At 40.1% G+C, this 122,927-nt stretch overlaps 1 long non-coding RNA gene across 1 annotated transcript; it reads right to left on the bottom strand.

The window, feature by feature from the left end:
* Positions 1–14,790: 14,790 nt before the first annotated feature.
* Positions 14,791–102,585, bottom strand: LOC135273849 (uncharacterized). Its single transcript, XR_010341632.1, has 3 exons — positions 102,359–102,585; positions 16,807–16,919; positions 14,791–14,847 (listed from the first exon to the last, which is right to left on the bottom strand). It is a non-coding gene; the product is annotated as an uncharacterized LOC135273849 (long non-coding RNA).
* Positions 102,586–122,927: the final 20,342 nt, after the last annotated feature.

A 122,927-nucleotide genomic window follows, 5' to 3' on the forward strand; every position in this document is an offset into this window, starting at 1 on the left:
CAGCAAACAGTTATACATTATAAGGCCTCTGTAACATGAAAAGGAAGGGAAAATAGTCAATCTAAAGTACTAAGTACTTAAATTAATAAGCTGGATTGGAAGCAATCTTTCCATTATAAATTTCCTTTCATACATATCAATCCCACTGAGATGATACCTTTGTAACATCAGGCAAAAATCAATTGTTAATATTCTAAAGATGGACAAACCACAGATTAAGTACCCAAATAATAGTGTTTCCAATCACCAATTAACTAAGTAGATTAACTAAGTACCTAAATAATCGTGTCTCCAATCACCATTTAACTAAGTAGAATGATGTTAACTATATCTATTAAGACCTACTAATTGAGAGAAAAAGGGAAGAGTTGATGACTTGGAGAAGACAGAAGCATTACTCTGCCTGATTCACAAAGGTCAGAATCCCCTGGCCGCTGTTACGGGAACCCAGCCACCAACAGTCACAAAGAAAATGGCAGCAGCACACTGAGTATCCAAAGGGCCTCTTTACTGAGGCTGAATGGCTGTTGTGGGCTTAGTCCAACATGATGATATAGGATCAGAACCTACCAGTTCAGTCAACATGCAATTAAAGCTCCCCATGAAGGAGGCCCAGGGCAGCCCATTGGTTTGGGGCAGCAGGCGCAGAGAAGCAAAGCCTGTTTTAATTAAGAAAATTAAGTTTAATTAATTAATTAAGTCACTCCTCTTTAAATTCTCAAAAAATGAAGATGAACAAGATTCCAAAACCAATGTATGTGAAAGCACCAGTAACAAGAATGAAATGGGAATGAATATGTGCTTTCCTACAAATGAAACCTGTTTGATGGTGTAAGGAAAATGGAAGTGCTATGGTCAAGAACAGGCTGAGGCAGACACCCAGTCCAGCACGACTCAGCGAGTTTGGAGTGCAGGCACACAACTCTGCATGTTATGTAACCACACCACGTGATGCACATTAAGTAACCACTTATGTGCACTCATGCTTGACTTGGAGCCACTATTGTCTATAAAAGGTATAATTACCCTGCTAACAGTGTACCCATGGCTTGCCCCCAGGCTTGTGGCCATGGCTTGCTTGTGCCCACGGCTCCCTTGCACCCAGAGAGACAATAAAGCCATGCTGAAACTCCCTACGATTCCTCGGGTGGTCTTTCAGCTGTCTGCCATTCATTCACTAACTCTCCTCCGACCTCAGTTAGAACCTGACAGATGGTCAGCAGCTGTAGCCAGATTTCAAAGAGGTTATCATGATTCACAGCTAGGCCTCTCAGACTTGAAATTATATTACAGTCATGTCAAAACATATCCTTTCTTCTCTGGGGCCTTTAGGGTCTTAATATAAACACAAAGTTTAGCTTTTCTATTCTGAAGCCTTAATTTACCTCCTACCTGTTCAGATTCTCCATCTTTTCTGACATTGTCAGGAGCTGTTAAATCAGGCCACATGACCCCTTCACTCAAGACAAGGCATTGCCATGTCCATATGACACGGTAGTGGATGCAGTGTCTCAGGGCTAGAGCTCATTTGGAGGTGCTCCAGCACACTTACTCATCTGATGCTCAAGCTCTGTACAAAAAAGTTCAGATTTTCAGCATAAGCCCTGGAACATAAAGACTATGATATGGTTTGGCTGTGTCCCCACCCAAATTTCAAATTGTAGCTCTCATAATTTCCATGTGTCATGGGAGGGACCCAGTAGGAGGTAACTGAATCATGGGAGCGGCTATCTCCCATGCTGTTCTTGTGATAGTGAATAAATCTCATGAGATCTGATAGTTTATAAAGGGGAGAAGGAGGCACCAGCCAGTGCTTCACCACACACTGCTCTGAGATTCAGTGGTGAGCCATGCTCACAAAAAGAGAACAACAGAAATGTGTTTTTGGTTAGGCAGAAAGGAGGAGATGAGATGGGACTGAAATAGAAGCATTACTGTAGCTCCATAGTCAAGATGACCATGACAGAGAGAATCCTACCTAACTTGGGAAGCAATCCTCCAGAATGTATATGTTTCATACATATTTATACACACACATTATATGCATGCACACGTTTTAAAAACAAATGAGTGTAAACATACTCAGTTAATTCTTTTAAATTTGTCTTCCCTCTTTCATGCAGATCGACCCTCTATTCAATTACATGGTTATCTTTTAAATTTGCACTCCCAAACCTCTCAGAAGGCAGTTATAGTGCTGTTGTCTTCCTGAAACTTCACTGAATTTCCCAGTACAAGACACGCGGAGACAGAGTCTGTAGGTCTAATTTGGCCTTTAACATTTCCATGCACCTCACATTCAACAAGACCCAATGTACATGTAACACAGGGGCTACAGCGGCCTGGGGCCAGCAATGTTTCTTTTTGGCTTCACAAACTTTATAAAAATGAAGTTTTTAAAGAAGAGCTAAGGGAAATTATTCCTTAAAAATGTAGAAAGTGAGAACAGAAGTGCTACAATGTCCAAGGGCACTCACTGACCAGGGCTGAGGTCCAGATTCTTGTTAGAGGAAAGCCTTCCACATACAGGACATAGGCACAATCTAACTCAGTGGTTCCCAAATGCATCTTAGGGCCCTTTTACAGGCTCACAAATTATCACAGACCCTAAAGAGCTTTTGTTTATGTGAGTTATTTCTATCAATGTTTACCATACTAGTGGTCGAACCCAAGAAAGTTCTGGAACATGAAAACACAGGCACACATTCCAGAAATGATGTCACTGCATTTCACAGTCTCTTGAAACAACCGCAGTGTACAGTCAAGAGAGAAAGTGTCAAAAAGGTAAATCATATCTTACTATTATAAAAATGGCTTTTATCTTGCAGGCAGACACCTTGAAAGGGTCTAAGGGTGCCCCTCCCCAAGGGTCCCCAAACCATAGTTTGAGAACCACTGGTCTAGTTCAAACCTATACACACTGGCAGTTGTCTTTGAACATATAAATGAAGAAATAGCACAATACGGAGTAAGAGGATGTAATGTCCATTTTTAAATATTGAGCCACTGAGTCAAAGGATGGCATCTTTTTCCAGAGCATTTCTCTACTCACTACTGCCTCCAGACCATTAATATATTAAAATGATCCTTCCTGGTAATAATGTGCCAAGCAGAATGACCCTACGTCAAAATCTCTGTTTTGACCAAACACTCTCCGTTTTCTATCTGCTCACTAAATATCTTCATCCATTTGCACCTCAAATGCAAAACAGCTAAAAGTACTTATTTTTTAAATGCTTGGTTTCTTTTCTGGTTGTTAATGAAATACACAAATATTGCAGGAAAGTTGAAAATACCAAAAAGCATTTTTTTAAAAAGAAACAAATGTGTCCTATGTTTCCACCCTCTTAAGAAAACCATGGTCGGAGGAGATCCAAGATGGCCGCTTAGGAGGAACTCGGGAATGCAGCTCCGAGAGAAAGCACAGAGGGTGAGTGGACGCCGTATTTCCAGACTGATTTTTACTGCCCACAGAACAGGAGATTCACACGCAGAGAAGCCACACGGGTCACCAGCGCCGCTGGCGCCGCTGGCTTGAACGGCGCAGCCGCTGGGCCGGCACCCTGAGGCAACGGCTCACTGTATAAAGTGAGAGAGTCTGAGTCCCCTATAAGCCAGCAAGGGGAGCTGAAACGGGGAGCCAGGCCAGCGCCACGAATCTCAGAGCCGCGGCTTTAGCCAACGCAGCGGCTCCGGAGGCAGATCGGATGAGACGGTGTCCCCTCTTACCCAGCAAGAAGACCTGAAACACAACTGAAACCGGGACGGTCCAGCTCTGTGGAGGAGGGGCGTTCTCCATAGGCACCCTGCTGTTCTGTACCAAGGCAATCCGCCACTACAGAGACTCCGTCACTACAGGGGCGGGCCAACATAGCGGAAGCAGTTCTAACTACACCCAGAAGTTCACACGGAAGCTGGGTGGAGCCCACAGCAGCTTAGCGAAGCCTCTGCAACCTGAGTGTGACTAGGCTGCCACCTTGTGGGCAGGGAAAACAGCAACCGCACAGGGGAACATCAGAAAACAGTAACTCCCTGGGACAGAACACCTCGGGGGAAGAGCAGGGGGTTTATGAGTTCTGCCACAGCAGACTTAAAATTACCAAAATCAGAAAGACAACAACTACAAAGTCAGCAGGTGGAAAAATCCACAAAGATGGGAAGAAACCAGCGCAAAAAGGATGAAAACACCCAAAACCAGAACACTTCTCCTCCTACAAGGGATCACAACTCCCCACCAGCAAGGGAACAAGACTGGACGGAGAATGAGTGTGATGAAATGACAGAATCAGCTTTCAGAAAGTGGATAATAAGAAACTTCCGTGAGCTAAAAGAACATGTTCTAACCCAATGCAAAGAAACTAAGAACCTTGAAAAAAGACTTGACGAAATGCTAACAAGAATGGACAACTTAGAGAGGAATATGAGCGAATTGATGGAGCTGAAAAACACAACACGAGAACTTCGTGAAGCATGCACAAGTTTCAACAGCCGAATTGACCAAGCAGAAGAAAGGATATCAGAGGTCGAAGATCAACTCAATGAAATAAAACGAGAAGGCAAGATTAGAGAAAACAGGGTAAAAAGGAATGAACAAAGTCAACAAGAAATATGGGACTATGTGAAAAGACCTAATCTACGTTTGATAGGTGTACCTGAATGTGACGAAGAGAATGCATCCAAGCTGGAAAATACTCTTCAGGATATTATCCAGGAAAACTTCCCCAACCTAACAAGGCAGGCCGAGATTCAAGTCCAGGAAATACAGAGAACACCACAAAGATACTCCTCTAGAAGAGCAACCCCAAGACACATAATCATCAGATTCACCAGGGTTGAAATGAAGGAGAAAATACTAAGGGCAGCCAGAGAGAAAGGTCGGGTTACCCACAAAGGGAAGCCCATCAGACTCACTGCAGATCTCTCAGCAGAAACCCTACAGGCCAGAAGAGAGTGGGGGCCGATATTCAACATCCTTAAGGAAAAGAACTTTCAACCCAGAATTTCGTATCCAGCCAAACTAAGCTTCATAAGTGAAGGAAAAATAAAATCCTTTGTGAACAAGCAAGAACTCAGAGAGTTCATCACCACCAGACCAGCTCTACAAGAGCTCCTGAAGGAGGCACTACACATAGAAAAGAACAACCAGTACCAGCCACTCCAAAAACACACGAAAAGGTAAAGAGCATCAACACAATGAAGAATCTGCATCAACCAAAGGGCAAAACAGCCACCTAGCACCAAAATGACAGGATTGAATTCACACATAACAATATTAACCCTAAATGTAAAAGGACTAAATGCCCCAATCAAAAGACACAGACTGGCAAATTGGATAAAAAGCCAAAACCCATCAGTGTGCTGTATCCAGGAAACCCATCTCGCATGCAAGGATACACAAAGGCTCAAAATAAAGGGATGGAGGAAGATTTACCAAGCAAATGGAGAGCAAAAAAAAGCAGGAGTTGCAATTCTCATCTCTGATAAAATAGACTTTAAAGCAACAAAGATCAAAAGAGACAAAGAAGGACATTACATAATGGTAAAAGGATCAATGCAGCAAGAAGAGCTAACGATCCTAAATATATATGCACCTAATACAGGAGCACCCAGATACATAAGGCAAGTTCTTAAAGACTTACAAAGAGACTTAGACTCCCACACAATAATAGTGGGAGACTTCAACACACCACTGTCAATATTAGACAGATCAACGAGACAGAAAATTAACAAGGATATCCAGGACTTGAACTCAGACCTGGAACAAGCAAACCTAATAGACATTTACAGAACTCTCCACCCCAAATCCACAGAATATACATTCTTCTCAGCACCACATCACACCTACTCTAAAATTGACCACATAATTGGAAGTAAATCACTCCTCAGCAAATGCAAAAGAACGGAAACCATAACAAACAGTCTCTCAGACCACAGTGCAATCAAGTTAGAACTCAGAATTCAGAAACCAACCCAGAACCGCACAGCCTCATGGAAAATGAACAACTTTCTCCTGAATGTTGACTGGATAAACAATGAAATGAAGGCAGAAATAAAGACGTTCTTCGAAACCAACGAGAATGAAGACACCACATACCAGAATCTCTGGGACACATTTAAAGCAGTCTCTAGAGGAAAATATATAGCAATAAGTGCCCACATGAGAAGAAAGGAGAGATCTAAAATTGACACCCTATCGTCAAAATTGAAAGAGCTAGAGGAGCAAGATCAAAAAAACTCAAAACCTAGCAGAAGACAAGAAATAACTAAGATCAAAGCAGAATTGAAGGAGATAGAGACACGAAAAACCCTTCAAAAAATCAATAAATCCAGGAGCTGGTTTTTTGAAAAGATCAACAAAATAGACAGACCACTAGCCAGACTAATAAAAAAGAAAAGAGAGAATAACCAAATAGATGCAATAAAAAATGACAAAGGCGATATCACCACAGATTCCACAGAAATTCAAACCATCATCAGAGATTATTACAAACAACTCTATGCACATAAATTAGAAAACCTGGAGGAAATGGATAAATTCCTGGACAGCTGCCTCCTGCCAAGCCTAAACCAGGAAGAAGTCGAAACCCTGAATAGACCAATAACAAGGTCTGAAGTCGAGGCAGCAATTAAGAGCCTACCACCCAAAAAAAGCCCAGGCCCAGATGGGTTCACAGCCGAATTCTACCAGACATACAAAGAGGAACTGATACCATTCCTACTGAAACTATTCCAAATAATCCAAAAAGAGGGAATCCTTCCCAAATCATTTTATGAGACCAACATCATCCTAATACCAAAACCTGGCAGAGACTCAACAAGAAAAGAAAACTACAGGCCAATATCCATGATGAACATAGATGCAAAAATCTTCAATAAAATAATGGCAAGCCGATTACAACAGCACATCAAAAAGCTTATCCACCATGATCAAGTAGGATTCATCCCGGGGATGCAAGGCTGGTTCAATATACGCAAGTCTATAAATGTAATTCACCACATAAACAGAACCAAAGACAAAAACCACATGATTATCTCAATTGATGCAGAGAAGGCCTTCGACAAAATTCAACAGCCCTTTATGCTAAAAACCCTCAATAAACTAGGTATCGATGGAACGTATCTCAAAATAATAAAAGCTATTTACGACAAACCGACAGCCAATATCATACTGAACGGGCAAAAACTGGAAGCATTCCCTTTGAAATCTGGCACTAGACAAGGATGCCCTCTCTCACCACTCCTATTCAATATAGTACTGGAAGTTCTAGCCAGAGCAATCAGGCAAGAAAAAGAAATAAAGGGTATTCAATTAGGAAAGGAGGAAGTCAAATTGTCTCTATTTGCAGACGACATGATTGTATATCTAGAAGACCCCCTCATCTCAGCCCAAAAGCTCCTGAAACTGATAAGCAACTTCAGCAAAGTCTCAGGATACAAAATCAATGTGCAAAAATCACAAGCGTTCCTATACACCAATAACAGACTTAAAGAGAGCCAAATCAAGAACGAACTGCCATTCACAATCGCTACAAAGAGAATAAAATACCTAGGAATACAACTAACAAGGAATGTAAAGGACCTCTTCAAGGAGAACTACAAATCACTGCTCAACGAAATAAGAGAGGACACAAACAGATGGAGAAACATTCCATGTTCATGGTTAGGAAGAATTAATATCGTGAAAATGGCCATACTGCCCAAAGTAATATACAGATTCAATGCTATCCCCATCAAGCTACCAATGACCTTCTTCACAGAACTGGAAAAAACCACCTTAAACTTCATATGGAACCAAAAGAGAGCCCGCATAGCCAAGTCAATTCTAAGCAAAAAGAACAAAGCAGGAGGCATCACACTACCAGACATCAAACTCTACTACAAGGCTACAGTAATCAAAACAGCATGGTACTGGTACCAAAACAGAGATATAGACCAATGGAACAGAACAGAGGCATCGGAGGCAACACAACATATCTACAACCACCTGATCTTTGACAAACCTGATAAAAACAAGCAATGGGGAAAGGATTCCCTGTTCAATAAGTGGTGTTGGGAAAACTGGCTAGCCATATGCAGAAAGCAGAAAATGGACCCCTTCCTGACACCTTACACTAAAATTGACTCCAGATGGATTAAAGACTTAAACATAAGACCTAACACCATAAAAACACTAGAAGGAAACCTAGGCAAAACCATTCAGGACATAGGCGTAGGCAAGGACTTCATGACCAAAACACCAAAAGCATTGGCAACAAAAGCCAAAATAGACAAATGGGACCTAATCAAACTCCACAGCTTCTGCACAGCAAAAGAAACAGTCAATAGAGTGAATCGGCAACCAACAGAATGGGAAAAAATTTTTGCAGCCTACCCATCTGACAAAGGGCTGATATCCAGAATTTACAACGAGCTAAAAAAGATTTACAAGAAAAAAACAAACAAGCCCATTCAAAAGTGGGCGAAGGACATGAACAGATACTTTACAAAAGAAGACATACATGAGGCCAACAAGCATATGAAAAAATGCTCATCATCACTGGCCATTAGAGAAATGCAAATCAAAACTACATTGAGATACCATCTCACACCAGTTAGAATGGCAATCATTAAAAAATCTGGAGACAACAGATGCTGGAGAGGATGTGGAGAAATAGGAACACTTTTACACTGTTGGTGGGAGTGTAAATTAGTTCAACCATTGTGGAAAACAGTGTGGCGATTCCTCAAGGACCTAGAAATAGAAATTCCATTTGACCCAGCAATCCCATTACTGGGCATATATCCAAAGGATTATAAATCGTTCTACTATAAGGACACATGCACACGAATGTTCATTGCAGCACAGTTTACAATAGCAAAGACCTGGAACCAACCCAAATGCCCATCGATGATAGACTGGACAGGAAAAATGTGGCACATATACACCATGGAATATTATGCAGCCATTAAAAACGAGGAGTTCGCGTCCTTTGTAGGGACATGGATGAACCTGGAACACCTCATTCTCAGCAAACTGACACAAGAACACAAAATCAAACACCACATGTTCTCACTCATAGGCGGGTGTTGAACAAGGAGAACACATGGACACAGGGAGGGGAGCACTATACATGGGGGTCTGTTGTGGGGGAGTGGGGGGGACAGCGGGGGGGTGGGGAATTGGGGAGGGATAGCATGGGGAGAAATGCCAGATATGGGTGAAGGGGAGGAAGGCAGCAAATCACACTGCCACGTATGCACCTAAGCAACAACCTTGCATGTTTTTCACATGTACCCCAAAACCTAAAATGCAATAAAAAAAAAAAAAAAAAAAAAAAAAAAAGAAAACCATGGTCAACATTCTGGGCAATAGCCTTCTGGTCTTTTTATCATACACATATATATATATATATATATATATATATACTTTAGGTTCTGGAGTACATGTGCAGATCATGCAGGATTGTTGCATAGGTGCATACATAACCAGGTGGTTTGCTGCCTCTATTCCCCCTTCATCTATATCCGGCATTTCTCCCCATGTTATCCCTCCCCACCTTCCCCACCCCCTGCTGTCCCTCCCCTAGCCCCCCTGCAACTGCCCCCAGTATGTGATGCTCCTCTCCCTAAGTCCACGTGTTCTCATTGTTCAACACTCACCTATGAGTGAGAACATGTATCACACATATATTTAAAATACAGTGAAGTTCATATTTCAAAGATAATTCAGCATATTTTATTTAAAAATATTGCTTTTAGTATGAAAGAAATGCATATTGCTAAAGAAAATCTAAAACATACAAGCAAAATAAAGATAATGTTCACAATATGTTGATGTGTATAAGCAATCTTTATTCTGTGTACATACTGTACCTTTTTTTAAAAATGAAATAATGATCAAACTGCACATACTGTTACATAACTTGTCTTCTTCGCGAATTATTTAGAACATCTTTTTATGTCACTAAGTATTCCTCAACCTCTTTTTGGCATTTTTATTGTATGGTTGTACCATGGTTATTACCTTCAAAAAATACTATTTTAAGAATACTATGATGAATATCTTAGCCAAACTTTTACACACATCCATGGCAGTTCACTTTAAGGTAATGTTTTAGAAATGGAAATTCTGGGTCAAAATATGTGTCAATTTTTTTAGGCATTGATACACATTATTTAAGTCCCCTTAAGAAAGGTGTTCTTTCACTACCTGTTTATGAGAAAGCCTGATGTTTTCCATTCTCAACTTCGCTGGGTAAATGTTACAAACCTTCATCAATTATATACGTGAAAAATACTATTTCAACATTTTAATATGCATTTCTTTGATTACTGTTGAGGTTGAACATTTTTCTTCTATTTTATTGATCATATTTCTTTCTTTGTTTTGCCTATTTTCTTAGTGTAATTATCTTTATCTTATTTTTTTTTTGAAAAATTGTTATTTATTTGGCAAAAAAGCTTCTGAATTTAATAAAGAAATGGCAATAACTGTTACATACAGTAATTCAAAATCTCTTCACTAAGCACCAAACAGGATAGTTCTCAATCTTTTAATCAAGAAACTCTTTGAAAGAATACCTAAAACCTAATCAGTCTATTTAGGTTTTTAATCAAGAAATATAAAGCTGCCAATCAGAGTTTCTAATTACCATGAGATGATCAGGTTAACAACCTTGAGGTCATAGCATATGAGCTTTTCAAAGCTTTGTTTAATCTATACATCTTAACTGAGGGGATCTGTTGGTGTCAGGCTGGTAATCACAGATGCATTTGCCAGATACCATATATATACACAACAAAAAGATAAAGACTATATGGTCCCTATATATGTTAGGGGAATAATGTCTAATTCTCATTAGCATCATTGAATTAGCGTAGGTAAAAATCCACAATTGTGAGGGGCAGAGAGACTGATACAAAGCTCTAACCCACCAGGGAGAACCTAGCAAGGGCAGCAGAAGAGATCAAAGTCCCATGCCTTAAGGATGCAACAGAACAGGTGCTGGGAGGCTTCAGGGACCAGGCACACGAGTGGATGTCAGTGCATGTGGGAAGGGGCCCTCAAGGCTGAAGAAAATAAAATGAGACAAGGCACAGAGCCACAGGAGTACTGCCAGTCAGAAGATAGGGAAGCATTTGTTCTGGGTAAAGAGATGTGATCTAATAAGAGACTATAAAACTCAGAAAACCTAACCACCGAGAGGCAGAAACAACGCTGGTCTCCATTTCTTAACAGCAACTCAACAGCGAATCCAAGGTTGCCTGCAAAACTAACAAGAGAGCAAAATATCCTTCCAAAGGCAGAGGCGCCACATGCTCTTTGTGGAGGCTCAGTAGCCACTGATCACCCTGCATCCCCTCCACCCTCACCATGACACTCTAGTCCCTTGGAGTCAAATCCACTGGCAACAACCTTCCTTAACGGAAAATGTTTCCCCTCCCAAAATGTAAAACAAAAATGATACATGCAAAAAAAATTCAAAACAGAAATAGACAATCACAGCAAGGTTTAGCCTCTCATAGCTCACCTATACCCCCACTGTCAGACTACTGAAAACAGTGTCTGCCCATTAAACGGATTCATTACTGCAAAATGTAATAAATGTTAGCGTATCACTGTTCCCACTACATCCCTCCTTATCAATGAAAAAGTAAACACCACATAAAATATAAACATACCCCAAACAGAGGTCAGCACCAACCTAAGGATCCTACTGTAAGATTCTTTATCTTATTAATCTACTTTAATTTGTGAGAACTCTTAATAACTATTTCTCATATATGGGTAAATACTGTCCCAGCTTGTCTTTTGCCTTTTAGAATAGTTCAGAGTGTCTTTTGATTGAAAGAAGTTCTGAGGTGTTACACAGTTAAGTACATTCTATTCCTTAATAATTTCTGACACTAAAAATTAAAAGACTTTCTTTATTCTAAGATCATTTAATTTTTAGTTGTATTTTCTTTCATGTCACTAGTTTAAACCTTGCAATAGCTCTTCAAACTCTGCCACAAGGAGGACCTGGCCAATGCCTTCAGAAAAATGACTGCTGAGGCTTATTATAAATATAGATTGGACATTTGGTGAAACAAACCATTGAGGGTGTCCTGTAAAGGAGAAGAGAGAGATCTTTTATGTTTATTATTCACCAATTCCTTACACTATCTCCAGTAAATCTGTTAACTTGCTCTTTGAGTATAAAAGTTTAAAATGAAAAAAGTGTTCACGTTAGGTTTATATTAAAATATTAAACTGGTGGGTGTGATGACTCTTCTTACCTTTGCCAGAAACAGCAGCTGTCTTATATAGAAAAGACCTTTGTTATATTCACTGATATGTTTCTTGCAAGCACAGTGCATGCACATAGCATGCACTTGACAAATATGGGTTGGAGTTGATGTTTCACCAACTAGAGCTATGTATATGCCAGGTTTGGGGTGAGAGAGGCAGGGATAATAAAGTCTGGACTTCATAGCTTCGTATGAAGAAGGCGTAATGTAAGAAAAACTCCAAATGAAGGTAGAAACTACATTTCAGTTTTACTTTTTAGTTGACTGTAGAGATAATGATCTACGTGTAAATGTGAAACTGCCTCAAGCCTGGCACAGTAGGATGTGATGCTGAATACTGGAAAATATTCAGAGAAAAAAAAATTCTGTTGGGCAGATCATTAAGCAAAACAGTAGCATCCACCCACTAAAAGAGATAAGAGGCACTACCCTACTTCATCTGACGCTTTGGCATCTGTCCAAAGCAATAAAAATCAGATCCAGCTTGATTTGAAAATAACAAGGAAGAAACAGTTCTCAAGAAGATCCTTTTTCACAATGGGGGAAGTGAGAGGGTCATTTTGTATAATAATGGAAAAATCAATTATTTTTCAATCAGATGGACTGTCCTCAGAAATTTAAATCACAGAACAGCATGTGACAAGCCTTCATAAAAAACAATGACCACAAGGGAGAGAGTAAAGGATCATAATCCCAAGGTTGCTACGAAGAAGGAAAGATCTTTCAAGAGGAGAATGACACTTTTCCTGCTAGTGTGTTTTCTGTGAATGTACACAGCGGTATGCAATGAATGTACATCATCCTGCACAATTCACCTCTACGGAATCCTGTTCAACTGGCTTCCCGTTTGGCTATGGCTTTTAAGTAACACACTGAAATCCTTTCTCTGTAGCATGATAACGCAGCAGTAACGCAGAAAAACCCTAAAGATTGATTCTTCTTACTGGCAAAAATTAACAATATATTATATGTAATATATATTTATATATATTAGCAAGAAAATAAGAAAGTAGAAATACTTTTGACAGAATTTAAAAGTTAAATTCTGGCCAGGTGTGGTGGTTCACATGTGTAATCCCAGCATTTTGGGAAGTTGAGGCAGGAGGACTGTTTGAGTCCAGGAGTTCCAGACCAGCCTGGGTAACATGGCAAAACCCCATCTCTACAAAAAATACAAAAATTAGCCAAAAATGGTGGCACACACCTGTAGTCCCAGCTACTCACAAGGCTGAGGTGGGAGGATCGCTTGAGTCCAGGAGGTTGAGGCTGCAGTGAGCCCTGATAGTGCCACTGCACTCCAGCCTGGGTGACAGAGAAAGATCCTCTCTCTCTTTCTTTCTCAAAAAATAAGTTAAATTCTAATATGAAGTTTTTGAGATTGGAAAGTCAGCTCTTGCAAAAAGCTGTGAAGAATGTATGAACATTGGAAAGACGGTCTTCAAGTCTGCATGAGGGTTTGGGAGAATGAATACTCTGGGAAAATATGTGCCCCACAATTTCTTTAATATGTAAGGTTCAGAATGTAAAACCATTAATGCCTGTTTACAATACTTAAAAGGTGAATAAATAAATATGAGGGTATCTACTGTGTAAACCTATGACTCGGTTACCATATTCCATGTACGCTAACAAATTCCTTGTAGACTGGCCTCAGGGATGACAGCAGATTCATGATGGGCTTCTGTGCAGGGATGCCCTCTGTTTCTCTTTTTAGCCAGCACTGATGCACCAACATGGCTATTTCAGGACCAGAAGTGCACCCCTTCGTGGTATTTCCTCAGACCCTGGCACAGATAGTTCAAGAATGTGAGGAATGAAGGCCCTACCTGGTGGACAGCAACTCATGAAGTGTCAGGGTAGCCCTGTTAAATTAGTACGGCCAACTGCTAATCCCGTTGTGCCATGGGGGTTGATGGACTCTGCGTTTTCTAGAGGGACAGTCCCTGATGGATTCAAAAGAGAGCTGTCAATGTCTAACTGCAATCAGCATCGCCCTGGCACTTCACAGGTATAACAAGGACCCTAGAATGCCGTGGCCACCCTCCATCCGGACACCCCCCCAATGGAAGTGCCCATCAGTGAGCTAGGGTTTAGGAAGAAAGGAGAATATTATAGTGTATGTCTAAAGAAGAGGAGAGTGCACAATTCAAATGTCTCCAATTTTCTAGAAACAAATCCACTTAGAACGTCAGTCACACAATATTTCTAGCACTCCAATTAACACCATAATTGAAGAGGAGATTCTCTGGTTTTATTTATGCTGAGAAGAGCTGTTTCCTCCCCAGAGAGTGACCTATTCTTTGTCTTATGCCAAGAAAGCCATAAGAAAAATGCTGACCCATGAAAGTGACACATCATGCTTAATCACTACTTTCAATTAAAATATAAAATAAAGCATGTACTGAGCCACTCAGGCAGAACATAATAATATCCCAAGCAACAGACATACCTGCTGAGACACTTGACATTTCTGAGGTGTCTGGTTCCCAGCTGTGAACGGAGAGTAAATCCATGACATTAGGTGTTGGGTTGCCCTGGAGAAACTTAGGGCAGAGCTGTCACAGCAAGCTACATTTACTGTTAAGAGATTTGATAAGAGAGTTCTCAAGAGTTGCCTTAGCTTTTCAATACAACAAACTCCCAATACTAAGAGCTAAAAAAGGTTTGCAGCCATGGATCTCCCAATGGGAGGACGCCCTTCGGTGGCTCACAAGATCTGGCCCTTGCCTCCTTCTCTGGGCTTATATCTGGCCACCTTCCACTAGCGCAGTAGTTTTCAACCAAGGGGACAGTCTCCCGTCCAGTCAGGACCCTGGGGCAGAACACATGTCTACCTTCCAGTATTCCAACAGCTCACTTCTCAAAGGCAGCTTCAAGCCAAGTGTTTAAGCTGGGGTGAGGCTGAAGCGAGAAAACTCAGCACTGGTTTCTTTCTCTTTGGCTCAGCTCAGCCAAATGAAAATTCCTCAAAAAACAACTGCTTGTTTTTTTGCTGGTCTCTTCAGAAAGTGTAAAGCAGCCACAGTCTTTCACAAAACTTGCATCTAGGGAAAGAGGGTAAGTGCACAGAGGGCTTTTCCAGCTTTCTCCAACCACTGAAGCCGCTCAGGGCCCTTCCTGCCCATAAGAAGGCTGAGCAAATGGCCACGAGAAAAGTCACTGGAAGAGAGTCATTTAGTAGAATTTCCACAAGTTAAATGGGCTTTCTAAAGTCTAGAGATTCCATATGCTGTTTTCACAACCACAATCCATATAACAGGCCCACAAAACAGGTCTCTCCCATTTTAAATCCTGCAGTGGCTCATAGGATGTGGCCCTTGCCTCCTTCTCTGGGCTTATATCTGATCACCTTCCACTAGCATAGTAGTTTTCAACCAAGGGGTAATTCTGTCCCCGTATGGGATACTGGGCAATAATCTAGGGACATTTTTGGTTGTTACAATTAGAATGAAGGCAAGGGGATGCTACAAAAAATCCTAAAATGCAGAAGACAGTCTCTCACTGAAAAGAATTACCTGGTCCAAATATCAAGTGTCAAGGCTGAGAAACCCTGTTCCAGCCACACCAAACTTTTTGCTATTCTCTGAGCACGCCAGACTTTCTCATTTGCTTTTGTGCTTAAACACAGTCCTTTACCTGGAATGCCTTGCCCTACATTCCCTGTCCAGGAAATTACCATTTCCATACAGAATCCTATTCAAATGTTGCCTCCTCTACATCATCCTTCCCAGATTCCTCAGAGTTGGATGTTCCTTCTTCTGTGCCTCCAGAGCTTCTGGTACATACCTCGTTAGAACACACTCACTACGTTTCCCCAAGATACTCTACCACCTGCTGAAGGCATGTCTCAAGTTGTACTCATCATTTATCCCTGTAGTGCCCATTCGGTAATCACCAATTTAATCAAGGAATAAATCAAAATGTTACACCTTTTCCATTGGAAATGGAAAAGATGCACCTTATACTCTCTTGCAACTATGTCTAAGGGATAATAGTGTCCTCAACATTAAAGACAGCAGCACCAAATACTTATCAAGTGCTTGTAATGTGGACAGGCACTATATATTAAGCACTGATACACATAGTAACTCATTTCATCCTTACAGTAATCCTGTCAGGTAGGTATCATTATTATCAGCATTTTACAGATGGAGAAATTGAGGAACCAAGGAGTCAGGACATTTGCCTAGGGTCACTGACACTAGCATCTGAAAAAGGTGATATTTAGTCCCAGGAAATCTAGCCTCAGAACCTCAATATTCCAGTATTCATGCTAAAGCAGTTATACTAAAACCCAGTATTTCAGCTGCTCAGAGGCCCCTGGCAAGTATAAATGACACCTCCAGAGGACTACACAGCCACAGAATAGCCACCAGCACCTGTGATCCTGCTTGTGGGGATCACACAACTCTTCAACTCTGGAACGCTGCTGGCAGGAGACGTAACCTCTTCACATCATGGAACGACATATGTATTCCAGAAAATCATAGTACCATAAAGAAAATACAAGTGCTGATTCCTCAAAGTACCTCTTACCTTGTTCATGCTGCAGGGACGGGAGCAAGGGATCAGACATGCCACAATGCGAGACAGCTCGTGATGATTCTCCTCATTCCTGGAGCCCTCACTTTCTGAAGCAGACGGCTGCTCTGTGAGTATAAACAAAGAAGAAATCCATCAGCTGGTGCTCAGGGAGGCACAGAGCACTGCCACGTCCAGCGGCACCTGTTGCCATGATGGCAATGATCCAAGTCTGCACTGTCCAACATGGTAGCCACTGGTCAGATGTGGCTATTGAGAATTTGAAAAGCAACTAGTACAAATAGGGGCTGCCACGGCTCAACAGCTAGAACTTCCACAGAGTTGCTAGGAAGGCAGTGTACCATGGGGGAATTCAGGAGGTCAGTTTTCCATGGGCCAAATGAACTAAACAATCCAATTTCCCCCAAATAGAAAAAGAGTCCACCATATTTTTATTCATGCTATTTATTCTTTACATGAAGTTTTTGATTCATATGAATTACACTGTAGAGTAAAAGAGTCATTGTATAGTTTCAGGGTTCTTCTTTGTATTTTTAATTTTTTTGACATAGAGTCTCATTCTGTTGCTCAGGTTGAAGTGGAGTGGCATGAACACGGCTCACTGCAGCCGCAATCTTCTGGGCTACAGTGATCCTCCCACCTCAGCCTCCTGAGTAGCTGGGACTACAGGTATGCACCACAACGCCCAGCTAACTTTTGTATATTTTTTGTAGAGACAGGGTTTTTCCATGTTTCCCAGGCTGGTCTCAAACTCCTGTGTTCAAGTGATCCTCCTGCCTTAGCCTTCCAAAGTGCTAGGGGATTACAGGTGTGAGCCACCACACCTGGCCAGTTTCAAGGTTCTTAATTTGTCCAATATTAGGGAAAAATATTTTTAAAAAATAACTTCAACCACTTAAATGGATTTGTAGCTTTTCCTCTGAAAGGTGTTCACAGGTGGAATTGAGAAGAGAGCAAAACGTTGTAAGGTTCCTGATGGTCAATTTGTGTGTGTGTGTGTTTTTTAAGTTGCATCTAGGAAGGATTTATATAACTGCACCTTCCCATAATACATGGGATTGGAGGTTTAACTGGAACTGCAGTGCTTTTAAAAATGAAAAACAGACTATTTTTAATTATAATATAGTAACAATATAGAATATGTTCAATAGGAAAAGAAAAAGGTACTCATAATCCCACTAGCCCACTATAACCATCTTTAGTTCTTAGTAATCAGCCTTTGTCTATATTGGAGAATGACATGTCTGCTAATAAGTCCAGGAAATGGGAGAATCCCAAAGCTGTATTCCCCATATTAACATCTTTCACTAAGAAAATGATTTTGCAATTTACATTTTCAAAGATAAACTCCTACTCCATGCACATTACTATTCTGTGAATATAATATTACTACATTCCTTTTATAAATCAGAAGACAGGGAGAGAAAGCCGCAAATCAGTTATTGGCTGTTTGAAATACAGATTCCAAAGAAAATACCACATTTAGTCATAGCAGTAGCATATTTTAACAATAATGTACAACATGGAGAGATCCTGGAATTCCAACTTTGTAGTATGAATACATCCAAACATCGCCACATGTACACGATGCCTGGGTAATCACGGCTTCAAAGTCAAGAAAATTCAATACCTAATTCTAATCGATCTTAAAGTGACTGAAAAAATAATGCATATAAATTTTACTCTTTCAATTTCTAGAAACAGATGCTAATACATTACTTACTTTTAAAGTAGAACTTTATACATGCATTTCCTTTTCAATGTATGTATCAATTCATTTAAAAACTACAGCCTAGCACTTAACTGGAAAGCTTGCCTAAATGCCCAGCAGAGATGCCTCATGTCACAATTCCATTTCTGTGTACACATTGGTATCAACACAGGAAAGGTGGGCACAAGAAGATAATAACAAACAGACAAGGATTCTTGAACATAATTTCCCTGAGGAACCCTACCCAGCTCCAATCATGCCACAATCCCTGTACTCTCAGAACTTGGATAAATAGCTTGCGCTAAACTGATTACAGATCCCTTCCTGTCCCCTGGCCCAACTGTTTTTATGTTATTTTCATGTATGTTGTTTTACAATCAAATCAGGCTAAAAACCCTTTGAGGGAAAATATTAATCACACAGAACGTTTTAAAATAAATATTACTATAGCTTTTTCTTTGCTCTCACTCACAGGGCCTAGGATGATGCAGGCTTTTAGATGTGGGGTCTTAAAAACAATGCTAATAATTGTTGCAGCTGCCTTTGGAGTTCTTTTAAAAAGGAAAATCTCTTAATGCCAGGGTTGTAAATCTTTTAAAAAATATTAAGAATATTATACAGCTGCATAGTACCTCAAACTGTACAATGCACTTTTATATTAACACTCTCATTTTATACTAATACCAATCTGGGTGGTAGTTTTCCTAATTTGGAAACCAGACTCAGAGAGGTAAAAGAATTGTTCTTGGTTCTGCTGTAACAAGCAACAGACCCTGGGCTAGAAGTGACTTCATTTCAAGACACTATGGAATTAAAGCATGTGAAAGACCACAAATAAAAAACACAATACAGGCCCACAAAACACACACACACACACACACACACACACACCCCAAGACCACCATTTAACAGAAAACAGATGACAATTTTGGAAACTGGGTCAGTTCACTTCTGGACAGCAACCAAAAAGACTGGCCTTGTTCTATCAAGTACTTTCCATCTCCTTTGAAATAGAGAGAACCTGGTTGTTTTGCAGCCAATTCAGTTTAAGAAGCTTAGCAAAATCTACAGCTTAAAAAAGGAGACTACATCTTAAATATAAAGCATTTGGGAAAAAGATACCTGAGTGACCATGGTGGAATCAGGATTTCTTTTTTTTAGTTTATTATTCAATATTTCTCTTTAATTTTTTAAGAAAAAATTAGTACTAGAACAAAATGAAACCACAGATGCATTTAAAGGGTGCCTTGAAAAACTTAATCCCACAAGCCCCGGTATGACTTCCACTTAGTTGATCCTAACAGTTGGTTCAATGGCCAATCTTAGACTTCTAAAAGGTTAATAATTTGTCTTTCCAGGTAGACAGAAGTATGCATAAAGAAGAAAGGTGGGCCAAACTAACAGAATCCCAGCACTTTGGAAGGCTGAGGCGGGTGGATCACTTGAGGTCAGGAGTACGAGATACACCTGGCCAACATGGTGAATGAAACCTCGTCTCTACTAAAAATATAAAAATTAGTTGAGCATGGTGATGTATGCCTGTAATCCAAGCTACTTGGGAGCCTAAGGCAGGAGAACAGTTTGAACCCAGGAGGTGGAGGCTGCAGTGGGCCAAGATTGCACCATTGCACTGCAGCCTGGGTGACAGAGTGAGACTTCATCTCAAAAGAAAAAAGAAAAAAAAAGAAGGCAGAGACAAAATAAATCTAATAAGAGAGAATTGACAAGAAAAAAATGAAGGATAGAAAAAATGGAGAAAAACAAAGGGTAGGTGAGCAAACAAAGACAGAGGTTTGTTAACATGGCCAAATGCCTCTCACCAGCCAGGTCCTCACTATGGAAAGGACCCAGAGATTCCGGCCCTGGTGACAATTCCACATCCTATGGTTTCTCTGGGGTTATACTCTCATGTCTCAGGTGTCAGCAAATGGAAGTTGGAGAAAAGTTAACACCAGGCCTACCTGATTCACCACTATTTATTTACCATCAACCTCCATCTACCTTGGAGAGAAGCCTATTTTACCTGGATCACTGCTAATGTGGTGTAGAGGTATGCTGAGAAGAGCATAAGCCACCTTTATCCTATGCTCTTTAAAGAGGAGCTTAAGTGTCAGGGGGGGTGTGTGTGTGTGTGTGGTGTTGTTTTGGTCCTTGAAAATGCAACTAATAATTACTACCAATATTGAATGGAATATGGTGAGTTGGGCTTTTCTTCCCACTCCAACTCCCACCCGCTTCTATGATGTCCATTTTAGAAGCCTTCTGTAATATATCTCAAAGCTGGGTAGGTCAGGCATTCCCGTGGGAGACAGACAGGCCAACAAGAGCAAGCAGGTCACTCTTCGCAGTGTTAAAGGTCTCACTAGCTTTTAGACATAATGCACCATGAGGCCAGCCTGTGGGATGGACCATTGTACCTACCCTTCCCACTACCACACCCAACAGCTTAGGCAGAGGGCTACAGCATAAGGGCCTATGCCAGACCCAAGAGCTTTTGGAGAAGGAATAAGTGAAGTAATACAAGGTGAACAGGCTCTGAAGTCTAGAAAAAAATGCTCTTGCATCTAGGACTTAGAAACTTGGGAAATCAGGCCGGGCGCGGTGGCTCAAGCCTGTAATCCCAGCACTTTGGGAGGCCAAGGCGGGTGGATCACGAGGTCAAGAGATCGAGACCATCCTGGTCAACATGGTGAAACCCCGTCTCTACTAATACAAAAAAAATTAGCTGGGCATGGTGGTGCGTGCCTGTAATCCCAGCTACTCAGGAGGCTGAGGCAGGAGAATTGCCTGAACCCAGGAGGCAGAGGTTGCGGTGAGCCGAGATCGCGCCATTGCACTCCAGCTTGGGTAACGAGCGAAACTCCGTCTCAAAAAAAAAAAAGAAACTTGGGAAATCAGATGGACAGGTGATAGCAATATTCGTAATTTCCTCTAGTCTATTTTAAGGGGTAGAGTAATTCACATGGCTTTGAAGTTAAGTCTTGACAATCTTCAACTGGAAACTTACAAGTGAAAAAAAGTAAGGCCATTTTATTACAGAAAGGCTAATCCCTCCCTTCTAAAATAGGAGGAATGGTGTTGGGATTAAAAGATCCAAAGGCAAAAAAACTAGACTCCTGCCCCCTTCTCCCAGTACACACACACCTCCTTCCCAAGCGGCTGGCTCACTCCCTGCTTCCTAAAGAAGCAGCAAGAGGAACAGAGTAGAGCTTACCAACGAGCTTCCTGCAGGTTCCTCTCGATCCTCAAAGTTACAGCAGATGTGTGGCTGTGGTTCTCGATGACTTCAGTGTCCTTACCACCCCCACATGGAGGCAGTAAACACATTATAACATGGTTCTGCTCGAAGACACTGGACAAAGTTTGCTATTCTGCATTGCTCCCCTGTGTGCTGCCTTCACAGTATACCATTGAAAACAGACATTCTAAGCCAGAAAGACAAGAGCATCTTCCTCGTCTTGGGCCTTCCTCCCCAAGGATAGATTAGGTAATTTAAAAACGAGTGTTCTGAAATTTTAACTAGTATATGAGCTGTGGTTCAATAGGAAATGGTGATGAAGAGGAAACAAGAGGATGATAAATTATAAAAGAGAGACACACTGTTGGTAACACACACACACACAAATGCTCTGAGAGCCAGATCGGGAGAAACAGAGGCCACGAAAGGGCCAAGAGTGACAAGTGGTAGAGTGCCTGTCACTTTCATATACCCACTTCTGGCACACAGGCTAGGGGTTTCTTACACTTGGTCAAGTCGTAAGTCAGGATATCCAATGTTTAGAATCAGGCTATCACTGTAAAATGTAAATTGCAGTTTCCAGTGATTTAAGACTATCTCAATTTAAAGGCACAACACAGAGGAGCCCCCAAGAGGTTACTTGGCCTGGCCCACTTCCCTTGCCTAAGTGACTATTTAAACCAGGGGTCACAAATTCAGATGACTGTAGGGGTCAAGAAAGAATGAGATGAGTGAAAGGCCAGGTCTGGGAAGACAGTGAGGAATGGAGCATTTGGGGGGTCTGCCACTCAGCTCTAGCCCCAGCAAAGCAGGAACAAGCCCCATGTACCTAGAGTTTCTGATACACAAGAAACAGAGTTGAGGCACTGCATAAAACCATTTGCTGTTGTAAGTAATGGTAGAAACTCATGCTAATACTTTGGAAATTTTGTAGGAGTTGGATCTGGTTGACTAGTTTGCCTCTTCTTCTGCACATCTTCCAGCTCAGTCAGGGGAATCCTTTGTTCCTGTAAACCACCGGGGGAGAAAACTCCCTCCCTGCCTCCTGGTCCCTCTGGGTTGTACTGCTAGGGCTTCGCTGCCCACAGAAAGCCCTGAGAGAAGAGTGGGCAAAGCACAGATAGGGGCCAAGTCAGTCTGAATATCAATTCCACTGTGCAGAATGTGATTTTTGGCAAGTTACTGGCTCTCTCTCAGTCTCTGTTCCTTTATCCCTAAAATTGGGGGAAATTCTTTATGCCTCTTGAGAGTCTTTTGAGGATTAATTGTTTTGAGCATTTCAAGAGAAGAGATGTTGTCTATTTTGTACTAGTACTCAAATACCCAGCACCTATCCCGCTGCCTTACATATAGTAGGCACTCAATATATGCCAAATTATAATGTTTGGGAAGATCTCCCTTAAGTCTGGCACCAGTTGAGCCTGTTTCCTTTCATTCTCTCCTCTTCTAATGCTTTAATGTCAATAACTAGATCTACTTCTTGCTTGACCACAATATTTTGTGGTCAAAATTAAATTTTATAGAAGTCCAAATTAAGAATAAATACTAAAGAGTTTTTTTTTCTTAAGAAGCATGGCATACTTTTAGGTCAGCAAGGCACTATTTGGGTACTACTGGCAACAGCTTTTTGTGCACTTCAGAAGAAAAAAAAATTACAAGAGATTTCATAGTCCTATTAATAAATTAAGGAATCATGCATTAAGTTTAGCATTCTCAACTCATGTTTGCCAATAGTGCACATCACTGCACGGGGAGTACACACTGGCTGTTCCAGGCAACTCTTGATCCATTTGTTCACTGTGGATTGAGAAGGCTGAATTATCTTCATCTAGGACAAATGTTTACTAACCATGTCTTATTTACCTGGGTTTCTTTGATTTTATGCTGAAAGAATCCCAGAGCCCTCCAAACAATTTTGGCTTCTCTCTCCCTTGCAGGGGTCTGCTGTACAATTCAGGCAAATATATTTCCTATGATTTGGTGAGAAGGTGAAATAACAGACAGCCTGGTGGGTTACTTCAGAGTGACCCACTGCAATGGGAGCACTGTTAAAGAAGCGTTAAGGGGACCAGCTATCTCTCCAATAAAACGTTTCCAATTCAGGAATTAAAATATTCTCAAGATCTTGGGGACAAGCTATAAATAGGATTGTCACCTTAACTGGGGATAGTGCTTACAACTGAAACTGCTTAGCAAGCCAGAATGGGTTATATGCCTTTTTCCTCTTGGGAAGAAACTTTCATTAATCTGCAGAAGAAAACTCTATCTGGCCTGATGTGCTCTGCTGGAAAGCAATCTCAGAGGTTCACTGTTAACCTCTGCTTTTCTGGGGCTTCGATTCTGTATCTTTTTTTTTTTTTTTTGGAGACAGGGTCTCACTCTGTCACCCAGGCTGGAGTGCAATGGCACCATCTTGGCTCACAGCAGCTTCAACCTCCCAGGCTCAACTGATTGTCCCACCTCAGCTTCCCAAGTGGCTGGGACTACAGGTGTGCGCCACCCATGTTCAGGGAATTTTTTGTATCTTTTGTAGAGACAGGGTTTTGCTATGTTGCTTAGACTGGTTTCGAACTCCTGGACTCAAGCGATCCTCCTGTGTTGGCCTCTCAAAGCACTGGGATTACAGGCATGAGCCACTGTATCTGGCCATATTCTGTATTTCTTATTACCAGCTTCTCCTTAGTGTGGCTTGTTCTTTTTGAGGGAATACCATGTCCTGGGTTGTTCTACCTTTCCACAGGGATCTAGTGTTTGCCTCCACTATGGCCTGAGGGCTTTCAATGCTTTCAAACCAGTTTCTGCCAAAACAGCTGAAGTTACACCATGCAGGTAGTAGTGTAACTATGGACCCCACAGCTATTCTAACAGTGCAGTCTTGGGTTTTAATCCCCCTGTTCTGTGCCCCAACACACATACTTAAAGCCCTAGACAGACTGGGGAAAATCTTCTTGCCACCCTTTCACAAACAATTCCTGTGTAAGTATAAACATCATACCCCTAGACCCTAGAGCCTATAGCTGGCTCTGAAACACTCTAAGGTAAGTGGCATCAATGTCTTCTGGGATCTAGGCATTTCCCTGTCCTGCTTTAAAGCTCGTATGTACTTGAAAATATTTAACCAATATTGGTTATTTTAACCAATATACCTTAGGACTTTTTGGGGTGGGTGGTCAGAAGGAGGCCAGGCTGCATGAGCTCAGGATACCATTCTGCCAGAATTGGGTTCCCTAAATGCAATTCTACCATATTTAGGTCCCATATGTAGACAATTCTAGCTGTCATTAGACTACAGCTAGAATTATGTTCTTTGTAGCCTAAGCTAATTGCTGTGACTCTTTCACTAACTCATCCTCATTACAGAGTGCCACTGGGTGAGAAAGAGCTTATGGGTAGCCCAGGCTTTGAGAAACCTACCTTCGGCCATCACTAGCAGGTCTGGGCAGTTACCCTAAAGAAGCAGGTCACCTTCCTTCCCAAGGCTGCATTTTCTACACCAAACTAAGCCTGCCCTCTGTTCTGTGGAAAGGCATCTGCCTTCCATTAACTTTTCCATGATTTAGAACTAGATGACTGCATACTGATGTTTTAGTAGAATGAGAGAAGCAAAGACGGCAAGAAATGCAACAAGGGTACAACCACCTTACCACGTCACAACGGTAGTCTGCAGGGAGTCACTGCATTCTCTGACAGCAAGCAGCTAAGAGAACAGCCACAGAAAGCGGCTCCAGCAGCTGACCCTGGGGTCTCCTCTGATCTCATTACAGCAGTTGACACTAGTCCTCACAAAACAAAGAGAGGAAATTTATGCCTGTCTTAGCTGTGTAAAGCTCCACATTCCTTATTAATGAGAGTTTCAGCTTCTGAGACCACAGCCACCAGGATGGGAAGGAGGTCGGCTGTGCTCCCATGAAAGAACTGTTGCTGCTGCCTCGCCCTCTTTCTGAGGCTGGATATACAGGCGGTGAGCCTGGGCGCCTAGGCTCTCTGCTCAGGTGACTGGCAGGAAGTTCCTTTTCTGCTAATGTCAACTTCCCTAGGCTCAGATGGTAGGGCCACTTCCTCTTAAACAGCACTGAGAAACTCACTATAAGGGAGTCTTGAGGGGATCCACCTGCTAAGGTGGGAATTCCAAGAGAGAGTCTGTTCTGCATAACAATAATCAGAATACTCTTGCCTGCACCTTTGAAAACTTTACTTAACTTGGAATTCCCACTTAAAACATTATTTCACAACCTTTAATTCAATCTTAGAAGTAACTGAGCAGCCAGTTCACGATGTAAAGAATGAGCTTCTAAACCAGAGTATGAGCAATGTGGAGCAGAAGTTCTGAGCCAGAGTGATTTTGCCTCCCAGGGGACATCTGGCAATGCTGTAGACATTTTTGGTTGTCATGACTAGGGGTTGGAGGGCGGGTAGAGGGTGCTACTGGCATCTAGTGGGTGAGACCAATGATGCTACTGAAGAGCCTATCATGTACAGGACAGCCCACATACTAAATTATCTGCTCAAAAATGTCAACAGTGCTGAGACTGGGAAACCCTGATGGGGAGGGAACATTCAAGGATACAGGTAGACTTAAAATCATGACAACTTACAATCACATTATAATAATGTGGTATCATGCAACTTGGGGTCCCCAAAATATAAACAATTAACAACCATAAAAATTTACCAGTTCTCTCCTTGAGCAAAGTAAAAGCTGTACCTTAAGCAGAGTGAGATCATCAGAGTGCCTGGGAAGAAGTGGAGCAGCTTCAGTGTTAGACTGTGTTACCACCAACATCATCAGTGCCACGTTTACTCCAGGTCAAGGTGTGATCTGAGTGCCTACTATCAAAATTCAGTGGTGGCTATTAACAGAAGGAGTTTATGCAGGAAGTTCTATGGTCACTAAAAACTGTCTATATAACCTAAGCATATCTAGGTCTGAGAAAAATTGTGAAATGTTTCAACTTTTAAAATACGAACAAAATATGAGGAACCATGTTGATGCTGACCTACATTCTAGGGTGGCTAAAAAAATAGCTGCACAATAGGCTTCTAAATAAATGCAGAATTGCAGAAGTGCATCATAACGAAAATAATCAGGGTGACTATTCTGAAATGCTCCCCAGTTCAGATTTTCTTCCTGTTTCCAAATATTCTCTTTCATCCACATGGCATACTTTCATTACATTTAAGAACATACATTTAAATAACCTACTCATTATTCTTTTATGAATTCTTTCACTCCAGCAAAAAAGGGAAAAAAAATCCCCATCCGAGCAAAGCGAATGCATGTAAGCAAATCTGAAGGGAAAAAAGAATTTCATGAATGTGCAGGAGACAATTTTTTAATGGAATGTTTTAAAGGCTTGTGGTATAAACAGTAAACAAAATTGATTCACTCACATTAATACTGTTTGCCATGATGTAAGAGTCGGGCTTTTTTTTAATGCCCCATAAGCTAAAGGAAAAAAAATATTGTGGTAGGGAAAAATAATACCTTACTTGGCATTTCGAAGTCATTGCTCAATTCTTCTTGAGCAAGGAAACCATAGTAATGACTTTTTTTTTACCTACCGCAATTATGGTACACCTCGCAGCAATTCTCCACAATATTTTCCTCCCTCCCTCTGTTCAAGTCCTGCTAAATAATCTCTGGAAACCATTAACCAAGAGCACAGTTCCAATTTTCCTGTTCTCCCTTCCCTGCTGCCTCAGTGTCATGCTGGAGTCAGGACAAAGCAAACTTGTATGACATCAGAGAGCAAACTCATTTTCTGTAAACCAGCCCCTTGGTAGTTTACCTCTACTGGAACCCAAGGCTGTCAACAGTGTGGTCTTTGTTTGGTGGGTGTTGCTCTAAAAATTTTTTAAAGAAGTTTCCCAACACCCCGTTTTTTTAAATAGAGGCGAGCTGCTGGAGGCGCCGTCCTCGCCTGGCCCACCCCACTCTGTAAACTAGACATTACCTTATACACAAATGACTCTAGGCATTCCTCAGTCTAGCTGCCTCACTGCAAAATTCCTATGCTCCTCAGCAGCAGGGCAGCGCGCGCTCCCCTGGCTTCCCCTCTTTCTTCTTCCCCCACCCTCCTCTTTTTCTTTCTTTTTTTTTTTTTTAATTTCCACTGCCTCACTGTGTTTTTATGTAAATGATCTCACATGACTCAACAAATCCATCTGCCTGAAGCAGGCCAAGTCTGGAGCCCTCCCAGGAGGGAGGAGAAGAATTGCTGTGTGGAAAGGACCTGGAGTTCTGCCCTTTCTCTGGCTTGAATTACCCGCCTGTCAAGCCTGACGGATTTGGCTAAAAATAAAAGGAAGCTGGCCATGAAAAGCAGATGAATGGGCTCAGCAGTTCCTTAGATAACATAGGCCTGCTGTTGCCCAAAGGTCCCCAAAACAGAAACTTCAAATGCAGGGCTTCTGAGTACAGTGATGTGTCTTCCAGGTGAACGGAGCCTGTCAAATCCACTGGAATTGGGGGACAAGGCCTGGGCTGTGTATTTTGGTTTTAGAACTTCTGCGTGCGTGTGTGCGTGTGTGTGCGTGGGGGCGGGTAAGAGGGCCAATTTAGTATTAAAAGGTTCTCAGAGAACAGTAGAGTTCATGGGAGTGAAGCCTTGGCTTGAGAAAGGAAGGAAGGAAAGAAGAAGAAAGAAAGAAAGGAAGGAAGGAAGGAAGGAAGGAAGAAAGGAAGGAAGGAAGGGAAAGAAAGAAAGAGAAAGGAAGGAAGGAAGGAAGGAGGAAAGGAAGGAAGGAAGGAAGAAAGAAAGAGTTTTGTTGTTTCCACTACAAATTATCCCTCTCCCTACCTCCAACACTAGACATTTACAGCCTCTCTATGATGTCACTTCTCTGTTTAGAGCCAGCAAAGAGCTAAAAGTCCTTCTTGTAAGTGTATGCCCAGAGCCCGCAGTGGGTATTAAGCACTTAGGTTGGCAATGTCATGACACACTGTAACAATCTGTAATATGAAGCAGTCAGCAAAGCCCTGGGTCTGAAAGCTATTTCTCCCGACCATTAACCATATGTTTGGCTCCTCAGATAGCCAAGCGGGTGTTCCAGCTTACCATCTGGTTTCTATCCACACAAGCAACTGCAAAGCACAGGCTATGTCCCTCTGGAGCTGCGTGTTTCTTTTTCTCTCTCTTTTCCGCTCTTCCCTTCCCCTTTCCTCCTCCCAGCTCCTTTGGTTCTCTCTGCTAAAGAACTCTCTGCCATTCATCACGTGCAAAGAAAACTTACCTGACATGGTAGCAGCAGAGTCATTAAGAATGCACAGCTGTATTGTAAACACGCCAGAGGGCCATTTACCATCCGAGGAATCGGTACAAGTCGGGCTCTACCCCTTCCTCATCTCCTACTGAGCACTGACACTTGATCCAGCATGTTAAAAATAGGTACATTCTTGAGATACACACACACACACTCGCTCGCGAAGTTTGCCTCTGCATTCAAGCCGCCTGACGTCAGTCTCACACAGGATGACATACCACCACTGCAAATAACCAAGTTAAATACGGGTTTTGATTTTTTTCTGCCCTAAGGATTTCATCCTAAATGTGTATTTTTTTCTGAGGCTTTTTTTTCCCCACTAAACAGCCCACATTGAAAGAGATGACACTTTAGAAGATTAAGAACATGCAGCTGTTTGTAACAAATTGACAACCTGTAAAACTTATGCTCATTTACATCTGCACTTTTAATAGTACAGAGCAATGAAATGGAACCTGCCATCAGAATTTATAGAATTTTTTCACAGTGTCTCCAGTATTTACCCCAGAGTTTCTCCTCTAATGTACTGAAGGTACTTTATAACCCTGTATATTTTTAAATGTATGAAGATGTATTTGATATATAGAAATTAGGTTCTTTCTTCCTGTCCCCCTAAGAATAAGGTCTGCATTATCAGCCCATTTTACTGAATTAGGAAATTAAAGTTAATTCTTTCCCACACTCTAAAAAAAAGCGGGGGGGGGGGGTGCTGGTTTCTAACATACCAAGAACAAAAGGAGAATATCATTAAAAAGTGAGGTGAAGGGGAGGAAGGCAGCAAATCACACTGCCACGTTGCACTTATGCAACAATCTTGCATGTTCTTCACATGTACCCCAAAACCTAAAATGCAATTAAAAAAAATAAAATAAAATAAAAAGTGATTAAACAGAATGTCAGATTTTATCAACGTGGCAGAGCTACAGAGGATTTGTCAGGGAAGTACTGTTTATTCAGGCTAACAAGGGTGCCAGGAAGGCCACTACCTGTGTAAACTTCTTAAACCCACTGCCCTTGTCAGTCCTTATTTTCATGATCTGAAATAGGGGTTGTGTTAGCTATTTCTATCAATAAGGGACATTAAAATTCTGCTGCATGTAGGTTTTTGGAGAGTGACAGAAAAGGGATTTTTAATTTCAGAAGCCTTAGGAAAATTGTCCACAGATGATAGCATCTATTAAATGCTCTTTGGGGTCTCAAAATCATAGTACAAACTTTAGATTGCATTAGCTTTACTTCCAAGAAAGACAATACAACATAGTTGAAAGACAATGACAATACAGTTAACAAAAAGAAAGAAAAATTAGCAATTAAAAAAATTAGCAGTCAGTATTTTCATAGTTAACTACCTGGTTTTCTAAGCACTGCAGAATCATTTTATTACAGGTATTTGTGCCTTTCTTAAATACTGGTGCCTGGGCCCCTTTCTTCCAGCTCAATTATACAAGGATCCCTGAGTGGAGTGGTCTAGGCATTACTATTTTTGAAAAGCTTCCCAATTTTGTGCAACTAAAGTTGAGGTCTTGCCCTATGTGAACTAACATGATAGTAGAAATCATTTCATCAAAACCAAAATGAAACCTTTGGTACAGAAATGTAAATGAAATTTAATAATAAAATGGTGGCTTTCCAAACTTGTTTTGAAGTGAAATCTTCAATCAAACAAAATCTTATATGAAATCCCTATAAACAAGATAGGTAAAAAGCAGTAATTTATACTGTCCTTTTATACTTTCAGTCTATACAATATTCATGGATTTTTATAAGTTCAAAGTTATAATTTTTTAATCATAAGCCACCCAGTGAGAAAAAAGAGGCCATTTTATTGAACACAAAACCTGAAATTGAGGTTAAGGCTGAAAGGTCCAGTCCTATTAGGTGTACCTCAGCATCTAATTTTTTCCATGGCCAATGGTTAATATGATCAAAGTCTGGTGTATATAAAAACAGCAGTGTGTGTAGCAGGATGAAATTAATTCATAAGTTCATGTAATAAACATCCATTAAGTGGTTACTACACACTAGGTATTGCCCTCGGGTCATCAGAGAAATAAGTTGCAGCCTTTCCCTTGAGGAGTCTACTTAAGAAGGCACCTAATGGCAGAACAACAAGACAAGTGCAATAATGGAAGTGCTGAGAGACACTGCATGGGAAGGAGTAGCTAATTCTGCTTGAGGAAAAATGCAGCATAACGTCACCAGCACGGGACAATTAAGTCCAGTCCTAAAAGTCTGAGCAGGATTTTTGACAGCCAAAAAAGAAAAGGAGGGACATTTCAGATAGAAGAAACTAAATGTGAAAAAAATTAAAACCCATAAATATAAACAGGGCTGGTGAGTCTGGGGGTTATGAGAAATTTTGTGAGAGGACAGGAAGGGCTGGGAGATAAGGCCAAAAAGGTAACTGAGTCCAGGTTTTAAGAAACTCTAGATGTCATGATAACAGCTTAGACCAGTGCTGGCCAGCAGAAACATAAGGTGAATTAAACCTGTAATTTCAAACTTTCTAATAACCACATTAAAAAAGTAAAAAGAAACAGGAGAAATGTACTTAGTATTATGGAAAAAAGTATTATTTTAACATGTTATCAATATAAAAAGTATTAATGAGTTATTTTACATTTTGTTCATACCAAGTCTTTGAAACAGGGTGTGGATTTTACACTTACAGCACATCTCAATTTGGATAAGCCACATTTTAAGAGCTCAATAGCCACCTGTGGCTAGCGACTATTATATTGGAAAGCACAGGCTTAGACGTTATTTGGCAGCCAGTGGAGACCAAAGTATACGCTTGGCTTTGTTTCATGAGACAATGGCAACAATGTGGAGAAGCAGAAGCACTGGGTCTGAGAGAGGGCTTTTGAGGTGGCTTCCACAGTCCATGCAAGGGACACAGAGAAGAACAAGAACAAGGCTCAGATGAGGGCGGTGACAAGTAGGATGGCATGGAAGAGTAAGAGTCAGAAGATACTTGTAAAAGGAATTCAGAAAACTTTAGATGACTGTATGTGATAGATCACGTGAAAGACTCACAGAACCATTAAATTTTTTTCATGCTAAAATTTGTGCCTAGAATTAAAGGTCACTGATTGTATATTTAATATGAAGTTTCATTGTTCTTTTCAAGCTTGCTTCCTTCTGCAGTAGACTGCAATGTCACATAATAAACATGTGCTGAGTACCCACCATGTGGCAATGCCGGGCACTGGGGAAGCAAAGCTACGACACCAATTTTTACTTTCAAGGGGCTCAAATATAGTGGAGGAGACAAAACAAATTACAATAGAGCATTAAGTACATTAATAAAAAGATATGCAAAGAGGCCTACCAAATGTTCCATAAAGTAGAACTGTTTCATAGAATATATTCAATGGCACTTGTGAGATAGAGTGGAGCTTTCAGATAGTAAAGCCTGTATCAGTTGACTTGTTTTTTTTTTTTTTTGAGACAGGGTCTCACTGCAGTTGCCTAGGCTGGAGTACAGTGGTGTAAACTCAGTTAACTATAGCCTCGACCTCCTGGGCTCAGGTGATTCTCCCACCTTAGCCTCCCAAGTACCTGGCACAAGGTGTACACCACCACACCCAGCTAATTTTTTTTTTTTTTTTTTTTTAGTAGAGATGGGGTTTTGCCATGTTGCCCAGGATGGTCTTGAACACTTAGACTCAAGCAATCCGCTTGCTTCAGCCTCCCAAAATGCTGGGATTACAGGTATGAGCCACCATGCTTAGCCTCAATTGATTTTTAAAAGTAATCCAGAATAAGATTTACTTCTATGTATTTGGTTGCATTGTATTAAGAAAATCCTGATACTCCCAGATAATACAAGTAACACGATCTGAATTTCTGCTCTCAAAACTCACATTTTCAGACAAATCTCTTGCTATTTGCTACTCTTACTACTTACTATCTGAAGCTGAGAAACGAAACTGACATGAATATAAGAAGTTCACATTCCTTTGCATTGGAATTCACAATGGAAAATTTCTGCACCTGAATTCTGGAAATGAGCATATTTGAATTGTAAGGCATAGTCATATTGGAAATTATAACAGTTCTTTAGCATTTCATTTTATAATCTCATGATATGCCTCAAACTAATCTAAAAGCTTGGAGAAAATGTAGTAGTCAAGAATTTTTATTTCAAATTTTAATCACTAATGATAATCTGGAACTATTTTAGGTAAAAGTCAGAGCATCCAAAATGTAGAGTCGGTAGACATGACCCTCTAACAGAATATATGTCACTAAGTGACGTGTGTTGTGTTCACTTATTGTAACTGTTAATCCACGTGGAAGCCAACATCCCACAAAGGTTCTGAAGCACTGCCTGGCATGTCATCGAGTGTGCTGAACATGTGTGACGAGAGGAATTTGCCTGTTCAATTTATGATCAGGCTGGACTATGAAAAATACTGGGATAGAACTTCCTAATCAATGATTCATTTATTTATAAGAAGTTCAAATGTATAAGCCAAAATGTATAACCCTGTTTCTACAGAAACAAGGATAAAACCAGATGTCTAGAGATGAGAGCCAGGAGGATGGTGGTGGGAATAAGATGAGAGAGGTCAAGGGTGGCCACAGCATAACAGCTTTAAGATCATAGCAAGACTTTGGCTCCAAGAGAAAAATGGGGAGCTATGAAGAACTTTTCTTCAGGAGCCTCACAGCCATCCTTGTATTTCCAGACGCTCGTGTTGGCTCTTTGGTCGAACAGAAGCCCTACATGACTTGCCTCAAGAAGAGACTCCCTGACTGCTCAATTCCATTTTGGGCAGTGGTATGCTGCTAAATGTTTAAAAACAGGCTCTAAAGGTAAGGAGCCCCAATTTGTAGTGTTTGTTGATTTACATGGTGTAAACTCTCCCACCATGGCTGATTTCAAGCTGCCAGCATGACTCACTGAACATGGAGTTGTGAAGAGATGTGCATAAACGACTCACAATACTGACTCTAGTCCTAAAGTCACTGCTACCACTGGAACATTTGAAAATAAGGAAGAATTTTGTAAATCTGATTGGAAATGTGAATGTTATTTTATAAATCTATATAAATGCAATGTCTTCTATTGGTCTATTACCATTAATCAAATACAGAGCCCAAGACCTTGGATTTTTTTTTTTTTTTAAGAGACAGGGTCTCACTTGGGTCTCACTTTGTCATCCAGGCTGGAGGGCAATGGTGTGATCATAGCTCACTGCAGCCCGAACTCCTGAAGAGTTAATACAACAATAATATATTAACTTAATTTAGAGAAAATCCCATTAGTATTAAACTCCAGCTTCCTTTATTCAAAAAAAAATCTATTTAACTTTAGTTGGGATTCCTCTGTTACTGAATTTTTCTTCTCTTACTATAATTAACATCTTGTACTCTCAAAAAAGTATGCATTAACTAGGATTTGCCATGCATAGTATGTGAGGTTGCTACTCCAAGGGCTCACATAAATCCCAGATAGGCCATCAAGAAATGTGTGTGAATTGCAAGAACAAAAGTTTGAATCTATCTGAAGATGAAGTGAAGTTTGAATAAGGCCTTCATCAATTTGATTTCGCCATTAAGAAACTTTTCTTAGCCTAAAGGAATGTCCCTATTTCTGTCAATGAGATTGCAGTTTGTGAACAACATTTTAAAAGTGCAGTATTTTCTATCTACAAAAAGACATTCTATGAACTCTTGATACACAGAAAGTGTTTGCAACTACCAGGAGTCTGCTCCATGCATTCTTCCCTCTGCACGATCCCTCGGCAGTGTACCACCCACACTCAGACCCTGGGCAGCCAGATCAGCAAATGTGCACAAGCCTGCACTCCTGCCAAACAATGGGGTCTTTCAGGCCTTACAATCTTGTGAAGAAACAGGCTGAAACGTCATGGGAAAAATTAGGATATATTGGAGGAAAACAGCTCACAAAATGAGGGGTGGAACCACTTGCTCACATGTTCTAATTTCTGAACAAAGAGAAACAACAGTGACAGCCCCCTGCCTGCTCTGACCCTTCCATTTCAAAAGAGAGGCATCCTAACCCCTTTTTCTTTTCTTGGGGATTACAGCAGCAAGGTGTAGACAAGACAGAATTAGAAATTTTTGAACCTAAAGAAGCAGAGTTAATTTCAAAAGCTTTACCCTCAAGAGAAGCATAATAACTAACTCATCTTACTAGCCTTGTTTGGTGATCCAAAATACCAACGTAATTACAGACTAGCAATCAACTAGACTTCAACAACCACACAAAGGAAAACAGAAACTCCTGATAAATCCTTTTTCTTTTTAAAGCTGTTCCAAAGTATTTTTCCTATTAAATCTCATGCAATAGCTAGCTCTATCCACTTCAGCAATCCTTCCTCATTATCTGCTATACCCAGTTTATACTTTTCATACCAGCCTAGCTAGCTGGCCTAGTGGCCTGCAACACTCCATTTGCCATCCCCAGCCTTTATCAAGAATTGTTCCACTTGTAAATTACCTGCCTCATTTTATCCACCAAATAACATCTCTCTCCATTTAAAAACCTATTTAAGACTTACTGCAAAAATGATTTCTAGAATAATCCAGTACATTTGCACACTTGCCAACAAATTTACACTTCTGCCTTAATATACTTTTATAATCCAGCTATATTTTCCAGTTGATTATGTTAATCTGACTTTACTAACAATCTCTGCAGATAAAGTCTGAGTCAATTCTTCTTTACATAATCTCCAGCTTTCCACCATATCACTACCTATCTGTCAGATGTTATTAGCTGTTAAACCCTATAGGCATGTCAGCTGCTGTCTCCCAGAAGTGAGTCTGATGGTCAGCCATTTTGGGAAAAGAACCATAGGTGGTTTATTACTATAAAGCATTATGTGGAAGAGGTGTTTATTTTGCTCTTGGAAGAAAAAAAGCAACATGTATTAAAATCATAAAAATGTTTTTAGGCTGGTCGTGGTGGCTCACACCTGTAATCCCAACACTTTGGGAGGCCAAGGCAGGCGACTGCTTGAGACCAGGAGTTCAAGACTAGCCTGGGCAACACAGTGAAAAGAAACTCTGTCTTGACTAAAATTATAAAAATTAGCTGGACTTGGTGGCACATGCCTGTAATCCCAGCTATTCAGGAAGCTGAGGCAGGAGAATTGCTTGAACCCAGGAGGTAGAGGTTGCAGTGAGCTGAGATGGCACCACTGCACTCCAGCCTGGGAGACACAGCAAGACATGGTCTCAAAAAAAAGTTTTAAAAGGTAAAACAACATAAAAAGAAATATTCTATAGTGGAAATAAGAGAGTCAAATGAGGCTGAGAACTTTACAAAGGGATCTTACAGACATGTCGCCAATATCACTGCATGAGTCTAAGAGCAACCTTTGGGGAGAAACCAACATTTGACAATGAGGTGCAATTCCAAGTCAGGTAGTGAAATGAGTAGAATTAAATGCAAATTAATCATGCCAGCTGAAATGCAAGAGACACTGTCAGAGAGTTAAAAAGTGAGTTTTATCCATGAGGTGAGTCCACAGTCTTCTCAAGTCAACACATCTGTGAATTCACAGACCAAGTTCTTAAACCACTGGTTCAAACTCTGCTGCACATCAGAATCACCTGGAAAGCTTTATAAACTCCCATTGCCGAGGTTACATCCCATACTAATAAAATCAGAGGTCAGGCACGGTGGCTCACGCCTGTAATCCTAATACTTTGGGAGGCCGAGGAGGACAGATTACCTGAGGTCGGGAGTTCAAGACCAGCCTGGCCAACATGGTGAAATCCTGTCTCTACTAAAAATACAAAAAATCAGCCAGGTGTAGTGGTGTGCACCTGTAATCCCAACTACTCTGGAGGCTGAGGCAGAAGAATCAATTGAACCTGAGAGGCAGAGGTTGTGGTGAGCCGAGATCACACCACTGCACTCCAGCCTGGGCTACAGAGAAAAAAAAAAAAATCTGGGGTGGAAGCCAGGCATCTGTTGCTCTTAAAGATCCCCAGGAGATTCCAACATGCATCAAAATTTTAGAACGACTGTCCTAGACTCTATCAGTGCTTATTTTGCTCAATGAGGAAAGAGCACAATAACTTATATTTAAGTTGGTGACAGCTAAAAGCAAAGGTTACCTCTGAAACTTTTAAGTAGGAAATCACTACTTTGGCTGCAACAAGGAGTGTGTGCTCTAATTCTCATAATTGGTATATCACACAGTCTTTAAAAGGCCCTAAATGAACTTGTAGCTTTGGGATTTAGACTAGAGAGAAAAACTAGGCACGGTGGTAGATATGAGCCCAGATAATGACAACTGAATTGTTGCCCATTGTACTGTCAAGATATTCAGCTTGAGAGCCTACAGCCTGGATGCAAGTCCACGGTCAGTCATCTGCTGGCTGTAGGGCTACAGGCAACTCTCCAACAACATAACCCTGGTATTCTATCTGAGGCACTAGTTCCCAGCCCTGGCTGCATATTAGCAAACCTGGGTCTGGGACACAATCCCAGAGATTCTGACTGATCCGGAATGGGCCCCAAGATTCTTATATTTCTAAAGTTCCCCAGGTGATGGTTATGTCATATGAGTGAGGAAAACCACAGGCAGAGAGGTTTTGAGAAAGGGTGCTGAGGCCATGCTATGTGGGTTCAAATCCCTGCTCCGCTAGTTACTAGCTATGGCTCAGTTTCCTTATTTGTAAACAGTGATAATTGATAACACCTCCTTTGTTGTGAGGCTCAACTGACTGAATCCATTTAGTGACTTCAGTGGATTATTGTACTGATTTTGCATAACAGCCAGTACACAGCAAATGCTCAATTTTATATTTATCACGTGCAACATACCTATACATGTGTACATGTGAATATGTCCTAAGGATTAAACAGCTTAATGTATATAAAAGGCTTAGTACTGTCTCCATACAGAAAATGCTCAGTAAATATAAGCCAAGCTGATGCTGACGGTACTCGTAGTGGGACAACTTATTGCAACTGTCTGTATTCTGTCTGAAATGTCATCCTTTCCTCACTGCATGGCAGTCTTTGCTTCAGAAAACTACAACTTTAAAAGGTATGGGGATAGGAACAAATCCTTTTTCTCTTTCTTTTAATTATTAGGAGGTCCCACTAACCATGAATGGTACTTCCACTGCAAAGTTAGGATGGGAATGTGGGCTTAATGGCAAAGAAAAACAATGTGGAGACCTGGCTCTGCCCCTACATGATGATAAATAGCAGAACTTGATAGCCAGAGGAAACTCAGCCCCCTCATTTCCTAGGGGAACCCCCAGAGTTGAAATGTGTTTTGCTCAAGATCACAGTGTGAGTGGCAGAACTGGGATCAGACTTAGGAACAGAGCGCTTTAGTTTCCAGGTGGCTTCCATTGATCATCCCTGGTGAGAAGCATGCCTGAGAGGTACATTATCACATGGAAGATGCTGTCCTTGTGGTCAAAGCCAATGCAGGGGATGAGGAATGTGGTACCTTGTGTCCCAATTGCTTCCTTCCCTTCTCTGCTGAATTCCTTTCCCTGGTCCAAATTCCACACCCTGCAGGCCATTTCCAACTGAAATAGAGGTCACAGAGCACTAGAAAGCAGCTGTGGTTTGTTTGTGGCCAAATTGTTTTCTTACGGATGTTCAGTTCCAATTTTATAACAGAAGACAATTATAAAAAGGGTTTAATTTCCCACATTTTCATTACATATAAACTGTTCAGGGATATGTCTATATTAATGGATATGTGCATACATTTTATCTACCTACCAAGGACAGGAAATCCTGTCTTTCATTTTGCTAAGTCTCAGACTATTCCATCTGAGTATTTTTGCTGACAAATGTGACCTTGTCTAGGTTCTGTGAGAATTTAAATATTCTCTGAATGTCATTTCTACTTGACCTTAGCAACATGACTGAACTGCAAATTCAAATGCCACTGAGTAAAGGTACAACACTCACATCCTGTTACCAAACCCTTCTCCAATTCCAATCCAGTGACCCTGGGCCAGAGCCTAATCCAAGAGATCACAAAGCAACATCCTGATGAGTTGCCATGGTTTGCAACCCCTAGATGTTAGCTATTTCATGTCATCCCTGGGCAGCAAATTCTCATTTTTAGTCTACTCATATCCTACTATTTCATGTATAACAACCAACCAAAATGCAATTTGAAATGTCAGCTGCCTAACATGGTAAGAGATGCCACTTGCTATTACAGCCAATAATAAAAGATTTCTAGTTACTTGTTTCAGACATATAGCAAATTACTGTGTGTTCTAAGTCCACTGGGCTGGTCCTCAAAGTCAGGCTATTTAGTAACCAGACTTCCTCTGTTTTTATTTAATTAGTCAATATTTAAGAGAGCTTTGGAGATGAAAAGAATTATAGTGCAAGCTAGGCATTATTATTTTCTAAACAGAAGGAAATGTACTGATTTTCAAACTTTCAATAGACAAAATATATTTGGTGAGAGAGAGAGAGAGAGAGAGTGCGCGCGCGGGCACCCAATTGTTATCCAGACCTTCAAGGACACAATTATACAAACGTGCCTTGTAAGGTTTTCAATTCTTTGTAACTGGAAGAGAGGAAAGTACTTATTACTGAAATACAGCAGTTTCTACCCTTTTCTCATTCTATTTCAATTCACCAGGAGTGACCTTTATCTTAAGTACAATGAGGTCAAAACCTACCTCTGCAGGTGTTTCTCCCTTACCTGCCTTAATCTGTGGCCCAGGTTAAGCACACCTGGGGGCAGGCTGAGCCCAAGATAGCCAGGAGGTCTATTATGAGTAGACTGATGTAGAAAAATCTCTCTTGAAACTCCCTTTAGCTGACAAAGCATTAAAATCACCTCTGCAAATAGCTGGAATTCTGCATTTATTTATATTTTCCCTGCTTATAATTTAGCAGAAATGTTAATAAGAAAAGAAATGCCCAGTAGATGAACAAGAGGCCCAGAAGGAAAGAGAAATGGAGACCTAGATAATCCACAAACCAGATTATCAATCTTGAAATAATCCAGAAGTAAACATGATAGATCATACCATGTGAGTTTTTCTAATCCTAAACACAAATGAAATATAAAGAGGGGTGCAATAGGCCTACATGCCAACTTTAAACTAACACTAACCAATACCTGGGTAGAGATGCAAACTATTTTTCTGCTGGAATTTTAAAAGAACTTCTCTCTTTTAAGTTTTGAAAATTGATTGCCGTGATACTTCTCTTTCCATCTTCATAACAGCTGCCAAAAAGTTCAAAACCACATTTACGGCCTGTCTGTAGCAAGTCCTTAAATGGTCTTCTTGACATCCTTTATTAATTCCAAGCCTTATTTTCTCACTTTTTTTGTTGTCTGCTTTAGTGGGGAGTATCTCTGGAGTCAAATTAAACTTTTTACAATAATGTGGCAGTATTATTCAATAGATAACCTTCATTAACCCTCAAATATGTGTCGGGGTTTCTCTTCCAGATCATCTTTCTTTGATCCATGAGGCAGGACATTTCATGCTTAAACAAAAATTTGTGTCAGTTCACAGAGAAGCTGAAACAACATCAATTTCTCATATTTGTGTTAATCACATTTTGAACTGATAAGCTAAAATAGAGAATAGAGCTATGCTAGGAAGCTGGGATCATGATGAGGTGAGAAGCTACCTTTTTTTTTTTACTTGGGAGTTTGCACTCATGCCTTTGGCCAGGCCCCAGAAGACAAATAAGTTCCCTGTGGTAAAGTGTTTATTGGACTGTCACCGAAGCCTTTCTTCTACGTGAGAATATTACTTTGGCAGATCTACACCAAAGCGTTCTCTGGGTATAAGTCTTCAGCCTGCCTTGGATGGATCTTGTCTGCTTCCGTCTGCCTGAGCACACAGGCTGCCAGTCCCTCCACCCTCCAGTAAAGCCTACTTGACTATTTACAGTGCTGGCTTGGAATGACATAAATTTAGGTTCAAGTTTTACATCCTTTACTGGCTGTGTGACCCTGGACAAGGTATTAAATTCTGTGAGTCTCAGGTACCTCTCCTGAAAACTGGGAATAATAAAGAGTCCCTTTTGGGGTTTATGTGAGGATTACATTAATGCTCAGAGGGTCCTCAACAAAATGCCTGGCACACCAAAGTCAACGCTCAAGAAATATCAACTAATGATTAGTATTACTATTATGTCATTTTAATTCTTTAAAGAACTGCTGGTGGCCAGTGTAAATTCCATGGTCTTTATCTCTCCTGATCCCACCCACAGGCTCATGTGACAATTTTCCCAGGATCATTTCAATCGTCTGTGATCAGAGAGAGTGCCAGCCACAGCCCTATGGACCAGGAACAAGATAGCGTATCTGAGCAGAAAGAGAGAGAACCACCAGCCTTGGGACAGAATTATCCCTCATTTCACCCACACTGTCTGCATGTTCGGAGAATGAGTGCTTACAGAGTCAGACTCGGGGTTTTCCTAGTAGGCTAAAGAGCCCGTCATTTCTTCGGGGCTTTCACCGGCAGAGCCAGTTGGATGAGAACACTCCTGGTTCCTTATCACCACCTGTATCATCAACGCTGAGGCCAAGCATTGGGGTCTTCTGGGCTGTGCGGACCGGGGAGCCAGTGATGTAGTTAAGTTTCCTGGAAATACAGGCAGCAGTTTCCTGTGGCTTCCTCTGTTTTTGATGTAGAGATGAGCACAGGTAAAAACTAAACACATCAAGGATCAGCGCTTCAGTCGGTGGTACAAGTGCGGAAAAATACTGTCATTTCCTCTCAAGCAGATTCAGAAGCTCAAAGTATAAGCCACCTTCCAGAGATCATGCTCCCTAGCAAGGACCTGTACAGTAGGGCTGTGAGGTGACAGTGAATAGATGGGCATTTCCATGAACTTACTTGCTTACCCAAGTGATCAAGCACCAATATTTCCATCGTGAAGGTCAATGTTTTGCATAAACCTTAGCCTGAAAAAGCTCTGGTCTGCTTACAGAGCTTCAGTCAAGACCTCTACAGAATTTGCGGCCAGGTCAGAAAAAAAGGTCACCCTCAGAAGTGGAAAGCAGTACAATTTTAGTTAAAATTTTTGATGAACTAAACTGTTCATATAACTATTCTAAAAGATAGCTTAGAATTAAATAAAACAATGTGCACTACATTTGGGAAACAGCCAGGTTCACAGAAGGGGGTCACAGTGTATCCTTAGAACCAGAATGGAATAAAGAAAATGATACATGTTATGGTTATACCATAACCTGCTGAGGAAAGAATAGCAGCAGCAGGATGTACAGTTTGCAAAGGGTACGTTTAAATCAGAGTGAACCCAGATGGTGCTGGAGGCAGGCCGCCTAGGGCCAAATCCCACCTTTGCCACTCACTATCTGGGTGACCTTGGGCAAGTCATTTAAACTTGTACTTCTTCATGTGATTTTTGTTTGCCCATCACTGGCTCCCGTTCCTTTGTGAAAAGTTGCCCCTCCATACCAATTGGGGCACCCATCGTCATAGTGAGCCAGCCACCTGACCCAAAGATAGCTCAGCTATAGGACATAGTTAAATCTTTTTTGCTTTAGTGTGTTGCTTGCAACCAAAAAAACCAAGACTTCTTTTTGGTTGCAAGCAACAGACTAAAGCAAAAAAGATTTAACACCGAATTTGCATAAGTTGCTAAGAGAATTAAACGAAGTCACACAAAGCAAACACAAGAAATGCTGGTTGCATTCATAGAAAGGAAAATTAGTGTGTGGTTAAAAGCAAAAGTAATAAGTCCAACTGCATGGGTTCAAATTTCAGCACCCCTTAGAACAGAGATAAATCACTTAACATCTTCTCAGTTTGCTAGTCTGTAAAAACAGAGCTAATTATAGTAGCTACATCATAGAGTTATAAAGATTAAGTCAAAGTAGATAAAGCATTTAGAACAGTGTCCAACACAGTAAACACTGAAGAATCAGCCGTTATTATTACAAAGGTAGAACTGTTTTGATTGCTGTTAAGGACTGTGTAAAAGTCACTGATCTATAGAGAAATGCCCTTCAACTAAAAAAACCAGGGATTGTAGCACAAGCCTGTAGTCCCAGCTACCTGGGAGGTGGAGGCAGAGGATCATTTGAGCCCAGGAGTTTGAGCCTGGGCAATATTGTGAGACTCTGGCTCTAAAAAAAATTTTTTTTTTTAACTTTAAAAACATTTTTTTTTATTTTGAGACAGAGTCTTGCTCTGTTGCCAGGCACCAGGCTGGAGTGCAGTGGCGCGACCTCGGCTCACTGCAATCTCCGCCTCCCGGGTTCAAGCAATTCTCCTGCCTTAGCCTCTTGAGCAGCTGTGACTACAGGTGTGTGCCACCATGCCCAGCTAATTTTTGTATTTTTTAGTAGAAACAGGGTTTCACCATGTTGGCCAGGATGGTCTTAATCTCTTAACCTCGTGATCCACCCGCCTCGGCCTCCCAAAGTGCTGGGATTACCAGCATGAGCCACAGCGCCCAGCCTACTTTAAAAACATTTTTAAACAGGAAAAGAAAATAATCATTATTCTGGGTAATCCAGCTTAATGGACAATCCCTTAGGGACAACTGGAAAGAATACACTTACTCATATTTGTTATTTAGTAAGCTCTAATATTGGGCCTCCTGAATGAACTTACTGACCAGCAAGATGTGACCTGAGCAAATGACCCATGTCAGTTGTGATGCCTGGCCTTTCTCTTTTCATGGTCAAGAAATACACGAGCATATCAGTTATAAATTAATCTCTCTTAAATTTAACTATAAGTCAATTCTTGCAAGTCACATCTCTCTAAAAGAATAAAACAGATTTTGGTCCTGTGGCTATTCACCAGGGCTATGTCCTTAGGGGACCACCCAGCAACCAACAGCCTCACTCTTGTTGAAATCTGTTAATTACAGCTCAAGCCTATCTTACTGACTAAATGCAATGTCTCCTTCACCTCTGCTTCCTGTGTGATATAATCACTAACTCATTCCTTCATTCATTTATTCACTCATAATAACAAACACCTAGGTGCCAGGTACTGGGCTAGGTATTTGTTAAGTAAAAACATGCAAGAAACAGTGCTCAAAATGCTTTTTAGAGTTTAGTGAGGAAGGTACCTCAACTAAAGATGAGAAACAGTATGCTAGGTCAGAGACATGCCTGAGGCATGAGGGAGCTAAGGCCTGCAGGGAGGGACCCAGGAAGAGTTCACACAATTAGCACAAAGCATTTGGGAAGCCAAAGGCTTACCCAGGACACAGAGGGAGTAGACTGGAAAGATACGTAGGTCTGAGACATTCTGGGACTTAGATGCCTTGCAAAGGAAGAGAAGTCTTCGGAAGATTTTAAGCAAAGTCATGCCATGATGTTTAGTTTTGACTTTAGAAAGAACATCTGGTTGGCAATATAGAAGACGAACTGAGGGGCTGGTCGTACGTGCAAAGTAGGAGGCAAGTAAAGAGTTTCCTGTGTTTCTCCAGAAGAGAAATGGTAAAGCCTGAACACAGGACAATAAAGGAGGGAGCAAAAAATAGTCTCTGGGATTCCAGAAAATAAGAACGTCTGATTCCATGAAGCTACCCTACTTTAGCTCACTGTACAGAAAACTGCCTGTCACTGTTCAGCTATTTCTTGAAAGAACTGAGACTACAAATTAAAATGGAAAACTACATGTACTTATACTATGCCCATGATTCCATTGTGAAATTGTGCAAAGCCTTTCTCCAGGACTCAGAAGGGCCAATGCTCTTATTTTAGAAGTCTAGGAGAACTTGAAAGTACAGAGGAAGGGCTCTTGAGTTAGTCATTCCTCCTCAACAAGCAATTAAGTGTTATTATTACCAACCATATCTAACAGGTTCAGAGACATCCTAGCCTCTCTGTCAACTTTGTAGGCTAAACAAAAGTCTCGGGTTGTCAGGCCCAGTGTAGTTTTATTTTCTCAATATTTATTTCCTGCCACTTTACAAAATGTTTCCCTTTGAAGGTAACCACAGAAATTCCATGAACCCTGCCATAATATTAATACTCCCAGTGAGTGCACACTTTACATCACAAGAATATCTGACCATATCTGTTTGTTTTGTGACATGACAGGCCTTGAGACTGGTGAAAACTTTATCAAAAAAAAACCAATAGTTTACTTTCTCTTAAATATAAACTGCAATGGAATCTCTTCTGTACTTCTGGAAACACTGTAGTCAGCTTTTCTGAATGAACCTGCTGGGAAATGTCAAGATCTCTGAATAAATAAGTTGTGACTTCCACTGTATTTGCAGCACACAACCTCTGACAAGGAAGAAAGGCCACAAGGGGGTGTTGATTAAATCCAGGTAAGAACTCCATCAAGGTGGACAGTCAAGGCTCTGGTAGATAACAAAGACAATAATGGAAGAGCGATAAAGAAATCTAACAAGGTCTCACAGGTACAGCAAATGAATATTTTAAAAAGACATCAGTCATTCTAGAAATCAATGTGTGTGCAATCCAACAGTTCCATGAATAAATACCAGAAAACATGTAGAAAGCAAAATTAATCTCTTGTTTTAGAAATTCTTACTTACTTGGATTTATTACCGGTTTAAACTATATTTATAAAACAATAGGCTTGTCCCTTAGCCAAATATAATCATGCCTAAGAATGAAGTCATACTCTATATGAAGCTAAAGAGAATTTTATAATAGTCTTGTATCCCCATTAAGGGAAAAAATGTATCTATATCTCTATCTATCAATCGATTGATCATCTATCTATGTTGGGAAAGCAAATTTAATGAACTCTCTGAAACACTCAGAGAAAAATTATGGGAAGACACACAGTGGCTAGACATATTTCAATAGTGGTTACCATAGAAACAAGTCATTAGGTTTCATTTTTGGAGTTGTGTCTTTCGATAAAATATTTAATTTCTCAGTGTATTTGCATATACAGATAGCACAACTGCTGATGTCCAATTGAATCATATGCTGTAAAAATTTACTCTACTTCTACTTTTAGATTACCAATATCTATAAAAATACTCGCTCCTAATGAGTTTAAAAGCTCTTCCTCTACCTTGCCATCGTTTCATAGTAAGAAAAAGCTAACGTGAGGGTGGTAAAGGCATAAGACAGGCTGGGGCACAAGACAGGGATCTAAGGAAACCAGCTTGGTCTTGCTTGAGAGAAACTCCTGATGGCTTTTCAACCGCAGGTGCTAATATTCTGCAGGCCAGCTAACTGGACAGCAACTCTGGTCATTTGTTTTTAATCAGACTAATACTTCAATCTCATTTTCCTGTGACAAGATGGCTCTTTCTCACGGCGTAAGAAGCGATGATGTGCTTCCTTCTTGGGGGAGTGAGTTGTGACATTGTCCTGTGTGGAGCTCCTCCAGTGTCTCCTTTCATTTATATTTCATAACCCACCTGCTGTGAGCCTGAGAACCTGAAAAGCACACTTCACTTCCTATTTTGAAAATTAGGAAAAGTATACATTTTAATACACAGTCAAAATTGCAAAGTTAAACAACCACTAACTCAAACACTAATTTTAAGGCATAAGCAGCAGCAGGTTAGTTGCTGCACTGAATTTTTCTGACTGAAAGCCACTGGGGTGTTTGCCAATCAATGCTAAAACAATACTTGAATTAAAATCAGTAGACAACCCCTTATGTATGTGGTGTGCCAGGAACAGCCTAAGAGTTCCTCGACCTGGGATCTAAGATGTCCATGTGCCACAAACCTGGTAATCTTTGAAATCAGGGTTGGCGGATTTAGTTTTCTGTCATCTGGGAACATCTTGGCATTAAACCAAGGACTTCAATCCCCTTAAAACAATGATTTCAGCAACAATCTTGACTTCCCAGACATAAGAAGTAAATCACATTAATAGCTGAGAAGAGGCTATGAACTTTCTGTTTGAAGGTCAGCTAGAAAAGAAAAGCAAAAGATCAACTGAAAATGTCATGGGTGAACATGAGCCAGGTGCTGGCTCTAGAATTATGGTGAGGTTCCCATGAAACCTTAAAAGAACATAGCCACTCTTTAAGGCGTTACAGGATTCTCTTTTTGCTTTAAAAATTATTTATGTATGCATGTACATGCTTTAATAATCTCTGGCAATATGCACATACTTATACATATAGCTATATATGACTAAGATATAAATCTTGTCTATATGACTAAGAGATGGACCTTATCTTTATATGACTAAGAGATTATGTTATCTCTGGTGGGATCAAAGGTCATGTTTGTTTTTCTGTTTTCCCCAAGCTCAGCACTGACATGCATGATCTCCACAGTAAAGGGGTGAACACACGAACACACACACACACACACACACACACACACACACACGTTATTTACATGCAGAAATATACATTTGCTATTAAAAAAAATTAAAACCACATATAAGAATTAGTCAAACAGTAGGAAAAACAAATGTATGAATCAACCCCAGAACCATCACCACTATTTTAGACTTGTAAAGTAAAATAAAGATATAAAAATTCATTTTACAGAAAAAGAAATGTGAGATTTCTATATTGTTACAGAAAATACAAAAATAGATACATTATTTGAATGAGCATTAAAAAATTGATCTTACAATTAACAGGTATATCCTAATTTTTAAAAGTTCTATTGGTACTAGTCATCTACTAGGTCAAAAAAAGTTTAATACAAAACATTTGAAAGTAAATGAAAAAATACTGCATTTTTCAAATATTGTATTTTTAATGAAATATTAAAATGTTAATCCTTTTGAAAACTTATTTTGCCTCCTAAGAAATGCAAAATAGGTTATAAAGTAATTCTAACATCAGTGAAGAATGTTTTGTTTCAAGTAAACTGCCTCAAAAATTTTAATTTAAATGATTTAAATTTTAATATAACTTATGTGAAAATGAATTTTTTAAACACCTTGAAAATAGTTTGCTTTGGCCTAGGATTAAATTCATGATGTTTAGTCAGTATTTCATTAAATATCCTGCTATTGTCTGCTTTATTATGGTAAGGAAACAATCATAAGGAAAAATAATATTTATCTCCCCAGACCACTATAATGGGAATTCTCCCTTACAAGAACTACAAAGCAAATAAGAGGAGATGTAATTCAAAATGTTAAATATTCATCACAAAGTAAGAAGGCAAGTGGACTTTAAAAATGATGACCCACGTAAAATCAACATTCAATCCTCAAAATGTAGACTATCTGCTTTGTGGCTTCCGTAGAGTGAACCTTAGCTTTACTCTCCCAAGTACCAGGTTCCTATCTCTTGCATTACAAACATCTGCAGGCCACAAGACAGCAACCATGTGTTAATACTGCCTCAAGCCAAACATTATTAAGAAGCTAAATCTGCTAACTTCCACTAAATATTATTTCCAAAGCCGATAGATATTATGTTTGAACCCTATCACTTTTCAATGTGAGGCTAGAAATTAAGAGTTGACTAAAAGTATACAGTTATATGGTTTCCAGATACTATATACTGTAATAATATATGTATAATAATAATGTGATAATGTATCACCTAATAAAGGACTGAAAATGCTGAGATGGTACTTCTCAATGGCAGCCACTGGCCTCTGAGGTGGTGATACTTGCCACAGCTAAAATCAACTGCTCACTTAAATAGCATCTAGAATGGGACCAAGTCCTCCAAATGGCTCCCCTTCCTACCTACTCAACAGGGGGCAGGCTGGGACAGTCACTCGAGCTCACATTAGCCTAACAGTCAGTGGATCAGCCTGGAGTCAGACTGAATGGGTAGGAATTTCCTCTCTTCCAATGCTCTCATTTCCTCATCTACAGAATGGGAATTGCTGTGAGGATTAAAAGATATATAGAAATAAAGCATTCAGCACAATGGCCACAAGCCCACATTTTCACCCTGTCTGTTGTCAAAAGCAAGGAAGGAGACAACTAAAGCTACGGTAGGTGGAAAAGAGGGACAGGGTGTGGCCAGGGAGAAGGATGCCTGCCAGTCACATGGTGGGCATCTCTGCTCACAACTTGAAATGTCTGCCACAGGAAATTGCCAACCTGCTTTTTTTTAAACTGCCTGTTACTAGCTAAAGGTTGATGAGATAAAACATAAAATAAACGAAAAAAATTTAAAAAACAACTAGAGAAACAAAGTGGGAAAGATTATATAAAAGACATTATGCAAAGGTTTGTTTTGTCTTGGGGTATTTTTTTTTTACTTCTAAGCTACAACATATCCTGTTTTTATTTTCTTTTAGTTTTTTTATTAATAGACTTTATTTTTTAGAGCAGTTTTAGGTTTACAGAAAAATTAAGTAGAAAGTTCCCTCTTCCCCAAGTTTCCTCTGTTATTAATGTCTTGCGTGAGTATGGTACATTTGTTATAATTAATGAGCCAATGATGATATATGATTAACTATAGTCATAATAGTCAATATAGTTTACATAAGAGTTCACTCTTTATGTTACACAGTTGTATGGGTTTTGACACACATATCTAACCACTATTACAGTATCATACAGAATAGTGTCACGACCCTAAAAATCCACTGCGCTCCACCTATTCAGCCTGTCCCTCTTGGTCAGCTCCTAACAACTACTGATCTTTTTATTGTCTCTACGGTTTTGCCTTTTCCCTTTTCTATAGTTGAAATCATACAGTATGTAGCCTTTCCAGATTGGCTTCCTTCATTTAACGATATGCATTTAAGGTTCCTTTGTGCCTTCTTGTGACTTCATGACTCGTTTCTTGGTAGCGCTAAATAATATTCCATTATCTGGATGTACCACAGTTTATTTATCCATTCATCTAATGAAACACCCCTTAGTTGCTTCTACTTTTTGACAATTAAAAATAAAGCTGCCATAAGTATTCACATGCAGGTTCTTCTGTGGACATGAATTTTCAACTCATTTGGGTAAACAACTAGATGCATAGTTGCAGAATTGTATGTTAAGCCTTGAGCTTTATAAGAAGCTGCCAAACTGTCTTTCACAGCAGTTGTACCAATCTATCATTTTTAATGTTTAAAAGTCCATTTACCAAAGTGTAACTTATTATCTATACTATGTGACCAGTATATTATCTGTGATCTATCTAACTGAAGGACAGTTAACTTTCAGGTTCTAACTAAACTTGTAAGATAACGTGATTAAAAACTTCAGGAGTCCTGGCTGTTGACTTTGGGCAAATTACCTGATTTCTACAGCCTCAAAACAAAAATTTATTAATAACTAGTCACAATGACCATCTTTAAAATCCTTTAAAGTCATTAAACGTTATGCAATTCTTAAGAAGGTGACTATAACGTTTGTGATGCCAATAACTCCATTTTACTTTTAAGCAAATTTGTTTTAGTATAATTTTCAATGAAACCTCAACAAACTGTAGTTGAGACTTTGGAGAAAATGTTTAGTAATCATGACAATGAAAACAACTTGAATTGTTAGGCTGGTTTTTGTTGCTGTTGTTTTTGAAATTGTTTTGCCTTTAGATTACAGAAGTTTTGTCCTGGTAGCAGAAGGAAACATTGTTTCCCATTGGGAGCATTCTCTTGACCTGCATTAAGGTCTTGACATAACCTTCATTCCTTATTTCTACACCTTCCCTAACATTACAGAGTAATTACTGAATCTCTCTTCTTAAGAATTCTAAAGTTTGACACCATTGGCCAAAATTTCTATGAATTTAGCAAAAATGATGATGAATCCAAAAAAGCTAGTATCCTTTTCTCAGCATTTAAGTAGTTTTTTTTTTTTTTTTTGAAGAGATCCACTACCTAAACAGTTCCCCACCTTTCCCCAATTCCTGCGGGAAGAAAACCACTAGAAGGCATCTACCTATAATGTAGCAAAATTTCATTGTTTGAAAGAGCTCAACTGAGGAGCAGTAAACCTCAGTTATAGGACATTCATTTTTTATTTTTGGGAGACAGAGTCTCACTCTGTTGCCCAGGCTGGAGTACAGTGGCACAATCTCAGCTTACCGAAACCTCTATCTCCTGAGTTCCAACGATTCTCATGCCTCAGCCTCCTGAGTAGCTGGGATTACAGGTGTGCGCCCCCATACCTGGCTAATTTTTGTAATTTTACTAGAGACAAGGTTTCACCATATTGTCCAGGCTGATCTCAAACTCCTGACCTCAGGTGACCCACCCATCTCAGCCTCCCAAAGTGCTGGGATTACAGGTGTGAGGTGATTTTAAGCAAAAGGTCACCAAGTATATTACAACACAACATGATTTATAAAATCATATTTCATAACAAATTTTCTAGGAACACAGATACTCCATAAAGCAGGGTACCTTAGCTAAAACACCAATGTCTCAGTTACATAGAATTTGATAAGGAAAATGAATCTTTACACTAAAATTGTTAGGTATAGTATGTGGAAGTATTCAAAAGAAACCTGATGTTAAAGTCCTATGAAAATTTCCTTAAAATATGTATGATAAACATATTTGTAAATTTGGGATACTTGTTAAGAATCAACATTTTGATAACACAAATGTGAAAAAATCTTCAAATGTGAGGTTACTGTTTTTACTGTTTTACGATAAAGACAAGGCTAAAGATCACATATAAATTATTGACCTGCATACTAACTGCTGCTATAACAAGAACGTGACTGCAGTTTACAAGGACGAAGATCTTGATATTCTCATTTGGAGAGGACTGCTGCAGTACATTTGGCATGTAATATATTTAAACGAGTACCAGTTTTTTCTCTTTTTTTTTTGTAGAGATGCGGTCTCACCTAGGCTGGAGTGCAGTGGTCATCATAGCTCACTGCAGTCTCCAACTCCTGAGCTCAAGTGATCCTCCTGCTTCAACCTCCTTAGTAGCTGAGACTACAAGCATGCACATAAAGTACAGTTAATTTTTTTTCAGAGATAGGGTCTTGCTATGTTGCCCAGGCTGGTCTTGAACTCCTGGCCTCAAGCAATCCTCCCACCTCAATCCCCCAAAGTGCTGGAATTGCAGGTCTGAGCCACTGTACCAAGTCACAAGTATCATTTTCTTAAGGGCTAACAGCAATATTAGTATCACTATTGCCTTAATTGAAATCATCTTTTTCTAAACTTAGAGGAATTCTCCACTCCCCTAAAGTATAGTCTCTACCTAATTTTTCAGTGATTTCTTCCTATTCACCATCATCTACCCTATGCTTCAGTTAAAAAGGGTGAATCGCTATTCCTGGAATGTTTTCCCATTTCCATGCCTTTACTCAAGTGGTTCCCATGCCTAGAATTTCCTCTCTCATAGCTTCAACTGTCAAAGTTCTACCCATTCTTTGAGTAGCTCTTCGATCTCTGCTTTATCCAGGATGCTCTCTGATGTCCCTAATCAGACAGCATTCCATATCTTTCTTAGAGATTAATTTTACTCTCTTATGTTATACTCATTATATTCAAGTGTGTTCTAACTTAAGAGTATAGGTGCTCAACAAACATTTGGTACATGAATGAATAAATATGCCTCTTGAGAGAAAGGCACTAATTTTGTTCCTCTTTGTGTCTCTTTGCTATCTTCCCTAGGTGAGACCTCTTCAAAGCCAGGTGACATCCCGTCCACATGTACTCAGCACCTGGAACAGCACATCACAGTGCACAGTCAGCTCTCAACAAATGTTTGTGAAATCAACCAATTAACTAATCTGCTGTCATTTTTCAGTACTTAACAATCCTGATAGAATCACACATTCTTAGAATTGGATATTAATACTTTTCACTTAATAAAAAATATTTTAAAATGATTATTCAATAACTATTCCTTGAGTATGTCTTGCTCGCTAGGAACTGGATATTATACACAGCAGACAAAACAGCCACGATCTCTGATGGGCCCACAGACTAATGGGAGAGAAAACTATTAAATAAATAAATGCATGGGCAAATATGAAATTATAATTCTAATAAGGGCTAGGAAAGAAAGGCGAAAGGAAAGTATGGACAACTGGGTGGTGCTCATTAAGGGTGGAGATCAGGGAAGGCTTCTCAGAGGATGTGATATTAAAATGCAAGTGAAGGCTGAACAAGAGTTAGAAAAATAAAAGCGGGAGGTGGGGTGGGCATTTCAGGGAGAGAAGCAGCCTTAGGAAGAGACTGGTACACCTGGTCAGAGTGGTAGTACGGGGTCAATAAGGGAAAATGGCTTCATGAGACCAGAGAATCTGGCTGAGGCCAGGTCAGCAGAGCCCCATCGAATCCAAGGAGGAGGCTTGTTTTTTTTTTTTTATAAAATAGGAAGCCATGGCAGGGCAGATGAAGAATAAATGAATTGGTTGCTTTACTACAATCCTGTCCCAAGGGCCCAGACCATGAAACTGTTTTTTATTTGGCTTCTAATCCAAATAAAAACCTATGTAGGTATACAATCAAAAGAAGGAGTTAAAAATTTTGGAAGGTTTTACACATTTTCCTGTTATTACAGAATTTAAATATTAAAATATTTTATCTCAGAGAGTCAATGGAGATTTATGCTGCCTGATTTGGAGATAAACTTTGTCTTGTAGCATGGGAAAAAGTGACTAGGTAAGATCATTTTCCTTTATCACTTTTCAGATGACAGGTCATAATGGAAATGACTCAAGATGCCACAATTTGGAAGATGAGTGACTGTCTCTGCCATAGAGCAGAGTGAGGGTTTACCAAACATCAGCTGAAAGGAGAGATGTGCTCTTGCTCTTAGTTACAGACAGGCATTGTGTGCTGTGCAATGTGACCCCATAAAAATCCTGGCAGATGATGTGGCTTCCTGTCATCTTCCTCCCAGAACTGCAAAGTCCAGGAGGCAGAGTCCCCTTTCCTTGGTAGATGGAAGTGAACTCTGGCATAGGACACATTTTGTGCCTACTACCTAATAGTAACGTTTAAATAAAAATAAAATGCTATTGGAGCATTTCAATACATATCATAAAAACAGGCCAGGTGCACTGGCTCATGCCTGTAATCCCAGCACTTTGGGAGGCCAAAGTGGGCAGATCATTCAAGTCCAGGAGTTCGAGACCAGCCTGAGCAACATGGTGAGACCCCTGTCTCTACTACAAATACAAAAATTAGCAGGGTGTGGTGGTGCATGCCTATAGTCCCAACTACTCAGGAGACTGACATGGGAGAATCACCTGAGCCCAGGGAGGTTGAGGCTGCCATGAGCCATGATTGCGCCACCGCACTCTAGCCTGGTTGACAGAGTGAGACCTTTGTTTTGTCTCAAAGGCATAACAAAACAAAAACTAAGATTGAACAATAAAAACTAACACTAGGCATTTTATCCAGAAGCAAAAAAATCCTACCAAGAATTTGTATTTGTTCATCAGAATAGATAACCCAAATGAATACTCCAGAGAACAAGACTGCTGTTTATTTAATAGGTGGTAGGTTTTTAAATGGGAGATAGGTTATTTCTTCCTTTCTCCCCACCCACAGAGTTTAGGCCACTTCCAGACCAGGTTCAGCTGATATTCTTTTCAAAGACCTAAAAAAAGGTAATGCACTCTCAGTGGAAAGGTAATGTTCCACCAGTTTTGGTAAATACTGATCTAGGCCTGAACTTTTAATTTCTGAATGAAAGAACAAGATGATTCATATATGCCTTAAGGAAAAAGTAAGTCTGGTAATCAGATCTGAAAGAAAGTAAAAAGGCTTGAATTTAAAAAGTGAATCCTGTTTAAATTTTGGGCAAACCACCTAACATATCTTCTTTACTTTAGCTAACTATGCTACTATTTTTTTTTCCAGTTTAAGAAAAGTTGACCTACCAAAGCCAGAACTGGTAAATAATTACAAAATAGTTGTTTTAGAAATCACTTCGCCCTCCGAAAGGAGTCAGTTTTCCATGTATACTTAAAATCACTCATAAAAATGGATTTACCATTTAAAAAATAATTTTCAAACACACATCTTGTTTGGCAAATGGAGGCTCACTGTTCATTCATTCGTTTGACAGATACTGATTGAGCCCTGTTACGGGTCAGACACTTGTGATACAGCAGTGAACAGAAGAGTCTAAACTCCCTGCCCCAATTGAGCTTGCATTTCTGTTATGTTCACATAATCGTGTAACTAACTATGAAGGAAAATGAGCTTTTAAAACATAACAAACATTACAGTTTTGCCAGATGAAAAATTCTAAAGATTTGTTACACTACAATGTAAATATAGCTAATATTACTGAACTATATACTCAAAAATGGTTATGTGAATAAATGATATGTTATGTGTTCACTTAACCACAAAAATTTTAAATGAAAAAAATAAGCATAGTCGACATTTACTGAATACTTATCATGCTAAGTAGAGCATCATCTCATTTAATCCTCACAATGACCTTAGCAGGAAGGCACTATTATTGCTATGTTACAGATGGGTACACTGAGACACAAAGAGGTTAAGCAATTTATTCAGGATCACAGATTCAAGGGATAGAGCTGAGATATATGCCCAAGCAATGTGATACCAGCAACTTTTCTCCTAACTCCACACACAAAGTTTCGAAGATAATACTATTTTCAGTTAGAACTACAGTTAATAATACAAAAATATAATAATAATAATATAGTAAAAGAAATAATCAACTGTTTTCATTCTTTCTTTAAAAAAAATCCTGATTATTTGCAACCCAACTTACTGTCCTTTTGATGATCATGTTTCCTAAAAACCTCAGTGTTGAACAAACTGCTTTCAACCACTTCTCTGTAAGCCATAATATTCTTTTCCTTCAAATGGAAAAAAGAAAAATCACACAGGATAGTTTCTTTTAGACAAGATCGGGCACATTCAGGGTGGTATTGCCGTCGAGAAGGATGGTTTCTTTTAAAACAGACATTACTGAAACTGTAAATATTTTTAGCCTTTTGTACTTTTCATCCAGCAGCTTAACTGAGAATGATACAGAAACATTTAAAAATAGCCACCCAGTACTCTGAAAACCATTAAATAGTTTAGCACATACCCTGCACCTGCTTGACACATCTTAATCAACACTCTTTTGTTAGTCATATTAAAAAAAGAGAAAATCCTTTTACTTTCAGAATTTTTTTCTCTTAAAAAACATATGTGTCACCAGGGTATTTCATGCTAAGTTGCCCTCTCTCTTCCTAACTTAGAGGGTAACACCTGGACTAAGTCATGGGTGACTAATGAAGATGCAACTTTCCCCACAGCATGATATACCTCACAGGAAGGAAGCAAAAGCTTCTAATAGGAGAATTTATTACAATTGTTAGGATTGTAATGGAAAGTTAATTTTGCTCTATAGTTTGTAGAAATGATTCAGGGTAATATGAGAACACTTTCTATAAACCTGAACTGATAAAGGAAGATGATAGTGGTAATGCAGGATGTACTCTGAGTTGTTTTTCCAGGGGTGGGAAAGTGCAATCCACAGATTTCACAACATAAGGAAGAAAAAAAAGGGGAAGGAGGAAGAAAAAAAACAATTTGTTTAGAATCAACTATGTTCAAATTCGTTGTGCTTATTAGCATCAAACTTTCAACTATGGTCTGAGCAGCACTATGTTGTAACAAAACTGGAGTAGCCAGCCTGAGCAAACATGAACATCACAATATTTTAAAGTTCAAACAACATAAGGCACCAGTTTTAAGACTGTCCGAGTATCCTTATTTAGCAATACAAAGATTCACACAACCTGGTGCCAGACAGCTTTGCCCGGCAGCCAAATTTGATAGAGATTTGATAACATCATCTGCCATGATCAAAATTCCTGGGCACATGGGAAGGTCTCTGAGACCCAAATCAAAGAGAGCTTTGGGCCCCAAAGCTATGGTCCCCAAAGCTATAGGCTACCAAAGGAAAGGTTATAACCAGGCCCCGGTGTAAACCATTTTGTTTCTTTTGACAGTTTTAGATCTTCTAAGATAAATGAGACAATGTTAACAAAATTTAAATATCCTGCTTAGCTTAATTTTTTTATATCTCTTTCCTTAAAAGTAAAACCTACAATGATCAGAAAGCATGCTTTCTTCTGGCTTTATCATTCAATTTCCCCAGGCAAAGATGATCAACAGTAACACTCTTATCTAAAGCAAAAGTAAGTGGATATGAATATCACTCTGGACAGAAAGTCGGTATTTGCCCATTTTTATCAATGATTGAGACAATGATCCAGAAGTTGTATTGGTACAAAAACATTACAAAAGTTCCACAAGGTCAAAAATAGGCCAAAATGAATAGAGTCAAGTTTACTAGGCTCAAATGTGAGGTCCTGTATGATCAGTACACGGAGGTCCAGCAGCCTCCTGATTCAATCCAGGCAGTGTGATAGGTTTGCGAAAATGCATTCCTAGGCTGCATTAATAAAGACACTGTTCTCAAGGTCAAAGAAGCCATAGTCCCTCTCAAACTGCTCAGGAAGAGTAGCTTCAGGGCTAGGTACAGTGGCTCAAGCTGTAATCTCAGCACTTTGGGAGGCCAAGGCAGGTAGCTCACTTGAGGTCAGGAGCTCAAGACCATCCTGGAGAACATGGCGAAACTGGTCTCTACAAGACATACACAAATTAGCTAGGCATGGTAGTGTGCACCTGTACACTCAGCTACTTGGGAGTCTGAGGCAGGAGAATGGCTTGAGCCTGGGAGGTGGAGGTTTCAACGAGCCAAGATTGCGCCATTGCACTCCAGCCTGGGTGATGAGACTGAAATTCTGTCTCTAAAAAAGAGACAGGTATCTCTATATTTTGTCCACTACATTTTAAGGTACTTTCTGATAAACTGGAGAGAGCAAAAAGGAGTGAGATTAGAATGATTGTGGAACTAATACTATGAGAAATATTGAGCAGAATTGAATACAGATAACTTCAAAAAAGATTTTATTATGGCAGATTTGCCAAGTAAATGGATAATTAGAATTATTTTCTATATAGAAATTAGGACAGCTTACAAGAGGTATCGGCATTTGATGGGTGTTAAACTTGAGGATGTTTAAGGCCCTGCTCAACTCTAGCAATTTGCAATTACATGGGGAAAAGTGTTACATTCCTCATGAAATTAAATACTAAGAACTGCAGGGGGGATGCCTCAACAGGTTTTCTGTATCGTGTATTGAAGAGTTAATCTTCTCCAACCAAGCTAATGAATGAAAGGGTAACTCAAGATGAAATACTGATATCAAAGCATTTTTAATACACCTCATAGAAGAATCCAAGTGTATTTTGAAAAGAAAATACAGCACTAGTTACACCACATATTTCATATTTGACCTGAAATTGGTCACACAGAGGTCTTAGTCATCATAAAAAAAACTTCCCTATGCTCAAACGAAGTATGTACACAGAAATAAATGACATTATTGCCAAACTATTTATTTAAAACTATCATGGCACAAATTGCTTTTAACATACAAAGAAGTCTTATTCCAAAAGACTTTTTGTATACAATTGTGCAATGTATCTCTGTCTGTTTAGTCTCCTAAAAGAAATAGTTTTCAAAATATCAATATTCATTTATAAAAACTTGAATGCAGGTAATTCAGCAACGTATCACAACCAGCTAAGAGCTTAAGAATGAACTCCAGGGCCATAAATAAACCCCACAAGACAAGACATACTAGAAAAACAGAGAGAGAGGAACAAAATCAATAGATTATTATCTCAACATCTAGTATGAAAGTTGGTAAACGGTTGATGAATAGAAATAAATGATCCCTACAGACAGACCCAATTAAGTATACAGCATAATTTGTTTACGAAAAAATGAGTATGTGAATTTTCCTAAATTTTTTCAAAATTACTTAAAAATGTTCAATAAACATTTTTAAAATGGATATATTAAAGCATGCCAACGAAATGAAGCAGACTGACTGGTTGCTCTAAGGGAGTAGTGACAAAATAATCTGCTGTATAAACCCTGGATCACATAATGGTAAAATTCCCTTCAAATGTAATAGAGGAAGGTGGATTTTAGGCCACTTTTAAATTAATTGCTCTCCACCTGTTTAAATCACACACAATATGTTTGGCTTTAAGAAAATAAAAAGGACCTACAGCAGAAAAACAGCTTATATATACTATCTGTATATTATATTTAGAATATACATTTTATATTTAAGAGCTATTTACTCTTGGACTTTTATCCTAAAATAAACAACTACAACCATAAAAACAATACCAGCGAAACCCAATCTGTAAGGAGATTTGTAGAGAAGTAACAACTTGATATATTCTAGCTGTATAAAGAGGTCTCCTGTCAATTCATTATCTTCCACTTACAAGTATTTTACGTATATCTTAAAAGCCTGGAGTTATTGTAATGTTTCAAACTCAAAACTACTCCCCTGAGCACTGATATATTCCCTACAACCAACCAAATCTCAATTTGCCTTCATTAACGTTCCAAAACAAGTCAAGATTGTAACTATGGTGGGTTCTCAATCAATTGACTTTTTCAACATCAGATGGGTGGCTGGAGCCTTCACAAACTTCAGAGCCCTAATAGATCCCCTTTTCTAGCCTGCATAAATAATACAAATCATATCTCTATGATTGCAAAACATCAGTACAGGCTTTTCTCCCCTTCTAACACGTTATCTTAGGCTTGTTTTATTTATTTACTTTAACTTTTACTTTCCTCATGTGATCTGTGGCCACAAAAAGACTGATTCTCCAACTGAACTTCATTCTGTCCCACAATAAGCAATATTTATTCATTTTTCACTCAACAATTATTTATTACCAATGTACTGTGTCTAAGACACTGTGCTAAGAGCAGGTAGTACTAGGAAGTCACAGTTTCATCAAGTTTTAAATCTAATAGGTGAAAACTTAAATGAAAGTATGTAGTCTACAAGGCAGCCAAGGGCCACCTGAATGGCGAAACTCAGACCCAAAAGGTGTCAGGAAAAGAGGGGGCACTCAATTCTGGTAAATGGGGAGAGTGATAGGGAGATGGCATTTGAATTGGGCCTGAGAGGACAGGTTGTCCAGGATTTGGATTGACAATCATTCAAGGGAAGAGAAGAGGGAAGGAGAAGAGAGCCAACTTTAAGCAGATAAAACACAATGAGACAAATTTGCAAAAGCAAAAAATGTAATGAGCAATTGCATACCACCAGAAGAGCAGCTAAATAAGGGTACTAGCTAGAAGCAGGGTTCACTCATCTGTATTACAGAAAAGTGCAAGATAATGGTTCATCTGAACAATGGGTGGTTTCACAGGGTATGAAACATCTCTCTCTCTGTAAGGCACACTATCTCTGACTGAAGGGTCCAACGTGAAGGAGGAAGGAAGGGGCCAGTCCTGTTTGGTTGTCCGGGTGCAGGACCCAAAACCAGCAACCCACAGAGTGACATATGTTTTGATTAAGCCCTTCTCACATCAATCCAAAAATGCACTGAAACATTGAAAAGACATTTTCCAACAGAAACTTGCCCAAGTTTTCCTTTTAAAACTATTCAGTTTTGAACCTCCAAACTCTGAATTTCAAACTCCACCATCTGCTTTCTCGGCAACTTCACCAGTAACTCAATGTTGAAGTTTCTAGGGGAAAAAAACCCCACATAAATTGTACAGTTTGATAAATCTAGGCCTCATAGCATTAGCTGTGTCCTCCCACTTCCCACAGAGACTATTCCATGAAACTTACATTGTCCTCTTCTTGGTACACAGTTGGGCCACATTTCCCAGCCTTCTTTGCAGCTTCTTTGTGACTGAGTTCTACTATGAAAGGTGACAATGATTATGCTAATTTCCAAGCCTACTCCATAAAAACTTCCATTTATAATCTTCTATGTTCTTTTCCCCCTCTCTTGATGTGATGCCAACAAGCACAGTAACTCTGGGAGTCACATGTTGAAGATGGAGAGACCACAAGATGGAAGGAATCTGAATTCCTGAAGGACTTCCAGGAGAAAAATGTCACCTACCATTCATCAACACCCATTTAAGATCTCATGTGATAAGGAAGAAATTTGTGTTAGAACAGTGAAATGTTGGGAAGTTATCTTTTCTCTTTTTCTTTTTAAAAATAATTTTTATTATGTGTATTTATGATATACAACATGATGTTATAGGCTTAATATAGATAGTAAAAAGGTTACTGTAGTGAAGGAAATTAACATATCCATCATCTCACAGTTACCGTATTTTTGTTTTTGTGTTAAGAGCAGCTAAAATCTCATTTAGCATGAATCCCATTGCTACCTGTAGTCTTCATACTGCACATTAGATCTCTATACTTGTTCATACTGCTTTGTATCCTCTGACCTACATCTCTCCATTTCCTGCTCACAATCCATATCCCTGGTAACCAGTTTTATTCTCTCTCTCTCTGCATATTTGAATTTTTTGTGGTTCCACATACAAGTAAGACCATATAATATGTGTCTTTCTTTGGCTTATTTCACTTAGCACAATGTCCTCCAGGCTTATTCATATTGTGGCAAATGACAAGATCTCACTATTTTTTAGGGCTGAATAGTATTCACTTGGTATGTACCAAATGTGGTATATTTATAGTCATTTGTTTCTCTATTTGTTCATCACCAGACCCTTAGATTGTTTCCATATCTTAGTTATTGTGAATCATGCTGCAGTGAACATGGGAGTGCAGGTATCTTTATGAGGTGGTGATTTAATTTCCTTTGGGTATATGCCCAGAAGAGATCTTGATGGATGGGTCATATATGGTAGTTCTATTTTTAATTTCTTTAGAAATCTCTATACTGTTTTCCATAATAGCTGTATCTAATCTACACTCCCATCAACAGTGAACACAAGTCCTCCACATCCTCACCAACATTTGTTATCATCTTTTGACTTTTTGATAACAACCATCCTAACAATTGTGAGGGGGTAAATCACAGTGGTTTTGACTTGCATTTCTCTGATATGATGTTGTGTACCCTTTCATATGCCTATGGCCATCTTTGTGTCTTCTTTAGAAAAATATCTATTCAGCCCTTTTGCCAATTTTATAAATCAGGTAATTCATTTTTTTGTTCTTTGTTATTGAGTTGTATGAGTTCCTTATAAATTTTGGCTATTAACTCATCAGATACATGGTTTGCAATATATCTGATATATGTTGGGATACTGGGATATACTGGGAGATTGGGATTTTTTTCCCAATCTGTAGGCTGCTATTTCATTTTGTTATTTCCTTTACTGTACAGAAACTTTCTAGTTTGGTGTAGTCCCATTTGTTTTTTTATTTTTATTTTTAATTTTTTTGAGATGGAGTCTCACTCTGTTGCCAGGCTGGAGTGCGGTGGTGCGATCTTGGCTCAATGCAATCTCCACCTCCCGGGTTCAAGCAATTCTCCTGACTCAGCCTTCCGAGTAGCTGGTACAGGTGCATGCCACCACACCCAGCTGGTTTTTTTATTTTTAGTATATACAGGGTTTCACCATGTTGGCCAGGATGGTCTCGATCTCCTGACCTTGTGATCTGCCTGCCTCAGCCTCCCAAAGTGCTGGGATTACAGGCATGAGCCACCGTGTCCAGCCCCCATTTATTTAATTTTGCTTTTGTGGCCTGAGCTCTTGTTGTGGTATTCAAAAGCTGACCACCAAGGCCAATGTCCAGGAGCTCTTCCCCTATGTTCCTGTCTAGGAGTTTTACAGTTCCTGCTCTTACATTTAGGTATTTTATCCATTTTGAGTTGATTTTTGTGTATGGCATAACAGTCCAATTTTATTCATTTGCATGTAGAAATCCAGTTTTCTTAACATCATTTATCAAAGAGACTATTCTTTTTCCATTGTATCTTCTTGGTGCCCTTGTCAAAAATTAGTTGACTATATATATATGTGGATTTATTTATGGACTCTGATCTGTTCCATTGGTATGTGTCTGTTTTTATGCCAGGATAATACTGTCTTTACTACTACAACTTTGTAACATAATTTAAAAATAGAAAGCATAATACCTCCAACTTTGTTTTGCTTTCTCGTAATTGTTTTGGCTATTCAGGGTCTTTCACGGTTCTGTACAAATTTAAGAAGTGTTTTTTCTATTTCTGTGAAGAAGGTCATTGGGATTTTAATAGAGATTATATTGAATCTGTATAATGCTTTGGGTAGTACGGACATTTTAACAATATTAATTCTTTTGATCCATGAGTATGGAATATCTTTCCATTTATTTGTGTCTTCTTTAATTTCTTCCATTAACGTTTTATAGTTTTCAGTGAACACATCTTTCAGATTCTTGAATTTATTCCTAGCTATTTTGTTCTTTTTGATGCTATTGTAAGTGGGACCATTTTCTTCATGTTTTCGGATAGACTATTATTGGTATATATAGAAAAATAAACACAACTGATTTTGTATGTTGATTTTGCATCCCACAACTTTACTGAATTCATTCATTAGTTCTAACAGTTTTTTTGTGAGTGGAATCTTCCAGGTTTTTTCCCCCCTACAATATAGGATCACGTCATCTGCAAATAGAGAGAACTTTGCTTCTTTCTTCCTGACTTCAATGCCTTTTTCTTTTCCTTATCTAATTACTCTTGCTAGTACTTCCAGTACTATGTTGAGTAAAAATGATGAAAGTGGGCATCTATGCCTGCCTGATACCAGACCTTTGGAAAAACTTTGTTTCCCCCCATGTGTTATAATGTTAGCTGTGGATTTTTCATAAATAGTTTTTATTACATTGAGCAGCTTTCCTTCTATACATAGACTATTGAGTATTTTTCTCAAGAAAGGATGTTGGACTTTGTCAAGTGCTTTTTCTGTATCAATGAAGATTATCATGTGATTTTTATCTTTAATTCTGTTAATGTATCACACTGATCAATCTGCAGATGTTAAACTAGCTTTGTATGCCAATGATAAATCCCACTTAGTCACGATATGTAATCTTTTTGATGTGTTGTTGGATTTGGTTTCCTAGTATTTTACTGGGGATTTTTGCACCAATATTCATCAGAGAAATTGGGCTTAAATTTTCTTTTCTTGTGATGTCTTTGGCTGGGTACAAGGTGATCCTGGCCTCATAAAATGTGATTCCTTCTAGAAGTATTCTAGAAGGAAGTATTCCTTCTAGTTCTATTTTTTTGGAAGAGTTTTAAGAAGTACTGGTATCAATTTTTTGAATGTTTGGTAGAATTCAGCTGTGAAACTATCTGGTCCTGGGCTTGTCTTTTTTGAAAGGATTTTATTACTTCTTCAATCCACTTGTGATTGGTCTGTTACAAGCTTTCTATTTCTTCCTGAGTCAATCCTGGTAGGCTGTATTTTCCTAGGAATTTACCTGTTTCCTCTAGACTATCCAATTTGTTGACATATAATTGTTCATAACAGTGCCTTATCATCTTTTTTATTTCTGAGGTGTCTGTTGTAATTTCTTCAGTTTCATTTTTGGTTTTACTTGAGTCTTCTTTTTCTCCTTTGTTAGACTGTCTAAGGGCTTGTCAATTTAACTTTTTTAAAAAACCAACTCTTATTGATTCTTCCTCTGTTTTTTCTGTTAGTCATTTGATTTATGATTGTTCTAATTTTTGTTTCTTTCCTTCTGCTAATCTGGTTCTAATGTGCTCTTTTTCTAGTTTCTTGACGTGTAATATCAGACTATTCATTTGAGATCTTTCTTCTTTTGTAATGTAAGCATATATTGCTACAGACTTTCCTCTCAGAACTGCTTCTACTACATCCCATAGGTTTTGGTATATTGTGTTTCCATTGTCATTTGTCTCAAGGCATTTTAAAATGTCCCTTTTGATTTATTCTTTGACCCACTGGTTTTTCTGGAGCATGTTGTTTACTTTCCACATATTTGTGAATTTTTCAAGATTCCTCCTGTCACTGATGTCTAGTTTATACCACTGTGGTCTGAAGTATCTGAAATGATACTAGATATAATTTCAATCTTAAATTTTGTGGCCTAACGTATGATCTATCCTGTAGAATGTTCCATGTTTACTATAGAAAAATTTACATTCTGCTGCTGTTGGATGGAAAATTCTGTATATGTCTATTGGGTCCCTTTGGTCAAAAACGCAATTCAAGTCCTGCATTTCTTATTAATTTTATGTTGGAATGATGTACACGTTGTTGAACTGAGAAGCTATTTTTATATCAGCTAGCACTATCTTAATAATATATACATTCTGACCAAATTCTTTATGTTAGTTTGAGTCTACCCAGAAGCAGACACCAAGATAGGATTAGAAATACAAAAGATGTACTGGGAAAGGAAGCCACAGAATGTGAGAGGTCTTTCAAATCACACATATGGACATGGAGAGGAAAGGAGGAGGAGTGGTCAGGAAGTCTTGAATTGCAACACAGTTCCAAGAAAGGTCTGCTCAGGCCAGTGGTAATTCTTAAGCCAATTTGGCCTACTGGAAAAATCCTGTATCCCACAAGAATAAGCCTGCAATAGGAGACCCTATTGTGCTTGATCATGACTGGGAGAAGCTAGTGGCAATGTGTAGTCTAGTACAATGCAAGGGTGGCTGCAGAGGGACAGTTGTTGGGCCATTAGTCAACTATGCTTCTAGCTACAGATCTAAGCACTCATTTTCATGGACACCACATCTCTCAAACTTCCAACTTTCAAGACCTACATTTCTTTTCCTCACTCCATTTATCCATATCCACACCTAATCTTTCCTCCTTTGTTCTCATCTATTAAAAATTGAGTTGTCCTTTCTTGACTGTCCAAAGCCAATCTCGCCATGTGTTCTAGTTGATATGCCCTCAGATCTGCTTAGAGACATTATTCTAGTAATTATCTCCTCCTTCTTCCTAACGGATTCTATCTATCCTCTAAGATGTAAACTTGCTTGAGATTTTAACCTTGAAAACGAATATTTAAAAAATGTTCCTTGACTGTCTTGCTCTCCTTCTCTTCACATCTACACTCCTTGAAAGAGTAGTATAAGTGAACCGTTCCATTTCTTATTTTTCACTGCTCACCAATTGCTCTTGCTAGGATTACTGAACCTACCAGTTGACACATCCCAGAACCCTTGCTTGACCTCTCTGAAGTATTCAACATTCTTAAGCACTCCCTCCTTCTGCAGATTGCTGTTCTGGAATACTCTATCCTCAAGTCATGCAGTCACCCAAACCAGAAACCTGTAAGTTTCTCTCCCTCAATACCCATAACCAATCAGTTAACAAGTTCTGAGGATTCTATTTCTTAATTGGTTCTCAGCACCATTATCTTCTAATCTCCCTACTGCCATTGCCCAGTGAACTTTTGTAGGAACACAGTAACTGACCCTCTCGCCTTGGATTCCATACCCACTTAGTTGTGCCTCCATAGTGCTGTAGAACATATTTCTAAAGCACAAATTTCATCACGAAACTTCTGCATTAAGATTCCTGAAGTTGTTCCCCACTGACTATAGGATAAAGGACAGCCTCCTTGACATGGTACATAAGGCCCTTCATAATCAGTTTTAGTCTGATCTTCCTCCACTACTTTCTCCATGTTCCCAAACTCTCATTTTATGAAGTTATTTGAAATTCATACAATGTGACATATGTTTCATGCTTCTATGGCACTGCATGCACCCTTTGCTTAAAATGCTCTTTCTATGACCCTGTCCTAACTGGGTAATCTACTTTGCACTCTTTCAATGTTCAGTTTGGGATTCATCTGTACAGCAGTGGCTTTTACAGACCAACTCACCTTTCTGTGGAGCCCCTTCTCATTCTCACACCCACATCCCCAGGCCATTCAAGTGGCAATTCACATGTAAACTGGAGATGTCACTACCTGAACTTGGCCACCAGTGTGTGCATGTAATGTTGACTGGTGTCATCATGGTTTTTTGGCTACTCTGTGAGAATTTTGTTTTACAGAGGCAAATTTTGTGAGACCAAACTTAAGAGACTGGGTTTGTACATCATTCATTCTTTCAGTCAGTAAACATTCATTTAGTGCCTACTCTCTGTCAGTGCTAGTCAAAAAGGAACAGGGTAGGATTGCTATCCTGGAATCATGCACATGAATGGTACTCATGAACAGGTACTAACAGCACAAGAGCCACCTGGCATTAAAGGAGAAAGATTCAAATGGTCTATATAAATAGCCACAAAGATAGCTCAAGGCCTATTATCCCAAAGGACATGCATTAACTATTAGAAAGTACATAAACTGGAGTTCACATTTCACACAGAACTTTCTAACTAATTGGAAACAGTAGACGATTAAACTGGGCTAAGGCAAAGCATGGATTTGATACACAAGAAACTACATACGCATTTTACATTAAATGTTTTTTTTTTAATTTGCTCACAGAACAGAGTACAACAATTATTCGAAAAGTCATAGCTCATAAATTTGATATGTAAAACTGGAATCTGAAATAAGAAATCTCCACAGCCACTGAAGGCTGAAAGAGTAAAAAGAAAAAGGAAATAAAAGATGAAATATATAGTTTCAAACTCTCTGCGATGCATCTCATCCCTGATCAGTGGGAGGCCAGTTATCACATTGAAGGCACTAGGTAAGCACAAGAGTTTACTGAAAAAGGACCTTTTCATGAAAAATCATGGGTCAAACATCTCTATGCCATGCACCGCTGTTCAAGGAAACACGCTGTTCAAGGAAACACACTGTTTCTCATTCTTGACATGATGATGCATGATGTGCTTAGTCAAGGAGACAGCTTAACATGGTTCCCATCCCAAAGCTTAGTGAAAACAGCTTTTTTACAAAATTTGAAAAATAAACCCCCAAACATAAAATTATTCTGGCAAAATATTAAATCCTACCAAAGAAGGATGTTTTCATGGAAGCAGTCCAAAGAAACCTTTTAAATTATTTAATGTTCTATAAGCTAGTGGTATCAAGAAAATGTACATCTTTGTTTTAAAATAGACAACATAGTGATGTGTCTACATGCCATCCACTTGACTTTATTCCTGCTGTTCGGCCTTATAAGAGTAGCATTTTTTTCTTGCACTGACTCCTGAAGCCTAAATCTGCAAAAAAGTATACGATGACATCAAGTTTAACATTTTGCCAAGCCTGTAAAATTATTTCTCAAAATAGTGTGCTAACACATCAGCTTTTGCTCAAACCTAAATGAAATGTCAGGAAAGGGCTCCCATGTTTATGCTAACTGCCCATTAGTAAACATTTCTGACTGTAATAACTAAAGGCCCCATGTTCACAATGTAATGGCAACCAGCAAAATTCCTTGAAAATTTGCTCTTAACCACAAGTCTAAGTAGGATGTGGTCACTCAGGTTTTAGATTGATGATGCTGAAGAAATGTATTTACAGGCTGAAAAGCTTACAACCCTGGCCAAAACACTGACTTCGGAGCACCAGGAGAAACTCCTTGAACTAGATAAAGTAAATATTTGAAAAAAATCTGCATTAATTGGGTGGTTTATTAGTATATACAAAATGTATCCTTTAAGGAACCAAACAGGAGTTCTAATTACCTCCCTATATTTCTTCTCCTTATACTTTCCAAGTTCAATTACAGGTTTATTCAATCTCCACCTTTTTTATTCTTTTGTCCTCTGTCTGAAGTTTTCAATTAAGACTTATTTTATAACAGGACTGTGATTATGTAGGAAAATGTTTTTATTCTTCAGAAATGATGCTGAAGTGTTTAGGGAAAAATGTCATGAAAATAAGTCTGCAACTTACTTTCACATAGTTCTAAAAAATGAACCCCTCTTGCCAACACACATATAAAAGCATAATTTCAGAGACAAAATAACAAATTAATAACTGACAAATATAAACAAAGGGTATACAAAGGTTCTTCATACAATTCTTTTATCTCTTCTCTAGGTTTGAATTTTTTCAAAAGGAAAATGTTTTAAAATAATTACTTAATGAGCACCAGGTTTTCAAATTTTAAATGCATTTCTTAAGCATCACACATCTAAAACTTGAGGGGCCTAGTACCTAAGAAATGTTAAGACCAACAACAGACACATTATTGTCCTCTACAGACATGATGTTGATTCAATTTGCATGTCCTGGAAGTGTGCGTCTGGGAGGGGAAGAGGCATTCACATCCAGGCATTTCTCTCCAGAAAACTATCTCTTTGGTGTTTCCTGGTCTTTTCCTCCTAGTGAACCTCCTGGTTCACATGCTCTTTCTCCAGCTGTCAAGCAGTGGTTACTGGGAAGTCTGGGAGACCCATGAGAGGTTGGAGGTAGATCCAAACCACCCTCATGGAATGAATTTACCAAATAAACGACTACGTGTTAGACCTATACATTTAAAAATGTAAGTGCTACACATATTATTAAAGGCTTTCAAAATTTCAGCAAAGACAAAAATGCTTTTTCAAATATTTATGTAAAAATCTTATACAAGCTGTTTGCTATTATAGTCAGCATATATTTGGTGAGAAAAACAAAACACCGTAACTCAAGGCATGCTCCATTTCATACAAAACATGAACTCTCTCCTTTAATTATACCAGCCATTACAACAAGAAAACCTTGTAAAAGGTTCTCATGCAGGGCCCACTTATGGGGATCCACTTCATCCTCAGAGAGAAGGCTTGTTACACAGTCAAGAGAGTGCATGGTGGAGGACAGCTGCTTCTTCTTTTTTTAATAGAATCACTTCCCATTTGCTCTAAAACAGAATTTCTAAATAACAGCACCCAAATAGTACTCAAAACAGGGTACTAAACCACTTTGGAAGGCCAGACAGAAGTCTCTTGTCAGCTTCCACAAGAGAGAGAATTTTAGGCTGTACTCATGTATTTTCTTTGGGATGCAACACTTTGATATAAAAGTAACTTTCTTTCATGTACTTGTGCTAATATGATGGTAAATGCCCAACTCACACATCAGGATCTTAGTGATAGTGTATCTATCCTGATCATGGCTGTCTTAATTAGCCTGATGTGTCTATGGTAATAAACACCAAGCTTCAGAACAACTCAATATACCCAGGTGAAACCTTTACCACTTAAAACACTTTAGACAGCTTGTAATCAACTGAATGGCATTTTCCCAATGAGAAATTCTAACTGCAAGGTAAGGTATCTTTCTATCTATAGTGCAGGCATGGTGCTAACAGCCTTCAACTGCATTATCACCTCATTTTAAATGTACTACTACCTTGTGAAGTATGTAATGTCCTGGGTACTGGATAGGAGAGGACAGAGCACTGAGAAGAGAAAAATGAACATTTACCAAGTCCTACCACGTAGTACTGTAACAGTATTCTCCATACATTATCCCATGTAACTGTCTCTACAACCCTATGATTTAAGTATCAGTAATGCCATTTTACAGAGGAGAAAACCAGGAGGTACATAACTGGACCAAGCCTGCAGAGATGGGAAATGAGCCTCTACTGTTGTATGCCAAGTACCATGTGGGCACAATTCCTCCCACTGGTCACCACATTCTACAAGCTCCAACCCAGATGCTAAAGGTAGAGGCAACAACCATGGAGGAACAGCCATGAATGTTCCTCGAGGCCACTGCACCCACAAAGGCTAGAGTAGACCTAGTGCCCTGAGGGTGGGATGCAAATTCCTTTTTAAATCCAGAAGATGTGATATGGAGGCTGTATCTTTGGTTTCAGGAAGATACTGAAGCCAATGAACACAGATCCCAAATCTGGCCCCAAGACTGACCCAGCCTGCTTAAGAGCCTGTAAATGACCAATTACAGAGAGAGGCAGGCTCTAGAAGACAGAAGATGCTCCCTGGGATGCTCTTCTCAGCTGTCTTTCTTCTTCCCTCATCCCTCTCTCTGTATGACTAACTTGGCATCTAGGTGTACATGGGCAATTATTCACAGCTGTTAAAGGTGGAAACAACCCTAATATCTATTAGTTGGTAAACGGATAAACATTATTGTATATTGTAGTATACAATGAAATTTTATCAGCCATAATAAGTAATGAAGTACTGATACATGCAACAATACAAATGGACCTAAAAATGTTATGCTAAATGAAAAAAGCCAGATATAAAAAGTCATGTATTGCATGACTCAATTTATATGAAATACCTAGAAAAGGTTAAACCATAAACACAGGAAGCAGAAAAGTGATTTCCGGGGGTTGAGGGATGAGGGGAATGAGGAGCAACTGCTTAATAAGGATGGAGTTTTGTTTGGGGTGAGGAAAACTTTTGAGAACTGGGTAGAGGACACGGTTGCATCACACTGTGAATGTACTATATGCCACTGAATTGTACACTTGAAGAGGGTTAATTTTATATGAACTTACCTCAATTTGTTAAAAGCACATATGCGAATGCATAGTCTTTGAGTAGTCTTGAATACGATATACACTATGCCAGCTATAAAGATGCCCCACCCTGTGCCCTTTTTACATTATACACAAATAGAGACGGATTTCCTGTAAGTAAGCTGATCTTGACAAAAAAAAAAAAGTTAGAGAAAAAAAATGAGAACTAAGACACCTCCAAAAAAAAAAAAAAAACACCCTCAACACTCTCTTTGTTCTTTTCCCATCTCCTCTACCCGACTAAAACAAACAAATAATATAAACCCCAACCACTGAGTGTACCACAGACAGAAAACTTGGTACTTAAAAGACCTAATAAAATAAAATCTGTCAAGATTTGTTGCCCTCAAATTGAATAGAAAAATCCAGTAGGCCCTTAAACGTATGAAAAGAAGCACACTCTCGCTGGCAATCAGGGGAACGCAAATTAAAACAACTAGTGATCACGTTACACCGCAGAGAGAAAACACTGAAAAAGATTCCTAACCCCTGGCAGGGTGAGGCAAGCAGGCACTATATTTTGCAGGTGTGACTCCACATCTATGCAACTTTTTTGGAGTGTCATCTGACATTACGTATGAGTCTTTGACTCCGTTTTTAGGATTCTAACCTTCAAATATCAAAGGAGATACACAAGAATATATGTACAAGAATTTAACTGCAGTGTTGTTGGGAATGGTAAAAACCTAGAATGCTCCTGAATGTCTATCAGTTGGGGAATAATTGAAAAAAGTATGGTACAGCCGGGCGTGGTGGCTCAAGCCTGTAATCCCAGCACTTTGGGAGGCCAAGGCGGGTGGATCACGAGGTCAAGAGATCGAGACCATCCTGGTCAACATGGTGAAACCCCGTCTCTACTAATACAAAAAATTAGCTGGGCATGGTGGCGCGTGCCTGTAACACCAGCTACTCAGGAGGCTGAGGCAGGAGAATTGCCTGAACCCAGGAGGCAGAGGTTGCGGTGAGCCGAGATCGCGCCATTGCACTCCAGCCTGGGTATCAAGAGCGAAACTCCGTCTCAAAAAAAAAAAAAAAAAAGAAAAAAGTATGGTACAACTGTAACATAGGATATCATGCAGCTGTTAAAAAGAGGCACTAGATTCAAATTTGATAAGGATAAATGTTGTAACAAAATATTTAAAAAAGTTGCAGAGTATTGTTTGTGATGCCATTTTCATAGGGGAAGAAATGTCCCTTCTCTATGAAAAGGTATCTATGTTTGTATGTATATATATAATGCATGGAGAAAGGAAAAGAATCACTAAGACAAGTAGGAGAAAGACAATTAACTTTTTCTATATTCACCTAAATATTATTATATGCATTGTCCTATAATTTTTGTTAAAGTAGGGAAAGTTTAAATAAACAGGATTTTTTTTCTGCACTTGCATTTTCTTTTTTGAGGCAGGGTCTTGCTTTGTCGCCCAGGGTGGCATGATCTCGGCTCACTGCAACCTCTGCCTCCCAGGTTCAAGAGATTCTCTTCGCTTAGTCTCCCGAGTAGCTGGGATTACAGGTGCACACCACCATGCCCAGCTAATTTTTGTATTTTTAGTAGAGACGAAGTTTCACCATGTTGGCCAGCTTTGTCTCAAACTCCTGACCTCAAGTGATCTGCCTGGCTTGGCCTCCCAAAGGGCTGGGATTACAGGCGTAAGCCACCGTACCTGGCCTGCACTTGCCTTTTATATATGCAAGAAACGTGAAGAGGACAGTCCACAAAAACCACTTTGAGGGTATGTTCTGAAATTAGTATCTACTGAACTTCATTCTCCTAAATTGTACATATTCTATCCAACAGCGCAACTCAAACTGGGCTCTGCAGACCAGCCCCAGTCCCAGAATAAGCACAGAAACTGAGAGTGGACCTTTAGAATTTTTTAACAGCAGCTTGCCAGAGTAATTTTATGTCTGTTGACTATGAGAATAATAAATGTTTAACCAGGTTTATGTTTTTAGTTTCTTTACATTTTGTTTTTCTAGTAAATCATTTTTATAAAATTATCAATCCATGATATATTGGAAATTAAAAACAAAACTGGTCTTTCACCCAAGATAATTAGAGATGTACAATTCTAAACAATGAGAGTCAATGTTCATAATGATAAAACATAGTAATATAAGATATTTAGGAACTTTAATAATGAACCATGCTAGGTAAATTACTAAATTTGTTCCTGTCAGGAAAAATGAACTCTAGTTTATTTATAAGTAAAGTGACCTGGAGAATAAATGAAACTTCATACACCTCCAAAACCAACTACCCAGAGTTCAACCAAAACCATTAACTTTTACTGAACCAAATTAACTTCATTTTCGTTTTTTCTCCCCTCATCCTTCTGAATGAATATGCTAATGAAACAGAAAACAGTAACAAAGAGACAAGGGGTGGGGTTGGGTAGGACTAGGGTCTGACTACTCTGCGCAGATTCTAAAAGTTTCACCTACCAATACTCTATGTTAGGGGTGGGGGGGGTGAGAAGGGAAGGGAGAGAGCTTATATCCTCCTAAGTCTTCTGAGTTTTCTAGATGGAAATACGTTTTCTAAAAGTTGATACACCAAGTTATAGTTATCCAGAAAAACTAGTGGGAAGAATAAAGAACCAAAAAACATACTTACAGTCCAAAAGTAAAAAATATCATTTGTACATACAAATTTCTTCTCTCCTCTCTAAAATATTTAAACTAATTCTATAGTGAGGTGCATTTCCAAATCTGGCAGCTTAAATAAAACCAACTGTGACTAGCACTGTGGTGGATGAAATGCTTTAAAACTCACAGCTGTGACACTGAAATAAGGAAGTCCTGGATTCCCACCAAGGGGTAACCAGCATCAAAGGACAGGGCACATTTTGGTGTTTTGACAATTTCTGAAAAGTCAGAGAAAATTTACGTTATTTTCATATCAGTTGGACTTTACATAATAAACGACCCCTAAAACAAAAAGCAACCCCAAGTGTGGCAGTGCTATAATATTGTTTGGATTCCTTATAACAATCAGTGTGTTCATAAGAGACTTAGAAATACACATAGAATAAGCTGATTGCCCCAGTGGGTGGGACATACACTGGGTAGCTATGTGAACTTTTTTTTAAAATTTAATTTTATTTGAATAGTTTTGGGAAAATGTGGTTTCTGGTTACATGGATAAATGTCTTAATGGAACTTCTCCAAATCCCCAAAATCCATTATATCATTCTTATGATACACTATATATGGTTTTCCATTCCTGAGTTACTTCACTTAGAATAATGGTCTCCAATTCCATCCAGGTTGCTGTGAATGCCATTATTTTGTTCCTTTTTATGACTGAGTAGTATTTCATGATATATCTATACCACATTTTCTTTATCCACTCATTGGTTGATGGGCATTTAAGCTGGTTCCATATTTTGCAATTGTGAATTGTGTTGCTATAAACATGAATGTCCAAATGTCTTTTTCATATAATGACTTCTTTTCTTTTGGGTAGATAATAGTGGTATTGCTAGATGGAATGGTAGTTCTACTTTTAGTTCTTAAGGGAATCTCCACACTGTTTTCCATAGCAGTTGTACTACCTAGAAAACCCTAAAGACTCATCCAAAAAGCTCCTAGATCAAACAAATGAATTCAGTGAAGTTTCAAGATACAAAATCAATGAACACAAATCAGTAGCACTGCTATACACCAACAGTGACCATGCTGAGAATCAAATCAAGAACTCAATTCCTTTTACAACAAATGCTGAATAAATAAATAACTTAGGAATATACCTAACCAAGGAGATGAAAATCTCTACAGGGAAAACTACAAAACACTGCTGAAAGAAATCATAGATGGCACAAACAAATGGAAACACATCCCATGTTCATGGATGAGTGGAATCAATATTATGAAAATGATCACACTGCCAAAAGCAATCTACAGATTCAATGCAATTCCCACCAAAATACCATCATCATTCTTCATAGAACAGAAAAAACAATCCTAAAATTCATAAGGAAGCAAAAAAGAGCCCACATAGCAAAAGCAAGTCTAAGCAAAAAGAACACATCTGAAGGCATCACACTGCCTAACTTCAAACTATACTACAAGGCTCTAGTTACCAAAACAGCATGGTGCTGGTATAAAAATAGGCACATAGACCAATGGAACAGAACAGAGAATCTGGAAATAAAGCCAAATACTTACAGCCAACTGATCTTTCACAAGGCAAACAAAAACATAAAGTGAGGAAAGAATACCCTATTCAATAAATGGTGCTGGAATAATTGGCAAGCCACACATAGAAGAATGAACTGGATCCTGATCTCTCACTTCATATAAAAATCAACTCAAGATGGATCAAAGAGTTAAATCTAAGACCTGAAACCATAAAAACTATAGAACATTGGAAAAACTCTTATAGACATTGGCTTAGGCAAAAAGTTCATGACTAAGAACCCAAAAGCAAATGCGATGAAAACAATTAGTTGGAACCTAATTAAACTAAAAAGCTATGCACAGAAAAAGAATTGATCAACAGAGTAAGCAGATAACCCACAGAGTGGGAGAAAATCTTTGCAAATTATGCACCTGACAAAGGACTAACATCCAGAATCTACAAGGAACTCAAATCGGCAAGATAAAAATTACCCATCAAAAACTGGGCAAAGGACATGAATAAACAATTACCAAAAGAAGATATCCAAATGGCCAACAAACGTTAAGAAAAAATGCTCAGCATCTCTATCAGGGAAATGCAAAATAACAGCACATGAGATACCATCTTACTCCTGTAAGAATGGCCAGAATTGAAAAAAAAAAAAATAAGAGATGTTGGTGTGGATATGGTAAAAAAGGAACACTTTCATACTGCTAGTGGGAACACAAGCTAGCTGTGTAAACTTATAAAACAAAAAACCAAGCTGAGGTCCTTGCCTCACCTGCTCTGCTTCAAGGGATCATCAACTTGGCCCCAAATGATGTCTTCAGTAGGTGGCAAAATATTAAAACCTCTACAGTCAGCAACTGGGAGCTATGTGAATGAACACGCTGAAAGACAAAACATGTTAAATCAATTAGGTCACTATAACACAACGCAGTATCAGGCAACCAAGCGCTGCTAAGTTCCTTCTCTGCTGGTATTGAACTACCTGCAAATTTAGTGTTTAGAAAAGGTCCAGGTACTTGCCCCTGAACTCAGCAAAATCCTTAATGCAACTGGATTTTACCTCCCCATGCCACCAAGACTTACTGTGCAGAGTATAGGCCTTCTCCCTTGTCAAATCTTATGGCCCCCTTTCACTCTTCTTCTATTTGACTTCTTTGTAGTATCCGACACTGTTCAGTAGTTTTTTTCTCTCTCTTTTTATTCTCCTCTCTCTCCTGCTTCTCCTGTTTCTTTTATGGTTTCCTGCTCTTCTTTCTCCTTCTGCTTCCTGACCAAGGACGCTTTTTAAGGCTCTGGGTTGTTATCTCTCTTTCTCTCTCAGAAATCATCTATTCCCAGAGCATCAATTCTCTCCTTGAAGATAGCCCCCAAATCATTCCCCATTCCCTCCCTTGAACTCCTCTCCTTTATTTTCAACTCTCCAGTGAATCATTTTTCCTGCATATGGTATCTCTACTGCATATTTAACTCATTCAAAAGCCTTCATTTCTTGCTGCAACACTACTGCTGTGGAAAAATGAGCTTGTCTATTGACCTCATTGATTTCTGCAACAGCAGAATTATCCTACCAGTCAACCAAGCTCCAAATCTTAGATTCATTTTTGCTTATTCCCTTTTCCTCAATTTCAATCATTCATCAAGGCCTATTGATTCATTACATCTCACCTCTATCTCTTGCTATCCACTTATACAGACCAGATCCTGCTTAGAAAAACTCCCTTCTTCTCTTCTTTCCTAATGTTTCCTCTTGTCAAATTGGCCAGCGTGTTGCTACCATTTTGATCTTTCTATCACTACCCCTGCCATTTTCATCTTCCTCTCACTATCCCCAGCAACGTGAGAATTCTCACCACCCCCTTAACAAGCAACCTGCATTGCCTGGTAGAGAGGGGCAAGACAGCAGGTTAGCTAAGAACTCAGGTTCTAGATCCTGGTGGCCATGCTTTGAATCACAGTTCCACCTATTAACTGCTATGTGCCTTGGTTTCCTCATCCCTAAATGAAGGCCAGGTGCAGTGGCTCACACCTGTAATCCCAGCACTTTGGGAGGCTAAGGCAGAGGATCACTTGAGGCCAGAAGTTCAAAACAAGTCTGGGTAACATAACGAGATCCTGGTTCCATAAAACAAAATTAGCCAGGCATTGTGGCACACATCTGTAGTTCTGGCTACTCAGCGGGCTAAGTAAAAAGGATCACTTGGGCCCAGGAGTTCGAGGCCACAATCAGCTATGATCACAATACTGCACTCCAGCCTGGATAACAGAGCAAGACTGTTTCTAAAAAGAGCAGAGACTAGAGGGACTTAATAATAACATCTCCTTCAAAGGCTTGCTGTGAAGATAAGAACAGTTAAAAGATGTGAAGAACTTAGAAGAGTGCCTAGCACAATAAGCACTCTATTAAGTGTTAAGTGGTAATGGCTCCCAGCTGGACTGGTCAACACAGCATCTCCTAAACCTGTATGCTCACTTTTCCTTTGTTATTACACCTTCCCTCATTTGGCTTATACAGTCCAGAAACTCTTCTCTTGGCTCCTCTATACAAATTCTGCCCATTGTCAAGGCTCAGGTCTGATTTCCCACTCAACCAGTGGGAAATCCGATTGCTGCAGCTGCAGCCTAGCTTTTTTTCTGAACTTCTAGAATATTTACTGGATGCCCCCAAATCAAGTTGTTTTTTAAGTTACTGACTGTGGAGGGAAACTCACATGCTGGAAATTACTGGTGATGGAGCCAAAGGTCTTGCTCTTTCCTCTGGGTGCCCCTAAGTGGGTGCTTAATGTCTCAGAACCTCAGCTTCTTTCTATGAAAAGGTTGTATCTTATTTATAAGGTTTCCTCAAAGACTGAATAAGAACATGTAAAGCTCCTATCATATAATCAGGCATAAATGCTGATTCCCTTCCAGTGGGACCATAAACCTCCAAGAATAGCACACTTTTCTCCCTGCTCCAAGGACAGTAGTATGAAGAGATTAAACAGCTAGGGGAATACAGACTGAATGAACAAAAACCTTTCTAAGTCTAATGATTTTATGACAATAATCTGAAATGGGCTTTTCCATGCCTATTCTAAATAACTGACAGTGTTTCCATCATAAAATGCATTTTAACACACTTAATCTATCAAGAACATACGTTGATTCTATTCTTGCTCTAATGAGGGAATATATTAGCTACTTAACCTTTATCTAACTGTTATAAAATATTAAGATTTTTTTTTAAGATTCATTTTTACAAAACCCAGGAAGTCCACACAAACAACAACAAAAACGAACACAAAGTAACTTAAAAGATTTTTGATACCTAAAAAGGGAATTTTTAATCACAATCTTAGTCATAAACCTCAAAAGGCAAGTCAGAAGCAGTGAAAGATAAAGTACCAACAAGAAAATGCGGTTGAAGTGCCATTCGGGTTCAGACAGTGGGTTATAGGACTCACAAGACAAGCTGGCGCCCCAACCTGATCACCTGTAGCAGCCTCAGAGGAAGCAGACAACCCCCATACACTTTCCAGCTGCATTTTGGCAGCCACAAAGTATGCACACAGAATCAGCTAATGTATAAAACTATATCAGAAGCATCAATGTGAAAAAGGAAAAAAATCTTTAACTCATGATGAGTAACCTGTGTTTTTTAGATTCTGTCATTGAGACTCACTGCTAAGCTAAGGGGAGACCCCTCTAAAGTCACCCACATAACTCTGATAACTGGCTGCATAAGTGCATGATCTTGGCATCACGTATCTGGGGCACTGAAGAGGCTGAAGCAGCAAATCCTCTGGTAGAGGGTGAGAACCAAGTGGGGGTACCTCAGAGGCGGCAGTTTCTCCCCCTAGTGTTCAATGACAAATGGAAACATGTCACTGGGTGCAAATGCAGGGAGGATTACTCTTTGCTTTGGCACCAGGCTAGACAAAGGAAAGACCCCTCGCCCTGTGACTCCATTGTTCTACAAAGGAAAAGCCTAGATTTTGTTGATGCATGCAATTCACATGTTCGGAGCAGTGTCATTTGAAGGGACTGCTTCGGAAATTCATGCAACTCACATAAGTTGAGAGAAAACAGGAAAAAAATTAAGAACGACTGTTTACAAACCACTTCTAAAACTTTTCTTTGTTCTACTTGAACAATTTTTATCATTATTTAAAGCAGTTAAATTAAAATGCACCTGCACTGTAAATTGTGACAGAACACACCGGCTCTTCAAATATCATTTGAAAATCATTTGGTTTCTCCCCTCTCTCCCCCTACCTGGCATATTCTTGTTTTATATTTAATTTGGAAAATTAGAAGAAAAATGGAGCCAGGCGCGGTGGCTCACGTCTGTAATCCCAGCACTTTGGGAGGCCGAGGCGGGTGGATCACAAGGTGAAGAGATCGAGACCATCCTGGTCAACATGGTGAAACCCCATCTCTACTAAAAATAAAAAAAATTAGCTGGGCATGGTGGCGTGTGCCTGTAATCCCAGCTACTCAGGAGGCTGAGGCAAGAGAATTGCCTGAACCCAGGAGGCGGAGGTTGCGGTGAGCCAAGATCGTGCCATTGCACTCCAGCCTGGGTAACAAGAGTGAAACTCAGTCTCAAAAAAAAAAACAAGAAAAATGGAATAAGCTCAAATTCTAACCAAAATTTATTTGTTTTTGCTGTTAAAATACAATCATTTTATAACTTTTTAATAAATGTAAAATATTTTATTATTTACTTCTTTAACTTTTAGCTTCAGGAGTACCTGTGCAGATTTGTGATATGGTAACTTGTGTCATGGGACTTTGTTGTCCAGATTATTTTGTCATCCAGGTACTAAGCCTAGTATCTGATAGTTGTTTTTTTTCTGCTCCTCCCCCTCCTCCCACCCTCCACCCTCGAGTAGGCCCCAGTGCCTGGTGTTCCCCTCTTTATGTCCATGTGTTTTCATCATTTCGCTCCCGTATAATGACTGAGAACATGTGATATTTGGTTTTCTCTTCCTGCGTTAGTTTGCTAAGAATGATGGCCTCCAGCTCCACCCATGTTCCTCCAAAGGACATTATCTTTCTAACCACAATTTATGATCCTAAAGAAATCATCGGGCCGGGTGCGGTGGCTCATGCCTGTAATCCCAACACTTTGAGAGGCCGAGGTGGGCAGATCATTTGAGGTCAGGAGTTCAAGACCAACCTGGCCAACATGGTGAAACCTTGTCTGTACTAAAAATACAAAAAAAATTAGCCAAGCATGGTGGCATGTGCCTGTAGTCCCAGCTACTTGGGAGACTGAGGCAGGAGAATGGTTTGAACCTAGGAGACAGAGGTTGCAATAAGCCAAGATTGTGCCACTGCACTCCAGCCTGGGTGACAGAGCTAGACTCCCTCTCAAAAAGAAAAAGAAAAAGAAAAGAAAAACAGAAAAAGGAAAAGAAATCATCAATGGGCATTAAAGAAAAATATAACTTTTAAACCTACTTTCACAGTACAAATACACCCAGTATCTGGAGGTCAGAGTAGTCATACTTCACTAACTTCATAAAACCAAGGAGGAGCGTTCAATAAATGCAAGGAATGTTTACCACAGCAATACATGTGTAAAATGTTTCATCTATGACATCCATGTTCTAAATTAATATTATATGTCCTACTCTGAAAGAATTTTATGACTACAAATGGTAACAATGTTCTTTTCATTGAGGACCAAGAAACTATGAGAGTGTTTATTCACATATTCTCATTTCCCATGAAACATGCCCAGGGCCATCCTGAATCAGAGCACAGAAAAAGTGGAGGATTTCTTTATCTGCCTAGTCTGCTTAAGTTCAACAACACTTTTAAATATAAATATAAAACACACACCTTTAAATGATCACCATTAATGTTAATAAGCATTAAAGATAGACTCTGAAGTCTTCCATGTTGACAAATTCTAGAACTACATTTTGTTCAGACAGGCTGCCTCTGGATAAATGTCTACCTTAAGATTTTTTTCTAAAAACAAGTTATGGTATTTGTAATTGCCTTCTTTACAAGAATGCAAATTCTGTTGCCTGTAGATTACCCTAACCAATGGAATGAGAGAGAGAGGAAATTTCAGTAAAACTGTGAGAATTGTAGCTTGCACTATAGATTTTGGAATGTACCTTCCTGCCATTTACCCCAACCCCATTTTCTTATTTCCCAGTAAATACACTCCCCAGTGTTCATCACTTATTATACACTGGTACAATGGTCATTTTAGTACCAATCACACTTTAGTTTTCCACTATCACCTGCTAAAAATTCTCTTGGATAAAAAAATAAATAACTGTATGAGAAATCTGAGTGATATAAATTCAGCATTTTAATATCCTAACCCTTTCAAACTCTTTCTATATGAGGATTGATTATTTTCATCCTCCCTTGAAAAAATGTGTTAGGGCATTAAAATTCCTCGACCTTGGACCCTTCTGTAATGGCTGCCTTAGTATTTATTTGGATATACTATTCAAGATATCAACAATTTGAAGTTTTCACTTTTCTTCAAAACAGTATCAGAAAGTCAAATTTAAGCCTCATCTACAAGCCAATTTAAAAATTACACCACTTTCCTGATTTAACTCCTAAATATGCCCAACACAAATAATCATTTGTGTTCACCTGAAGATATGTTCTATAATGTACGGTAGCAGTGCTACTCATAATGGTCCCAAACTGGAAACTATACAAATTAATAGATAGTGGTATAGTCAAACAATATATTATTATATAGCACAGAGAATGAAAAATCAACTACCATAGTCAATACGGTGTCATACACAATATGAGTGAACTGAGCATACTATTGAATGAAAGAAGTCAGACACAAAATAGTATATTCTATATATCCATTGACATAAAGTTCAAAAACAGACAAAGCAAATTTATGCTTTCCAAAGTTAGAGTAGTGGCTACCACAGGTGGAGTAGTTACTGGAAGGGAGCCTGAGGGATTTCTAGGGCACTGATAATGCTGTATCTTAATCTGGGAGCTGCTTATAACAGTGTGTTCACTTTGTGGAAATTCATCAGTAAGATGAATATATGCTATACACATACTTTTCTCTATGTATATTATCATTCAATTAAAAAATCAGATAAAATTAATCAGCTTCTCTTAAGAAACAGACTTACAGGAATGAAAATTAAAGTGTTCCACACAGTAAAATGGAAGAAACTTAAGAGCTAGGTTCCAATTCCAGATTCTACCATTAATTATTCAATCTTAGCTTCCCTGGCTTCCAATTCTATAAGATGGAGCCAACGGGAAAGATCAAATGACATAACACTGAAGGCATTTTAAGCAAGAAGAATTTACAAATGCTTAGCACTATTGCCTGAATACTAATAATGTACTTATCCGACAAGTCTTTAAAGTTACGTGGTTCTACACAAATGTTCGTATAAACATAACTGGCAAGATAATACTACCAGTTTTGCTATTTAAAGAACTTCCTAACAATTAAAGGTATGCAACATTTATTCTACCCAAAGTTAAAGTGTCCTGCCCTAACCTCTGCTTTGAGACACTTGGTAAAGAACTTCTAAGATAAATAACATTATAGGAGATGATGTCAAAGATTAAAGCTTGAATAATAAGTGGACTAGAGAATGATTCTACTCACACGTCACAGCTCAGTCCTCTGGCTCAGCCAACTCTTCTTTTCACTGACCACTCAACTGTTCTGTGCTTGCCCATGTTTTCCTCCTTCTTCCCACTCTACCCTGCTTCCTACCTGGCCATGCGCCCTTTCTCTCATCTGTTGAAATCCTATCCACTCATCAGTGCCCAGCCAAGTCGTTCCTCTGGTGGGACACCCTTCCAGGGCATAGATGGAGACCTTTCCAGGCCATGGAGACCTTTCCTTCCTTTGAAGCACTTTTTCGTTTAGTGCCTTGACTATCTGTTTGCAACAGCCTTGGATCTGAGCACTGAACAGCTATGTATCTCTCAAGCCATGATGTAATAACTCATGTGCTTGTATCCTGCTCCCCCAGTAGGCTACATTTTTTTTTCCCTAAAGGCAGGGATCTGTGTGATACTTATTTTAATTCCCCTTCAATGTTCTGTACATTGTAGATATTAAATGCTTGCTACCCATGCTCTATTTTGTGGGTTCAAGAAAGCAGGAATCTCTTAAAAGTAGGGCAAAGGTGCTGACTGAGATTTCTTCAAGTAAGTGGATTCTGTTGGTGGCATCTCATTTCCAAAACTCTCTGTTAAGCTCCAATCTTCTTTTCTCCGAGAGCTCTCAATCACTCTAGACTTCAGAGAAGAAACCAGCACTTTGAAATCAAAGTATAAGGTGAGCCACATATAATTTTAAATTTCTAGTATCCACATTAAATAAAAAGTAAAAAGGAACAGGTCAAATGTATCTTAATATTACTTAATCCTATATATGTAAAATATCATTTCAACATGTAATCAACATAATAAAAATGTTAAGGCAATATCTTACATCCTTTTTTGTGTAATAAATTCTTGAAATCTGGTGTGTATTGCACAGCACATCTCAACTACATGTCACATGCTCAAACGCCACATGTGGCTGATAGTTACCATATTCGACAGTGCAGGTTTAGAGTTCAAACTAGAACATACGATTTCAAACCATTAAGAAAAATCCAAAATCCAACAAACCCTACAGGGAGAGGCAGCAATCTTCCTAAATCTTGCTCTTAAAAATCTTGCTCCTAAATCACGTGGCTGACGTCTGTAATCCCAGGACTTTGGGAGACATGGCAGGAGGATCATGAGGTCAGGAGTTTGCGACCAGCCTGGCCAAATCCCGTCTGTACTAAAAATACAAAAAATAGCTGGGCATGGTGGTACATGCCTATAATCCCAGCTACTCGGGAGGCTAAGGCAGGAGAATCGCTTGAACCCAGGAGGCGGAAGTTGCAGTGAGCCAAGATCATGCCACTGTACTCCAGCCTGGGCAACAGAGTGAGATCCCAGCAACAACAATAAAAATCAAAGAACACTGGTAATACCAGCACTTTGGGAGGCCAAGGTAGGACAATCACTTGAGGCCAGGAGTTTGAGACCAAACTGGGCAACACAGTGAGACCTTGTCTGTCTCTACAAAATTATTTTTAAATACAAGAATATACTTCAAGCAATTGTTTTCCAACAGCTATTAAGTTCAACATCATACCCAATATTTTAGATGGTGATTTCATAATTGAAAATCTAGTAAGATGCTATGATTTCTAAAAATAAAATTATAAATTAAAAAATTTATAAAGTCTTAAGATTCTTTTATCAGGACCAAAGGCACCTATATAGCCATAAAGCTATAAACTCTTTGGACACTGGGATTGTGTTATTCATTTTATGTCCTTCCTGGAAAACCCAGCCTACAGCTTTGCACACAGGAAGTGCTCCACATATATTCACTGTGAATAAATGAATGAATGAATGAAATAAGCCAACAAGAATTCTGGATAAGTCGTCTAGTATTTCATGTTACAGCCAATTACTAATATGGTAGAGGGTGATAACATTTGTTCACAATCATTTATGGATTAAGAAATTAAAACATGGCTGGGTGCAGTGGCTCACGCCTGTAATCCCAGCACTTTGGGAGGCCGAGGCAGGCAGATCACCTGGGGTCGGGAGTTAGAGACCAGTCTGATCAACATGGAGAAACTCTGTCTCTACTAAAAATACAAAAAATTAACGGGGCATGGTGGTGCATGCCTGTAATCCCAGCTACTCAGGAGGCTGAGGTAGGAGGATTGCTTGAACCTGGGAGGTGGAGGTTGCAGTGAGCTGAGATCATGCCATTGCACTCGAGCCTGGGCAACAAGAGTGAAACTCTGTTTCAAAAAAGAAATTAAAACTTGAAGAATCTCAGTAAGGCAGAATTTAGTTTTTAAGTCAGTCTTATAAAAGAGAGGGAACTTTGCTAAAGTGTAAGTATAATTATAGTACACAAAAGTTATTAAAATGTCTACAGTACTTTATCATTTTATAAAGCCCTTTGTCATACATTATCTTATCTAGATGACATATTTACAGCAAATATTATCTAAGCCAACCGTCAAAGTACAGTTTCTTGGTCTTTTGTACCACAAGAAAACAGACCTGGTAACACACGCTTAAATAAAATAACTCATGGTTACAAAGCCTTAAAGAACATCTTCTATTCATGAGATGTTTTTCTCCATTTTTACTGTATAGTAAAACATATTTTATCTCCGATTTAAGTCATTTAAGAACTGATTTTAAGTCATTTAATCATTTTGGAATTTTATGACTAGCACTTTAAATATTAGTTTTTCTAGGAACATCAAAAGAACAAGTGACTAATTATATGAAGGGGAAAAGAGTAAATTAATCATGGATTCCACTCGAACTTCATAGGTTAAAAGAATAATTCGCAAAATATTAAGGAAAAAGTAAATGAGCTTAAGTTAGTTATGGTCTTTTGAGGGAGAAAAAAGTAAAACTATTTTACTTGCCTGATCTCAGATCTAGAATCTAAAAGATAAGGGGTATTGTGGGGAATCATTATAAAATACTCAGACTTCAAAGGTCCACATAAGGTCAAAGTATGGACTACATATAAGAAGAAAAAAATATGCTAACTATAAAATCAACGTATTATGAGATGTATTTATTATTTAAATATCCCTTTTGAGTATTCTTAACAGGTATTAGAACCCTAATCTGCTTCTGAATTTTTAATGAATATAGAAGAAAAATTTAAAGACATTAATGAAGAATTTTAAAGCAAAAATCTAGTCCTATATGTTAAAAAGAAGAAAATGCAACAATGTTGTACAATACTTTAATTCTTATAGGTGCCCAAATAATTTAAAACTAATAATTTATTAGTTTAAAAACTTTAATTCTTATAGGTGCACAAATAATTTAAAACTAATTTAGCAACAAATACTTAATATGGCTTTATGAACATGCAACATCCCAGGGTGTTTTAAATTGATAATGTCACTGTATGAACTGGTAATTTTCAGTTGCTTATACAGTTTATTCTATAAAATCATTAAATCTTTTTTTTTTTTTTTTTTTTTTTTTTTTGAGACGGAGTTTTGCTCTTGTTACCCAGGCTGGAGTGCAATGGCGCGATCTCGGCTCACCACAACCTCCGCCTCCTGGGTTCAAGCAATTCTCCTGCCTCAGCCTTCTGAGTAGCTGGGATTATAGGCACGCGCCACCATGCCCAGCTAATTTTTTGTATTTTTAGTAGAGACAGGGTTTCACCTTGTTGACCAGGATGGTCTTGATCTCTTGACCTCGTGATCCACCCGCCTCAGCCTCCCAAAGTGCTGGGATTATAGGCATGAGCCACCACACCTGGCTAAAATCATTAAATCTTAAGCATCATTAGGGATCTTAGAGACATTTAGCCCAGTGCCTCTCAAATTCTGATGTGTATGTGAGTCCCTAGGGGCATCTTAAGAAAGTACAGATTCGGACTCAGTAGATGTAGGTGGGCCTGAGAGAGACTAATTTCCTCCTTCCCTCCCTTCCTTCCTTTTCAATTTTTTTTTTTAATGAATGAGAGGCTTTTTTTTTTTATATATTACTCAGGCTAGCCTTGCGTGTAGCCTCACCTCCTTAAGTGCCAGGACAATTGGCCTGAGCCACTGCAGTTCCTGAGAGACTTCATAAGAAGCTCCAGGTGATGCTAAAGCAGCCCAGGCACCAGGTGGTGGGTATTGTGGCCCCAGTCAAGTCTAAGGGAGGTCCCACAGCCTCTGCTTGGGCATCTCCAGTATCCAGGAGTTGAAACCAGCCTCCAAGGGTAGACATTACAGAGGGGGGCTTGAATAGCAACAAAGAAAGGCTGCTTCCGCTTCTAGTGATGGAAGACACTCTTTCTCTCCGGACATCTCCTCTTCTCCATGTTGAAAATCCCCACTTCCTTTGGCCACTTTTAGAACTGATAGGTTTCCAGACCCCTAAACATCTTTATCACTGAAAATGCTCCCTCTGTGGTCAAAATCTTTCTTAAAATAAATCCCTGGAACAAGGCATAGCATTGCACACATGGGACATCTAGACCTGAGCGTAGCTGGTCTAGTGAGAAAAGTACGTTCCCTGATCTAAAGGGGACAGCTCTCTGAATGTGGCCTCAAGGAGGTGTCACCTTCTGTAAGAATCACATTGCGCTGGTGGCTCACGATGTTGTGAAGGAAATAATACCAAGCAAGTGTTCTAATCTGCACTTGAATGATTATTTTTTAACTCAAATGTAGGAATTTACAGTTATTCCTATTTAATGCCATATTGCTACAATAACAACTCGCATAAATCCTTTAAAATGTTTATTATCTAATAGGTCACACACATATAAAAAAATACAGTTTTTAAAAACAGTTATAAAAAAGAACCTCCTTGAGACCACTGTCCAGGTTGGGAGCTAAAACATTGCTAGGACCACAGAAGCCCCAGGGAGCCCCTTCCCCATCATACCCACTCCGTCACCTCTGGAGGGGCCCCCAGTGAGCCCTTTCCCCACTATACTCACTGCATCACTTCTTTATAGTTTTACCACCTATGTATAGTTTTACCATCTATGTATGGTAAAACTATAAAGAAAATTAATATGATTGTTACTGATTTTTGTGAGATTTGTATTCAATCATATTAATTTTCTTTATAGTTTTGCCATCTATGTATACATCCCTAAATAATTTTAGTTTTGCATGCTTTTGAACTTTACATGAATAGAATCACACTGTACATATTCTATCTCGCTTCTTTCAACATTATGTTTGTAAGATTCATCCATTTTGATGCATTTTTGAACAAACACAGAATGTATTACCTGCCAATCATTCTCCTAAATATGTCACAAATATTAACTCATTTAAATTTCCTAACAACCCTATCAGATAGACATCATTTTCCCTGATGTACAGATGAGAAAACTAAGATTTACTGAAGTTCAGAAATTCATCCAAGGTCACACAGTAAGTGGCAGAACCAAAATCTGAACCCAGGCACAATCCTTACTCTTGACCACCAAGAAATGCTGCCTCTCCACACCCTTCTATAAGTGGTTTTACTAGCTGATTTTTCATTGCCAAATAGTATCACACAGTGCATAAACACCTCATAGCAAATTCAGTCTAAGGTTGATGGGCATTTATTTGGGTTGCTTCCAGTGTTTTGCTCTTATGAACAATGCTGCTTTGAATATTTTTGTCCATTTTTAAACTTTTTAGTTCAGGGGTATGTACAGGTACTGCTTTGTTACATAGGAAAACTTTTGTCATGGAGGTTTGCTGTACAGATTACTTCATCTCTCAGGTATTGGGCCTGGTATCCATTAGTTATTTTTCCTGATCCTCTCCCTCTTCCCACCCTCTAATAGGTCTCAGTGTTTGTTGTTCCCCTCTATGTGTCCATGTGTTTTCATCATTTAGCTCATTTGTAAGTGAAAATGTTCAGTATTTGGTTTTCTGTTCCTATGTTAGTTTGCTAAGGGTAATGGCCTCCAGCTCCATCCATGTCCCTGCAAAGGACATGAGCTCATTCTTTTTTAAGGTTGCATAGTATTCCATGGTGTATGTACCACGTCTTCTTTATCCAGTCTATCACTGATGGGCATTTAGGTTGATTACATGTCTTTCCTTATTGTGAATAGTGCTACAGTGAACATACACGTGTATGTGTCTATAATAGAATAATTTATATTCCTTTGGTTATATGCACAGTAATGAAATTGCTGGGTTGAATGGTATTGCCATCTTTAGGCCTTTGAGCAGTTATCACACTGTCTTCCACGATGGTTGAACTAATTTACACTCCCACCAACAGTGTGTAAGTGTTCCTCTTTCTCCATAACCTTGCCAGCATCTATTTTTTGTTTTGTCCGTGTTTCTTAAAGCACATAGGTAAGAATTTTTCTTAGATGTATACCTAGGGGTAAGATGACTGTGCTGTAAGTTATTTGCAGATTGAACTTGGTTATGTTAATAGCAAATTGTTTTCCAATGTAATTGTACCAAGTTATACTCCTGTCAGCTAAATACAAAAACTCCCATTCATCCATATCTTTACATGGTACTGTCAGGTATTAAAATTTCTGCCAACCCAGAGAGTGTGTAATTGTCTGTTACTATGATTTTAATTTGCATATGTTTGCTTAATAATGAGGCTGAGTGCATCTTTTTATATATTTACTAGCCAATTGGTTTTTTTCCTTTGTGAAATGCATGTTTAAGAATATGAATGTACAGCATCATTTTTCTTTTCGGTTATCTGGCTTTTTTATTGATTCATATGTGTGCTGAACCAGTATTATTTATGTGCCACAAACATCCTCTACCACTTTGGGCTTGTTTTCTCATTCTCCATAGTTACCACTCAGTGAACAGAAGTCCTACTCTCTTTTTTTCCCCAACAATAAGTGAAAGACTCCTCATGAATTTTTGACTTTCGTACTATCATATAAGAATTTTGTAGGTTTGGGTGGGGCACGGTGGCTCACACCTATAATCCCAGCACTTTGGGAGGCTGAAGTGGGCAGATCACTTGAGGTCAGGAGTTCGAGACCAGCCTGGCCAACAGGCTAGGCTACTACTGGTTTAGTAGAAACCCCATTTCTACTAAAAATACAAAAATTAGCTGGGCATGGTGGCATGCACTCGGGAGGCTGAGCCAAGATCATCGCTTGAACCTGGGAGGCGGGGGTTGTAGTGAACCAAGATCACGCCACTGTACTCCAGCTTGAAAGAGCAAGTCTCCATCTCAAAAAATAAATAAATAAAAAGTTAAGCATTTAGAAAGAAAAAGATGATGCAAATATACATGTTGGTCTTATAGTCTAGAAATTCAGTTGCTCTAACTACAGAATACAAAAAGCAAAGGCTCTGGGATAAGACCACCGTGATACAGAGCTAAGATAGTAATCTCTGATAGTCTGGCCAAACTGCAGTAAAACCAACTAAAACTAAACAAAAAACAACAACGTCCCCATATGTAGACACATGGAAATGGGCTGCAAAAGGATGAATGTACACCTGAACTCCTGGTGACATTTGGGCAGCCCCTCAGCAGGTAGCACAGTTCTTCCTGAGCTAGCTGCTCCACTCTGCTGTTTCCTCTGACTCGCATTTTCTGTTAACCTTCCTCGTGGAATCCTTTGACAATGACTCACAAGGCTATGGGGCTACTCAGCAACACAACGGCCCTCCACAATAGATGCTGCATAGGTGGCGTGCAGCTCAGTGGACTATTGTCTGCACCAGTGTATTCCTTTCTGTATTCAGGGAAGATTTGCTTTTCAGCCACATTTCCCTCAAACACAGCCCTGAAAGGAGATGCTTAGTGCAGAGATTTCTACACGATGAAATGATATGAGTTTGGCTCCTTAATCATAATGAAACTAAAAACAGTAAGATGAGAAAACATAGGGAGATCATCATTCCTATAAAAAAACAACTTTATACTTGGACAAAATCAAGAGTTTTTTTTTTTTTAAAAAAAGCTCAAACTAATATTTTCCAACCTTTCACTAAGAGCAAGGGCTAAAACCACGTTTTGAAGGTCTTGCACTGTGTTACTATTAGAAGTCACAGTTCTATTGATACTGATGAGTCATCTGTATCAGCAGAAACCAAGAACTTCCATCAACATCATGTTACACACAGTCACTGTGACTTTTCTTTATTACTGGTCAAAGCTGCTTCAGAATGCTTATTGGAACTTAAGAAAAAGGAGGCAAACTCCTCAAGTGTGTGCAAAGCTTTCCCTTCCCCAGCTGATCTTACTTTAATTATCCTTTTCAAGACAGTTCATGAGGATTAGATCAACTTGTATCTACAAAAGGAAGTTTATTTAGAAGCCTCAAAAAAGCAACATTTCACACTTTCCAATGAAAATAAGCAAAATTGAACTCTGAAAACAAACAGTGAAATCATCTCTGAAAATACATGCTAGCTTTAAAATGACCTGAGGTCAAGTTTTTTGTTTTTTGGTTTTTTTTTAACCTCAATAAAAGGCAACGGATATAAACAAAAGCTGTCATCACTTAGGGACTTGAGCCACATAAAACAATGTCAGGCTAGTCACTTGCACCCTCACCCTGCTTCCCTACTCAGGACACATGGCTTTGCACTGAGGGAGAAGTGGGTCAGGTTTCAGTTACACCAAAAAAGCCTAAGTTAAAGATTTGTGAAAACTCCTGGTCTTAAGTACACAATAACAGCACATTCCCCTTTCACTTATTATCAGCCCCTTTTGCCTCTCCCCTTAAATATTCCCTGAAAATAAAGTGAAGCAAAACAACAACAACAACAACACAAAACAAAAACACACACAAAAAAACACAAAACAGTTTTCTTGAGGCATATCCAGAAATGCTATGAATCTTTATGCAGTCCCTACAAAGGTAGAAATGTGTCCAATTTGCTCCCCTGCAACCAGAAGGCAGTGTCCAGCTGCTGGCAGGAGAAAGGGACTCAGTTCAGCAGTGACCACAGAGCTGAAAATAGCATCCCAGGAGCTAATTAGCCCAGCAGCCCGGTGCTCTCCAAGGGCAGTGCTGGTACTATGGGCAGTTTACAGTGCGGCCAGCTGAGAGCTACAACAGCCGCATGAGTCAGCAAGCGTTGCTGGTAGCAAAGTGCTGACATGCTAAATTACTCTCGCATACATGAGGTGCACACACCTACCCGGCAAAAACAAAAACAGGGTACATGCAAATTAGCAAATGGGAACCTCTCTATGCTTGCAGTTTCTATTTTCCAAGGGTAGACCAAAAATATAAATATGCCACTGCTCAAAAAGTAACAACTAATAATTAATCACGATAATAAACAAATAACTCACTCTCAGAGTTGCTGTGTGGAACAGCTGCACTGAAATCTCATGAGCCAGTTAATTTTAACTGGTTTTAACTAGATTTAACTGCTTTTCTTCCCTTCTGAAAAATCAAAATAGTCACCATATCGACCACAAGAACTGGTAACAGACAAGCACAGTTCCTGTTTTTCAGAGGGGACTTACTTTCAAACCCACAATATCAAGATGCTTAACATAAGTGGAAATTTAAAATGTATTGTTTAATGTAGGAGACTTAAAACCTGTACACTAACTCAGATCTCACGTGTCAGGCTTTTTCTGACAATGCCTCTCATTCAACTCTGTTCTCATTTCATACAGGACCCAAAAAATCTGCAGGAAAACTGGTTATCTGAAACTGAGAATACATTCTTCCATGGAAACAGGGCCAGGCCAATGAACTAGCATTCCTGGATAGTCCATGAAAATGTCTTGAACTTAAATTATGAGTGAGAGATTAAATTTACAATCTTAAAAAGTAGAAAATGATACTACATTGATAGTTCCAAAATCAATCAAAAGAAAAATTTTTAATTAACTGTGTTTGGGGAAATGTCTAATTACAGGAAGATGAAAGAACACAGTCTTCTAAGTGAGACTTTGTCTTCAACTTTAGGGTCACTCTGGTTCTCTAATATGGTTTAAATCATTAGTTTCATTTAAAATGCATGGAATTATCTTACTTCGGCATAATGTATCATTAGAAAAAAATCTTTATACTTACCAGTTGTAAGCTCTGATTTTTTTTTCTTTTCTTTTCTTTTTTTTTTTTTTTTTTTTTTTGCTCCAAAAAAATTGATTGAGAGTTGGAAAAGAAAAAAAGAGGAGAAAGAAGTACAAACAGCGGGTACTAGAGAGAGGGAAACAAAGAAATTAAGTCTGGAAGAAAGACATGGAGGTATAACTACACCACAAAAACAAAGGAGAGGTAGGAACTAGAGGGCAGTCCCCCAGTAGACTGTGTGTTCCCAGAGAAAGAGGACTCTTCATCATATCCCGCTCCAGAGGTGACCCACCACACAGCAAGAGACCCAGGGACAGTGAGGAGTCCTGAAAGACAGTTCCACAGACTGGCACTAGATGGAGCCATCAACTGAACATAGCATGGTTGCTGGAGGAGGGTATGGTGGGGAAGAGGTGGGACTGAAGGGGGTTCAGACTCTTTGCAGCCAGGCAACAACCTAGCAACAACTCTATCTAAAATAAGTATATTTTCATTAATCAACCAACTCTATGTTTTTATAACTCACCACTATGCTTTTTGTATGTCAAAATTGGAACACACCTATTTTGAAATAAATTTATCAATTTAATTTTTATCAATAAAATTGGGGTGGGGAGGTAAATAAAGTTGGATCTACTGCCTTTTCTTCTAAAATTCATCATTCAAGGATAATAGAATTCAGGTTCACTGCTACTGAATAACAAAAATCCCTAATCATAAACCAAATAGCTTTCCCTGAAGCTTTGTTTAAATGTTTAATAACACAGCATCTTGCTATAGAGGTTTATGTGATCAAAGCCAATGTATGGCAAGAGGCGAGAGATGCTCACTGACAAATGTATTATTAAAAATCATCCTCTCTCTATCTTTTTAATATTACTGCGATTTATATCCTGTAATCCATTTGCCTATATTCTCTGTCCAGGGTTGCGTTTATTTATGAATAGCCCTCTCTTCGTTCAGAAATGGCCTCGTATTGCCAGGTTACCAGTGTGCGAAATTCTATTGTTTTTATCTTTAGGGTTTTACTTCTTGGCTTTGTCTATTAATACACTGATCCTTCAAAAAAGTAATGCACTAATTATGCTCAATTATTTATATATTAGTAAAACTGTGTTCATAAAATCCTTCTCTGAGATTGGTTTTGGAAGGGAAAGGACAAGAACTAGTTGAGGGGACTGGGTGGCCAAAAGGTAAGAGAGCACAGAACAAAGAAGTGAGGACAGAAGGAGGATGGGGGAACTGACTGCCAACCATGCCTTGCTGCTTTACATTTGGGACACAGACCAGCATCCCTGGCACTTCTCTTCCCAAGAACTGTATGAAAAGGAAGAGTTAACTCTAAATATGTGTACATTTTCCTCTTGCTGAATGGGTATAATATCTTTCACAGTTAATTTCTTTTTTTTTTTCAGTTTGACTCTTCAGGGCTTATTCATTTGCATAATATGGAATCTTGAACCCATACAGATATTCTACAAATCAATGCAAGTAATTCTCACACTAAATCAGCAGCTTTAATTTAAGCTTATCATTGTTTGCATAGAAATCTTTATGCACTCATCTGCTTGATTTTTTAAATCACTTAAAACCTCCAACACTGACACACTAAGCATCTCGCATTTAGCCTTCTCCAAAATTTGAACTAAATGCTGAAAAATAAGCACAGTATTGTACATTCATACACTTGATCATTTCCCAAACTGAGCTTCAAATGTGTGCTTAATGTTTCAAGTGGCTCCTGAGAATGATGTCTCTTGACTAAAGATGACAACTTGGGTGTCTGGCCCAGGCAGAGCTGAGTCAGCATTCTAAACAGTGACCCTGCAAACCTGAGGTAACTGATGGTTACTGCCATGCCAACTGCCTGAATCCTTTAAAACCATTCAAATCTCCAGTTGAGAGTTGCAACATGCTAATCTGGCAAGATAATCTCTTCCTGAAATTGACCAGAACGAGAACAAAGGTTACCTACTTTTATCTATTACTGGCAGCTAATATTTCTAATTAGGAGTTCTGATGGAATTAGTTCTGAATGGAATTCTTCCTCCTTGGTAAAATACTCCACCTATTACAGGTATAGTTTCTTTCACCTTTTCCTACTCTCACACACACATACACACAAAGCAAAGAACAAATTCCCTCCACCTAACAAGAGGGTAGGAGTGTGAGTTACAAGTAAACCTTGGAGACAGAGCCATAGGATTTCAGTTACATGCCTAGTACTTCTTTTGCCTTTACATGCATCACTTTTACTTTCTGATGCCTAAATGGACACCAAAACCTAAGGAATGCAATGATTAGAAGGTGGGCCATGTAAAATACAGGAGATACATTCACTCAGGTTTACTGAGAAATTGTTTTTCAACTTTAAGATAGATGTCAGCAAAACATCCAATATTTTAGAATGACGTGGCCTTTATTTCCACTTCTGGGAACTGCTAAAGAGAGTTCCAACTTCAAATGAATAAGGGGAAAAGGGAGAGGTATAGCAAGGTGAGTGAGAGAACAGTCGCCAGCATCAAACAGCTAGTGTCCAATTCCAGCTCTACCATTCATTAGCTGGGTGACACCTGTGCTGCAGCTTCTACTGACACACCTAGCCCTGAGTTGTTCTAAGGATTACATGAGTTAATATGAGCAGCACACACAGGATGCTCTCAATACGGGTTAGCTATCATCAAAGAAAAAAAATAGAGGAGTGTTAGTATATAGTATAGTCAATTTATTTTAAATAGATACTGTCAAAATTCCTTAATATTGCACCTAAGAATTGTCTAAATAAGACGTGTCCAATCTTTTGGCTTCCCTGGGCCACAATGAAAGAGTAGAATTGTCTTGGGCCACACATATAATACACTAAACACTAAGGATAGCTGATGAGCGAAAACAAAGAAATAAAAAAAACCTCAATGTTTTAAGAAAGTTTACAAATTTGTGTTGGGCCACATTCATCGCACATGAGGCCTGCAGGCCATGAGTTGGACAAGCTTGGAATAATCATCTTTGAGCCACAGAGGATGGAGACCCTCTCCTCTGGAGTAGGCAAGGGCTTCAGACAGACTTTACACTCACTTTTTCACCAAAGGCCTTACACACATCAGCTGACTGGGAGGGAATATCTTTGTAGCTCCTGATCATTCAAATGTTGTCAAAACCACCCTAAATATGTTCAAAATAAGAATGTTAACTTATAGTTTTTCCAAGTATGGAAATGAACAGTACTCTTGGCAGTTAACAACTTCTGCTTTTATCAGGTTCTAAAGACGCAGGTAAATAAATCAATTCTGGACTCTGTGCTGTATACAGGAACTATTATTTGCCAAAAATGGCCCCAGAGGTTCTAGCATGGTTTATGCAACACTCCAAAGGGCCAAAGATAGCATGAATTAATAGGATTAGGAAGCTGGATGAAAAAGTGAACCTCATGTTTCGGACTGTCCCTGATGGGAGGTTACTTCACAATTCCTCAGGGAGGGCTTCCCCAACCTCCCGACCAGGTTAAATCCCCCCATTAGACTCTCTGGTGCATAGAACACCTTTCCTTCACGAGCAGTGGGTTATCTTTACTAACTGATCAGTGTCATCCTTCCTACCAGATGATGTGCTTCATGAGACCAGGGGCCAGGAGTGGGTTTGCTCCCCACTAGCCCTATGAGGAGTGCCTGCTACCTAAGAGATATTCAGTATATATTTAACGAATGAATGAGGTGTCTGCTGCTAAAGAGCTATATTTCTGGATACTTGGCCCATTTTGTACTATCCACAAGTTTCTGTTGCTTGAAGAATACAGGATAGGAAGAAAAGAAAAATAGCCAAAGATCTATGGATACCGAAATACTGAGGAAAGATGCTGAGCATGCACATTCACTTTGTTTCCCAATTGTAGAATGGAAATTACCACACTGGGCTCTCCCAACTTTAAACTTCAAAGTGAATGTCTAAGCCATCTTTGGGTTAGACTTCTGGAAAGTCCTGAGGAAATTCCTGAAGTAACTGCAGAAAGTGACAGGGGAGAAAGAAGAGAAGATGGCCCACGACTAGAGTGATGGAAGACTTGGAAACTCGAAAAGCTTTCTTCTGTAACTAACTGGGATTTTGTCCACATGCCAGCTACAGGCTCAGGCACACATGAAGAGAATAACGAGATGTATGGGAGGACTGGAAAGTGGAGGATTTAAGTGCTTAGGAAAGGAGCCTATGAAAGCTGACACAAGGACAGGAGGGACCTAGCAACCAAGGGCTGGCTCTCATCACATCAGTAGCAGCATGTCCTACAGCCTTCAGGAAAAGAACAAAAAGGTCAGGGAGGAAAATGACACATCTCAGAACCAAAGGGCAATTCATTATGAGGCTAAGGAACAAAAGAGAAGTGAACCAGGGAATATGCTGGAGAAACCGTGATTATGAAGTCACTGGGGAAGACTGAGAGGCATTTTGGCTATAATTCCAATGATTAAAATAAAGGAGGACATGAAATGCTTTTGGATTGGGGAGATTTATTATTTTGGAAAGAAATAGCTCAAGGAAAAACAAATGGCAAAATTCCTGCCTGCTTTTTGAAGTAGTGTCACTAGCAGGATGAAGTTCAACTTATATATTCTTTAGAAATGAAATGGCCCTTGGAAAGGACAGAGTGGTAAGATTCAGAGAATATTTCCAGCCTTAAGGAAGCTGAGTAACATGCTGATAGTAAAATTAAGTTTCAGTTTTAGATAGACTGACATTTGAAATTAACAAAAAAGAAAAAAACATAAAGGGAAAAAATTAAAAGACCTTGAACTGACAAAAGAAAAAAAAGTAACTACTTTTTTTTTTAATTAAATGTCATCCCAAACAAGCAAAAAAAAAACAAAAACAAAAAAAAAACGGTGAAAGGTAAGTTATATTTTGGGCAATCTTACTGAGTTCATAAAATGTCTAGTTCATAGCAGGTTTCAGTTTGGACTTGAATAATTTGCAAATATTTACATAAAATTTAAAGATAGGAGAAAGAGGTCATATACTGCCATTAATACAGAAGTTATTTTCCCTCATTCCCAAGGCCTTGGTGCTGCATTCCTACAAGTGGCCCCAGCTCCGCCAAAAGCTTGTCTTCTTTACCAAAGAAATTTCAATTTTTGCAACCAGCCCTGACTTCTGAACTGTGAGTACCTCTGACAGGGTCATATGTCACTGAAGCTTCTTCAACATCCAGACAGGGAAAGGAGAGAAACAGGGAGGCAGATGCATAGCATCTGCTATCTGAATTGCAGATTTTGACAATATGTTACATTTTATATTGTTTTCTGTTCTGTGTATGTGAGGGCAGGGACCACGTTCTCTGTATGCCACAGTCCTACGCCATGCCCAGTCATTGATTCAGGGCTGGACTGTGTATACAGAATGAAGAAATAACCTTTAGACATTCAAGAAAAAAACACACTATATTCAGATTAAGTTCATTCCAACATGAGATTAGTTCTCCCAACTCTGCAGAATGGGTGGGCACCACACCTACTTCAAAGGTTGCTTTGATGAGTCAATGAGGTACATACAGGTAAGGCAGTTAGCACTGAGTATGGCACATGGTGCAGATTCAGTAAATCAAAGCTATTGTTTTGGTGAGTGTTCTCAAATGTCAAACTCCCATGGAGGTCCTCAGGCATTACCCAGGCAAGTTACCCCATATGGTCAATAACAGCTAAATAGAGGGCAGGTGGTTCAAAAGCAATGGATTATTTACCTGCAAGGAATCACATTGCACTCATGGTATTAAATTATTTGGCCTTTCATGTTGAATTCTCTGTTAAAAAGGAAGCTATCAATCCCTCAGTGGGACTCAGTATTGATTTGATTTAGAGTTTTGGTTTTTTGGCATCTTTCTATTTTCCAGATAGTTGTAACCATTCATTTGGTGCATATTCACAAATCATCCACTATATGTGAGGCCTTTAGAAAACAGAGACAAAGATATTAAACAAAAAAGATGTTTCAGTCTGTTCAGTGGTAGGCGACAAGCAGCCTGCAGGCCGGCTCTAGCTCTTACGTATGCTTTCATCCAAAAATTTTTTAAAGATTTAAGCCAATATTTAAAAATCAGGAAATTCCACATAAATATCCAATATCCAGCTCCCCCTGGAAACATCAAACAATGTGGCAACACAAAGCCAGTAATCCTACCAACTCTTCCCTGGCAAGAGTCTACAACAAGCTGAGTAGGAGCTGCCTGCCACTCCACACTATGCCCTTTTCCTCACCAGAACCAGGTAGGTACATAATTTGTGGGCCTCAGTAAAAAATGAAAACAAGGGGCCCCTTGTTCAAAAATTATTAAGAATTTCAGAAGACAACAGTAGAACCTTAAACCAAATGTGAGGTCCTTCTGAGCGGGGAAGGGGGCCTAAGTAACTGCACAGGTCTTATGCCCATGAAGCTAGTCATGGCTCTCACCTCCTGGACACACAGGAAGATATTTATTTATCTAAGTATTCTCTCATTCATTAGCAATCAAGCCTGCGTTTACAATAAGCTAGGTGTCACACCCCTGAAATTTGAGGTTCAAAAACTAGAGTAGAGGGGTCAGGCAGAGCAGAGATAGAGAGCCACAAGGGTCTCTTTTTTTGTTAAGGCTAGATCCACACCAGAGACACTAAGTAAGGGTTAACCCAAGTAAAATTAAACCGCTCCCAACAGTGTAGATTGGCTTGAGCCCTTTTGTTGGCATCACCGGAGCCTCGATTGGGAATTCTGAGAAACAGCTCACAAGCACTAATGAATAACTAAGTCCTGTCAGCTGTGCAGACAGTGGGCCCAGAAGTGAAGGGCTAGCCTAGGAGAGATTTGAACATGAACCTGACCATCTGGCTGTCTGTGACTCACTTTGATCACAAGATGAATTGCAACAAATTGAAGAGCACATGGCTAGAGTTAATTGTCTCATCTGTAATCTGAATCAACTTTTAAGCAGTTATTATTACCCTCTATCAGGTGGAAACATTTCCCACCATCACTGCAAAGTGCATTTTCCTGATGAACTGTAATGGATCATTAAATTCCAATACTGTGCACTTATTCAGCGCCTTTCATCCCGGGATTTCAAGTTTGCAAATAATTAAGCCCCTCACACAGCCAGAGGTGAGCCACTGGAAAAGAAATGCCTGAAGATACTGAGTCAAAGGGCATAATTCAGTAGAAAAAGAATAAATGGCTTCCTCCCAGGCACTGGTAATACTGAGAGTGATTCCTGATCCCCTCCCTCTCTTTGGCCTCACCCCTTCTTCTCCATGGCAGATCCTGACATGCAATATACAAAGAACCAAAAAGTAAGAGGAGTGTTAATAATTAAGCTATGAGTTCAGACACACACATAACTGAGGAGTGTGTCTCTCCATGTAATTCTGGCAAACACACTACAAACTGACATTTCAGTTCACCTGCAGAATAGACAGACAGAAGAATTTACTCAACACATTCATGATTACCAAATGGCAAACCGGAAGCCTCCCGCAATCCAAAATGAAAATACGGCTCTGCTCCAATAAAGTTATGTTCTAACAAAAACACTTTATTCCATGGTTGTGTATTCCATCTCTGGGACTTCCCCCTATCTGAATGCTACTCAGGTTTCAGGAGTAGCAAAGATGCTGGAAATGGGCAATCAATGCATTTCTTTTAAAAACCAGAACACTAGAAGGGAAAACATCTCAGCCACTCAAAGTTTTGTGGTGAAATTACAAACTCCAGAAAAACTGAATTTATAATGGAAGTGCTAACAGACCTTTCACTGGAGCAGTTTGAACGCAACACGGTAATTTGGCAATCTCTCTTACAGACTAAAGACTAATTCTAACGAGATGTCATTTTGACTCACGTTTATTATTACCTGCAAGAATGAAAAATGCCGTTTATTCGCGAGGTGCAGGAAAACCAGGGTGGGGTGATCTCACATTTTAAGCAAGACACCCGCTGCCTTACCAAAATAGCCCTCTCCGCCAAAAGAGGGGCAGCCTTTCACGCTCAGCTTCTTTCGTGTCAGCCCGAGCCTTTGCAACTTGACATGCCTTTCCTACATGTTACATTTTAATGATCTGAGAAAATGTTATCAGAGTTAACATCTCTAATTTTACTCTAAACAGACAAAAGCAAAATATCTCATTAGGCATCATCTCCGCCAAGGTTCCCACTAGGCAGGAAAGGATTTTTATCTAAAGTAATTACCCTTTTTAGTTAAATACACTCAACAGATGAAATTTACACAGAGAGTGAGAGACTGCAACACTAGACAGCGAAGGTGAAAACCAGGAACACCACGTCTCGTTGCACACGGGCCCGCCGGGAGGCTGCAGCTCCATCTCGCGGGTGGAGCGCCCCGGTTCCTCTGGTTTCCCCGCGGCAAAGGGTCACGGCGACGGCGCTGACCCGGCGGACAGGCTGCGAGGCGCGCCTCCTCGGGCCACAGACAAACCACCTCGGCAGCGGCCGCGCCGGAACTTCCCTCAAGTTGCCAAACTCGCAGACGCGCGCGAGGGTGCTGGGGATGCCCCGCGCGCCCGCGACCCCCGAAGCCAGGGGTGTGCGGCCCTTTCACACACTGACACCCGGCCCTGCCTGCTTCCCCTCACGGTCTGAGTTCCCGCAGATCCTCGACCGGGCCGAGGTCGCTAAGATGCTCGCTCCAGTGTCCCCTCGTGGGCACCTGGGGTAGCCCGTGAGCGCCGCCCGCCGCCGTCTCAAGCGGCGCTGGGCTCCCGAACACCCGCCGGGTAAGGGAAGCTCTGCGGAAATGGAGCGCCTCGGCGCGGGGACGGGGAGAGCAGTGCCCCCTTCATAAACCTGGGTGACGCTTCTGGGGCTTGGAGACTGAAGTGTAGGGATGTGTGCGTGTGTTGCACTTTGACTTCCTGCAGGATCTTCGGGTGAGGGGGTGCAAGGTTTCCCTCTCAAAAGCCTGGAGCCCTTAGGTCTTAGCTCCGCGGGACGCTTTCCGACCACCGGATCTTTTGCTAGGAGAGATTCCACCCAGGTCTGCGCCGCGAGGCTCCCAACTCGCCTCTTCCCGCGACCCTAAACTTGGGCTTTGTTTCCCCTCCGGTCGCGGTGGTCCAGGCCACCCGGCGGCGGCTGACAGCCGAGCGCAAAGGCGCCGCGGCCACGGTCCTCGCGGAGCAGCCCGGGGCGCGCACGCCGGGGGTTGAGGTGGACGCCGCCCAGCTGGCGCGGGGATCGCGGGCTGGGGACCGGGGGCAGCGCCGCGGGTCTGACAGCTGCTCCGGCTTGGGCGGACGCGCGCCTCCATGCAGCTCGCCTTCCCCACGCCTGACTTATTACCCTCTGCTCCTCCTCCCCGTGCCGTTCCAAAACACCCTTCGACGCGAGCAAAATACAATACCCCCTCTGCCGCCGTAAACAGCCGGGCGGGAGACAGAGCGCATATTCGGCGCGGCGCGGCTCGGCTCCCACCCCGTTCCCGTTCCTCGAAAATGCCATAAAAAGGGGAGGGCGGCTGCGCGCCGGGCAGCCTGGGCTCCCTTCCCGTGCCGCTTCCCCACACCTCCCTGCCTGCCTGCTCCCCCTGTAAACTTGCCCCGCCACCCCGCCCGGCGCCGGGGCCCGGGACTCACCTCTGAAGAAGTTTGCGTCCTTTTCCGCCTCCTCTTCCCCGCGTCTTCCCGGCCCGCAGCCCCCTCCCGGCAGCCGGCGTGGTGGGCACTTCGGGGGTCACCGAAAGTTCGCGGAGGGGACGCGCATCACATGGCAGCTTGTTCCCAGCCCCCCGAGAGCGCCGGGAATGGGGAGGGAAGGGGCGAAGGGAGGCTGTGGAGAAAGCGAGAGCGGGCGGCGGCGGGAGTGGGCTGGCGGGGCGGCGAGGGCGGCGGCCGCTCACGTTAGCGCTGTACGACCTCAGCCCGGGAGGGCACGGCGGCCGCTGCTGCTGCTGCTACTGCTACTGCTAAGGCGGCGGCGGCTTGGCGCTGTTTGCTCCGCGCCGCGCGGCTCGTGCTCTCCCCGGAACGCCCACACTCTCAGTCGCTACATTGTTGACATTCGGGGCTGACGTCACCCGCTCCCCAATCACAATAACTTTACGGGAGCCGGGCAGCGAACCTCCCCGGCCGCTGGGGCGCCGTACGCCCGGCGACTAGCATAAGCCGCTCCTAGAATGGCGCTCCGGGGGCAGGGGTCGGGCGCGCGCGCTCCGCCTGCTCGCAGGACGGGGCGCGCCTCATGCCGCCTCTGCCACCGCCGCCGCCGATCTCCCCGCTTTGTGCGGACGCGCTGCCGGGAGAGCCCCCTCCTGCCGGCCCGGCTGACCGCCCCGCTCGGCCTGGCCTTCCGGGCCGCGAAAGACAAGGGTTGGGGCAGAGCGGGGTGAGCGTAGTGGTGAGGGCGGATGTGGCACCTGGGAGGGGGCCAAAGCCCTAGGCGCTGCACCAGGGGAAGGTGAGCAGACCTCGAGACCTGGGATCCCGGGGTTAGCTAGCGTTTTCCCGGAGGGGTAGGAAAAGATGCTCCACGTGTCCCCACAAAGCTGACCGGACTCCCTTTGGGGTGGGGACGGGGCGAGTAAAAGCAGCCTTTTGAATGTTGACTTCTGAATCCTTTTCGGGAGGGCCTTCGCCAGCCCCACTGAGCGAACCTCTAAGCCCCCACGCCAGTGGTTTTGGAAAGAGCTCGGTCAATTTCAGGAGGACATTAAAAGCCAACCTTCCGGGCTTCAGCCCCAGCTCCTACTGCCTTCCAGCCACTCTCCCCTGCCTTTCCTTTCTGAGGCTGTTAGGGTGTTGTTGCTCCCCTTCAAGGAGTGCCCTGTCAGAAGAAGACTTGGTGGTGGTTAGGATTTTACAGAGAGTAATTAGGATTTAGGCTGAACGTACATTTGCAATAAAATAAGGTTGTGTTAGTGTTGTGCTGGTGCCTGCAACTTTACCTCTTGCCAGGGCCAGAAAATTCTGCCAGGTTTCACTAAACACCTATAACTTGGCCCTCTTGTGTACAGGCAGTATTCCATATTGTTACATGTGGTGCTGATTTTTAATGAATATTATAAAACTTTGGCTCGCTCTACTGAGGGAAGGATCATAAATCCCCCTTGTAAAACCGGCACTGGCATATGCTGAGGAAGCAGTGAAGCGTCGCCCTGGGAGTCTTGTGATACCATCTAAAGCGTTGCTCTGAACCACCTTCGTTTGAGGGCAGAGTTTTGAAAGGCCCCATTTGGAATGTCTGTGGAAAGCGGGATGGCTGAAAGCAAGCTGAAGGTGCTGAGCTAATTTTCTAACGGCACTGCAGAGCCTCTGCGTGGAGGTCTGGGGACTGGATTTTCTGTGCTAACCTACCCGGCTTTCAGATAAGAAAAAGTCCTAGAGCTGGGAGTAGCCCTCAGTCTCCTGACCTGATCTGGTGCCTCCTAGGACAAAACACGCTGCTTCTGAGGTCCCTGCCTGACCCCTGTCAAGGACAGAGTACTAATTCCTGGTCTGCCGTGGCCAAGCCGTTTCTTATAGTCTTATGGATGGTTCTGTTTCACATTCCTCATTCTTGTAAGTATGTGTTGGAGAAATAACTTTATGCATTTTAATAGTAGCAATAATGTTTTTATCACAACAAGGGATGCTTGAGAGCATCCCTGTAAGGGTAATGTAGATTCATTTATTTCAAGCAAGTCATGGCTGCCCAACTGTGAGTGGAGTTGGGCGCATGGGGGAGGGGGGTGGTTGAGGAGGGAAATATGGCTGCCAGCTGATCTACCACCGCCATTCTGGATTCTACAAGCTGATCTTATCAGATGGATACAACAAAGGCTAACAGGTTCTTTCCATTACTCTGTTTGTCTAAAGACTCATACTGGAGCTTTTTCACTTTGAGATTTTCAAGCATGAGGTGGGACATCAAGTAGAGATGAAAAAACTTAATACACCTATGATAGGTTGCATCACCCAGTCATTCAAGGAGGCTGAATTAGGAGTAGTTAGCCTCTCAGGTTAGGTCCGGTTCTGCAATCATGCACCTCTGTGGCTGTAAGATGAGATCTTTGCTTTGAATAAGCTTTGAAGTCTAGTAGTGAGTTCATTTTTCTACTTTATTTTCAGTACTAAGAAGTGGGTTATTTGAATTCAAGCCTGAAAAATATATTAAGGATTGTATAAAATTAAAATGGTAAGTCAAGTACTAGACACTCTAACAGTATTGCTGCAGAGGCTGGGCTATGGACAGGCTTAGCACCTCCATCATGAGCTTGCATGGCCATTCCTGGGCTTGTGGTGCTGTTCCGACACTTTAGGCATTTACGATGTGAAACACATGCAGGTCCTCCTTCTCTCTGTATATTCATGGCAGTAACTGGAGTGGAGGTCAATTTATTTCTCATGCCTGGAACATTCAACCTTTCCTGATACACATTTTTTTTTCTACATAATTACATGTGTGTGTTGATCCGGAGCATGGGCTTGTCTGTGATACATTTCTAAGCATGACATGATTTCCAGGGATGATAAATTTGTATCATGTCATTGAAACAAACTTTATTTCTATAATAGAAATCTCCTTTGTTGTATAAAATAAAATAGGAAAAATTAAAATATACAGGAAACAGATGAGTAAAGGAAGACAGACTAAAGACATGGGCAGTTCTTGAGCCTTTGATTTTCTTGCTCTCCATCATCCTGTACAGAATCTGATGATGTTGAGAAGATACTGTGTTTTTGCTTAGGCAGAACAGTAGACAAATTCAAATGTGGTACCTTGAATAAGGCATGGCAGGGCAAAGTTAACATCCAATGAAATCTGGCAAAAGTAAATGGAGTGGGATGCTATAGGGGTTTCTGCAGACAAGGAACATGTCCTGGCCTCAGCTCCTAAAGGATCACTCTGCTGGGTGGAGGGAAGTACAGGAATAGAAGCAGAGAGACCAACTAGGAGGCTATTGAGATAAGTCAAGAGAGAGGTGATGGTGATTTAAACTGTTAGTAGAATGCTAGAATGACAGCCATAAATGGATTCTAGATATATTTTCAACATAAACTGGACAGGATTTGTTGATGATTCCATTGTAGGATATGAGAGAAGAGTCCAAGGAAATTTTGAATTTTGGACTAAACAGCTGATTAATGGAGAGTTTATTAAAATGGAGAAGGCTCCAAGCAGAGCAGGTACAGGGGAAATGCTGAAACATTTGGTTTTGGATATAATACATTTGAGATGCCTCTCAGACATCTAAGTGGAAAAGGTGAGCAGGTGATCAGACATAGGAATCTATAATTTAGGAGAGAGGTCCAGAATAGAGATAGAAATCTGTGTATCATCAGCACAGCAACTGGAAACATGGGTGGAGAAGAGGAGCAAAGAAGAGAAGTCTAAGGTTTAAGACCTGGGGCACTCTGACATTTAGTGGTCAGCAAGATGAAGAAGATTCCCCTCCAAGGAAGCTGAGAAGCAGCACGCAGAGAGAGAAAGGGGCTGGTTCATCCCAAGCAACAGAAGGAAGGGCAGCACAAATGGGGATGTGCAGGGAGGCTGGAATGTCATGGTTGGAAGTTTGGGAAGCCCTTGTCTGAGTGATTCTGTTTTCTTAGTGGACTAAGAAGAAAGATCATCCACTGATGGTAGAGGAGGGAAGGATAGATTTAAGGGATAGAGAAGAGATGTGAACCAGTGCTGGGAATGTAGCAGGACTGCTGGACAGCACAGAGGACCTTGGGGGGCCCACTCCTGGGGGCTTTCTGGACACACCACTGCCAAGAAGAGTTATTTCTCATTGTATAAAATCCCACACAAGTTTTGAAAAATGATTAGGGTAATCCAAACTAGAAAAGCAAAAATTTTGCTTCTAGCAATTGTTAAATTTGGCTGGCAGCCTTTTTCCTTTGAACTCTACATCTCTTATTTGTACCATCTCCATCTCCTCCAAGATTGCCTCAGTTCCTAAAAAGAGTTTGTAAATAGTCCCTAAAAGAAAGCGATATTCTTACATTACTATCTATAGTGATCTTCTTCTATAGTAAAGAATTGATATCACTATTATCCAAAAACTTACATGAGATAAACTAGTGAAATATGGTATATGAAGTAAACTAATTTTTCAACATATACAACTGAGCATCTATTACACTGTTGAGGTGAAAAATTAAGAAACATTGGACTCTATCCTCAAGAAACTTAAATCTACAAAAGGAGTCAAAACTAATATACATGAAACAATTGAAAAATGTAGTCATTTTATATTTGATTGCTTTTGTTATTTGTATATATTAATATTTAAAAATTATATAGAAATTGTATGTGTTAGAATTTATGCTAACAAAAAAATTAAGAGTGTACAGATCTTTTCTGTATGATAGCAAAAAGAAAATGGAAAAATCTAAATGCCTTACAGGAAATGATTGTCTAAATAAATGGTGGCTTATATATAAATATGAATATCATAGAGCCATCAAAATAATATTGGTGGCCAGGTGCAATGGCTCATGACTATAATCCCAGCACTTTGAGAGGCTGAGGCAGGCAAATTGCTTGAGCTCAGGAGTTTGAGACCAGCCTGGGTAACATAGTGAAACCCCATCTCTACCAAAAATATAATAATGAAAAAATTAGTGATGAAAATTTATGTATATTGGCATATTAATATTTTATTGGTATATTTTAAAAATAATTTGTATAACAGCATTTACAGTAGAATCCTATTTGTGAAAAAAAATTGCCAGTGCATGGATAGGAAAAATTTGGAAGGCTGTATGCACAGTGTTCGAGTGGTCCTCTTGAAATAGTCTACAAGTGTGTTTTTCTTTTTCTTTTTAAAAATTTTTTCTAATATAAATGTATTACTTCGGTAATAAAGGTATCCAATAAATGTTGTAAAATTCAAAATATTCATAATTAAATTCTAATAAGTGTTGTAGATGTTAAGAGAAAAAACAAATTTTGAGGGTTAAAATGGCCAGGAAAGGTTTCACTGAGAAGGTGGAATTTGAGTTGAACCTCAAGGCCAAGAAGGAGTCAGAGAGGAGGGAAGGTGACTGGACATTCAATACAGAAGGACCCCCTGAGGTTGCACTTTCACCTAACTAAAGCATTCACATCTTGCCATGTTGGAAAGAGTGAGAGGTTATGATGTCAAGAAGGGTAGGTCAGAAGTAGAAGGTATGGGGGATCATGCCTGCTTTCATGGCTAGCAACGAGTACCGAAGTGCTATGGTGACAAAATGCCATTGTAATTGTGACTCATTTTTTTTTAATGTATATTTTTTCCTTCTTTTGCTTCCCAATGGCCAAGACCTTGTACCTGTTAGGAGGCAATCACTTGACGGCCTGTTTTCTTTTTTCCAGACATGCCTCGAGCATACACAGCCTATGTACTAGCACTATTCTAACTTGGAGATAAAGCACTGCTAAGTCGGGGCTCCTGGACTAGTGGGGAAGGTGAACTGATGCACAAGTCCTCACAGCACACCATGCTAAGGGCCTGAATAGCACAAAAGGCTTCTGGCAACTGCCTTTGCTTAGGAGAATGTGGGATGGCTTCCTGGAGGAGGTGATAACAAAGCTGGATTCTGAAGGATGAGGAGATTTTGTTAAAAGAATATGTTGGAAGGTCATTCCAGGCAGGAGAATTGGAGCAGAGAAAGTGCAAGAATTGAGATGATTAGAAGTGACAGCCAATAGTGGAATATGGGACTGGAGAGGTAGACATGGCACAAGAGCATGAAGATGTAATTTTATCCACAGGTCAAAATTCTCATTGAACTTTTCCAGTGAAGTGCTCAGAATGGCAGAGAAGATGGAATGCTAACTTCCTAGGGATCTGAGAACATGGCCCCAAATGGTCTTTTCAAAGCATAAAATGTCTTTGCAGTTTCCTGTCATATGTTAAAAAAATCACCTGAACTTCTTTTGTTCTCTTTGAAGAACATGGGTTGATTTTACTATAAAAGGTTAACAATTTGTGACCATCAAGACTAAAAATTCCTCTCCCACACCCAAAATCAAAGTACTTCAGGATGTACTTCAGGATAATGCTCTGAGTTTATGTTGTGTCTTCTAAGTTTCCCAGAAACGCTGAAAAGCCTAGCTGCATGGGTAGAAAGCCAGTGACTGACCCCGAGTTGCCAAAGAGGCATAATCAGATCTGGTTTTGGAAAGAACATATGAAGGGACCTGAAGAGGCTGGAGACAATAAGAGCTGAAATCCTGCAGCCTACATCAAGGCAGTGAGCAGGCTGGGGACCTAGAGGAAAAGGTGAATGGAGAGAGGCTTATGGTTTAGGGGTCATTTGCATGTGGGAGGAGAGGGATATGGAGACCTCTAGCCTGAGAGACTAGGAGGGAACTGGCCCTGGGTTGCAGGAGGAGGGTATGATCACTCTGGTAAACGGTGGAGTCAAAAGGAGGGAGGGCCAACACGGAAGTTTGAGGAATAGCTGTTTTGGGGATGGATGTGGGCCCAGAACAAGGAGTTTATGAAAAAGAGGAATGGAGCCAACAGGAAGATAGAAGATCCAGGAGACACTGGGAAGTTGAGAAAGACAAGGAAAAGGGCATTTCGATGAGGGCCTGGGAATAGCATCCCATGATTAAGAAAGGTCTGGTGAGATAGGGGCTGTGTGATATGATAGCAGGGAGGTACTAGACCCACTGCAGAGGGAGGAGGGAATGAATGAGAGAAGTGGGGCCCTGGAGAGATGGAGAAAGGCAGGAAGGTAGGAGTCTGAGTGGAGGAAGAGGTAGAAGGTGAGGGAATGGAGCAGGTAACAGCAGGAACACTGATGTAGAGCAAAAAATGGCAGAATGCAGAGCTGTGGGGCAGGGATGGCCATGGGTGGGTAGAAGAAAGGCAAAATGTGAGCATTAAACAGAATTTGCAGGATGAGGGAGGATCACTCAGGTATCGCCTCTGAAAACTGTCTGGATTACAGGGACATTCAAGAAAGGAGTGATGCAAAGATTTTGAAGCTTCAGGATAAGATTTAGGGCCAAGAGGCAGGTAATTTGGAGTAAGAGCTTAATTTTTGTTTTTTACCTGGGAAATAGGGAAGTAGGTGATGACTCCAGGCTAGGTAAGCAAAATAATAATAGAATTTATAATAATCACAAGATTACTTTTTTTCCATTTTTTTTTTAAAAAGCTCCAACAATGCTTCCCTTTTTTTCCCCAAGTTTGTGATGCCTAGTTTTTTTCTACTCAACTAAATGTCCATCTCTTTATTCTGCCCACCTCTAAAAGATGTTTTTGATCAATGATCTGATTTTCAGTTTTTATTACATCTTTGCTTAAAGAAACTTGGAAAAGTTTGGTTGTAGACAGACATAATGTGGCAAGTTTTAAATTACTGTGAAAAGAAAGCCTTAGTACTTTTATTCTGAAAAAAATAAGTGGGTTATTTGCAGGAGAGCCTACTTCATTCTGGAGAAAGCTAAGTGAACACTAAAAGTTATTTTCTTTGACACTTTCCTTTTTCAAATTCAGTGACAGAGAAAATGTTTATCTTTATGTCTAGTCTCACTTCTCTTACCTGCTGCCTCACCTGCGAGTTCACTGCCATCATAGACAGTATTATTTATCTTGAAATAATGTTAAATTTTAGGAAACATTACAAGAGTAATACACAGAACGACCATATCTCTTTCACCCAGATATCCCAATTGTTAATATTTTAACATATTTGTTCTCTCTTTTTCTCTCTGGATGCCTGCATAAATATCTAATATGAACATCCATTACCATTATTCTCTTTCTGAATAATTTGCAAGTCAGTTGTCAACAATGATGCTCCATCAGCCGCTAAATGCATCAGTGCACATTTTCAAAAGGCATGATGCTACATAACCACCACACAACATCCAAATCAGAACGTTAGCATCAGTATAACATCACCACCCCTCCAGAGACCCTATTCAGATTTCGCCAACTGCACCAACAATATCTTTTTCCTTTCTGGAGCAAGGTTTGAGTAGGCTCATGGGTTACAGTTGTCCTATCTCTTTAGTCTCCTTGTGTATGGAAAGCTTCCCCCTGACATCTCCTCTGCCCAGGGAAACTTCAGGGGAAGGGGCAGGAAGAGGTAAAGGAAGCACAACTGCACCTTTTTTGACTGTTGCTGGATTCAAAGTGTTTTACTAAATTTACTGAGCTGTCCACTTAAGGTTTTTGCAATCTATGTTGGCAAGTTATGTCTCAGTTTTTAAAAACAGAAATATTCAAGTGAAAACAAATGTTTGTACTTAGTTGATACTTGAGAAAGCATCCCACATGCATGAAGATCACTCACCTGACAAGGATTTTGCTTATATTGTTCTTTCTACCTCTTTTCTTCCCCCAGCAAACTCCTACTCATTTTGCTCTCAGCTAAGTGAAGCTTTTCTCAACACTACCCAGGTTAGATCCTCTTTATGGTTTCTGTAGACCTAAATCCTTTGGAGCAATTATTATAATTATATCCACTCCCTCTTTTTAAAAATTTACTTTTTAAATTATGGTAAAGTCCACATAACACAATATCATCTTAATCATTTTTAAATGTACAGTTCAAGAGTGTTGAGTGTATTCACATTATTATGCAACCAATCTCCAGAATGCCCTTCATCTTGCAAAACTGAAACTCTATACCTATGAAACAACTCCCCAACCCCTGAAAACCGCTTTGAAACTTCTTATATCTGTGAATTTGATTACTCTAGGAATCCATTTATCCACATCATCACCAATACTTTTTATTTTATGGATTTTTTTTTTTTTTTTTTTTTGAGACAGAGTCTTGTTCTGTCACCCAGGCTAGAGTGCAATGGTGCAATCTCGGCTCACTGCAACCTCTGCCTTCTGGGTTCTTGCAATTCTCCTGCCTCAGCCTCCTGAGTAGCTGGGACTACAGGTGCACACTGCCGTGCCCGGCCAATTTTCTTTTGTATTTTAGTAGAGACAGAATTTCACCGTTTTGCCCAGGCTGGTCTTGAACTTCTGAGCTCAGGCAATCTGCCCACCTCGGCCTCCCAAACTGCTGGGATTACAGGCGTGAGCCACCACGCCCGGCCAGGTTTTTTTTTAGTAGTTGCCATCCTAATGGGTGTAAGGTGGTATCTCATTGTGGTTTTGATTTGCATTTCCCTAATGATTAGTGATATTGAGCATTTTTTGTGTGCGCTTGCTGGCCAGTTGTGTATCTTCTTTGGAGAAATGTCCATTACAGTTCTTTGCCTTCTGTCTGTCTGTCTATCTATCTATCTATCTATCTATCTATCTATCTATCTATGAATGAATAACAAGGTCTCGCTCTGTTGCCCAGGCTGGAATGCAGTGGCACAATTACAGCTTACTACAGCATCAAACTTCTGGGCTCAAGTGATTCTCCTGCCTCTTCCTCCCAAGTAGCTTGAACTACAGGTGCACACCATGACACCTGGATAATTTTTTAATGTTTTTATAGAGACAGGGTCTCATTTGTTGCCCAGGCTGCTCTTGAATTCCTGGCCTCAAGCAATCCACCCTCCTTGGCCTCTCAAAGTACTGGTATTACAGGCATGAGCCACTGTGCTCAGCTTGCCCGTTTATTGATTGGGTTGTGTTATTGTTGAGTTATAGGAGTTTTTCATATATTCTGAATATGAACCCCTTATCAGTTAGATAGTTTGCAAATATTTTCTGTCATTTTTTAAGATTTCCTTTTTACTGTATCGATTGTGTCCTTTGATGGATAGTTTTAAATTTCGATGTAGCCTAATTTGACTGTTTTTACTTTTGTTGCCTGTGTTTTTGGTGTCGTATCCAATAAATAATTGTCAAATTCAATGTTAAAGAGTTTTCTCCCTGTATTTTCTTCTAAGAGTTTGATAGTTTTAGCTCTTATGTTTAGGTCTTTGATCCATTTTTGAGTTAATTTTTGTATGTGGTATTAGGTAAAGGTCTGTTTCTATTCATTTGCATGTGGATATCCAGTGTTTCCAGCATTGTTGTAGTCTCTCCTTTCCCTATTGAATGGTCTTGACAACCTTGTCAAAGATCATTTGACCATATATGTGAGAGGTTTATTCTGGGTTCTCTTGTATATATGTCTATCTTTCTGCCAGTAATGCTGCTTTGATTATCATGGTTTTATATTAAGTTTTGAAATCAGTAAGTGTGAGACCTTCAAATTTGTCCCTTTTCAAGGTTGTGTTGACTATTCAAGGTCCCTTGAGATTCCATATGAATTAGGATGGATTTTTCTATTTCTGCAAAAAATACCATTGGGATTTCCATATGAAATGCATTAAGTCTATAGATAATCTTGGATAGTATTGCTATTTTAATAATATTAAGTATTTGAATTCATGAACATGAGATATCTTTCCATTTATTTTGTGTTTAATGTATTTCAGTAATACTTCATAATTTTTAAGTATGCAAGTCTTTTGCTTCCTTGGTTAAGTTTATTCCCAAATATTTTATTCTTCTATTGGTATTATAAGTGGAATTTTTTTCTTAAATTTCCTTTTTGAATTGTTCGTTCATTTCCCTTTTTTCAAGTGGATTAATTGTTCATTTTTTATCTTTTTCTCTGGACCATAAGCTTCAGGATGGAAGAAACAGTGTCTGGTTTTGCTCAGAGCTAGACCCCAAGTTCTTTGCATAGCACTTGTCAATGAATATGTGCTCAATAAACATTTGTTAAATTTGTCTAATAGTATTAGGTTAGCTTAGTAGACCCACTGTCTATTCTTATATGATACCTAATATTTATTGGGTGCTTAATATTGGGATACCTAATATTAAATGATACCTAATATTTATTAGATGCTTACAACGTATAAAGTGTCTATGCTTGTGTTACTTTGTTTTTCATAACAACCCAGTGAGGCAGACATAGAGTTAAGAGTTTGAGTTCTGGAGTCAGACTTTCTGAGTTTGAGTTATTTATTCTCTCTGTGCCTCAGAGTCCTATAATAAGGGATTTCTAAAATGCATACCTCTTTGGCGTGTCTTGAAGATTAATTAAGATATTGTATGTCAGATCCTTAGGACATAGTAAGTGCTTAGTGAATACTGATAATTATTATCTCAACATTTCAAACGTGGAATCAAGATGTAAAGAGGATAAGTTGTCCTCAGTGACACTCGGGCAGTCTAGAACCTGTAAGTGCTTAAGCCCTGCACTCGAGTGTACACCATTCTCTTCTACAGCTGAGACCAGGTGAGGAAACTCACAAGGCCCTCAGAGATAAAATGTCTGGAGAGTCTGCAAGAAATGGAACCTCCATTTCATGGCAGACCAGAGTGTGCAAGGTCATACTGATTTTGCCAACCCCTTTTATTCTTCAGAAACTCCTTGAAACTCCTAGCAGGGAGTCGGGGGTTCTGAGAGGCAATCTGACTCTACAAACTAGATGTTTTCTCTCGGTAGATAAAATTCTGGCTGTAGATCTGCCAGACAGCCAGCATGGCTCAGGTCTAGAGGAGGATGGGGAAGGAGGGTTGGCTTCTGGCATTATTCTGGGCCAGAAGAGGAGCTTGGGGTCTGACTCACCCTCCGTCTTCTCATGGACATCACTATCAGCACAGACACACCCACCTTCATCTTGGTCCTATTCTCAGTGCTAGGACTTTGGAGAAATGGAAGGGGTCCTGCCTTTGAGAAAAGTCTAGGACCTTGTCCCAGAGTCCCAAGTTCGGTGGAAAGCATGACCATTCCAGTAGTCACATTAGCAGCAGTTTCATGTAACATCAATGGCTAACGTGTTGAACATTCATTATTCTTAGTGATTTACCTCCAATATCTTATTTTATCTCTGGGTGACCACCTCATTCCAGTTTTCCTAGAACTTTCCCAGCTTTAGTACTGAAAGTCCCACATCTCAAGAAGCACTTTAGTCCAGGGCAATCCAGGAGGGTTGGTCACCCCAAGCACCCTGGGAAGTAGGAAACTTGACAGGTGTGAAATGATTTTCTAATGACATACCCCCATCAGGTAGCAGAAGCAGGTTTTGAACTCATGAATTCTGGCTCCAGGGCCTGTTCTCATGACCAACATGCAAGGCTGCCTAAGCCAGTATAAGCTGCCTCTGCCAGTAAATGCTTGGGTTTGGTCCAGACACCAAGTAGATGGCAAATAGCACTGGCGGCTGTGGGGGAAATAGTAAATTGTACAATATGAAAGTTCCCAAAATTTAAAATGGAAACTATAAGGCCGGTTGCCTCGCCGGGAGCACGGACGCACACCCCCCACCCCCTGCGCCCCGCCAGGAGTTCGGACACCACCCCCCTCGCCGGGAGCTCGGACACACCCCCTTCCCTTGCCGGAAGCTCGACACACCCCCCCACTCACTGGGAGCCCGGAAAAAAGCCCCGCCAGGACCTACCCGATACCATTTTGTCCCATCCAGGCCCCACTCACCTTGGGCACAACCAATCAAACGCCTCCACTCCCTATAAAACCCCACATCTGAGAGGAGTCCATGCGACTTCTCCGGCCCCTCCTGTTGGACCGCAGAACCTCGTCCGGGAGCCTGAATAAATCCTTCGCGTTGGATCTTCTTGTGCTGGTCTCAGTTTCTTCATCTTAAACTTGGCGAGAACAAACCTTACAGAAACTTGTACTTTGTTGCTGACGAAATGACAAAGATTACTTTTTAGACTTGACTGGCTATCAGATTTGCTGTCTCGTTTGATTCTAATATTGGTGATCCCTTTAATTTTGGTGAGCATGAGATTGGGAAAAATGGACCAGATTGGCATGGTAGATAGGTAGCTTCAAGGAGTGGTGGTGCAAGGCAGGATTCTGGCTCTCCTTGAAGGGCTTTCATGTCCTCCACCTACTCTATCATCTCTATGGAGCCACTTAGCAGCCACCGTATCTAGTCTTGGTTTGCTTCTTTTCTTCTACTTCCTAAGCAGTTCTTCTGTGCTGCATTTCTGTATCCTTTTCTCCTCCTCTCTCCCACTCCCAGAAGCATTAACTTGGTAATGCTACTTCCAGTCCACAGTCAGACCAGAGGTGAGCAGCCTGGCACATGCCAGCTCGAGAAGAGTGTAAACCCATTAGTTACCAGGACACGCCCAAGGAGGGAAGTGGGAGAGGCGCAGAGCAGGAGAAGGACAAGTGTGCTAGTCACACACGCAAACACCAGTAACTTGGCGATTTGCTGGAGATCAAAGAAACGATGGGGTTATTTGTACTTGGATCTTTTAGTTTTGTTGTTTAATTAGATTGTTCTTCTGTTGCAAGAGACCTTTTCAAGGCACTGCGAGAAAGGGGTCAGGGGAGTAATTGTAAGGAAACATATGGATTCAGTTTGAAACTAGAATTTCAAAGCTGTCAGGTTCTTCTCTCAAGAGTTATGGGGTCCTACTTTTCTCTGAGCATCTCTCCATTCTTTGCACTCCTGACCAGCTTTCTCTGTTTGCTTTGGAAGTCATGACATGAATCTCAGCCCCATCAGCTAAGCATCTGGTAAGTCTGGAGTAATTTGTCTATGCATCCATTGTATTACTAGTCTCTACTTGCCAAGTGGCAGAACCTCAACTCTACCGCAACTCAGTGGGGGATTGGGGAGGTGGCTCTGTTAGCTTCTGCAGCTCTGCCATGACTGTTCTGGCTGCCGTTCCAGCCCTCGTTCATGTTTCTTGATAGCATGGCCCATGCTGCTCCACAGTGGTGCTGGCCAGCCCTGACCTCTAATATGCCCCAGGACATCTGCTCACTCACTTGCGGGCATCTGTCTCCTAAGGAAATGGTTTCTTCTGCTAGTCTCCTTTGGTCTAGGTGATGTGGGGATGATAATTCCCATAGGAAGCTTGGGAAGCACAGTAGAGACACACTCTAGTGTGTTTATCCAAACCTTACTAATTCAGAGTTTTGTAGGGTGGTTTGCTATGTTTTTGTGTATGTGTGAGTTCTTTTGGTTGGATGACACCAGTCCTCTCTGAGGGCAGAGATTGTGAAGGAAAGTATGGATTTCAGATGGAGCCTCAGACTGTATTCAAAGCCATTCTTATCCCATACCCAAGCCCTTCTTCTAGTCCACCCTACTGGATTTTTCCATTGTTTGGGGGGTTTTTCTTCCAGGGGTTCTGAAGTTGCTCCCTGCAGCTTAGCCCCCGTCACTCCCCTTCTCTCCTCTGGCCCGTCAAACAGACATGCTGGTGTGTGCAAGCCCAGGAAAACTGAGGAATGTTGCCGGATTCTTATTGCATGGCCCTTGCATATTCTCTGAGTATACTGAGGATCTCTAGGGCTTCTTCCACTTCACATACAAGCCAATCCGAGCATTGGCTTGGGGTCCAGCCATGACATCCCTTTCTGTCCATAATTTCTGTTTTCTAAAACTTTTAGAAACAAATGTGGCCCCTTTTAAAGATCTGACTCTTCATGACAATTCTATACCTGTCTTTTTAGCTTCAGCTCCTATTTTCTTATTTACTAGATCTTTCTCAGTTCAAATATGTGAGAGAAAAAATCCAGTTGGCACCATTTATGATTTAACACAGGGCAGGCATAGATTGGCTGCCTTGGCCCAACCCTGGTCCAATCAACTTACCAGCTTGAGGTAGGTGGCGAGAGGGGAGGGGTGTCCCAGGGAACAAATCCTGGTCACCCAGGCCTTCACCTTCGGCACCTGCTGTGTGTAGAATACTCTTTCTTTAGAGGCCCTGCTGGTGGGTAAACACAATGATTGATACCTCAAATACATTCATACTTCAAGAATAAGCTGTTTTCTGAAATATCAACATGGGGACCCTCCTCCCGTTAAAATTTCCAACCGTAGTGTGCTTTCTTGTTTCATTTTAGATATGAAAAGTGATATAGAGTAGGAGTGTTTGGGAGACGTTTTGTGTTGTCTTCTGTGTTTTCGTTGCTTAGATGATTCCGATGTAGATTTCTGCACCATCAGATTTCACACAGATATGGAATGATTCACAGCTTAGAAGAATACTGCTGTGTCCTTTTCTGCTGCCTTTCATAATAAGACTTCAATTGCTTTTAAAACACTAATGAAATCTCATTAACATTATCTCCCACATGTTAATAGGAAAAACACGTCTGTAGAACAGTGACATTTTATGATTAAAAATACATTTATTTAAATGGTTGAGTTGCCTCGATTTGAATATTGCCCACTGCTTCCATAATAATAGCAGAAGTTTTTCACAGATGCTTTTTAATGGGTGACCCCTGCTATATCTCCACTAGCAGCATAAAACCTTGAATAATATGCCTTGATTTGATGTGCTAATTGCTTATCAGAAATTACTCAGTTGCAGCCTATCACTGCTGAAAATTACTTCCAGTGAGAAAACTGGGTACTTTTGAAAGGTGCATTAATGTCACTAGGTCACTAGTGTCACATTTAGTATTCTAAAGCAGTAACTGTAATGGCCTGACAGAGTCAGCGCTCATCCAAAGACATCTTATGTTCACTCAAAGAAGAAGGCACAAAGAGAATCTGGCCCCTAATGTGGAATCGAATCCAATAAAAATTGCTTCAATCTATTATAAGTTTATTAAAAATCAGAAAAAACAGTTGCTGTTCCCCAGCTGAAGAGACACACTCTGTTGTGTCTATCCAAACCTCACTAATTCAGAGTTTTGTGCTGTGTATATGTGTGTGTAGTAGGCGTGTATGTGTGTGTGTTTCAGTGCTCTTGCTTTTGATCTCCAATAAATAAGGTTATGCTTTGTATCCAACTCTGTGGTATACTGGTGCCGTATTTTGCCTTGAACAATCTCAAAATGTTTAGATAATTAGTTCTATTTAGGATTGAAGTAATCCACTGGGAACCTAGGGTGGGTGCAGTTTGGTGACTGAGAGGGTAGAAGTAGTGGAGTAGTTATGCATACTTCTCAAGGCTCTAATGTGGTAGGGATGCATAGAGTGGGCAGAGAAACCAGGACTGCTGCCTACACAGATGCCTGCCTGTAAAGTAGGAGGTAAGGAAACCACAGTGGCCCCTCCACTGGCTTGAGTAGAGGCACAGGGCTGGGGTAGATGGCAGTGGGCAAGGAGCACCACAAGGTCAAGGGACAGGTTTAGGGGAAATGAAACATTGAGTCCCTGCCATGAGGACAGGTGGGCTGGGATGTTTCATATTTCCCTCCAAGCCACCATTCTTACAGTTGCCATTTGCCTTGTGTAACTGCCAAGTCCAGGGGCCCTGACACTCTTTCAGCTTCGTTTACCTCTTTGCTGGTCTTATACTCAAGCTGGTTCTTACCATGTGAAGGGAAAGCTGGTCACCAGCAGCTCCAGCTCCTTACTGCAGGTCCTTATGCTCCACATCTCTGGGGAGGGGCAACAATACTTCCTTTCCCAGGGTTCATATGCACTCCTCTGGTGGGTCTTTGTGTGGCCCTGCTGGGTCATGTGCTTATGCCATGGACCTGCCCATTAAGGAAAAAGAGATAGAAACTATGATGGGCACATTTCCAACTTGAGGGACAGAGGGGTGCTGGGCAGATAAAAGCAGCCAATTTCCACTAGAGTTTCCTTCACACAGCTATTATAAACTAGGATGGGTCTTATTCTAAGATGAACAGTATTTTTGTGAAAGGCCTTCTTAAAGAAGAGCAGGTCTTTATTTCTTTGAATAGCCCAGGCACAGCCCCATATTCAATCTGCTCTTGTCCAACCCAAGGCGATCCTATCTATCCCCTTCTGCCTGTTCTTTCCCACAATGTCATGCCACTTCTGTGGACATGAGCTGGTGTCTATGTGGCAGAGGATTTTGAATACCAGGCATGGTTGTTTGCTCTTAATTTCTTCATCAATAAGGAAGCATTGACAGTTTTTGAGCATGGGGTGATGAAGAAGGGGATATTGCATTTGATGTGCAGCAGGCAGTTAGAAATACGGGTCTGAAACTCAGAAGGGAAGTTCAAGCTGGAGAACAGCTGTGAACAGAGTGATAGCTGGAATAACAGAAATAATGAAGTAATATCCAAAAGACTATAGGGAAATAAGGGAAGAGTGAAGGGCACTCAGACACTCATTCTAGAAACCTAGGAGTCATCATTGGCTTCCCCCTCACTGCCCTATGTTCCATCTTTCAGCCATACCCGACATTTCTGTCCTCAAATTCTATTCATAGAACCTGTCCACTGCTATCCATTTCCATCCAAGTTATAGAATTTTCTGTCCTTACTACTGTACGTGCAGTGGCTCCTAAACAGTCTCTGCTTCCACTCTTGCCTATGTCCAACCCATACCTAGCAGTAAAAAGATTTTCCTAACATATTAATGGTGTCATGTCACCCCTCTGTTCAAAGCCCCTATTTGGCCTCACACTGAGGTTAGAGTAAAGCGCAGGCATCATATCCTGGTCTATTAGACTTTGTGTAACCTGGCTCTTGCCTTTCCCTCCAACCTTAAGTCACTCTCCATTCATCATATCTAAATCACATGCAACAATTCATTTCTCAAACACATCAAGCACTCTACCAGTTCTGCTTTAAACTTCCTCATCAGCCCTAAGTCCACCTCTTCTCCTTACCTCCTGTCTCCCCAGTGCTGGTTTCTACTCCCCATTCCCTTAATCTTTTCAATAACACAGAGTGTTTTTATGCCTGAGGAATCATCCTGCAAGCACAGATAGGAGCTGAACAGAACAAGGTCCAAAAGGAGAGGGAAGCCCCTAGCCATGAGGACCACAAAAATCACCATTCTTTCCCATTTAAAATATGTTCTAGTTTTAAAGAATATAATGCTAAAAATTGAGTTTATTTAAAAAGATAAGGTATAAAGAGGATTCTTCACTTGACAAAAGGATTCATCTTGAGGTTTCTTAAAATATTGATTTTTTTTCTAATATGCTCAAAGCTTGTGATTTTATTTTCCACAATTCAATTCACACAAGTTTTCACAGGTACACCAGCTGCAGAAGATAAAGCATGCTTGTATCATTCCTGTGTCATAGATGGTAAAATTGAGGTTCAGAAGCTTCCTGAGAATGACAAAGACTAGCCATAAGAGAGTCAAGGTTTGAAACTAGAAAATTGTTAGCAGTGAATCTTTGCTTAACTCAAGGATTAATTCTATTTTCCCAATAATTTTCTCTTTAAAATATGGAGTAAACCCCAGCTATTCTTTTCCAATGCCTGAAATGGACTTGAGTATAAACATCTTGATGATTTTTTTGTATAACACCAGGTAGGGGATTCCCAGTTACTGGGTATGTCATTCCTTAGAGTCCTCCTCAGCTGACTGTAATGGTTGTGCTGGGTTGCCTGCACCAAGGCTATTTTTGATAATACATTTGTGTTTTATCCAATGAGCAACCAGGCAGAGAGGCAACGCTGGGACAGTTAACTTGCATTTTAGCATAATTGTGAAAAGCAAATAACAAGTTCTTTTTTTTAAATAAAAAAGGAAATGAAATTAAAAACAAGACTTCAATTTAATTTAAGAGACTGGAAATGGCAAGCTTGCCCCTTGTGAATTTGGTTCCAGTTCAGCGAGTCTCAACTATCAAAGCAGCAGGGCAAATGAAGGAGAGAGTATCACTCAACCTCTAAACTTGCATTTGTGGGTTTCATCTGGGCTCCATGTTATTTTAAAGGGTTTTTATGTTAACAGACTTCTGCTTAAATTAACAAAGCTTTTTGTAGATATGGACCTATTTGATGCTACTCAAACAGCACATGATTGCCACAGAGGTAATGTATAGGGGGAAAATCCCAAATACTTAAGCATTTAGGTAAGTATATACAAGTAAAGTCAAGATCTAGATCCAAGCCCCGTATAAACACAACTACATCATATTTTGATTTGGGAGGGAAAATCGAAGCTAGTGCTTGCTCAAAGACACTTTCACATTAAGACAGCCTAACTAGCTAGGCTGTTCCTTTCACCTTGTCTATCCTCCCAAGTGCACCAGGCAGCTATTGTAAAGGAAACTGAAGCCCATGTAAATCCAGAGTTTATATTAACTACTAACAGCTTAAGCATCAACAGTCAGTACCCACTTAGAAGCTGTTTAGCTACATGTACTGCATTTTATTCAAAAACTAGAAGGGAAAAACACCAAATCACATTCTTTCAGCATGTAGAAAGCATTTTTGGTACTAAAAATGTGTTTAGTGGTACCATGGAAAAATAAAACGATATTTTGACCAAAACATTCAACTTTGCCTTTAAACAAACGTAAATCCAAATAGAGACATATTTTTTCTTCAAAATATTCACACCTAATGGACAGAACAGGAAAAAAAAATTGTTATTTAACCTAGACACTGGATCAGCACTTCACATATATTATTTGCTTGAACTTCACAACTTCACATGGTAGGTTTTATTATCTCCCTTTTATAGATGAATAGATTAGGGCTCAGATAGGTTAAATATGCCTAATATCATACTGCTAATAAGTGGCCAGTTCTGTATTCAAATCCTGGCTTCTCTGATTCACGCTGTTTCTAGAAATGGAGTTCCAGTCTTGTTGTGAGATAAATTACATTGCTTCATGTCCCAGGTCGGATCTTTATCTGTTAGTCTTCTTTTAGTTTTTATTTTAATTTTTATTTTTTTGAGACAGTCTTGCTTTGTCACCCAGACTGCAGTGCAGTGGTTTAAGCTCAGCTCACTGCAGCCTCTGCCTCCCAGTTCAAGTGATTCTCCTGCTTCAGCTTCTCGCGTAGCTGCGATTACAAGTGTGTACTGCCATGCCCAACTAATTTTTATATTTTTAGTGGAGATGAGGTTTCACCATGTTGGCCAGGTTGGTCTCGAACTCCTGGCCTCAAGTGATCCAACCACCTTGGCCTCCCAAAGTGCTGGGATTACAGGTGTGAGCCACCATGCCCGGCCTGTTAGTCTTCTTTTAAAAGGGTACTAATAATAACGGCCAACTCTGACATTTGACTTTACCCTAAAAACGGTCATATTGGATAGCTACACCATCATGTAGACATTGGGTTACGTTTTACTCCAACTTGGTCCTTTGCTCTGACCTTACATGGCCTCATTCATTTTATTTCAGAATCTGGTTCTATCCTATTCCTTTTTTCCTCTCTTGTTTAGTTTTCGTACATACCACCTACAAAGATACAGCAGTTTTTCATTCATGAAAAGTTGCATGCATAGGGGATTATTAAGTCTGTACTAAAAATACAAAAATTAGCCAGGCCTTGTGGTGGGTGTCTGTAATCCCAGCTACTCAGGAGGCTGAGGCAGGAGAATCATTTAAACCACTGCAGATCAGCCTTGGTGACAGAGCAAGACTGTCTCAAAAAAAAA

This window comes from Aotus nancymaae, unplaced genomic scaffold (genome assembly GCF_030222135.1).
Source record: "Aotus nancymaae isolate 86718 unplaced genomic scaffold, 86718_ANA_hifiasm-v0.15.2.pri h1tg000009l, whole genome shotgun sequence".
In the NCBI taxonomy this organism is placed as follows: domain Eukaryota; kingdom Metazoa; phylum Chordata; class Mammalia; order Primates; family Aotidae; genus Aotus; species Aotus nancymaae.